General features: G+C 41.7%; 1 protein-coding gene and 1 long non-coding RNA gene across 3 annotated transcripts; one reads left to right on the top strand and one right to left on the bottom strand.

Annotated features, from left to right (window-relative positions):
- Positions 1-6,789: 6,789 nt before the first annotated feature.
- LOC147449900 (putative pectinesterase 53) lies at positions 6,790-63,109 on the bottom strand. 2 transcript variants are annotated; one of them, XM_086522244.1, is made up of 5 exons: positions 62,145-63,107; positions 30,736-30,925; positions 8,825-9,031; positions 7,675-7,910; positions 6,790-7,136 (listed from the first exon to the last, which is right to left on the bottom strand). In XM_086522244.1, the coding sequence occupies exons 1-5, from the start codon at positions 62,861-62,863 to the stop codon at positions 6,983-6,985; spliced, it is 1,506 nt and encodes a 501-aa protein (XP_086378370.1). In that variant the 5' UTR covers positions 62,864-63,107; the 3' UTR covers positions 6,790-6,982. The 2 variants fall into 2 exon arrangements, with proteins under 2 accessions (XP_086378370.1, XP_086378372.1); XM_086522246.1 differs by lacking the exon at positions 8,825-9,031 and having other exon boundaries at positions 62,145-63,109.
- Positions 60,346-60,872, top strand: LOC147449901 (uncharacterized). Its single transcript, XR_015189485.1, has 3 exons — positions 60,346-60,439; positions 60,533-60,634; positions 60,736-60,872. It is a non-coding gene; the product is annotated as an uncharacterized LOC147449901 (long non-coding RNA).
- Positions 63,110-128,096: the final 64,987 nt, after the last annotated feature.

The following is a 128,096-nucleotide window of genomic DNA, read 5'->3' as shown; positions in this document are numbered from 1 at the left end:
CACATAGAAAACGCACAGTAGTCATACTACAAGTGGGAGCAAAGGTCTCTTCATAATCTATGCCTTTTTAATGTGTATAACCCTTTGCAACAAGTCGAGCCTTATGGCGATCGATCTCACCATCCGGCTTGCGTTTCAACTTGTAAACCCTCTTCGTACCAATGACCTTTTTGCCAGGAGGCAAATCACATAAAGTCCATGTGTCATTTTCTAAAGGTGCATCATATTCTGATTGCATGGCAGCCATCCAAATTTTTGAATTTTGTGCTTCATCAAAAGACAGAGGCTCCTCAACGTCATGTAAACTAGACACAGCCAAAGCATAACAATCTGATGCATAAGATGCATGACGAGAGCCTGAACGAGTACGACTAGACAAAGGTGCATCCAATTTACTGTCACACAATGTATGGACCAGCCATTTTGGCATACCTCTAGCCTGCTCATTTTTAGCCCTTTCCTCATCAAGAACATCATGTACATCTGCATCAGTATAGGCTGATCTGTAACATTTTCAGAAACCCCCATAGGCTGTACATTTGCCTCATTGGAATTTTCATTCGAACTTCCACCACTAAAAAGAGGCAATAAAGTGTCATAAATGTCTTATGAGCTTACATTACTGTCTCTAGTACATGACAGCAGGGGCTGAACACAATCTTCCACAAACACTACATTCCGTGAAACCAGAATACGCTTTGTTTGCGGATGATACAACCTGTAACCTTTGCTTTCAGCACTATAACCAACAAAAATACATTTGACAGCCTTATCATCCAATTTTTTGGGTTGTGTTTGTGGCACCAAAGCATATGCCAAACAACCAAAAACACGCATGTGCTCAATAGAAGGCTTTCTATCATGCCATGCTTCATATGGAGTAATAAACTGCAAAGCTTTTGTAGGACACCTGTTTAGTACATAAGTGGCACACATGATGGCCTCAAGCCAAAAAGAATGCAGCAAAGCTTGGCTTTTGACCATACATCGTGCCATTTCCGTAAGTGACCTGTTTTTCCTCTCAGCAATACCATTTTGCTGAGGTGTATAATGCACTATACAATGGTGTTTTATCCCACGACTAGCTAGAAATGCATTGAATTCATGAGACATATACTCCTCCCCTCGATCGGAACGGAGGGTGCCCATAGTACATTTCGAGACATTTTCAGCCATAGCCAGAAATTGTTTGAAGCACATAAAAACTTCGGACTTCGCTTTAAACGGAAATACCCATGCATGCCTGGAGTAATCATCAGGTAATTGCAGGTAGTCTCGAAGTACAGGTAATTGCCCAAGGATGGAGTTTGCATCAGGAAATACCCATGCATGCCTGGAGTAGTCACGAAGTACGGGTAATTGCCCACATGGAGTTTGCATGGACCCACAAACATCACTATGCACAAGCTGCAATCTGCATGTGGCCCTGACTGAACCATCTTTGTAAACTTAGAACGCTGCATCTTACCCAAAATACAACCTTCAAAAACATGTTTGACAGGTGCTTCAAGAGGCGGCAAAGAAGCAACCATATCAGAATTCTGCAAACACAGCAAACTAGCAAAATTCAGATGACCAAAACGTGCATGCCAAAGGTTTGCATCTGAAATAGCCCTTGAATCTGCAACTGCATTTGCAAAATTTTTCCACACTTGTCATACAAAGTGAGCTTATACAGCCCACAACACAAAAGCCCAGATGCAACGATTTCATCACCAAAACTGAGATCATGAACTGTACATCTGTCATCCACAAATTTGACTACAAGTCCAAATCTAGCAAGTGCAGATACAGACAAAAGATTCTTCTTGATCCCAGGTACATAAAGTGCATCAACAAGTGTGAAAGAACTGCCATTAGCAGCAGTAAGCACAATCTTTCCATCTCCCTGAACCGGATAAGAGGCATTGTTGGCACAAGTGACTGAATTCCCATGAGGGACAAACTCGAGAGAGGTGAACAATTCATGTGCAAGGTAATGTGCTTTGTAGCACCACTATCAAAATACCACACATGTGAATCTGCAGCAACTGACATACATGCATCATGGACAACAAGATTGTAAGTGCACTCTGCACTAAAAGCCCATTCTGCAGCAACATCAACATTACAGTCTCCTTTTACAGAAGACTCAACAATGGCTACATTTGTAGTGGAACCAGCATTTGCAGTGGAACCACCCTCTTTCTTCTTAGTCTCTTTGGCCTTTAACTTAGAACATTGCTTGATCAAGTGATCACTAGCTTTACAATAATGGCAACGCATCTTCTTTTTGCCCTTATCACTAGAATTGCCAGACGATGTACTGCCAACAGAAGCATTGGGAATAGAAGTTTTGCCACTCGCAACAGAACCATAAGACGTGGCTACATGGCTATTACCACCCTTTCTTTGAGAAGCAATAAAGGCTTGTTCAATTGCACGCTGTCTAGTCATGTTTTTTTTTGGAAAGTGACTCTTGCAACAACAATGTGAATAGTGCATCAAACTTGACAACTTCCGGATTTCGTTGGGTCATAAGTCTCCAAGTACTAGCAAAAGTCTGGTAAGAATCTGGTAAGGCATCAAGAACAGTCTGCACAAGGGAACTGTCTGAAATGACTTCACCTGCAGAAAGAAGTTTCTCATTGGTATCCTTGACACTAGCAAGGAAAGTGTCTATATCATCTTCCTCATGCATAATCTTCGACTCCAGCTCTTTACCAGCAAAGCAATTTTAGCCTCATTGCAACTTGCATAAAGACCAGCCAAAATATCCCAAGCCTGTTTTGCAGATTTTGCTAAACGGATGTGAGGAACAATGGTGTGCTTCACAGACAACACAATCAATGCATGAGCTTGCGCATCCTTTACATCCCAATGAGCTTGTTCTACCATAGGCAAAACAACTCTAATAGCAGCAATCCTTACGACAAGACCTGCAACATCCTCAACATTGCCTACATCCTCAGAACCAGGATGTACATCAGTGCCCTGCACAATATTCCATACGCCCTTTGACACAAGAACGTGTTGCATCATATAAGTCCACATAGGGTAATTGTCCCCATCCAACCTGTCCTCAGCAACAAACATCTTAAAGACATCTGTGTTGTTGTCAGCCATGGTAAATGTTGCACCTGATGTGAAAACTGCTCGAAAATAGGAGAAATGGAGCGGAAACAACATGTGCTATATCGCACAAACCGTAGAAGACTGTAAGGCACTTGTTATGCAGAAAACGGCACTGACAAAAATTCTGCACAAAATGCTGAAATTACCTATGCAGACCTGCCTGTAGTGTAAACGAAGGCCGAAATGAGCCTGAATCATAAATTTGAGCAGACTAAGATCTATGAGCTTACCCAAAATATTTGTCGACCTACGAACGCTCGTCAAAACCTCACTATAATCATTGACTTAATGGAGTTTGAATAAACAGAATGGAAAAATTAAAAAACATACATTACAGAATATATAGAAATGTAGTCATTAGAGATAATATTAAAGACTAGATTTTTTTGTATCCGAATTTACATCACTGAGTGTTTGTCTTTTTGCAAATTACATCAATTTGTATGGAACAAATGGAGGGCTTCATGTCAAGGTTTTTTATAATCTCTTTAGGGTTTGTCACCCCTAACTTAAGCTAAGGGCACAATGGGATAGAACTAACCTAGGGTGCTTGCTTGCAAAGGAAGACAAGGCGGCCTTGTGATCCACTAGTATACATTTGTTGGCATTCAGAGTGAGGGAATCTTTGCTAAGGATGCAAGCTATTTTAAAGAACACTACCTCTAATTGTAAGAAAAGAGTATAAAATTGTTTAGGTCTAAGTATGTTTTACCTCAATATGATGATCCATTTCTTTGAGATTTTTCATTGTTAGGTCAATGCTGGAATGATAATCTCCACCCATTAGTATATGTGGTTTGTGTGGGTGGAAAGCACTTTTAGGCACACTCTCATAAAAGGAAGTGTTAAGTGATGCAATGTCAATTAATGGGATTTTTGCCAAAGCCTCAAAACTAGCAAGTGTCCATCAAGAACAAATACAGAGAAGCAACAAGGATTGGATGTACAAGTTTTTTACAATATGGTCGTGTATTGTAATTTTTTGATTGATTTCAACCATTGTAGTAATTTTGATGTGATATAGACTCAATAAGAGTTCCAAGCTATAAAGAGGCTGTCAGTTTGTATGTCTAGGTAGCAAATACAGCGAGTGTGGAGTCCTAAAGGCCTCATTTGTTGAGATCACATCTAGTAAGAGCTCATGTAGTGTATGGTTATGGAGTCCTTGAGCTTCTTCATGCTCACGTGAATTAATTAACACTAATCAATGCTCTTTACTATGCCTCTCTTACTCTTTCTTGACGATCTTTGATGACTTGAATAATTAAGTCTCAACTTAGTTGCTAATTACTCTCTAATCTTGTGTGACTGCTCTCTATTCTTTGTGTGTGTATGTATGACTTGATTGAAGCCTAGTTGCTTGGTAGATTTACGTGTGTGTGCATGTGATTAGTATATGGCATGATAGAATTAGTGATGTTGTGTATCATTGGAATCATTATTATGATTCATTCAATTGATTTAGGTGAGGAGAAGTGGAATTTAAAATTGCTAGTCTTGTGGCTTAGCTCCTCCATATGCCAATCTCACCTAATAGTAGCCTATTTCTATGTTTTTTGATTAAATTACTAATCATATGAGTGTGCTCATGTCCTAGCCGGGTAGCTCATCTCTCTTGATTGATATTTTTTGTCGAGCCATTGGAGCTATGCTACAATGGTACCCCCAAGATTTGGCGCCCTTGCTTGGGAGGAACGATGGCCTATGCTAGTGTAATCTTGGCATAATTGAATAGGTTTCCTATTTAGTATGTGGGTAGGTTCATTTGTGGATTTTGGATGTGTTTGCATGTGGCAATGTGTTCAATTTTCCCTAATGTGACACCACATATCTCACTAATCCATCACTAATTTCACTAATGTTTTCTCACTTACATACTATTTTTTTACTAATTGAACTCACATTTGGTTCTTGTACTTCGAGATTTGTCTAATTAGAGGCTTCAATTGCATTCTAATGATGTTGATTTGTGCTAAACACTTAACCATTTCTTGATCTTGGAGAGCAATTGTAGGGCTTTGGAGCTTCAATGGAATTGACCTATGCATTGATCAATTGGCAATTAAGAGGTAAACAAGGTGGTATTTTCAACCTCCCTAGAATCTAAACATGTGTAGTATGCCATGTTATTGCCAATGTGATGTGGGCGTAATGTCAAGTTTTGCCTAAATTACATGTGCATGGGAATGATGAATTCAAGTGGTAATTTGCATTGTTGATGTGTTAAACACAACCATCTCATTACACAATGTTACTTTGGAGATGGCACGATGTATGGCCAATATCCGTACATTGTGCTAGAAGTTGATGCTTCTATTACTCTTGATTTGCATTCCACGCTTAGACAGACTGCATTGCCTTGTCATAGGGGTGGTGGCCATTTTTTGCCACCTTTGATGAATCGATTGTGGCTTTTCATGAAACTCTTGTTTTTTACATTGCTTGGACTAGTCATCATGAAAATCATCTATGAATAGCCTTTTAGTGTGTGGTACCATGACCAATGTAAATATTTTCATTGGAAACCTAATCAAGCAATACGCTCCCTTTGGAAGCGCGCTTATGTTGATCCTATTTTCCCCACAGAGGAGGTACCTCCTTGGAGATTATGGATTTGGCATAGATTCCCCTTGGCACAATTGGTATGTGATCCTGCTGAGTTACAGTGGACATCTCAGTGGACCGATGGGAGAGTAGACTCCATATTTGAGTACCATGTTTGCATTGGGTGATGAATCCTTTTGAATGATCGGCACCTTGCTCATCTCCATGCCCAATTGAGGAAGTGATCTCAGTGAAGCAACTCTCTCCTACAATTTAGAAGCATCGGCACCTTGCTCATCTCCATGCCCAATTGAGGAATTGATCTCAGTGAAGCAACTCTCTCCTACAATTTAGTTACATTTTCAATCATGCATTTGGAGCCTCAATGTTAATTGTCAGATATCTTACTTAATTGTGAGGGTATCACACACACACACACACACACACACACACACACACACACACACACACACACACACACAGACCCCTACTAACTAGGAGACATTAACTCTCTCCATAGTCCTAAGAATTTTGAAACTAAAAAACTCCTCTGTAAGTGAAAGCCCAAAAATTATTAAACCTCTTTTTTAAAATAAATTTTGTAACTGAACATTCAAATAAAATACCCTTATCTCATTTGCACGTGCTATCTTACATTTTCTTAGTGGACTCCCTGGGATTTGATAACCTAAATTTACTAATGAAATCTAGTTATTTCTTGAGATTAGAGCTAGAACTCTCAAATTTTGACCTTGGTCAAATGAGATCAATGTCTAGTCTTCTTAATTTTCAATTTGGAATATAAAATTATATCGAAATATTTAAGCACAACACATCTTTCATAATTCAAAAAGAGAGTATGGTACAATGCTAAAAAAACCCTAGCATTAGTGTTAACCCACCTATAAATTTTAAGATCTACCTCTAAATTTCAAATTTGAAGGTGAGAAGACGTACAAAATTTAGAGAAATTTAGTGTAAAAACCTTCAAATTGACCTTTGATACAATGTTTGGCACTCTCAGCATGAGAAAAGTTTGCGTGAGAGTCTTGTACCACTGTAACATGTTAGGAACTTTGCAATCATGGTCTCATATGTACATCAATTATAGGAATGCCGACAACAAGAACAAGAAGCCAAATTGAATGTCCACCTTTCAATTTAATTGCCATAGAACAATGTGGTTGCTCTCTATCTACAAGAATTTAGCAAATGCTTATTCTCCTAGTATAAATATAACCTCTTGAAGGATATTTGTGTCCTTTGAATGGGCACATCAATCAACTCAACAAGATTAGCGTAAAAAATGGTTGTGGAGATACATCTATGCAAGTATGTTGAACCATTTATGGCCATTTATGAAGCCAAGGCTTAAGAATGGTCTTGCTTCTTGAAAACTTAGTTTCCTTGACCATGACACACGCCATCGTGGTTGTGCACCTGGGCCCCAACACTTGTACTCGCCAAAAAATACAGTCCTACATCATCCAAATTTCACATAACATGATACAATCAAAACCAAGTCATTTCAAGGAAAATGTAACATACTTACACCAATATTAAGCAATCATTGAACATAATTGAAGTAAGCATAACATATTACACTAAATGTGTGTGTGTGTGTGTGTGTGTGTGTTTTGCAACTCCCTTTTGGTTCAAGCATTAGTAGAGAAAAGCTTGAAGTTTATAATATGATTGTTTACATGGAAATAATTGCCAATCTATTAGCTAATGAGAGCATGGGTGGTGACATTAATGACACTACCAATAAGGTTCAAGAAAATGGCAAAGTGGCCTGCTAAATACTCCAATGAAAGGCAGTTTCTTGTTTCATTGTGGTCATAAAACACTTAGGATCTTGTGTCTAATTAGTTAGTGAATTAGTTTTTTTGAATAATACATTGTCACAAGCATCTAATTCCAAGCATAAAGGAAACATGTTCTATATGATGTCCAGAAGCACACTATGGAAATGTCAATGGAAATGCATATTTATAGCATGTACGAGGAACTTACTCTCTACGAGTTGTGTCTCCCCAATCATACCAACCATCAGGGATGATGATGTTTTCAAAATAGCAATATGCAAAGAGGATACGAGCATATTGGCCCCAAGCACGTCCCAAATACAATAACCCTGTTCCTGTAATCTTGCATTGTACAAAGGAGAAGCCCGTGTTGTCATTTGCTGAATTTCTTTGAGATGCCGCTACTGCTCCATATGTCACCGCATTTGCATGAAGCTCACAATCCTACACATGTATCCTTCAAGGTCAGTTACACCTTCATTGTAGCATTGTGAGTAAATGTGTGTAAGCACTGGAAAATGTTTAGCACTGCTTTTTTAACCAATCTTACATGATATGCAAGTATAATTGTGGGAGTAGCTACAAGATTGGATACACTTTTGTAGGTGAAAGACAGAGTTCCTATATCATTGTTGCATGTAGCAAATCTGTGCATTTTATCATTCTTGGGAAATGGAAATTTGAACTTTGAAGCTTGAGCATATCCAAAGTTTGCAAGAGATGAGAAGCCTTGATTCTACAAGACTATACTCAATTGATGTTCATATAGGCATGTGGATTGTGGCATATAAATAGATATATGTATAGTTGAGTCCTTAGAAGTGATGAAGTTAGGCACTAATAACAAGTAGAATACAAAGGCATGCATTATTGAATACTAGTACGGCCGGTCGCCTTCGGCGGCCTCTCTCTCTCCCCCTCTCTCCCTCTTTATCGCGTGCAAAGGGGCTTGTTTTTGTTTTGGACTTTAGCCTTGAAGTCGCAGATTGCGACATGTGTAAAGGGCTCCCCCTTCCGCCATATTATGTTAGTAGATGCTTTCCTTGAAGTTGAGTTTGAAATGCTTGCCATCAGCAATATTTTTTCTTATATATGCCATGCAGTAAAGGAATTGTGTTGTCTACACTACCATTAATGTTTTGAATTAATGTTTCGTCACATAGCATTTTGAATTCATAACATCGGATATTGTCTAGCACAAACCTCTTAAACGTGCAAAATATATACAGGTCTTTAGTTAAAACATTAACTTGTTGCATGGGAGTGTCTTTGTGAAATAGAACCCTTTCTATATATCATAATGTTATTCCTTCCAAGAAGAATATGATCTATGCGTGCACATGTAAATTTGAGATTACCAAGTAGAGGGATCTTCCATCTCCAAAAATGAAGTCTATCGCCCCTTCAATATAGCAACGCAAGAAGAAATGCCTGCCAACATGGTCAAACAAGGTGTCTTGGGCACCCAACATTCTACAATCAATGAATGCAGCTTTGTCCCCTGAGATCCTTAAGGCCACTGCTTGCATGCCTTGGGCTCCTGGAAGTGGAGGTGGAGAGGTGTTCTATAAATTTGTAGCATAGTTAGATTTACAACTTTGAATATGCTTTGTAAAATTGCTATTTGTGACACTCATTGAGGACAACAAGTAGCTAGAATGAGATACCAAAATTATATAAATTTATAAAAGCATATAACTTATCCCTTCTTCCTCCCTCTCTCTCTCTAACCCCCAGCCCCAATGCATGCATGCACGTACACACACACACACACACAAAATCTCAGGAGAAATGAGAGAGAGAAAATTTTCCCCTTGAAGCTCACATGAAATAAATCAATACAGTAGTCTATGCAATGAAAGTGTGCATGACTATTATGTGAACAACAAATAACCATCATTGCAAAAGAGTGGAACAAAACATTTTTAGAATGATCATTTATCATAATAGTGTGTGATATGAAAAGAATAAAAGTCAAAGTAAAACATCTTAAAGAAAATTTCATCATAATTTTCTTCAAGTAAATAAGAGAAAACATCTACCTCATCAAAAAATCAATTATTTTTTTGAGTCGAGAAACAACTCACATCAAAATCTCATCATTATTTTAGAGTTAGGAAACATTTTAGTGATGGAAATTGGCCTTGTATGAGCTAGGAAGATTTCAAAAATTGTAAGCATGTAGAGAGTTATACTTAGGAGCAAGAGGGAACAACCACCCCACCACACACACACACACCCCCCCCCCCCCCCCCCCCCCCCCCCCCGGCGCGCGGGAGCCCTTAGGATGGTGCACCCATATTTGTAAATGTTTTTCCTTGATACTACTAACCAACAATCGGCTTTGGCACCCATCTTCCTTCTTATGAAATTCAACCCTTTGTATAATGCTTTTACTTTTACATTAACCAACAATATGATGAGGTGCCCATCTTCCCTTCCTTTGGAAGTCTATGGATGTGTACTAGTTTTTCTTTGGGTCAAAGAGAAATTTCCCTTCAATCAGGGAATATTTTATAATCTTGAAAGAGAAATATCAGAAATTGCGTGTCCATAGTCGATTATTCTTTTAATGAAGCCGTCACTTTGCCATTGGCTTTTAAGCAATTTCTAAAATAAGCTCTAATATTTCCTAGGAATTTAAAGAAATCAAGATGCACATCTACCTTTTTTGAAGTCCAAATACTGCAATTATGGTATCTCTTATGTGTTGGAGCACACTAAGGAAAGCTATTTAGGTGTCCACAAAGGACGGTACGTGAGTGCATTTGAGAGATGCACGTAAATAAGTAGGGAGGGAAGGTGTAGGGAATGGTCTTGCAGTGACCATTACCTGTAAGAAGGGCCATCGGCGGCGAGCCGAGAGCCATGGTGGGAGCCCTTCTTGTAGGGAATGGTCACTGCAAGACCATTCCCAACCGCCACAAGTCGGGGGGAGAGGGGCCAAAATTTGTATTCCTGCTGTTGACGTGTCATGAGGAGGTTGATTGAGAGCGCAAAAATTCTACGTGCTGATTTGTTAGAACGGTAATGTGTTCCCTACGCTGAGGTGGTACTGGTTGATAGGCTGTAGACTGTCAAGTGATTTTTGACATTCCCTAAGGTGAGTTGGCAACCATCTGATGGCTTCAACAGGGGATTCCGGGCAGAAAAGAGGAGGCAATGGATGGCGCTAATCTCTTGTCCCTTGACTCCCGACTGTGACAAAAAGAGGAAGCAACAAAATTTACACTTGAAAATCTCTATATGCTTTGCATGCTATATTGCAACAAATGCTCCTCAAGAAACATGGACAACATAGATTTTGACATTTTTGGACAAGAGAAAACATCTAGGTTAAGAAGGGAGAACATATGGTGCCCACAATGGCCACACTTGATATGAAGGTCTTTCTATGGAAGCTACTGTGGGGAGCCTGGCCAAATGGGGTTAAGGCTCTTACCAAGGGAATTGGCCCAGATAGATGCTCTCAATGTAGAGTGGCTAGAGAAGACCTCTACCACCTGTTCAAGGAATACCCTCCAATCAGCGGCTTTGCGGGAAAGATATGCAAATGGGTGTAAAGGACATGGAAGATAGGCTTCTATAAGAACGATCTTTTTTTGGGAGGGAAGGTTATTAAAAGCAAGGAGCTGCTTATTGAAACACAAATTGTTAGATTTTTCTACTTCAAAAAGGTCTGGAAGGCTAGGAATAGTTGTATTTTCAACAACACCCATGGAAACAGCCAGGTTTATAGAGATAATACAAGAAAGCAGGGGGGTGATCCTAGCCTTTGGAAAATGTAAGAACTCTGATAAATGGAATAGGTTAATTGGCACCACAGTAGCTGCATCTCATAGATAAGGGCCCTACATTTTCCGTGAGGGGTGGCTCTTCTATTAGCCGATGTATCAGTGACCTCCTAGAGATGTCATGGCTCGACACGAGCATGGAAATAATTTGTATTTTTTTTGTGGTTGTCAATATAATCTACTCACCATTGTGAGTTTGGAAAAAGAAGAAGAAGGGAGAACATATTTGATTTGCATTAGATTTTAAGCTAAAAAAATCTAGTTATTACAAATTTACCAACCAAATTATAGAGTACAAACGAAGTACTTGAGTCTCATGACGTTTGGGTACTCCGGCTTTCCCAATGTAGAAAGAGAAAAAGGCATCTTGATAGTGTATTTTTGTGCTCGATAGCCAAATTTTCCAAGAAAAGATGAGTTTAATGTAGCATAAGGTACACACAGAAGAAGTAAAATTCGTAATCCATTTCTTATATTCTATACTGTGCATGGTGCATGTAGAGTGTGAGGGAGAAGAAGAGCAGACACACATAGTGGGTGGAGCTCAATGAGGATAATAGGGCCTCATAGCCCCTTATTATATTGACTATGAAGAATAAGGTTAGTGATGGGCTAGTAAGTTACTGGGCTAGTTGGCTTAAACCCCAACAATCTCCCACTTGAAGGTCAATGTGGCCCAAGTAGCCTATGTATGTACAACCTGTACACCGTGAAGAATTCTACTAGATTCACCCTACATCCATCATATCAACGCAATGCGAAAACCGCTCTAAGGCTAGGCTTTGTGAGAGCTTCTACAAAGTTTTCATCCCTATGAGCCTTGATTATCTCGATGCGCTTATGCTTCGGATCACATGATACCTGTGATCTTGATGTGTTTTGACTTTGAGTTAAACATGGGGTTCTTTGCTAGCAATAGCACTCTAACTATCACAATGCAACAATGGAGTCTAATTAATACCAAGGTCTCCCACTAGACAAGCTGACCATATAGCTTCCTTGCTAGCACCAAAAACTACAACATATTGTGCCTCTGTGGTGGAAGATGAAGTGAAATCTTGTAGACAGGATCTCCATGACACGACTAATTCAACAAATAGGGATACATAACCAGACATAGATCTTCGATTATCAACACAACGCAAATAGTCCGTATCTGTGTAACCTACTATGAACACATCATTGTTCCCAAAGAATAAGCACTTGCTTATTGTATCCTTAAAGAATCTCAAAATGTGCTTCACTACCTCCCGGTACTTCCTGCCAAGAATTGCCATAAATCTATGAGCTACTCCCATTGCAAATGCAATGTTTGGTATGGTGGCTACCATGGCATACATAAGACTGCCTACTATTGAAGGATATGGCACCTTGGTCATTTTTGGTTTCTTAGCATTAGATTTGGGAGCATCATTTTTGCTTAGTTTTGCAAATGCATGCATTGGGGTACTCAATGTATCTTTCCCCCCTGCATATTAAAATGTTCCAAGATCTTGTGGATATACATTTCTTGAGATAACTCCAGTGTTCTAGATTTTCTATCCCTCTTGACATGCATATCAAGAAAGTGACTTGCATTTCCCAAATCCTTCATAGAAAACTATGTGCTAAGCGTGAGTGTGCGTGTGTGCGGATGCGTGCATGCATGTGCGGTGTGGTGCGTATGAAGAAGGGGAGGAGCATGAGATGGTGTGGGTGGAGCAACCTCTAGAACTACTGAGTGAGGTGCTCCTTATTCATATATGTATAATGAATAAGGGCATGTACACATGTGGGAAGGCGGTCGGACACTAGACGTACGGCCCAGGCAAAAGGGTTAGCGCCTTTACCCCAACAATCTCCCACTTAAAGGCAATGCACCAATAAGTGAGACCTACTAGCTAAAATACTAGTATGTACAAGAAACTAGGTGAGAGACTCTCTCAACCTATGCCCACTGGCTCACTCTATCAATCTACACGTAGTCGTATGGCTCTGGTGGTAGGCGAGCGTGCGTACCCATGCTAGAGCTTGCATGTAAATCCCGCAGACTCCTCTGTATGGTCTGCAAAACTCTATACCCATGCTAGAGCTTGCATGTAAATCCCGTAGACTACTCTATATGGTTTGCAAAACTCCACTATGCATCATGCTCGTGTCAGTCATCGCACAACTGACAACCCCTGCTGCAAATGCTCCCACTGTAGCTGTAACATGAGACGCCCAAACATTGACAAAATCTATGCAAACCTGGTTGTACTCACCTCCCATGTGCTATTTGTAATTATTGCATTATCAAGACTACCCATCACGTATGGATGTGTCAACACTGACAGTGGGAAACCTACGTCCCTATCATGCATATGCAAAATTTTGCATCTTGGCACCAACTCATCAACCTCTAACATGAGCATATCAAAGAACTCCATGTCTGTCAGCTAGAGCAGTGCCACTCTTTCTCTATCTCTACAAAATCTACTGGCACATCATGCACAACTAAATGCTCTATCTTGTGAGCATGGTGGAACTCACGTGCGAAGGAGACACATCTTGTCTCTCCCTCAAAGCATGCCAGCAACAAATTCGAGACTATGCCGTCTCGAAACTCAGACACATGCATAGGATATACCAGGCCGCTGCAGGCTCCTCTGGCAATCACTAATGAATAGCAATGTATCTGGAAAGACTGCTCTATAAAAAGTATCTGACAACAAAAAGCTGCTAACTGTCTCACTAAGATCAAGCTCTGTCTTAGCTGAGGAACGTAGCGCATATGTCGTAGTATGATGCACCACTAGGCAAAGACAAACAAACGTCTCCTGCACCCTCTATGTCAAATGCCAAACCATCGGCCAAGTGTAGACAAGCAAAACTTCCACTAGAGAAAGTGCTAAACCAGTCACTATGCGGAGTGACATGAAAAATTGCATCCTCATCTAGCAACAACGTGGAGAAGTATCACCGCTCAAAGACATGTAATAAGGAGGAACTCTAAAGGCAAATGTGACATCACCGTCTCACTGGCATATGATGTAACATTTAATGGTCTAAAAACTTATGCGTAGCGGAAATTAGCATGAACATAGTGGGCATTTCATTATCATAGATTCCTAATGAGAATTACAAGAGTGCTTGGGTGGAGAGAGCAACAAAAAGCATAACACCTAGTTAGTAGCATCAACAATACTTTTAAAAGAGAGAGAAATTAAGCTAATGACAACAGTTGAGGACCGGATTTGCATGGAGCCGGTCCCCCCTCCAAAAGGCTTTGTATTATGGCTTCTCCCATCAAGAGAGACATTGTACAATACAATTCTTTGTGTTCCTCAAGACTAGCTAGTGCAATGAAGATGAAAGCTTCATGCACTAAGCAAACACTTAGCAAACACAACTTGAATTATCCCCGTTCTCAGACCCAAGACCTCACACACCTTCGAAGATGGTGAGAGCTAGCAGGGTATGAGAGTAGATTGAGAGGAAGAAGGAGTATCTTACGAGAAAGATGTACATCTCCTCACATAATCACTCATATTAGCATAGATTTAGCTTAGTAATTAGCTTGGTAGAGGAGATGAGCATGCATTGAAGCTTGGCTCTTGGTTGGATTTGCATCTACAAGCCAAGATTGTGTCGATGTAGGCTTCTATCTCACAAGCTTGGAGTAGGTGATGAGCTCTCCATTAAAGCTTGGGAAGAGATAGTCTTCTCTTTCTTCACACATGAGATTCTGTGAGTGTGTGTGTGATAATGCCTTGCAAAAATCAGCCCCCTCTCTCTCTTGGGCGAGCCCTCTTGCTATTTGCTCTTGCTCCAGCCTTATTGGCCCTCTCCAAGTCAAGCCAATGACCATTAAGAAGCATAAGTGATAGCCTTCTGACATGTGTCCCCCTTTCCCCTTTTGTGAGAGCTTTAGGTAATTTAATAATTAAACTAAACTCTCATTGGACCCCTTTGCCTCCTGGCCAATAGGAATCAGGCTAGCCATTGGGCTCCTGAATGCTCATTGGACTCCTTGGGAGACTGTCCAATAGTCTTCTAGGAGACTTATTTCTCATTAGTTCTTTTATTAAGTGTTTTTAAATTAATTAAACTAGATTTACTCTAGCCTAATTCTCATTGGTCCACCTCCAAGGCCATCCAATAGGAATTGGGCACACCTTGTGGGCATCTGGGCTAGGGAGCTGACATGTGTCCCTAATTCCCTTTGTGTAAAGGGAGCCTGTGTGTGTGTGTGTGTGAATTTCTCTCTCATCCCCTAGAAGAAGGGCTCGCCCCCTCCCATGTAGGGATATGCAAAGACTTTTTAGTCACACACAAAGCATCGAATTTCCCCTAGGATTGACCTTTGGACACAACCTTTGAATTTTGGAACCTTAGCATTTTGGAAGTCTTAATGGGCTGAACCTTAGGGTCTTTTTAGCCCATTGTTGCACATGGCTCTTTTGCAGATGCCCCCCCCCCCTTTGGATCCCTATTTTCCCTCGTTTGGATCCCTACTGTGGCCGGTCTTCTAGCTTAACCAATATTCTAGCATTTTCTCCCCTGGCACTTCCCCACATTAAATGATCAGTTTAATATGAGAAAATCATTTAGGAGAATTAGATATTGATTATTATGACATTATCTCTCTCTTTAAATCATAGTCGTCCTCAACTATGGTGTAGAGAAGATAAAGCATATTTATGAGTCCTTTTCTTAGCGGGTAGAGGATGCCTATGTTACCCTACGACATCATTCCACAATAGATGACTAGTCCATTTCACGCTTGAGAGCCTGAGGCTACCGCAAGCATGTCTGCACATTAGTCCTATCAGTCTTCCATAGTAGAGTGACAAGCTCTACTTGGTGTTTGGGAGACGTCGTCTCCGCAAACTTGATCTAAGCATGCATACTACGTCATTTTTGTGCACAATAAAGAAAAAGAGAGTCTTATAAGACAAAAACTTTGTTCATTTTTAACATTTTGTACATTTGCTTACGCTTGGGAAGCATTGTAAGCATTGACAAGGTTTAGGTTATCCTTTAATTGTATGCCTTGCATCCATCTAGCATCTTCAAAAGGATAATTCTTAAACTTAATAAGATATCGTCGGATAGTCTTACCGCCTCTTAGTACCTTGTCTTCATGTCGGAGAATGGACTCGGGCTGCAACACCTCCTCTTGGTCCTCGATCTCCGGTAGGTCTTCAATAGTTGGTTCTTGAGGTGGCTCTCCTTTGTAAGGCTTTAATAGGCTCACATGGAAAGCATTGTGTATGAGCCAATGATTGGGCAACTTGAGTTGATAGGCCATCTCATTGATTGGCCTAAGAATCTGAAAGGGACCATAGTACCTTTTTGCTAGTTTAGCATAGTACTTTTGGTGGCCCATAGGATTCTTGCCCGTCATGTGCCTTAATCAAGCCTTGGGAAACTTTAATAAGACCCAATCGTTTTCTTTAAAGGCTTGGGCTCTTCTGTGCTTGTCAGCAGCAGCCTTTTGCCTTTGCTGTGAGATAGAGATAACATCCTTAATCTTTACAAAAGATTCTTGTAGGTCTCGGCTATACTCATCTGCAGCGAAGATCTTCCCATGTACTTTAAGTAGCAAGGGACTTTTTGATCTTCCCTCAATTACCTCGAAAGGTGCTTTTCCCGTGGAAGTATGTACAGTGTTATTGTAAGCATACTCCACTAAGGGTAAGTACTTCTCCCATTGGGATCTTTGATTGACTTCCGTTACATAGGCTTTTAGTAGATCGAGAATGGTTAGGTTAGCTATTTCATTTTGGCCATCCGTTTGTGGATGATAGGCCGAAGAGAAGTTTAGCCTTGTCCCTAAATTCTCAAAGAGACCCTTCTAGAAATTACTGGTCATTCTAGGATCTCTATCCGACACTATGGACATTGGCAAGCCATGGTACTTGAAAATTTGTGAAATGAAGAGGGTTGCCATTTGATGGGCTTTGATAGTCTTTTGGACAGGTATAAAATGAGCTTGTTTACTGAACCTGTCTACTATCGTCCATATTCCCATATTCCCATGGATAGACTTAGGCAATCCAAAGATAAAATCCATGGATATGCTCTTCCATGGTGAATTAAGGATTGGCAAGGGTTGAAGCAATCCAAGTTGCTTCCCTCTATCAAATTTTGTCTTTTGGCATACCACACATTTAGAAACATACTCTTGTATGTTCACTTTCATGGTAGGCCAATAGAAATATGTTTCAATTCCCTTTAAGGTAGACTGAATCCCTCTATGCCCCGCATAAGGTGGAGCATGAGATTCATACATTACTTTCTCACATAGTGAGTTAGTAACGCATAGTCTATTGCCATAGAGAAGATAACCATCTTGTAAGGTAAATGGTTCTTCTTTCTTCCCTAATGCAAGGGTTGAAATCACATCTCTAAAATCGGGATCAATAGCATACTCATCTATCATTGAAGATAGATCATTGTGAGTTTCTATGGAAACCGCATTCACTCTCGGCCGTCTTGAGAGTGCATCAGCTACTTGATTATGCTTGCCAGCAATGTGAGCAATATGAAAATGAAATTGCGAAAGGAAATTTGCCCACCTCATTTGTTTGTCGGAGAGCTTGGTCTGCGTCATGAAGTACTTAAGACTTTGGTGATCCATTCGCAGAATGAAAGGAGTCCCCAATAAATAGTGCTTCCATGAGTCTAAGGCATGTAGAACTGCAAGGAGTTCCTTTTCATATATGCCTAGAGCTTGCTCAACAGGGTCGAGCCTTCGACTCTCATAGCCTATGGCGTGCCCTTCTTGGAGCAAAACAGCTCCAAGGCAATCACCACAAGCATCACATTGGACCTCAAATGGTTTTGAGAGATCCGGTAGTGTAAGCACAGGTTGAGAGATAAGCTTTTCTTTAAGCTTTTCGAAAGCATTGTTCTCCTTAGCAGACCATGTATACCTAACGCTTTTCTTTGTTAGGTCATGTAATGGTCCCGCAATTTGTGAGAACTTTTCTATGAAGCGTCTATAGTATGCACACATACCTATAAAGCTTCTTAGTTCATGAAGATTCCTTGGTTTAGGCCATCCTTTTATTACCTCTAACTTAGATGGATCCATTTGGATGCCATCTTGAGAGATAATGTGACCTAAATACTGAATCTCTTGCAAGAAAAATTCACTTTTCTTTCGATTAACATAAAGTTTATTCTCTCTTAAAACTTGAAATATTACCTGGAGGTGTTGCTTGTGTTCCTCCAATGAATTAGAGTAGATGATAATATCATCAAAGAACACTCCAGTGAAGGTTCGATGAGGCCTGAACAGCTTCTCCATCAAGCGGTTGAATGTGGCTGGTGCATTGGTCAAGCCAAAAGGCATGACAATGTATTCGTAAAGACCAAATGTGGTGCGAAATGCGGTCTTTACAATGTCTTGATCAACTATCCTTATTTGATGATAGCCACTTTTTAGGTCAATCCTACTGAAGTAGGTCGATCCTTGTAGCTTATCAAATAGGTCTTCTACCCGTGGAACGGGAAACCTATTCTTGATAGTGATCCTATTTAGTGCTCTATAGTCGACACACATACGATATGTGCCGTCTTTCTTTTGCACTAATAGCACAGGTGAGCAAAATGGAGATGAGCTTGGCCTAACCATACCCTTCTCAACTAACTCATGCACTTGCCGCATAATCTCCTCTTGTTGAGCTTGAGAAACTCTATAAGGAGGTTTGTTAGGCGGTGAACTTCCTGGAAGAAGTTCAATTGCATGGTCATCATTACCTCGTTTAGGAGGTAGCTCACAAGGGATGTCGTCAATAAAAACATCTTGAAACCCCTTGAGAAAATTGGATAACTCTAATTCCTTTTGGTTGCTTTTATTTTCTTTTGCTAAAGCATTAGGTTCATTTTGAGAATCTTTAACAAAAATCATGTACACGGAAATAGAGCTCTTTATTGACTTGTTGAAAGCTGGTGTATGTACAATGGGGATGGTGTTACCCATTTCCTTAGCATCTATATACATGTCTTTTTCCCTGAACTTAAAGGAGATTCTCCTTTCAGGAAATTTAACATCGGCAGCCAGGCGGTCAAACCATGGTGCCCCTAGGATTACATCCTCATGCTTGAGAGGAGAGATAAAGAAGTCCTCTTTGTCCACATAGCCTTGGACATGAAGCCTCAATTTCCCAATTAAGGGAGTGACTGAAGCTTCTTGCCCCTTGAAGGCACTGTCTGCGGGTAGGACATCTCCCATCTCGTAGGATTGTATGCCTATCTTGGTGGCTAACTCCATAGATATAAAATTGTGAGTAGAACCAGGGTCAAAGAGAATAAAAGCATCATGTTCTCTTACCTTTCCCCAAGCATGGCATAGAGGAGATCCTTTGTGGTGAGTTTGGTGAGTCTCCTCCTCTTGGATTTCAACCAAAAAAACTCTAGGAGGATCTTGGCGGTTGTTCTTTTGGGGACAAGCGCGGTACACATGCCCTTGTTCGCCGCACTTGAAACACCGGTTATCCTTACGATAACGCTCAAGCTCTTCAGGAGAGAGTTTATTCTTACCTTTGTAAACTTCCTTCTCTTTAGCTTTGTTGGAGTTGCCCTTAGGAGACTTTTGGACATTGTCCTTCCCCTTAGGCTCATTGGAACCCTTGTTTTCCGGGGGCTTATTATTTCTTTTAGCCCCTGTTTGGAAATTGATTCGAGAGGACACCATAGTATGGTGTATTACCGCCGATATGGTACGTGGCCTTTGGGAGTTGACATACTCCGCCATTTCTTGCGTTAAGCCCGCACAAAATTGTTGCTTTTGCTCTCCAAAATCCAACTTTTTGAAGACAGTGGCTTTGAGTTGTAAGTCTCAAAACATGTCTACATATTTGTGGATGGATTCATTGGGAGAGAGCTTTAAGCTTCGCCATTCGGTGAGTACTTTGTCTTTGGCATCGGTGGCCAAAAACTGCTTCATAATGGAAGTTCTTAAAGCTTTCCATGTTCGTGGAGCTTCACCGTTGGCTCGTAGGCTAGACCACCATTGCCTGGCGGACTTTTGAAAGTGCATAGCTACATGGCGTAGCTTAGAGGACTCCGTGAAGCCCTCATCTCCAAACGCCGCATCGAATTGCTGCATAAAGGCCAAGACTTTGTCCGTAGCACCAAAGGTACCATCATAGGTAAGGAAAGAGATGCTCTTCCCTCCCTCTTTGAATTTATTCAGCTTGGACGACCTCTTCCATGCGGCATAGGATTTCCTATGGCCTCTTCTTTTTGATGGTTCAAAGGTTGCACCATCACTTTCTTCAGAAGGTGAAGAATTCGAAGAAGGTGGAGAAGAGGGTGACCTCTTTCTCGCCTTTCTCTTGTCTTGATCTTCGTCGTCTTCACCATAGCTTTCATAAGAGGAAGAGGATGAAGAAGATGGAGAAGAGGGTGTCCTCTTTCTCGCCTTTTTCTTCTCTTGCTTTTTATCATCCCTGTTTGAATTATGGCGTGGAGAAGAGTTTGATGGTCTTTTCCGCTTTGGTGGTGATGGAGAGCGTTTGGGCCGCCGTCTTCGTGGAGCCATCTCCGCCGAGGTGGCGGGAGATTCGCTTCTTTCTCGTTCCTTTGGTGGAGGTTCTTGAGTTCTCCTTTGTGAAGGAGATGCATCATCAAGAAGTAAATTCTTGAGCCCTTCATATGGATTCTCTTCTTCTTCCCGAATCGGAGAGAGACCTCTTTTGGTAGTCTCACAAGGAGGCTTCCTAGGTGTTCTCTCGTCATGGTGATGAGCTTGGAGAATCCCGTGAGCACGGAGCTGCCGTTGCACTTCACTTTGGAGAGATGGATTGCCCATGGCTTGTTGAAGCCTAGAAACAAGATAGTTAACAAGCATTGAAGCATCATTAGTAGCTTGCTCATGAGCAAAATCAAAGTTATCAACATTAATTTCACTCTCTTTACTATTGTCAGCCATTCTAACAACTTTTAGGTGTAAACTTTTTAGGTGTACTTTGGCACTTCAAGCCCTAGTTGCTACTCCTCTTTACCCCTTTAGAAAAAGCACGCAGGCTACTGTACCCGCGGCTGGAATACCATTAATTGCAAGGAATAGAAGAGAGGGTCTTTCGACACCAAAATAGCACCGGCTCCTGTCAAGCTTCTAATAGCTCAATAGTGGTTAAGCCGTAGGCAAGCCCCGTAGGACTCCACTATTAAGACCATAGCTCTCGACGGTGATGCCCCGTTAACTGCACAAAGGTAGGCGCACTGCAAGGCTGAAAAATTCCTATTCTACTTACTCACAGGCAATTAATAATACTAACCATTTGTAGCTAGCTTGAGGACCTCCCTTCTTGAGCAAGAAAAGAGAAACCTTGAGCTCTGATACCAATGTAACATTTAATGGTCTAAAAACTTATGTGTAGCGGAAATTAGCATGAACATAGTGGGCATTTCATTAGCATAGATTCCTAATGAGAATTACAAGAGTGCTTGGGTGGAGAGAGCAACAAAAATCATAACACCTAGTTAGATAGCATCAACAATACTTTCAAAAGAGAGAGAAATTAAGCTAATGACAACAGTTGAGGACTGGATTTGCATGGAGCCGGTCCCCCCTCCAAAAGGCTTTGTATTATGGCTTCTCCCATCAAGAGAGACATTGTACAATACAATTCTTTGTGTTCCTTCAAGACTAGCTAGTGCAATGAAGATGAAAGCTTCATGCACTAAGAAAACACTTAGCAAACACAACTTATATTATCCCCGTTCTCAGACCCAAGACCTCACACACCTTCGAAGATGGTGAGAGCTAGCAGGGTATGAGAGTAGATTGAGAGGAAGAAGGAGTATCTTACGAGAAATATGTACATCTCCTCACATAATCACTCATATTAGCATAGCTTTAGCTTAGTAATTAGCTTGGTAGAGGAGATGAGCATGCATTGAAGCTTGGCTCTTGGTTGGATTTGCATCCACAAGCCAAGAGTGTGTCGATGTAGGCTTCTATCTCACAAGCTTGGAGTAGGTGATGAGCTCTCCATTAAAGCTTGGGAAGAGATAGTCTTCTCTTTCTTCACACATGAGATTCTGTGATTGTGTGTGTGATAATGCCTTGCAAAAATCAGCCCCCTCTCTCTCTCTTGGGCGAGCCCTCTTGCTATTTGCTCTTGCTCCAGCCTTATTGGCCATCCCCAAGTCAAGCCAATGACCATTAAGCAGCATAAGTGATAGCCTTCTGACATGTGTCCCCCTTTCCCCTTTTGTGAGAGCTTTAGGTAATTTAATAATTAAACTAAACTCTCATTGGACCCCTTTGCTTCCTGGCCAATAGGAATCAGGCTAGCCATTGGGCTCCTGAATGCTCATTGGACCCCTTGGGAGACTGTCCAATAGTCTTCTAGGAGACTTATTTCTCATTGGTTCTTTTATGAAGTGTTTTTAAATTAATTAAACTAGATTTACTCTAGCCTAATTCTCATTGGTCCACCTCCAAGGCCATCCAATAGGAATTGGGCACACCTTGTGGGCATCTGGGCTAGGGAGCTGACATGTGTCCCTAATTCCCTTTGTGTAAAGGGAGCCTGTGTGTGTGTGTGTGTGAATTTCTCTCTCATCCCCTAGAAGAAGGGCTCTCCCCCTCCCATGTAGGGATATGCAAAGACTTTTTAGTCACACACAAAACATCCAATTTCCCCTAGGGTTGACCTTTGGACACAACCTTTGAATTTTGGAACCTTAGCATTTTGGAAGTCTTAATGGGTTGAACCTTAGGGTCTTTTTAGCCCATTGTTGCACATGGCTCTTTTGCAGATGCCCCCCCCCTTTGGATCCCTATTTTCCCTCCTTTGGATCCGTACTGTGGCTGGTCTGCTAGCTTAACCAATATTCTAGCTTTTTCTCCCCTGGCACTTCCCCACATTAAATGATCAGTTTAATATGAGAAAATCATTTAGGAGAATTAGATATTGATTATTATGACATATGAAGCCACTGCTCTAGCATGTGTCAAAACCTGATGTGCACCATGCATAGATCTCCACTGCTGTCTCATACACCTAAAACAGTGGCACCTAATGTTCCATGTGTGACCACAATGCCAACATCCTACGTATTGGCAAAAACAAGACCGTCGTCTCTCACTGTCACACATGTCTGCTGCTATAAGTGAATGCCAAAATGGCAACAAAGTGGAAGACCACTCGACCTGTAAACAATGATCAAAAGCATGACCAAATGCATCAAAATCGATGCTTATATATGCATAAAACAAATCCACAATATGCTATCTGCAAGCATAAACTGGGAAAAATTGCTCAACTGAGCATAAAGCGCATAGCCATATATGCAAGTAGAGAGCAAACTAGCTAAAACACATCCCACAAGAGAAACTACATGCAAAAATATGCAAAAAGTTGTGAAACGTGTGACTGTCTATCTGTAGCCACACAAGCATACGCTAATCCTCACTCCTACGAGAGTGGGTACAAGAACACCAACTGTGTCCAAGCTGACAAAATCTTTCAAAGTGAGAGTAAACACTTGATCACTGTCAAAGTGGGAGTCTAGCTCGACCACTAAACCATCAGAGAGCAAACTGCGGATACACATAAACCATGGCAAGTAATCCTGGGAAAAATCCGACAGAGTTTCCCTTGGAAACTGAGCAAAAAGCTAAAAAAAGTCTCACTAAATCGCATAAAAGCCAAACACACAGTGTCCTAGTAAACAGATCCACAAATGGTCTACATGCAATGCTTAAAGCCTTGCAAAATGGCTCACTCCTGACCGAGTGGCTCTATGGATGTGTACTTATCAAAAAACACCGTAAACCTGTGAAACCTGCTACCTGTGAGCTAAACCTAGCTCAAGCTGTATCCACATATGCATACATAGCATGAAACTGCACAAAACCATGCAAAAACTGCTCTCTAGTGCTCCACACAAGCTGCACTAAGCAAACCCAATGGGAAACCGGCACACACTACCTCATCAATCTGTAAACACGTCGATCGAAAACGCCATCCAAGAGCCAAGTGCGCTCGACGAAAATCTGCTCTGGAATGGTCTGTCAAAGCCGTATCTGTCGGTATGTGCCGTCGAAGTTGGAACTGGAGAAACTATCAAAGTCAAATCACCGAGGAGACTACGCTGGTGCCAGATCCGCTCTGGAATGGGTGCTAGAGGAGAGACGATGCCACTCTCACTCTAATGGTCTCCTGTTGTGTTGAGGTTGGAAAATCATTGTCGATGCCATCTTCCGCCGTCGGACGGAAACACACTAGCCAAATAGCCGCCTGATTGATGTCAAAATCGATGCCGAGCAAATGTCAAGAGCCGAGGTCGAGCTAACGCAAAACGCCAACAATGTCAAAAAGTGATGTCGATAGCCGATGCTCAAAGCTGTAAAGGAGGAAATGCCGAGAAGAATACCGAATCAATGTTGAACATTGATACCAAGGTCGCCTTCCGCTGTCGGACGGTAGTGTCCAATGCCGAGGAGAATGCCAAGAAAATGGGGTTGATGCTGGGTGATGCCCGGGGTTACTCGCTGAAGCTCGCTCCTCTCACCTGTGTGTGCGTGGAGGTCTGCACGCCGAGATCGCTATCTTCCTCTCTTTCTCTTTCTCTTGTTGCTTGCTTTCAAAATCGATGCCGCCTTGTAACCTCTCTCTTGCAGCTGGGGTCGCTCAATCTCTCAAGCTCTCTCTCTTTAAGTTTGGAGAGTTGGGGTCCGAAGAGTTGACGGGGGGGGGGGGGGCGGGGGGAGGGGGGGGTGTGCACCCACCCTTGCACACAAAGGGTGTGTAGTAAGTTAAAATTTTGAAAAATTAATTTAACTATTGTTGCTGTGTCTTCTAGCAAAAACAGTTGTGACGAGACGCAGACTTTGCCAAGTCTGACGAACGGGGACTGGGCGTGGGAGTGTGTGTGTGTGTGCGCGCTTTGCCTCGCTTCAACAAAGGCCTTCGCAGCACTGCAGCCCATTTCAAAAGCTCTCGACACTGCCCGAATAGCCCATTTCAAAAGCTCTTCCGACAAAATTTGCTCGACCTGCGCTGCTGCTCGTGAGCCCTTCAAAGCACCTCGACTTGCTTGCCTTTGCACACAAGCCCTTCAAGAGGCTCTTGCTCTCGGTTCTCAGCTGTAGCCGAATGCTCCAATTTTCTCCTCTACCCGACTTTCTTGCTAAGCTCATTCTCCAAGCTCTGCCCATGAGTGTTCAAACACCTGCCCGAGAGCTGCTGGCTGCTTGAAATGCTTAATGTCGAGCTCAATTGAAATGTTCACGGCTCCTGGTATTGTGTATGCTGGTCCTGCCCAAATTGCCTTGGAATTCTCACTGCTCTCGTGACCTGTTGCTAATTTACTGTTCACGGGCCTCTCTGCCCCGATTATGCCCGTAATTCTTCAAGCCCTTCAAAGGCAATGCTTCAAACCTTCTTGCTAGACTGGCTTCAATTTCCCCCTTGCAAGCACCTGGATGCTCCTTTCCCGACTGTGTGTGTGTGTGTGTGTGTGTGTGTGTTCAAACACCACCACTCCGATGCTTTTTTCAAGCTCGAATGCTGCCCCTGCCAAGAACCTGGTACCCGAGTCTCTGCTTGCGTCGGTGAGCTTCCCAAAGCTCTTCTCAAAAGGCCTCTATTCATGTAGATCTTATTCTCAAGATTTTCCAAGCTCCCCTATACTTGCAGACCTCAAATCTTCCAAGAAGACAAAGCTTCTTTCTTGCTCCGATTCCTTGATTCCTCTCAAGATACCTCACGTGCACGAGAGGGGATGTGTGCGCCGAGAAGCCGAGATCTCACCCATCTCGCCCAATCCATGTCGGATCCTCCCCGAATCAACCCGATCCGGTGCCGCGAAGAGCTTCGTCCTAGCTTTGTCGTCACCGGAGAGACTGCCGTCGCCACCAAGCCGTAGATTTGATACCACTTGTGAGTGCACGTATGCATTGTTGCATGCGTGCGTGTGGTGCTTGCGGGGAAAGGAAGGAGCACGAGACAGTGTGGGTGGAGCAACCTCTCGAACTAGTGAGTGAGGTGCTCTTTATTCATTATACAGAATAAGGGCATGTACACATGTGGGCGGGTGGCCGGACATCGGACGTTCGGCCCGGGCAAAAGGCGTAGCGCCTTTATCCCAACACTAAGTGACTTCTTCAAGATGTAAATCTCATCTTTAGACTTCCTAACAATGAGCATATCATCAACATAAAGTATCAAGATGATAAGTGAACTATCGTTCAACTTTTGGGTATACAAGCAGTGAGATTCTTGGCTTTGTAAATAACCTTGGGATTGCATGTACTTGTCAAATTTTTGGTACCATTGCCTTGAGCCTTGCTTTAGGCCCTACAATACCTTACATAGACTACACAACAATTCTACCCTTGTAGAAAACTTCAAAACCCTCTGGTTGTTTCATGTAGACATCTTCTTTTAGATCCCTGTCAAGGAAAGCCATCTTCACGTCCATCTAGCCAAGTTCTATGTCCTGAGTGGCTACTACTCCAAGCACAAGATGGAATGTAGTCATCTTGACTAGTAGAGAGAAAATTTCATCAATTTCCATGCCTTTCTTTTGCTTGATTCCCTTAGCAATCAATCTGGCCTTATACTTAGGCTCAAGATCTTCTGCCATGTATTTCTTCTTATACATCCATTTTCAAGGCAAGTCTTGTTTGCCCTCTCACATGTCCATCAGGTCCCAAGTCTCATTTTCTATTATCAAGTTATACTCTGCTTGCATTGCATGCTTCCACTTCATACTATCTTCCATATAAATAGCCTCTTGGTAGCAGGTAGGCTCTCTGCAGTCACTGACCAACAGATAGTCTAACCTTGGCTGAAAACACTCAAAGACACAAGAGACTTGTGTAGAATTCCTCACCGATTGAGTGTTGGACTCTGCTCTCTTTGAAGCATTACTAGTGGTAGGAACGTCACTAGAAGACTAAACTATTTGTTTGATATCACTTGAGGCTACATCCTTGAATCTGACCTTGTGATACTCAACCTCTTTGACAAGATGTCTATGCATCTTTTACTCATTGAATATAACTTATAAGCTGTGAATGAATTTTCTAGATTCCAAATTCTAGAGACAATAGCCCATCTCTCCAATGAAGATACATTTGTGTGATTTGGGATCTAGGAACATGTGAGAATGCCTTGCACCCTAATACATGTAATCTGTTGTAGTTTGGGTTCTTGCAAGTCTATATCTCCTATAAAATGCTATAGTTCAATGGTTTACTAGGCGATTGACTGATGCAAACTACTGTCATAACAGCCTTTTCCCAAAACTCTAGAGGTATGTTTTCCATAGACAACATGGCTGTGACTCTCTCTTGAGTTTTTCTATTCATATGCTCAACAAGGCCATTCTGAGCAACAGGTGTGTAAGGTGTAGAAAATTTGCGTCTAATGCCTCTTTTGCTACAAATTTTTTTGAACTCAGTGGAGACGTACTCTCGCCTGTTATCAGTGCGCAAAGCCTTCAACTTCTTGCCCGACCGATTCTCTACCATTGCAGGGAATCTTTGAAACATAGCAAAAACTTTATCTTTCCTCTTCAACAGGTAGATCCACACCTTTTGAGTAGAGCCATCTATGAATGTTAGGAAATATGATGCCCCCTATAGATGTATGTAGCATAGGTCCACACAGATCACCATGTACCAAGTCTAGAGGATTCGTACAATGAGCCACAATTTTGGCCTTTCAAGATGACCAAATTTCGCTTGTGAATCATCCAGGAACTAGTGTAGCCCAAATCATCAAGTTGAGTAACTGACACTAAGCTCTTAGTGAACTTTGGCACATGTTTGAAACTTCAAATCATAAACTCAATGCTGTTATGCATACATAATTTCACATCTCCAATGCCACATATGTCAAGATGATATGAATCACCTAGCTTGATTGAACCATCCATAAAAGCATAATTAGAGAACCATTCCCTATGTGGAGTAACATGGAAACTAGCACGTGAGTCAATGATTTAGTTTTGTGCACAACACTCATCATGATCCAATAATGCATCTGGATTCAAGTTAGCAATGCATCTTACAGTTGCAGCATCATCAAACAACCTTAACTGGTGGAGACTCAACCACATTGATCTTCACACTGCTTTTAGGAGGGTTAGACTTCACAATGGATTTACCCTTTTCATGTTGCAAAATGTGATATTCTTTCTTCAAATACCCTTTGTTGTGGCAATGATAGCGACTCATTGAAGTGTGAAGTGACACAGTCACTCTTTCATGTTCAAACACATGAGCTTTTTCAAAAGCTTTATTCGATGCACTCTTGCCATCAAAAGCTGAGCATATTAAATACCATAATTCCTTTGCAGTGATCTCGTCCATAATTGTGAAGAAAATAGACTCATCAAGGTCTAGGTAAATGGTTGCCATAGCAGAAGCATCAAGCTCCTCGCATTGATCATAATATAAGCACCCTCTTTATGCTCTTTCAATGACGTTGTAATGCCCTCATTAACCAAAACATTCAGCATATGCTGCTTACACATCATGAAGTTTGTGCCATCAAACTTCTTGATATAATACTCTTATTTCTTAGAAGGTCAAGCCGCAATGGACAAGAGCAAATGCAAGAGAGTGAGACTAGGAATTTGTGGAAAAATTTATGTGAAAATTTTGGCAGAGTCTCCTATGTACGAAGATCAAAATTTCAAGTAAAAACTTATAAAAAATGCATAAACTGTAAAAGAGTGCTAACAAGGCATCAATTGACATATACTACTCAAAAACATTGTTGAAAGACTACCAAGTTGGCATCAAAAGCACATCTACCCTTTTATACATATCCTATGGCGAGGCCACAAATAGGGATCTCTAGCAACATAATCCACCTCACACTGGGTAACCCATCCCCCAATGCTTTGCTTCAAAAAACCTCATGGAATGACTCTCACAAAAGGGTATGCAAACATGACTAGCCACAGTCTTAGAAAAGGATTTTCTAGAACGATTCTCTAAAATAGTCGAGACTACCAAAAAAAGCCAAAATTGGCTCCATAATGGCGTACAATGTTAGCATTTGAACACAGTGTACATGGGTCATAAAAAGCATTGCTAAATGCAAGGCATGCATTCAAGCAAGCATCAACAAGTATGCAAGCAAAGGTCATAGAATTTAGTTCCCTATGCGGAGTAAAACGCTCTCAATAGAGCTCATGACACAGATTCTGTGCCAACATATGCATAATCCATATGCACAGAACTCCCATTGGAATCAAAATGCTTGTAAACTGTCAACGATGCTTATAGATCTATTGTGTCAAAAGAACATGTGATTGTCCTTGTGTGTGTAGATATTTATATGAAAGCTATCTCTGAGAAGCCGTCAATGGCTATGCATGAGAAATACCATAGAGAACATACATCATGGACAAAACACGCATATGACAATCCAAAAAACTGCTCTAAAAACTGCATAGAGCTATTGCTAATGAAAACCTATAACCTGTCTCCCATTACTTACAAATTGTCTCTTTGTCTCACTCTCTACAATTCCAAAGAGCGTGTGAAAATTTGTAGTCAATTTCTCCAAAGTTGATGTCAATGCCAATACTGATGTCGGATGGCAATCCTCTACATAAGAGGCACCTCACTCGTGCACGTCGATGCCTAAAGAGAAGCAGATGTTGCAAATGGGAAAAATGAATCTTTGATGCCAATAAAAAGTTGGTTGTCTATGCCAAAGATTAATGGGATGCAAGGAGATTGATTGTTGAAAAAATCAAATCGGTGCCTTAATTTGAGAAGCATCAAAGTTGAGTCCGATGCCAAAAACGTCGGCTAAAAACTACATTTTTTGCCGTGCTACTCAAATGGATATTTTGAGGGCATAAATGACTTTGAAAGGGGGGTAAAACCCCAAGACACCTATGGAAATACTCTCGGCACGATGAAGAAGTTGCAGCAAAAACTAAAAACGAAATCCGATCTAAATTTGCATGCACGCACGGAGGTAGAGTTTAGCTCTCTCTCTCTCTCTCTCTCTCTCTCTCTCTCTTCCATCTTCTCCTCAAGACCTTTATTGTGATCTCTGATACCACTTTTAGAGTGCGTGGTGTGTGCGGAGTGTGAGGGAGAAGAAGAGCACACACACAAAGTGGGTGGAGCTCAGTGAGGAGAATGATGTCTCACAAATCCTTATTCTATTGACTATGAAGAATAGGGTTACTGATGGGTTAGTAATATTGGGGACATTTGTCCAATTGGCATGAACCCCAACATATTCTAGGTAGTGAAAATTCTGGTGGTAGAGCAAGTTCAAGTCATTTGTTTAATGGGTCACATGCTACATTTATTGATGGCTTAACTTCATGTTATTTAGCATTCCACTCACAATAACCATACGTGGTTCATGTTTAGCATTGCACTGACAAAATGATCGCAAAACAAATTGTTTGAATTAAAGTAGTGGCTAGCTTTGATATCAATTTGTTAATATCAGTTTGATAGAACCTATAAGTTTAGATGAGAACTTTGGGTGAGGATGTATTACCTGAAAAGTTATGTCCCTTGCCACAAAATAATCAGAGTCAATCGCAACTGATGCAGACCCAAAAGTGCCGAGTATTTCTCCTCCTTGGTTTTTATCACCAGCCCTTGAATTCCATGTTATGACAGTGTTTTGTCTTCCAGAGCCTTGAAATGTAATGAATGGTTTTCTATAAGGTACATACACTTTCTCTCTACAATACAACATCAATTACATAATCAATCATACTTGTAGTTGCAATAGGTCAAGAAATTGCATTTATGAACTTTGCATGATATTGTTCTATTTTTATGGTTATTGTTAATTTAAAGTACATTAGAGATTTTTCTTCTTGTCCTTAGATCACCCGTTCACCAACATATAGCCAATGCTCAAAGTTTAACATCTATCAATCACCGTTGTTACACACGAGAACCAAACTAACCATGCCATCCTCACTCTCAAGACTAAAGCAAATCGAATCAAATTCCTTCAACAATAAAGGCTTCTGAAAAACACAAGGTTTTGGTTCGCAGAAGATCTTACACCCAGTCAACTCCAAAAAAAAGGTAGAACTTCAAAAGATACGTGAAGCACGTGAAACATGAAAATGGGCAGTGTATCGAGGAGATAAAGCCATTATCTAGGAGTTTTGAACTTTTAAGCCGGCCTCCCTCTCACTTGCCCCTTCTTAGGTTTGTTCTTGTTCTTATTTTTTGTTACCCCTTGTTGGACCCTCAATCCTTAAGTGAGATCTATATGACAACCCAATCTATTGTAATGTTTTGTTTTTGGTCCCATAGGTCATATGTGACCTCCGTGGACAATAATAAATATCTCTCTCTCTCTCTCTCTCTCACACACACACACACACACACACACACACACACACACACACATGTGCGTGTGCACACACATACCTACTTCTTAGATTATAGTTTGGTGTAAATAGAGCATTGAAATTTCTGTTTTCATGATCATCCTTTGCAAAAGAGAGTTTTACCAATCCTCGAGCAAGTGTTTTTGCGTAGAGCAAAAGTCGAGCAGATCCATCAAAAGAAAAAATGAAAACAAAATAGACTACTTAAAATATTACAATAAATAGCACTCAAAATCTATTTTCACTATAGGATGGCCTTTATGAAATTGCAAACTACTTGACCATAATTTAACTCAATCATATATTTCACCAAGTTAAAGCAATCTTTTGTAGCTTACTTTAACTTATATGAATCTTCTAATGCTAATAAAACATGTGGCTTTAATTTTGGTTTGTGGCTTTAATTAACCAAAATTAGTATTGCAACTTGTGGTGTAGCTTCAGAATGTGCATGTCATATGTGGCTTGTGAGCACAATGAAAGGTGCTACTTGCATTCTACACAAATGTCAACCAACGGTTACATATAAAGTACACCCACAATTACAATGTTACATTTGAACTCTTTTTGAAATACACATATATGCAAGGCAAGTCACTTAGGCTATGTCAACTAGTAGGTTAGTTTTAGCTCGATGCAAAAAGGCATTGTGCAATCCATACTGGGTCGTAGCAATTTTATTAACCGAATCTATACAGATTCTTTCTCTCTCAAAGGCTCGAAAGGCAACGATGCCGATAACGCCACATTGCAGCTCTCCCTCCTGAATCTCTCAGAGACTGGCATCCTCATCACCCATCGCGCTCGCCTACCCATGCCAAGTCTCTGACGACGTAGGGAAGCTCTCCCCACCCCTGCCCTCGACCCGCAATTGATGCTAATGTCTCCAGCCCTCCCTTCGTTCTCTCATCGTCGCCTTGCATCTAACTGCAAGCTTGCACTCATTGCTCCAACCCCATTGCTGTTGCTGATTAGAGGATCAACCCTCCACTCATTGTACTAGCCCATCGCCGATGCTGCGCAAGGATGCAGGAGATAGAGAGACACAAACGGTACCTCCAATGCGCATCAGCCCCATCAAAATCTCTCTCTCTCTCTCTCTCTCTCTCTCTCTCTCTCTCTCTCTCTCTGCGTGTCCTGGCGCATGGCAACTGGCAATTGTACGTCCGCCTCTCTGGTTGTCGGGCCACATGGAAGATGTCTCTCTCTCTCCCTCCCTCTCTCTTCCACTTGGCAGGTCCCTGTTTTTGCCCTCTCAGCGAGATAACTACATACTTGAGCATCTTAGTAGATTCTATCTAATAAGACCTGCTTGCAAAATTTGGGAGACATACTTGTGCATTATAAGTTAATAAATATTTAAAATTTTTTAACTCTAAGATTTATCATGACATTCCCCAAATGCAAAATTTAATAATAAAAATTTGACCAATGTCAAGGAGGGCAAGGAGAATGATGTTGATAATATGTTGATTTAGATCAGTGCCAAGATTAATGTAAAAATAAATGCATGTGTGAAACCTATAGGGTGGTAAATATACCTCTCTAAAATATGCAACATGAGAAATCCTTGTAAGGGTTGCTCTTGACGATAATTACTCAATCATCACTATAAACATCTTGGGTGTGTATGCTGTAGGTGGATGCTCACACTGGGCTCATATGAACGTGCACAAAGGGGCGTGCGTCCCTTTTGGAACATGCTGATTGAACCAAAACAAATTTGCAAATTTTTGGATCCACCAACATTTGGGCGAGCCCCCTCCCCCGAAAGAAAACTCTTCCGTGCACTTCATCAGTGTGATTTGCGAGCAACAGAGTTTAAACCCCAAATTGCACGACTAGGACAAAGTGTCAAATAGTGGGTGCTATCCCAGTTAGATGTCAAAGAGCCCCACCGTTTTTAGTTGAAGACTCTATCCCATTTGAACATAGTAGCTGGTGGCAAAAACGAAAGGTGAAACTTCCATTGCACTCGGATGAACCCACCCTCATTGAAAATATCTCAATAGAGTGTTGCAAAGTGCCATGTTTTAAAATGCCAAACTTTGTGGTTTGACACTTTGTGGCCGAGCCAAGACCCATTTGCTCAAGATCTGAAACCCCTTAAAATGAGGCCACAGCTCCACGTTTTTATTTGGGGTTCCTTTAGACCTCATGAGAGAGAGAGAGAGAGAGAGAGAGAGAGAGAGAGAGAGAGAAGCATAACGTGTTTCTAGGGTCAACCAAAGATATAGAAGTGATGGAGATGCCCAAGCTAGTGAAAGAATCCGGCAAAGCTAAGTTGATATTATAGCCGATGGAGATGCACAAGCTAGTTAATGAGAGTATCCATCAATGCTCATATGATATTACAGCAGGCTATGATATACCAAGAGGAGGAGGAGCCATGGAAGCGGTTGAGAGGTGCACTCATCAATGTCAACAATCCTTGCTTTATTGAAGACATATTGTAGAAGGTCAAGATTTGCAATCACATCATGCTCCTCATCATTTAGTGCTACCTAATGATTCCATAAGTCCTCTACCTCCTCACTCAAGCCCATCACCACCTCCTTGAACTCCTTGTCCTCCTCCTCCTCATTGCCCATCTACTGAAATCAATCTGTTTGATTTCTTATCCTTAGATGCCCCGCCTATCCCTTCACCCTCAACCACCTTCCCTTTTTAATTCTACAAGCTTCCCTCTCGAGGGCTTGAGGCTACCGACATAGTCATGGCTACCAACAATAAGCTTTTTTAGAATCACTTCTACCTGATCACTACTTGGAGCCTGTGCAAATAATAGCTTTGCATTTGCACCTCATGTATGCTTTGTTTACAAGAGAGTGCCACTAGTTCTCTGGATTGAGCGCTACATTTTATATTAAGAAGAATAAGAATAAGAGAAGTATTTTACGTTAAAGGAACAATCCCAAAAGAGCTAAAATATTTATCCGACAAGATTTGTGTGTGTGTGTGTGTGTGTGTGTGTGTGAGAGAGAGAGAGAGAGAGAGAGAGAGAGAGAGAGAGAGAGAGAGAGAGAACCATCACTTTTCAATTAAATCTCTAAGGCTAGATTTAGATGGGGGTGCTAGCAGAGTACATCTGCGATACGTGCTTCCACCCCCTTAGTTAAGATGAGATGGAGGCACTTACCCATCGTTCCATGCTAGTTGTGCTCTCATTGGTCAAGAGTCACCTTATGGAAGCTCCCCCTCAATTCACACTATAGAATAGGCAGAAGAAATGCCTTTTTGTTGTGGGGTGGGGGGGTCACTCATTTTAAGGTGGGTTTGGAAGCAAGTGTTGTGCAATTTGAAGTCATGCATTTTCTCTTATCTGTGCTGCCACCTTGCCTAAACCCAATCTAAATAGAATTTCCCCATTGATGCCTTGTGCATATGATAATGGATATATTTGAAAATCTTTACTTGCAAGAATAAAATTATGCAATAATTCTCCTTCTATAGCATAGACTAATCTTTTTTGTGCTCCATGGTCAATTCACTATTCAATTGAAATCCATCACCATTCAACTTAATGTAAGGGGATGCTGCCCTAAACAAACACTTTAGATAAAACAAAATATCATGGCCATGTACATGCATGTATTACCATGATCTACCACTATCATCAGCCTTTTCAGAAACTTTAGATGATATTATAATCTTTATATCATGGTCATTTGCATCTATTGCCATGATCTACCACTATCCTCAACCATCATACAATTTGGTAATATCTATGATCGTAGTAAACAAAGATGCACTTTTATTTGATGGTTTCCTCAAGTATGCCAACTCAAACTATGATGTAAGGGTGAAAGTTCAAAGTGACATCGTGTGGTGTGTGTGTGTGTGTGTGTGTGTGTGTACACACGAGAGAGAGAGAGAGAGAGAGAGAGAGAGAGAGAGAGAGAGAGAGAGAATCTTCTAGTGTGCAAAAATAGAATTTTACAAACATTTAAATGGAAAATTTAAAGGTATTTATACATTTAGAAATTGTCATGTGACGTTTTGTTACCAAAACATGTACGGAGGTGATAACAGTGTGTAATAATTTGTTTTCTTTGAAAGGTTGGTTTTGCTTGCTCTATGGTTTGCTCGATAAATCTTGCTTGATCTTTGGGATTTCTCGCAAAAGACCATTGTGAGGTGTTTGAACAAGGTTTACCTAGGAAAAATTCCATCTTAAGCCAAACCTGATGCTTATGCATTGGAGTGAAGGTGGTTATCTTCCTTGTGGTGAATTTGCGTAATAACAAACTTTATGTCAAAGATGACACTTAACTTTGTCCCTCTCTTTGCATTTGGCCTTCTATATGTTTCCAACTACTTGTCTCCATTTACTTGCAAACCACTTTCTGAACCAAATCCTATTGAGCTGTTTCACCCAATTCTCAAAAGAGCAAAGCATCTCATCAATTGTTTTGGTCTTGGGTGCACTAAAAGGTCTTTCTCTACGCCACTTCCAAGATTTCCAATCCAATGGTGTGGAATAGGGGGGAAGGGTTATGTTTGAGACTTTTCCTAGTAATCTTTTGATGAGGATCTCTTCCTGGAATGAGAGATTAGTGCCTAGCTTTAGATGCTCCAAGGATAGCCAATCCCCTTTCTGATAATCCTAAAAATAATCCAAGGCGTCTAAGCCCTTGTTATTGAGATTCCTAGCTAATTCAATCCAATGGTTATTAAGGCCCAAGCCCTCCACTCTGGGTCCCCAAGGAGACCACCGTCTGGCCGTACCTTTCCAGTATCTGGTCTCTTCCTTCCACATGAGTGTAGCTGTGGCTTTTCAACATTTTTCAATAGATTTCCCAATAAATCCACCTAATTGTACCCTTACCCCGGTCCACGATGGGGGGGGAAAGCCAATTTTGTATGTTGAGGTTGGACCATGAGGTGCCTTTAGATCTCATGCAAGCTACCATAATCATTTCCCTTGCCATAAAATCCCAACTCTCTTTCGAATTGGCAAGGAAGCAAAAAAGTTTTGCACATTGAGCCTAATCATGAATGATAGGGTCTAGGATGCCCAATCCTCCTTGAGATTTAGGCTGAGCAACAACCGTCCATTTGCCCCATTTCCATGGTCTTCCTCCTGCCAGTTTTTTTCTCCACAAAAAACTCCTTGACTGGCTTGAAGAAGGAATTCCATTTTTTCTAGGATAGTTGTAGGAAAGGTGATGTGAAGGTAATATAAGGGATCAAGAAGGTATTAATTATCAAAGCCTTGGAGTGGAAAGGAGTTAGGATGAACTCTCAACCCTTCATTGTCTTTGTAAATTTTTTTGGAACCCAATCAAAGGCTTTCTTGCGAGTAGTTCCTTCCCCAATTGGCACCCTAAGGTGTCGAAATTTGTAACCTCTCTTAACAACTTCTCCAATCCAACCTAAAGAATCAAAGATATCATCTTCTCACAAGAAGATAAGTCTTGATGTTTCTATATTACATTGAGATCCTCATGCTGTGGAAAGTATATGGACTATATCTCCAAGGATTTTCCGACATTATTCCCTTTCGCTTGGAGAAAAAGCAGAGAATCATCAACAAACATTTTAATAAGCAGTTGTTTACCACTCTAGATTTGAAGCCCTTTAATTTCTCCTCTTGTAGCTACTTGCTCCAACGTAGCAATTAGAGGGTGGGTGCAGATTGTGAATCGGGCTACTACCTCATCCAAGTTGTGTCCAACTATTGGACGGAGTCCCATAATGGTTTCTCACTAACGGGATATCATAGTGAATCCACATGTAAAAGATTCATCGACTGTTAACCTCAAAACCCTAGGATTATAGTTAGATATGTTACCCACCTACATGTGTATGAAGGACCTACGAACTCATATTAAAGATATGCTTATGAAACTACAGATTGCCAAAGGGGTTCTTGATGGCAAGGTAAAGATGTTGCTGGAGAGTAATGCTACAAGTAGCAAAAGACCAAAGACAAGAATGAATCTTGAAGAATAGGAAATGAAGTTGAAAAGTCATTTCCATTGGGTTCGAATCAGATGATGCAATAGGAAAACTAGATTGTAGTGAACTTCATAGGATTTGTACCAGATTCTCAAGTCCTTGTGTATGCATTGCCTCCTAAGGAAGCATATTTGTCTCACCTCTTTCCAGCTTTATACCCAAAGTACACTGAGCCAACTAACCAACAAAGGTATATCAAGATGTTTGATGACCTAACGGATTGGTATGAGAGAGCCGCAACAAAATGGACTGCCTGGAAAGACATTCTACATGAAGCTCTGAAGAAGAACCATGTAGATGATTTGCAAGATGCTGTGCAGATGTTTCAGTTGAAGATAGGACAGTGTCATATGCAAATTAGAGAACTGATAAAAATAATCAATAAACTTCTACAGCTAACAGTTGAGGCCTCAAAGATCCCAGAGAAGGAACTGGCCAATAAAGCTGCATTAATACCCCAATTTAGAAAAATGACTGAAGTACTATTCAGAGCTCAAATTAAAGCTGATCAACCTCTATCTCAAGGATTGATTCACATTGCTCCGGTTTTTCATAAGCTAGCCAAGGCTCGATTGACCAGAGACAGACAAACTCTATATGATGCAGACATCAAAAATTGGAATAATTTGATGCCCTATAAAGTCGAAGTGCTAATTGAAAGGAAGGAACAACTAGAAGAGTGAGAAACTGAAGACAAGTTTGAGAAGAGCACAAGTATGCTTTGACATCAAATTGCAGCATTAGCATGTGCTAAAATCAAGAACCAAGAAGTCACCTCAAGACAAGAGTTGCAACTTGTTACCATATACATGTGGTAGTGATGTGTGTGAACACACTAGGAGCGCCGGGACATTTTTTCCCGCTTTAGGAGGTTTTTCCCCCCGAGCATTGTATATACGCCCATCACTCTAGGGCTATTTATCTTTCCATTGCACACTAAGTAACAAACTCTCTATTGTGTGCCTTGAGCTTCCTTCGTCTTCTCCTAGCTGTGCACGTTTCTCTGCAACCCTAATTCCAACAATTGGTATCAGAGCAGGTTATATCCTCCCGGGCTTAGTCGCCAGCTGCTCCAACACACGCTTACAGTGAGGTTTGGCGAGCAATCGTAGATCGACAAATATTTCGAGAGAACTCTCAGAGCTCAATCTGCTCAGATTCCTGATTCGAGCTCATTTCGGCCTCCGTTTCCACTATAGGCAGGTCTGCACATGCTATTTTGTCATTTTGTGTAGAATTTTTGTCAGTGCCATTTTCTGCATAACAAGTGCCTTACAGTCTTCTACGGTTTGTGCTATATAGCACGTGTTGTTCCCGCCTCGTTTCTCCTCTTTTCGGGCAGTTTTCACATCATACGCAACATTTACCATGGTTGCCAACACCATAGATGTGTTCAAGATGTTTGCTGCTGAGGACAGGTTGGATGGGGACAATTACCCTATGTGGGCTTACATGATGCAACATGTTCTTGTGTCAAAGGGCATCTGGAATATTGTGCAAAGCATTGATGTACGTCCTGGTTCTGAGGATGCAGGAGATGTTGAGGATGTTGCAGGTCTTGCGCCAAGGATTGCTGCTATTAGAGTTGTTTTGCCTACGGTAGAACGAGCTCGTTGGGATGTAAAGGATACGCAGGCTCATGCAATGATTGTGTTGTTTGTGAAGCACACCATTGTTCCTCACATCCGTTCAGCAAAATTTGAAAAACAGGCTTGGGATATGTTGGCTGGTCTTTATGTAACTCGCAATGAGGCTAAAATTGCTTTGCTGCGTAAAGAGCTGGAGTCGAAGATTATGTGTAACATGTAATGGCCTAATAACTTGTGTGTAGCGGAAATGAGCATGAACATAGTGGGCATTTCATTAGAATAGATTCCTAATGAGAATTACAAGAGTGCTTGGGTGGAGAGAGCAACAAAAAGCATAACACCTAGTTAGATAGCATCGACAATACTTTAAAAAGAGAGAGAAATTAAGATAATGACAACAGTTGAGGACCAGATTTGCATGGAGCCGGTCCCCCCTCCAAAAGGCTTTGTATTATGGTTTCTCCCATCAAGAGAGACATTATACAATACAATTCTTTGTGTTCCTTCAAGACTAGCTAGTGCAATGAAGATGAAAGCTTCATGCACTAAGCAAAACACTTAGCAAACACAACTTGAATTATCCCCGTTCCAGGCCCAAGACCTCACACACCTTCGAAGATGGTGAGAGCTAGCAGGGTATGAGAGTAGATTGAGAGGAAGAAGGAGTATCTTACATGAAAGATGTACATCTCCTCACATAATCACTCATATTAGCATAGCTTTAGCTTAGTAATTAGCTTGGTAGAGGAGATGAGCATGCATTGAAGCTTGGCTCTTGGTTGGATTTGCATCCACATGCCAAGAGTGTGTTGATGTAGGCTTATATCTCACAAGCTTGGAGTAGGTGATGAGCTCTCCATTAAAGCTTGGGAAGAGATAGTCTTCTCTTTCTTCACACATGAGATTGTGTGAGTGTGTGTGTGATAATGCCTTGCAAAAATCAGCCCCCTCTCTCTCTTGGGCGAGCCCTCTTGCTATTTGCTCTTGTTGAGACCTCATTGGCTCTCCCCAAGTCAAGCCAATGACTATTAAGCAGCATAAGTGATAACCTTCTGACATGTGTCCCCCTTTCCCCTTTTGTGAGAGCTTTAGGTAATTAAATAATTAAACTAAACTCTCATTGGACCCCTTTGCCTCCTGGCCAATAGGAATCAGGCAAGCCATTGGGCTCCTGAATGCTCATTGGACCCCTTGTGAGACTGCCCAATAGTCTTCTAGGAGACTTAATTCTCATTGGTTTCTTTTATTAAATGTTTTTAAATTAATTAAACTAGATTTACTCTAGCTTAATTCTCATTGGTCCACTTCAAGGGTCATCCAATAGAAACTGGGCATACCTTGTGGGCATCTGGCCTAGGGAGTTGACATGTGTCCCTCATTCCCTTTGTGTAAAGGGATCCTGTGTGTGTGTGTGTGTGGCTTTCTCTCTCATCCCCTAGAAGAAGGGCTCGCCCCCTCCCATGTAGGGATATGTGTTGACTTTGGAGAGCACACAAAGCATCCAATTCCCCCTAAGCTTTAACCCTTTGGACACAACCTTTGAATTTTGGAACCTTAGCATTTTGGAAGTCTTAATGGGCTGAACCTTAGGGTCTTTTTGGCCCATTGTTGCACATGGCTCTTTTGCAGATGGCCCCCCTTTGGATCCCTATTTTCCCTCCTTTGGATCCCTACTGTGGCCGGTCTGCTAGCTTAACCAATATTCTAGCCTTTTCTCCCCTGGCACTTCCCCACATTAAATGATCAGTTTAATATGAGAAAATCATTTAGGAGAATTAGATATTGATTATTATGACATTACCTCTCTCTTGAAATCATAGTCCTCCTCGACTATGGTGTAGAGAAGATAAAGCATATTCATGAGTCCTTTTCTTAGCGGGTAGAGGATGCCTATGTTACCCTACGACATCATTCCACAATGGATGACTAGTCCATTTGGCGCTTGAGAGCCTTAGGCTGCCGCAAGCATGTCTGCACATTAGTCCTATCAGTCTTGCATAATAGAGTGACAAGCTCTACTTGGTGTTTGGGAGACGTCGTCTCCGCAAACTTGATCTAAGGATGCATACTACTTCATTTTTGTGCACAATAAAGAAAAAGAAAGTCTTATAAGACAAAAAATTTGTTCATTTTTAACATTTTGTACATTTGCTTACGCTTGGGAAGCATTGTAAGCATTGACAAGGTGTAGGTTATCCTTTAATTGTATGCCTTGCATCCATCTAGCATCTTCAAAAGGATAATTCTTAAACTTAATAAGATATCGTCGAATAGTCTTACCGCCTCTTAGCACCTTGTCTTCATGTCAGAGAATGGACTCAGGCTGTAGCACCTCCTCTTGGTCCTCGATCTCCGGCGGCTCTTCAATAGTTGGTTTTTGAGGTGGCTCTCCTTTGTAAGGCTTTAATAGGCTCATATGGAAAGCATTGTGGATGAGCCAATGATTGGGCAACTTGAGTTGATAGGCCATCTCATTGATTGGCCTAAGAATCTGAAAGGGACCATAGTACCTTTTTGCTAGTTTAGCATAGTACTTTTGGTGGCCCGTAGGATTCTTGCCCGTCGTGTGCCTTAATCGAGCCTTGGGAAACTTTAACAAGACCCAATCGTTTTCTTTAAAGGCTTCGGCTCAGCAGTAGCCTTTTGCCTTTGCTGTGAGATAGAGATAGCATCCTTAATCTTTTGGAAATATTCTTGTAGGTCTCGGCTATACTCATCTGCAGCGAAGATCTTCCCATGTACCTTAAGTAGCAAGGGACTTTTTGATCTTCCCTCAATTACCTCGAAAGGTGCTTTTCCCGTGGAAGTATGTACAGTGTTATTGTAAGCATACTCCACTAAGGGTAAGTACTTCTCCCATTGGGATCTTTGATCTACTTCCGTTACATAGGCTTTTAGTAGATTGAGAATGGTTAGGTTAGCTATTTCACTTTGGCCATCCGTTTGTGGATGATAGGCCGAAGAGAAGTTTAGCCTTGTCCCTAAATTCTCAAAGAGACCCTTCCAGAAATTACTGGTCATTCTAGGATCTCTATCCGACACTATGGACATTGGCAAGCCATGGTACTTGAAAATTTGTGAAATGAAGAGGGTTGCCATTTGATGGGCTTTGATAGTCTTTTTGACAGGTATAAAATCAGCTTGTTTACTGAACCTGTCTACTATCGTCCATATTCCCGTATTCCCATGGATAGAATTAGGCAATCCAAAGATAAAATCCATGGATATGCTCTCCCATGGTGATTTAGGGATTGGCAAGGGTTGAAGCAATCCAAGTTGCTTCCCTCTATCAAATTTTGTCTTTTGGCATACCACACATTTTGAAACATACTCTTGTATGTTCACTTTCATGGTAGGCCAATAGAAATATGTTTCAATTCCCTTTAAGGTAGACTGAATCCCTCTATGCCCCGCATAAGGTGGAGCATGAGATTCATACATTACTTTCTCACATAGTGAGTTAGTAACGCATAGTCTATTGCCATAGAGAAGATAACCATCTTGTAAGGTAAATGGTTCTTCTTTCTTCCCTAATGCAAGGGCTGAAATCACATCTCTAAAATCGGGATCAATAGCGTACTCATCTATCATTGAAGATAGATCATGGTGAGTTGCTATGGAAACCGCATTCACTCTCGGCCGTCTTGAGAGTGCATTAGCTACTTGATTATGCTTGCCAGCAATGTGAGCAATATGAAAATGAAATTGCGAAAGGAAATTTGCCCACCTCATTTGTTTGTCGGAGAGCTTGGTCCGCGTCATGAAGTACTTAAGACTTTGGTGATCCGTTCGTAGAATGAAAGGAGTCCCCAATAAATAGTGCTTCCATGAGTCTAAGGCATGTAGAACTGCAAGGAGTTCCTTTTCATATATGCCTAGAGCTTGCTCAACAGGGTCGAGCCTTCATCTCTCATAGCCTATGGCATGCCCTTCTTGGAGTAAAACAGCTCCAAGGCAATCACCACAAGCATCACATTGGACCTCAAATGGTTTTGAGAGATCCGGTAGTGTAAGCACAGGTTGAGAGATAAGGCTTTCTTTAAGCATTTCGAAAGCATTGTTCTCCTCAGCAGACAATACCCTTCTCAACTAACTCATGCACTTGCCGCATAATCTCCTCTTGTTGAGCTTGAGAAACTCTATAAGGAGGTTTGTTAGGCGGTGAACTTCCTGGAAGAAGTTCGATTGCATGGTCATCATAACCTCGTTTAGGAGGTAGCTCACAAGGGATGTCGTCAATAAAAACATCTTGAAACCCCTTGAGAAAATTGGATAATTCTAATTCCTTTTGGTTGCTTTTATTTTCTTTTGCTAAAGCATTAGGTTCATTTTGATAGTCTTTAACAAAAATCATGTACACGGAAATAGAGCTCTTTATTGACTTGTTGAAAGCTGGTGTATGTACAATGGGGATAGTGTTACCCATTTCCTTAGCATCTATATACATGTCTTTTTCCCTGAACTTAAAGGAGATTCTCCTTTCAGGAAATTTAACATCGGCAGCCAGGCGGTCAAACCATGGTGCCCCTAGGATTACATCGTCATGCTTGAGAGGAGAGATAAAGAAGTCCTCTTTGTCCACATAGCCTTGGACATGAAGCCTCAATTTCCCAATTAAGGGAGTGACTGAAGCTTCTTGCCCCTTGAAGGCACTGTCTGCGGGTAGGACATCTCGCATCTCGTAGGATTGTATGCCTAGCTTGGTGGCTAACTCCATAGATATAAAATTGTGAGTAGAACCAGGGTCAAAGAGAATAAAAGCATCATGTTCTCTTACCTTTCCCCAAGCATGGCATAGAGGAGATCCTTTGTGGTGAGTTTGGTGAGTCTCCTCCTCTTGGATTTCAACCAAAAAATCTCTAGGAGGATCTTGGCGGTTGTTCTTTTGGGGACAAGCGCGGTACACATGCCCTTGTTCGCCGCACTTGAAACACCGGTTATCCTTACGATAACGCTCAAGCTCTTTAGGAGAGAGTTTATTCTTACCTTTGTAAACTCCCTTCTCTTTAGCTTTGTTGGAGTTGCCCTTAGGAGACTTTTGGACATTGTCCTTCCCCTTAGGCTCATTGGAACCCTTGTTTTCCGGGGGCTTATTATTTCTTTTTGCCCCCGTTTGGAAATTGATTCGAGAGGCGACCATAGTATGGTGTATTACCGCCGATATGGTACGTGGCCTTTGGGAGTTGACATACTCCGCCATTTCTTGGGTTAAGCCCGCACAAAATTGTTGCTTTTTCTCTCCAAAATCCAGCTTTTTGAAGACAGTGGCTTTGAGTTGTAGGTCCCAAAACTTGTCTACATATTTGTGGATGGATTCATTGGGGGAGAGCTTTAAGCTTCGCCATTCGGTGAGTACTTTGTCTTTTGCATCGGTGGCCAAAAACTGCTTCATAATGGAAGCTCTTAAAGCTTTCAATGTTCGTGGAGCTTCACCATTGGCTCGTAGGCTAGACCACCATTGTCTAGCGGACTTTTTGAAAGTGCATAGCTACATGGCGTAGCTTAGAGGACTCCGTGAAGCCCTCATGTCCAAACGCCGCATCGAATTGCTGGATAAAGGCCAAGACTTTGTCCGTAGCACCAAAGGTGCCATCATAACTAAGGAAAGAGATGCTCTTCCCTCCCTCTTTGAATTTCTTCAGCTTGGACGACCTCTTCCATGCGGCATAGGATTTCCTATGGCCTCTTCTTTTTGATGGTTCAAAGGTTGCACCATCACTTTCTTCAGAAGGTGAAGAATTTGAAGAAGGTGGAGAAGAGGGTGACCTCTTTCTCGCCTTTTTCTTGTCTTGATCTTTGTCGTCCTCACCATCACTTTCATAAGAGGAAGAGGATGAAGAAGATGGAGAAGAGGGTGTCCTCTTTCTCGCCTTTTTCTTCTCTTGCTTTTTATCATCCCTCTTGAATTGTGGTGAGGAGAAGAATGCGATGGTATTCTCCGCTTTGGTGGTGATGGAGAGCGTTTAGCCCGCCGTCTTCGTGGAGCCATCTCCGCCGAGGTGGCCGGAGACTCGCTTCTTTCTCGTTCCTTCGGTGGAGGCTCTTGAATTCTCCTTTGGGAAGGAGATGCATCATCAAGAAGTAAATTGTTGAGCCCTTCATATGGATTCTCTTCTTCTTCCTAAATCGGAGAGAGATCTCTTTTGGTAGTCTCACAAGGAGGCTTCCTAGGTGTTCTCTCGTCATGGTGATGAGCTTGGAGAATCCCGTGAGCACAGAGCTGCCGTTGCACTTCACTTTGGAGAGATGGATTGCCCATGGCTTGTTGAAGCCTAGAAACAAGATAGTTAACAAGCATTGAAGCATCATTAGTAGCTTGCTCATGAGCAAAATCAAAGTTATCAACATTAATTTCACTCTCTTTACTATTGTCAACCATTCTAACAACTTTTAGGTGTAAACTTTTTAGGTTCCTTCAAGACTAGCTAGTGCAATGAAGATGAAAGCTTCATGCACTAAGCAAACACATAGCAAACACAACTTGCATTATCCTCGTTCTCAGACCCAAGACCTCACACACCTTCGAAGATGGTGAGAGCTAGCAGGGTATGAGAGTAGATTGAGGGGAAGAAGGAGTATCTTACGAGAAAGATGTACATCTCCTCACATAATCACTCATATTAGCATAGCGTTAGCTTAGTAATTAGGTTGGTAGAGGAGATGAGCATGCATTGAAGCTTGGCTCGTGGTTGGATTTGCATCCACATGCCAAGAGTGTGGAGATGTAGGCTTCTATCTCACAAGCTTGGAGTAGGTGATGAGCTCTCCATTAAAGCTTGGGAAGAGATAGTCTTCTCTTTCTTCACACATGAGATTCTGTGAGTGTGTGTGTGTGATAATGCCTTGCAAAAATCAGCCCCCTCTCTCTCTCTCTTGGGCGAGCCCTCTTGCTATTTTCTCTTGCTCCAGCCGTATTGGCCATCCCCAAGTCAAGCCAATGACCATTAAGCAGCATAAGTGATAGCCTTCTGACATGTGTCCCCCTTTCCCCTTTTGTGAGAGCTTTAGGTAATTTAATAATTAAAATAAACTCTCATTGGAGCCCTTTGCCTCCTGGCCAATAGGAATCAGGCTAGCCATTGGGCTCCTGAATGCTCATTGGACCCCTTGGGAGACTGTCCAATAGTCTTCTAGGAGACTTATTTCTCATTGGTTCTTTTATGAAGTGTTTTTAAATTAATTAAACTAGATTTACTCTAGCCTAATTCTCATTGGTCCACCTCCAAGGCCATCCAATAGGAATTGGGCACACCTTGTGGGTATCTGGGCTAGGGAGCTGACATGTGTCCCTAATTCCCTTTGTGTAAAGGGAGCCTGCGTGTGTGTGTGTGTGTGTGTGTGTGTGTGACTTTCTCTCTCATCCCCTAGAAGAAGGGCTCGCCCCCTCCTCTTGCTATTTGCTCTTGTTGAGCCCTCATTGGCTCTCCCCAAGTCAAGCCAATGACTATTAAGTAGCATAAGTGATAGCCTTCTGACATGTGTCCCCCTTTCCCCTTTTGTGAGAGCTTTAGGTAATTAAATAATTAAACTAAACTCTCATTGGACCCCTTTGCCTCTTGGCCAATAGGAATCAGGCAAGCCATTGGGCTCCTGAATGCTCATTGGACCCCTTGTGAGACTACCCAATAGTCTTCTAGGAGACTTAATTCTCATTGGTTTCTTTTATTAAATGTTTTTAAATTAATTAAACTAGATTTACTCTAGCTTAATTCTCATTGGTCCACTTCAAGGGTCATCCAATAGAAACTGGGCATACCTTGTGGGCATTTGGCCTAGGGAGTTGACATGTGTCCCTCATTCCCTTTGTGTAAAGGGATCCTCTGTGTGTGTGTGTGTGTGGCTTTCTCTCTCATCCCCTAGAAGAAGGGCTCGCCCCCTCCCATGTAGGGATATGTGTTGACTTTGGAGAGCACACAAAGCATCCAATTCCCCCTAAGCTTTAACCCTTTGGACACAACCTTTGAGTTTTGGAACCTTAGCATTTTGGAAGTCTTAATGGGATGATCCTTAGGGTCTTTTTGGCCCATTGTTGCACATGGCTCTTTTGCAGATGGCCCCCCCTTTGGATCCCTATTTTCCCTCCTTTGGATCCCTACTGTGGCCGGTCTGCTAGCTTAACCAATTCTTTAGCCTTTTCTCCCCTGGCACTTCCCCACATTAAATGATCAGTTTAATATGAGAAAATCATTTAGGAGAATTAGATATTGATTATTATGACATTATGCATGAGGAAGATGATATGGACACTTTCCTTGCTAGTGTCAAGGATATCAATAAGCAACTTATTTTTGCAGGTGAAGTCATTTTAGACAAATCCCTTGTGCAGACTGTTCTTGATGCCTTACCAGATTCTTACGAGATTTTTGCTAGTACTTGGAGACTTATGACCCAAGGAATTCCTGAAGTTGTCAAGTTTGATGCATTATGCACATTGCTGTTGCAAGAGTCACTTTTCAGAAAAAACAGGACGAGACAACGTGCAGTTGAACATGCTTTTATTGCTTCTCAAAGAAAGGGTGGTAATAGCAATGATGCCACTTCTTATGGTTCTGCTGCGAGTGGCAAAACTTCTGTTCCCAATGCTTTTGCTGGCAGCACTTCGTCTGGCAATTCTGGTGATAACGGCAAAAAGAAGATGCGTTGCCATTATTGTGAAGCTAATGATCACTTGATCAAGCAGTGTCCTAAGTTGAAGGCAAAAGAGGCTAAGAAGAAAGAAGGTGGTTCCACTACAACTGCTGGTTCCACTACAAATGCAGCCATTGTTGAGTCTTCTGTAAAAGGAGACTGTAATACTGATGTTGATGCAGAATGGGCTTTTAGCGCAGAGTGCACTTACAATCCTGCTGTCCATGATGCATGTTTGTCAGTTGCTGCAGATTACATGTCTGGTATCTCGACAATGGTGCTACAAAGCACATCACCTCAATCATGAATTGTTCACCTCTCTCGAGTTTGTCCCTCATGGGAATTCAGTCACTTGTGCCAACAATGCCTCTTATCCGGTTCAGGGAGTTGGAAAGATTGTGCTTACTGATGCTAATGGCAGTTCTTTCACACTTGTTGATGCACTTTATGTACCTGGGATCAAGAAGAATCTTTTGTCTGTATCCGCACTTGCTAGACTTGGACTTATAGTCAAATTTGTGGATGACAGATGTACAGTTCATGATCTTAGTTTTGGTGATGAAATTGTTGCCCTGGTCTTTTGTGCCGTGGGCTGTATAAGCTCACTTTGTATGACAAGTGTGGACAAAATTTTGCAAATGCCGTTGCAGATTCAAGGGCTATTTCAGATGCAAAACTTTGGCATGCACGTTTTGGTCATTTGAATTTTGTCAGTTTGCTGCGTTTGCAAAAATCTGATATGGTTGCTTCTTTGCTGCCTCTTGAAGCACCTATCAAACATGTTTGTGAAGGCTGTATTTTGGGTAAGATGTAGCATTCTAAGTTTCCAAAGGATGGTTCAATTTGGGCGACATGTAGGTTGCAGCTTGTGCATAGTGATGTTTGTGGGTCCATGCAAACTCCGTCCTTGGGCAATTACCTTTACTTCATGACTTTCATTGATGATTACTCCACGCATGCATGGGTATTCCCGCTTAAAGCGAAGTCCGAAGTTTTTATGTGCTTTAAACAATTCCTGGCTATGGCTGAAAATGTCTCGAAATGTACTATGGGCACCCTCCGTTCCGATCGAGGAGGGGAATATATGTCTCATGAATTCAATGCATTTCTGGCTAGTCGTGGGATAAAACACCAATGTACAGTGCCTTATACACCTCAACAAAATGGTTTTGCTGAGAGGAAAAACAGGTCACTTATGGAAATGGCACGATGTATGGTCAAAAGTCAAGCTTTGCCGTATTCTTTTTGGCTCGAGCCCATCATGTGTGTCACTGAAGTACTAAACAGGTGTCCAACGAAAGCTTTGCAGTCTATTACTCCATATGAATCATGACATGATAGAAAGCCTTCTATTGAGCACATGCGTGTTTTTGGCTGTTTGGCATATGCTTTGGTGCCACAAACACATCACAGAAAATTTGTTGATAAGGCTGTCAAATGTATTTTTGTTGGTTATACTGCTGAAAGCAAAGGTTACAGGTTGTATCATCCGCAAACAAAACGTATTCTGGTTTCACGGGATGTAGTGTTTGTGGAAGATTCTGTTCACCCCTTGCTGTCATGTACAAGAGACAATAATGTAAGCTCACAGGACATTTATGACACTTTGTTGCCTCTTTTCAGTGGTGGAAATATGGATGTAAGTTCCAATGAGGCAAATGTACATCCTATCGGGGTGTCTGAAATTGTTATAGATCAGTTTATTACTAATGCAGATGTACATGATGTACTTGATGAGGAAAGGGCTGAAATGAGCAGACTAGAGGTATGCCAAAATGGCTGGTGCACACTTTGCGTGGCACTAAATTGGATGCACCTTTGTCTAGTCGTACTCGTTCGGGCTCTCGCCATGCATCTTATGCATCAGATTGTTATGCTTTGGCTGTGTCTAGCTTACATGATGTTGATGAGCCTCTGTCTTTTGATGAAGCATATAATTCAGAAAATTGAATGGCTACCATGTAGTCAGAATACGATGCACTTATAGAAAATGACACATGGACTTTATGTGATTTGCCTCCTGGAAAAAAGGCCATTGGTACGAAGTGGGTTTACAAGTTGAAATGCAAGGCGAATGGTGAAATCGATCGCCATAAGGCTCGACTTATTGCAAAGGGCTATGCACAGCAAAAAGGCATAGATTATGGAGAGACTTTTGCTCTCACTTGTCGTATGACTACTGTGCATTTTCTATGTGCATTGGCAGCTCATTTTGGTTGGGATGTCCATCAATCAGACATTGTTACTGCTTTCTTGAATGGTGACATATTTGAAGAAGTTTATGTAACGCAGCTTCACGGTTTTGTCAGAAAAGGATAAGAGGACAAAGTGTGCAGATGTAAGAAGGCTTTGTATGGGTTGAAGCAATCTCCTCGTGCTTGGTATGAGAAAGCTGACACTCATTTGGTCAAACGAGGATTTCGTAATAGTCCAACAGAAAGCTCATTGTATGTAAAGCGTGAGGGTGATGTACTTCTCATTGTGGTTCTTTATGTCGATGATTTGCTGATTACTGGACCAAATGAGAGACATATTGCTGAATTTAAGGCTAATTTGAATGCTACTTTCAAGATGAAAGATTTGGGCCTGTTGCATCATTACTTGGGTATACAATTTAAGTAGTGTGACGGTGGTATTGCCTTGTGTCAGAAAAGTTACTTAGAGACATTGCTATGTAAGTTTGGACTTGAGGATTGCAAACCTATTGCCACTCCCATGGAAACAAGTTTGAAGTTGAGTCTACATGATGCTGGCGATCCTGCTGATGTCACTCTTTATCAAACTGCTGTGGGGGCTGCCTCATTTATGTATGCAACATGAGGCCGGATATTCAGTTTACAGTCTCACAGGTCAGCAGATTTATGCGTAGCCCAGGGTCTAAGCATTGGCAGACTGTCAAGAGGATTTTCCGCTACCTTAGTGGCACTTTACATCTTGGCTTGTTTTATCCCAAGGGGGGATCATTGCCGCTAGACTTACATGCTTTTTCGGACTCAGATTGGGCTGGTTGTTTTGACACGCGAGTGTGTACAAGTGGTTTTTGTTTCATGCTTGGCAGTTCATGTATATCATGGTTGAGCAAGAAGCAACCTACTGTGGCCACTTCGAGTTGTGAGGTTGAGTACAGGGCAGTCTTCACAGCTACTGTTGAGTGTGTATGGCTCAGACGCCTTATGGCTGATTTGGGTGTTGGACAGGACACTGCCAACACTATCTATACTGGCAGTCAGAGCGCATTGGCAGTTGCGAGGAACCCAGTTTTTCATGCTCGCACAAAGCACATTGAGGTGCATTACCACTATGTCAGGGAGAGGGTCTCAGCAGGAGAGATCAGCTTGGCTTATGTGCCAACACAGGACAACCTTGCAGATCTTTTCACAAAGGCATTGTCTTGCGAGAAGCTTGAAGCTTTCCGCAAAGCTTTGGGCTTACTCCCCTTTTTGGACTGATCATGTCCTAAGGGCATGGCACTTCCCTTTACTCATGTGCCAGCTCTCGTTCACCGCATCACTCCAGGGGGGATTCGTTACCATATACATGTGGTAGTGATGTGTGTGAACACACTAGGACCGTCGAGGCATTTTTTCCCTCTTTAGGAGGTTTTCCCCCCCGAGCATTGTATATACGCCCATCACTCTAGGGCTATCTATCTTTCCATTGCACACTAAGTAACAAACTCTCTATTGTGTGCCTTGAGCTTCCTTCGTCTTCTCCAAGCTGTGCGCGTTTCTCTGCAACCCTAATTCCAACACAACTTTCAAGCTTCTAACAAACACTACACATTGCTAGTTAGACACACACATTAGTGCTTAGTAATTATGGTTAACAACGTCATCAGATATAGCACAATAAAAAATCATATACACACAAATGCACTAAGCATGAGATTGTCACTTACCCTTATGGGGACATCCATATTAAGGGGGACTCTAGGAAGTAATAGTCATCCGCATGAGTGAATGCACGAGGAGATGCTACTAGTTTGTATTAACTATGTAAATGAACAAACGTGATAAAAATGTGTGGATGCAACTATACGAGCACGTCTTTGTGTATCAAGCCATGGTGTATAACTCACGACATTGTGTGTAATAAGTCTTTTGTCTCTCTTTCTCTCTCTAATTCTACAACCTCTTTCTCTTAGCAACAAAGCGCCCAATTGCAATATCTTTGTGAGGGTCAAGGTCCTACAAGGAAACCCTCATTGGCTTGCATACACCTTTTGCTTTCCACCTCCTACTTCTTATGATTTTGGAAATTGGCGAGCAACCTAGAGCCGAACTGATGCGTTCATCGCCGGGTTACTTGCATAGTTTGAAACATCGAACCAAACTGCTACCTCAACGACTACGTCCTTACCTAACATATTCTTTTTGTGTGAGGACAAAGTCACTAATTATAGATGCCAATGTAGAAGGGTCCCTAGAATAGAAAATGAAAGAAGCAAAACGAATGTTTCTCCGATTGGAAGAGAAATCATGGGAGGAAGAGCGGGAGTGTAGAGAGGGTGAAAGAAGGACATTGATATGTAGATCGTGAAAGAAACATGTGTAGCAAGATTATATGGCAATGGGGTGCTGTGATTCTTTGAGGTGGGAACAGGAGAGTTCAGAAGCTACAGTAGCCTCTTTGAAAATAGCTTAGCCAAGTGGCGAGCTAAGGTATGAAAGAGTCGAGGGCTTAGTTAGAGAGATCGAGATGAAGCCGTGATCGAGTGAGGATGAAGCGCCACGGCATGGTGCTTGGGATTTGCCGGAAGCTGGCGCGAGGAGCAATCACGTGGCCGACCCCCAACTCCCATATAAATCACAAGCACCATAAACTTATCATATAGAAAACTTTTTATATAGATATGTACATATGTGTGCGTGTGTGTGAGAGAGAGAGAGAAGAAGAAGAAGAAGAAGAAGAAGAAGAAGAAGAAGAAGAAGAAGAGAGTTTTAACGTCGTAGGAAACTATCCCGAGAGAGAGAGAGAGAGAGAGAGAGAGAGAGAGAGAGAGCAGAGAGAGAAGGGGGATCGATACTTCCCTCTTGCCCTTGCAAGTGATCGCGCAATACTAATTATGCCACCACCATCACACATTCCTGTTGGGCACATGGAGGTGCATGAAGCAGAAGTAGGTTGCAAGTACTATGATGGACACAAGCTGCATGAGAATGGCCACTGCAATATTGACATGGAGCCGAGCATGAGAATGCATACCTCCTTCATATTGCTCTACTATATATAAAGCCCACGAACGTGACTCTGCTATTCATGCTCATATTGCTGCTTCATGTTCCTCACCAAATTACAAGCTCATTAAGTATAAAGATTCTAAGCTTTCAGCGATGGACAAGCGGGCTGACATGCGTGTTCCTGCGTGTGTGTGTATATATATATATATATATATATATATATATATATATATATATATATATATATATATATATATATATAAAGAGAGAGAGAGAGAGAGAGAGAGAGAGAGAGAGAGAGAGAGCCCTTTGTTTGAATGGCATGGCACTGGTAACTATGAGCTTCCACACTACAAGAGGCTATTCATATTAGCGACGCTCACACAACGACGCTCAAAAAAAAAAATCCCGGCGTCGCTATGAGCGTCGCAAATTTACTTGTAAATTTGCGACGCTCATAGTGACGCCGGCTGGGCTAAAAAAATAACAGAGAGCGCCCAAAAAGTCAGATCTCAGATCTGAGTTTTTCGGCGCCCTCAAGCAAGGAGCAGGTAACGCTCTCCCTCTCTCTCTCTCTCTGTCTCTCTCTTTCTTCTCCACACACACACACACACACACACACACACACACACACACACACACGAGGACAGGAAGGAGAGCCATGTATACTCCTTCCCTCTCCTCACTCTCATGTTCCCTTCCCCTCTTTCTCTCTCCCTCTCTCTCTCTCTCTCTCTCTCTCTCACACACACACACACACACACATAATGTTTTTGAGAGAGAGAGAGAGAGAGAGAGAGAGAGAGAGAGAGAGAGAGAAAGAGTACAAACATAAACAAAAACGCACACACACATACATAAACAAAAAATGCACACACACATTGAGAGAGGAAAAGAGAGAGAGCATGCATAAACAAAAAACGCACACATTGAGAGAGGAAAAGAGAGAGAGAACATGCATAAACAAAAAACGCACACATTGAGAGAGGAAAAGAGAGAGAAAATATGTATAAACAAAAAAACGCACACACATTGAGAGAGAAAGAGAGAGAAACTAATTTAACGTCGTAGGAAACTAATTAAAATTAAAAGACCTAAAGATCTAACCGACGAGGAGTTGAACTCAAGACCTATTATTCAAGAGGGAAATGGCATAACCAATCTATCATACTTGGCATGGGTGATAGAAAGGTTATACCATTTATCTCTTTTTATTGGCACACACATCCACACACGCGCACACACACAAGAAGAAGAGAGTCATAACGTCGTAGGAAACTATCATAAAAGACGTTAAAGATTAGGTTAGATGTAGACTTACGTTAAATTAGATTTAGGTTTATTTAAGTTAAATTAGATTAGATTTAGGTTTATTTTTAGTTAGATTTACGTTTATTTACGCTAGATTTAGATTTACGTTATATTAGATTAGATTTAGGTCTCCATAGACTGCGATGCCTGCATGAAGCGGGCGAAGAAAGCCCTCAATGGAATATAGGGTATTGCTGCCTTCACTCATGGTGGGCTCCGTCAATCCAAAAGTACTGGTGAAATGTCTTTAGAAGATAGGGAAGAAGGTGGATCTTCAGGGCGGCAAGAGTCACTACATCCCCGACAATGACCATCTAGACAACCTCTAGTCATTCAACAGCAACTTCAAAGTTAGTAACAAGAGCAAGAACGGTCCAAAGGGCCAATTGCTATCGTCAGATGTGGATGGAGATGAGGCAGCGTCACTGCCGGAAGTTAACTCTCACATCTTTAGTGATGAGAATGCCAACTCTTGCCGAGTTATGTGAAAAATTATGTGTTAAATCAGTTTTAAGGTTCTTATAATCCCTGTTAGTTTAGTTCTTTGTTTTTAATATAACATAATTTACGTTAGATTTAGATTTATGTTATATTAGATTAGACTTAGGTTTATTTAGGTTTATTTAGGTTTACCCACACACACACACACACACACAAAAGAAGAAGAGAGTTTTAACGTCGTAGGAAACTATTCCAAAAGACGTTAAAGATTAGGTTAGATGTAGACTTACGTTAAATTAGATTTAGGTTTATTTTTAGTTAGATTTACGTTTATTTAGATTTACGCTTATTTACGTTAGATCGAGTCCACGCAAGAATTACTTACGGTTTAGGGTTTAGAGTTAGACGAACAGTGAAAAGATCTACTGTGAAAAGATGTTAAGATGCTGTGAAGTGCTACAGCTAGAGAAGAGGCAAAGGGGTTTTGTCCACTACATGCAGTATCATGTAGACGTGGGTCTGTAGATTTTTTGTACCCACAAATATAGGTATTGACCAATAAAGACGAGATTATAACCCGGTGGTTCTGATCTCCGTGCACCTCTAGACCGAGGTGTGCGGGGATGGGACATGACTAGAGAGAGAGAGAGAGAGAGAGAGAGAGAGAGAGAGAGAGAGAGAGAGAGAGAGATAAGACAAAGAATGCCAATAGAATATTAAATTTGTTGTCCAGGTTATAAGATTTTTATCCTCATTATGAGTAGTGACGAGGATGTGGGACCGTCCAACCGAAACACCTATCTCTCAACGAGGGTCTTATGTCCTTGTAATCAATGCAAGCATGCTGTGCGACGGACAAGACGTGTTTCTTTGCAGCACGTTCGTGAATTTGGCGAGTTCGATCCATCTATTATAGATCGAGTTGTTGCCAATTATAACTTGTCGGACTCTGACGCTGGCCAACAAGCAGCAATCTTGCAACCCAATAGACGTGTTCGCAGGCGCTTTGGTCAAGCAGCATATGTGAGGCCACAAGATGTAGCCTCTGACAGCTCGGGGGATGATCATGTAGAGCACATTCCCAACGAGGCAATGTTTGAGCCTGAGATTGATGAAATGATCGAGACGATCATGGATTCAGAAAGGCTTATCTATGATGATATGAAAAGTGAAGCCGATACGCCATTGTATAATGGAGCACGTATGTCTAGATTGAAAGCACTCCTGGTTCTTCTCAACATGCAGGCAAAGTTTGGATGGAGTGACACTAGCGTCACAGCGCTTTTCAGGTGATCTATTACAATTAGTTTACTTTAATAAAACTCTAAATGTATAATGATCTGATAGATTTTTACACGACTGTAGCGTATTTTTATGTTGTGTAGATTGCTTAAAGAGCACATACTACCAGCTGACAATGTGATGCCAGATTCCCGAGATGAAGCAAGAAAGATTTTGCGAAACTTAGGGATGGATTACAATTCTATCCACGCTTGTCCTAATGACTGCATTCTTTTCAGAGGGGAATACATAGACATGGAGAAGTGTCCGAAATGTGATTCCGAAAGATATCGAGTAGATCTCCACGGGACAAAAATTCCACAAAAGGTTTTGCGACATTTTCCTCTGCTTCCTCGCATTAAGCATTTCTTCGAATGTAAGTCCATGGCCGCCCTAGCATCATGGCATGAGGAGAATAAATCTTCGGATGGTGTGCTACGAATTCCTGCAGATTGCGCAGCCTGGAAACATATAGATGGAACATGGTCGGATTTTGCCAGGGAAGCTCGAAATTTGCGCTTAGGCCTGGCTATGGATGGCGTAAATCCATTTGGTCAAAGATCAACATCTTACAGTGTATGGCCCGTTGTCATCGTCAACTACAACATTCCCCCGTGGTTGACTACGAAGAAGGGGTACCTATGGCTAAGCTTGATTGTGCTAGGGCGATATAAAGTGGAGAATATGGATGTGTATCTTCATCCACTATTGGAAGAGCTACAACAATTGTGGATTGGCATAGAGGTGGTGGATATGAGCCGACACACAAGACGACGGAATGCTTTGATCAGAGGCATTCTAATGTGGACCATGCATGACTATCCCGGGCTAACAGAATGCTCAGGTGATCTATTGACACTCCTCACTCAGACACTGTAAATCTTGTTTTTTCCCATAGTTGATCTATTATCATGTGTATACATGCAGGGCTTCAAACAAGCGGATATAGAGCATGTGTCACATGTGGACCTAGACTGAATGCACGTAGGGCGCCCTCACTGAAGAAGCAAATCTACGAAGGTCATCAAGCGTATCTTCCAGAGAATCATGTGTTACGCGACGGCTTTTTGGGAAGAGAGCCACCAAGGATGTCTGCACAAGTATGGTTAGAGCAGAAGAAGATGTGCGATGACGGATTGCCTCCAGGGATGAAGAGACTATCTCTATGGTGCGAGTTACCAAACTGGCCCCGACTCATGATCAATCACTTGCTCGATCCAATGCACATATTCAAGAATGTGGGTAATCTACTATGGGACCATCTGACCGGCAAGAAAGATACTTTGGGAGCCAGAGTTGACCTTAGAAATGTGGATCGTATGGAGCAATATTGGCCGCAAATAGCGTCTGATGGATCGATAAAACTCCCTAAAGCACCATGGATTTTCATAGGAGCCCAAGAACGCAAAGTAAAAGAGACCATTCGATCTTTGCGGACCCCCACTGGCGTAGTGCACTCGCTCCGAACGTGTTTTACTAAAGAAGGAAAGCTTACCGGTTTGAAGTCACACGATTGGCATAAAATGTGTCAGGTACGTTCATAGTGGACTTTAATATCATTGCATAAAATGTGGACTTTAATATCATTGCTGCACATACTTTACAGTTTATTTTACCGGTTGCCATTGAGGGATGTTTGTCTCTCGACATCCGTAACACAATCTACAAACTTGCAATGCTGGTGCAATGGATCTCACAAAAGGAGATCAACGTAGACTCCATACCATTCGCCAAACTAAATGCTGCGGAGCTTGTGTGCATGTTTGAGAAACATTTTCCTACTACCATGCTAACAATTCAGGTGCATCTTCTTGTTCACATAGTTGATGAGGTGGAAATAGCTGGCACAGTTCATTCTAGATGGATGTTATTCTTAGAACGTTTCATGAAAACGCTTAAGACATATGTGCGTCAAAAGGCATGTCCGGAGGGTAGCATGGCAGAAGGTTGGTTGGTATCAGAGTCTCTAGTGTACATTGGAGAGTGGCTAGATGGATTTGATAAAGCTCGGGACACGCTATGGCGAACCATAGATGATGAGTGCATATCTGGGATTGTCATGTGCAATCTCGGTGTTGAGAAGAAGACGACGGAAGATCTAGAGGCTAAAATCAACCGATTTTGCATGCTTCACAATCCAGTGATGCAAAAGTGGATTTCACAATATGAGGATGCAAAGCAAGAGCGACAAAGGACACGAATTGAGTGGAGACGGGGAAGATGACCACCGATGCACTATCCGACGGTTCTGGAGAGCCTACCAACATTCATGAGCTTAAGATGGTTGCACAACCAATTGAAAAGCGCACAACAATGCGGTGACGAAGTGACGGAGGAAGAGTGGGAGTACTCTCGGGGTTGCGCGACCAAGGTAAGTTTGCAATGTACGACTAGCTAGTGACTTTATTTCTAAACGTTTGAACGGCCACTCATAATCTTTGTTCGTTGTAGTATAAGTCATACACAGCAGCATGGTGTAAAGGTCGACATTTTACGGTGGAACGGATCGACAAAAAGCGTTTTACTCAAGATTGTGGAATAATGGCAAAATTTGAACAGTCTAGTCGACGACGTTCCTCTGATGCAGATCCTGTGGTGGCAGAACTCACTTACTTCGGCACGCTACAAGAGATTTTGAGGATCGATTACAGAGGATTTTTTGTCGACTTGTTCGACGTGCAATGGTTCAAGATAATCATGGAGGGTCGCAACGCTACTGTGCGTAGAGGAGAGTCTGGTTTTCTTGAGGTGGATTCTACTAAGAAATGGACTGACCTAAGAGACACTTTCGTACTACCCGAGCATTGCGAACAAGTAAGTATGTAAATAGTTAACATCCCCCTTTTACAAGTTATGTGCTTGAAAGCTCTCATGTAAGTTATGTGGCTCTGGCAGGTAATATTTCATCCTACAAAGTCTACATCAAACTGGTGGTACGTCATAGAGGTAGCCCCTCGTAGTGCAAGGACGTATGAAGGCTACCATGTGCCAATCACAACGGCATCAATGGAGGAGATCAGAGAAGATGCTCAATCAGAAGCCGCTGCGGTGGTGCCAGACGAGCATCAAGATGCTACTACTCTATATGGGGTGCATGCAGAGGAGCTACAAAATGAAACAGAGGATATGTGTTTAAACGGAGAGCTCTATATAGATATAGGAAGTTATGCTGAGTTATGCGAGGATGAGAGAGAGATCTCTTAAAGCCACAAATATTGTATTTGAACAATTTTGCTCCGTGTTGTAAAAGCTCTGGCTCTCTAAGTACCTTCCATGGTGTATAACGCTCTTTTCTACTCACGCTCACATCTTTTGATTGAAAATTCTGAGTTTTCGACTTGCCTCTTCTATCACTCAATTCATTGCGTCATTGTATTCATATGCATCATTACGTCATTGTATTTAATGGTCTTTGCGTCATTGTCTACTCTATTCATTCAATATTAAGTTTAAATATTCGTGTGTTTAATGCAGGTATGGATGATGAGGAGTTTCTTTCTTCTTTGTCACCGCAGCAGAGACAGTGGTACGTGGAGCGTCATCGCTCTGGCGCATCATCGCGCGTTCCTACTCCATCCGCATCTCCCTCTCTTTCGGAGCATTCGGCGCGCTCCGAAGCTTCGGTGTCGACGAGACGAGCTTCACACTCGTCTAGACACCGGCGCTCTAGTGGTGGCGGTGGCGGTGGCGGTGGCGGTTGTTGTGGGGATTCCGCCGCCGATACCTCTACACCGCTTCGTGTTCGACGAGGCTCTTTATCCTCCCCTTCTTTGCCTGCCCCCACACAAGCCACAACATCGCCATCTACGCCAAGTTTTGCGCGGCTGACTGTTCCTAGCAGCTACACACCTCTACCTACTCCGCCAGGAGCCACCCCACTCGACACTCCTCGCTTCGGGGCCTAGACGCCGGTGGAGACACCTGACGTCCGTACCCCCATCGACACGCCGCTAGAGACCCCTGCCGGGACACCCAGGTTCACGCGTCACCGGCCAGAGGGCTTGCCTTACTCCGTCGACTTGAGCGGCGGCATCATCATGGATGATGACGGCAAGAAGGTGATCTCGCGCATGCGTGGTCTTTGCTCTCAGCTGTTTAGACACTACATACTAAACAAATGGAGTGAAGTACCAAGTGATTTAAAAAACAGAGTCATCAGCATACTTCATGATGAGTTTCCCGTTCCAACACGGGATCAGCGCTTTAATGAAGACCTGATGAAGATTCGAATGCGCGAATACTGCAAACACAAGCGTTCCGAAGTGCAAAAAGCAATCAAGCATGGGTGGAACAGGCCAGATTGGCTGGCCAAAGAAGATTGGAAGAATGCGAAGAAAGCAGTGCGCGAGAATCTCGACAAGTGGAAGCAACAAAAGGATGCAGCCAGAGCGCGAGTAGAGGCAGGGAGCTCGCACCACTTGGGGAGCGGTGGATGGGCATCATTTGAGGCCGATTTTGTAAGTGTTTTCGCATTGCTCTTTATGTTCGATAGTTTAGGGTTTATGAGTTTTTTAATTCTAACATAATGAAATCTTTGTATGTTTTGACAGTGGTCGATGACAGGACGTGATCCCACACCGTACGAGCGCGAGTACGCAGGCAGAAAGGGCTTAAACGCCCTGATGGACATTCTCAGTTCTCGCGGCGGCATGGTTAGTATCAGGGTTTACTCTTTTCTATTTTTTGTATTGTTTTATAAATGTCGTTATATGTTTATACTTACTGAAAGCTGTCTTATTGTCTTTTTTTGCAGAATCCGACAGATACGCCGCTTGGACGCGATGAGACGTCTGACTAGACGACGTCAGTTTAGCCGCAGCTAGATAGCATTAGTTTAGGGTTTCTCATAGCTTATGTATCATGAGACGGATTTTATACGTCTTTTTGAACCATGTATATTATTACATTTGTCACCGCAGTTCATTTTGCCAATCAATTCTTTATGCCTATGATGTTGTACAATTGTCATTATTACATTTGCCAATCAATTCATTTTGCCTATGATGTGTACAATTGTCAATTTTACGCTTGTCAATTTTGCAAACAATGCGTCTTGTGGGTGACTATTTTGGGTCTATTATCTACCCTTGCACTTTTTTTAAAAAGTGAATCAAGTACAATATGCTTGATGGGTGGCAGGGCATTCAATGCCCTGTCACCAAAAAAAATTTCTCTCGGACGTCGCTATAACCGTCGCTATTTATGGCTCTGGAGCGTCGCTATAGACTTCTGTGTAAACGTCGCTATGAGCGTCGCTATATAGCGACGCCTATAGCGTCGCATATAGCGACGCTCTCGTAGCGACGCTATTAGCGACGGTTTTAGCGACGTCGGGGGTTATAAAAACCCAGTGTATTTCCGTCGCCAACAGCGTCACAAGAGCACACAACCTCTTGTAGTGCCAGCATGTTGTCTTTAGCAGGCACTCAAAAGATTCTTTCATAGTGAGGACATAATTACCCTTCAATGGGATTTTCAAATGATATGCTTAATAAAACTGGAGTAGGGGGTACCAGCTGGCGTTAATTCCGTAAAAAAGCGGAATCTCAATTGATGCCAAGCAATGCAGCGGACGATTGACACACGAGGCAGGGCTGTGAGACGTTAATTCCATAAAAAAGCGGAATCTCAATTGATTCCAAGCAATGCAACGGACGATTGACACACGAGGCAGGGCTGCGAGGCCGCAATCGAGGCAGAGCTGTGAGCGACAGACGAGCCTGCAGAGGGCACAAGCGAGACAAGGGAGTCGACACCAAACGGCCTGGCTGCTGTGGGGGCGTAGACGACATTTAGTATTTTTTTCTATGTGTGTGCGACACTTTGTAGCAATGAAACTGGAGTGGCGGATTGGCTAGCAGAGTACCTTACGAGTGATACTTCTGCAGGTCGTGCATGTTCGAATCTTGAGTAACCCTTTTGTAGAGAGAGAGAGAAAGATAAGAGTTATGAATTTGAAGACCTGAGGCAATGGAATCTAGAAGAATCTCACAATGAAACGAATATAATACCAACGCTGCCAGTAGGTACATGAGTTGTGTTGTTGTCAAGATAAATACTCGCAGATTGCTAACTATATATGGTAACAAAATGTCATACGGAATTTCTACTTAGAGAGACAGAGAGAGCGAGAGAGTGTTTTGGAGAGGGAAGTAGCAGTACCTGTAAATACCCGGGTGGATAATGATCTGAATGCGGAATTTGTTGTCAAGGCGGACTTGGTCGATGGCGCCCTGCACACTACGCGAGTGACCATGCCCGCTCTGGTCTACCACCAGCACGCGCACCGGCCTATGATGCGCCGGGTGTAGTTGCGCATGCGTCATCGCGAACAGCCCCTCGTAAATGCGGCCCAACAGCCCCCTTCCTCTTCTCCCCTCGCCGCTGCTGCTCGTGTTCATATTCTGCATATAATTGCCCTGCACGTCTCCCACCAGACGTCGATGTTGCTCCCAGCTACTGCTCCAGTACGGCCTTAATGTACGCCTGCTCCGATCCCTCACATCGTCCCTAGGCCTAGTTTCACTGACCATGACCTGCGGCCATGTCGATATTAAGCTCTCCTCAACTTGCCCCCCTCCTTTAAATATATCCGTGTCGTTAAATTGAGGGCCCCAATGACGACTCCAATATCTTCCAAAGCTCATCGCTCCCTTCATTTCTTTAGTCTTGCTGCTATTACTATATTCTCCACTCCGCCCTAGTAGTCTCATCGTCTGATCATATTGAAATATAATTAGCTGTGACCCCCCACCACCATCTCTGTAATTGGCCTCTTCCCCTTTAGCTAAGCATGCAGCCCAACAGTATCCGGCCCATTGTAGCACCATCATCTTCACTCCCAACCTCATCATCATGATGCTCAGTACCGTACTCTTCATTCAAGGTTTGTACTACTTTCTATCACTATTCAACTCACTATAAAAAGCGTTTTGCAAAAGCTGGGAATACATTAAAGTGGCCAGGAGTTGCACTAATTGTAGCTTTGCGTTATGTTCAGCGTCGTGATAGCCAATCTCACAGGGTATTTGGATTGCATCACACACGCTACTTTCAAAAAATGCACCATCCAAACAAAATCGAAAGATATAGAAAGAGAGAGGGAGATCAGACGCAGAGGGCAGGGCCCATCGCTGTGGCATTTTTGAGCTTTACGCTGAGGGAAGACTAGGAGTTAGGTAGGCCAGTCGGTCGTTTTGTGAGCCCGACTGTGAGAGAGAGAGAGAGAGAGAGAGAGAGAGAGAGAGAGAAGCGGACATAAATGAGGATATTCCTCCTCGATGCATTTTTTAATTTCGTGCAAGCCAGTAGGCAGTAGACATCGTGAGAGAGAGGGAGATCAGAGTGGGCTTCGAAGCCAAGTTACAGTGACTTATGAAACACCGTGCTTCAAAATAGAATTCATACGATTAGCCCTCGTAACCACCTTATGTTCCACTTTACGTACCCTTCCCTCCACCCCACAAGATTATAGATGGCGGAGCCATGTAACACGCCACCAAGGCAGGTGAGACAGCAAGGGCAGGTCAGCGGGCAAGAACCTGGATTTTTTTAAAAATACACAGTTTCTCCAACCACCCGGTATGGGGTACCCGGCTAGAAAAATCAAAAAATGGGTAGAGAATCTACGCAGATGCAAGGCCAGAGACAATATGGGGCGACACAGCATGTAGAGAGTAGGAGAGGAGAGGACGAGCAAGTGCGAGCGAGGGGATGGGTGGATGAGCGCGATGCGCGCAAAGGTGGGCAGAGTACTAGCGGACGCGCATGTGGTTTTAAATATTGCAAAATTTACGTCCTACATCAATGAGCATGGTTGCTCTCGTGGTTAGAGGAGGCACATGGAAAGTTGTTGCCCAGTGGTATGGGTTCGAATCTCGCCCTCCCGTTTGAAGACGGAATCGAATAAACTGTAGATGAGCCAATATGCAAACATTGAAAATGGATCTTGATATATTCCATCTAATGAGAACTAAAATGGGTTTGGGAAAAACCTCGTTTTGTCTTCTTGTCCACGTGGCATTGGAAAAATGTCCCCGCCCCGAGCACAGCGCATGCACACTAGGTGAGGAAGCTAAAATGGGTTTGGGAAAAACCTCGTTTTGTCTTCTTGTCCACGTGGCATTGGAAAAATGTCCCCGCCCCGAGCACAACGCATGCACACTAGGTGAGGAAGCGATTAGCGCACAAGGTGCAAACATGGCTAGGGTAAGGGAGCCAATTTGAAGGCGTTTTGTGGAAATGTGATATTTTTGGGCAGGATTTTGCAAATCTCATCATTTTTAATATTTACGCATTGCACGGGACTCCTCATGAAAAGGCGAATCAAAATGATACCTAAATCAATATTTTTTAGATTTTGTTTGAATGCTTCATTCGAAACAAATCAGCTTTTGAGGCTTTTTGAAGCATTAGAGACACTCAAGGCCCAGTAATGGTGCACTTTTCAGCAAATCACAACACGACACATAAGCAAGATTTTAGGAATATTCCAAATTTCTTGCTTCTAAATTGGGGGTGGATATGTGTCTAACCTGGGGGGTCAAAATTTTTCGTCTCTAAACTGGCGTCCTTACCCTAGAAGGAGCTCTCCCATTCATGGCACTTCTCTCAGAGTGGAATCTCCTCTCGAATCTTCTCACGCTCGCTCTCATTCTATTATTTGGCTAATATAAATACAAATGGAATCTCTCTTGGCTCCACTCAACTAGCTTCATTTACACTCGACTAGACTTTGATTACACTCATTTTGGTCCGATCGCATTCAATTGAAATCCATCACACTACATTGGATTTCAACTACTATCAATTGACACAATCAATTCCACACTACTAGGCTTAGTGCTAAACTCAACTACATGAACTCCTTTGAAATCGTGTGCAATTAATTGGATTCTAATTACACAAAGACACTCTTTTGGAATCAAATGTAACTCAATTGAACTCTAACTTCATGCTACATCCGAACATTGGCGTCAAGTACAAATGTAGTACACACCCCTATAGTGCACCCTTTTATCCCTAGATGACCTCAAATTGTTTACGATTTCATCCAATCGGAGTTACTAAACTCATTTTAGTGTAATTGCATATAATTGCATGAAACCTTTTGGCCTCTCTCAATTGAGTGAGTACATGGCAGTGCAACTAGGTGCTTGTCAAGAAACAATCACAGTCAATTGTGCATAAGTATGCTTGATTTTGACTTCAATGAAGCAGGAATGAAGCTTTTGATATGCAACTACTAGACTCCATGTGACTTTTCTAATTCCTTTAGTCCCCATGTCTCTCACATTGGTGAAGTTCATTGCAATTGGATCAAAAGGTAGCTTGGATAGGTACTAAGCAATGGAATTGAGGAGGAATGACATTTTGAATTTGACTTTTACTTTGAATCCCTACTTTGCATCATATTGGAAGCCATAGCGCCTTTCCAACGTGACTTCTAAATTGGTTCATCTATCTTCATGCCAATGGATGCGATATATTACACCAACCTGCATTTAGTTTTTTCATCATGGTTGCATCAAATTGGTACTGTCACTTGGAAAATGGTGTACTAAAGTCCAATTGGATACACATGGATTTGGATTGCATTTAATTCTAACCAATTGTCGTGAATGCTACCTACCATTTGCCTCTATACACCAAAATGGATGCTATAGAATTTTTTGCACATCATCACCTCTCAGATCCAACAGCCTCTCAATCCTTGACTAGAATTTCCTCATTAAATCTTCTCTCTCATGAAAGGTTTGCTATATGTGTGTGTGTGTGTGTGTGTGTGTGTGTGTGTGTGTGTGTGTGAGAGAGAGAGAGAGAGAGAGAGAGAGAGAGAGAGAGAGAGATTCACTACGAGACTCCATATATGGAAAATCTCTTGATTCCACTCAATTGGATTCAGTGACACTTCACTAGCCACATTCACACTCGTTTTGGTCCAATTGTACTCAATTGAATTCCATCGCACTACATCGGATCTCAACTATCGTGACCTTTCACAATTAAATTTAATTGCACAATACTAGACCTAGAACTACACTCAACTACTTTGCTTTGTAATCAATGGATTGGACTCTAACTACACAAGGATCTTCTTTTGGAATCAATACACAATTGGACTCTAACTACATGATATATCCTAAGAATATTGGCCTCAATACACACACCACTCTATTGCACCTTTTTATCCCTAGATAGCCTCAAATTGTCTCCAATTGCACTCAATTGGAGTTAACCAAACTCATTTTGATCTAATTGCATGAAACCTTTATGCCTCTAGCAATTGAGGGAGGACATGGCGTTGCAATTAGGTGCTCATTGAGCAAATTGGTTCTTAATTGCCTTCAATTGTGCCTAACTACACTTGGTTTTGACTTTAATAAATATTTTCATGTGACTTTTCTAGTCCATTTAGTTTTCAGTTGCTCTCACATTAGCAAAGTTCATTGGCAATGGGATCAAAAGGTAGCTTGAGTAGGTGCTAAGCAATGGAATTGAGCCTCAATCAGGTTTTGAATTTCACTATTACTTTGCTGCCCTAATATTCATCAAATTTTGAATTTCACTCTTACTTTATAGCCCTAATTTTCATCACAATAGACTAAATTTATCGAATTGCATTGTGTCTTTCCGTTGTGAATTTTAAACTGGGGATCACATTCATCTATCTTCATTCCAGTTGGATGCGATGAAGTGTTATTGAGTAAAACTTAGTGGGCTTGAGTCTCAACTAAAATGAATCATGTTTCTCCCATCATTAGAGGAAGTTTGAAGTCTGTTTTTGTTGTCTTTTAACATTGAGAGAGAGAGAGAGAGAGAGAGAGAGAGAGAGAGAGAGTTCTAAGACAATGAGGGGAGGGATTCCGTTACAAAATCTTGTTTTTGGAAATTGCATTTGATTTTCTAAAATGAATTTTATTTGAGCCTCAATTTTAGGTAACTTTCAAGTAGATGTTCCTTTTACCTCAAAAATATCTATTTCACGGACCCAATTTTTTTTTGAATCTTCTCACGGTCTTCTTTTCCCTCTTCCACCCCTCTTCCTCTCACCTCTCCTTCCCTCCTCTTCCCTCCTCTTCCTACTGTCCTCTCTTCACCCTCATCTGCTCTACATCCTATTTTCCTTAAGCAACGGAGTCCACCTAATCCAAATACCATAGCACATCCATTGAATCCATCACCATTTATGCCACATTAGATGAGAACAACCAATGAATCCCAATATCTATAACCATGGTAGCTAGATTATAATGCAACAGAGCAAGAGGAAATGCCTCATCCCATTACCCATTCTTGTCATGCTGGAAAGGGAGAGCGAAACACTGCTGACTTGTTGGAGCCAAGAAGACAGTGAAAGAGGTTTTGGTGTAGCATGTTTACATTTACAATGAGCTTCACCTACAACCCAAAAGCTCAAAACTTCCTCTGCACATAGCTAACCATAAGTGTTTCACACTTCTCTTCTTGTTTGTGGTTCTCTTCTTGTTTGCTGTTTAGATGTACACAATAGATTATCTTCTGTACTTGATTGTTATAATTTTGGTTTGTGGTTTTGTACATCATTGTTATAATTTTGGTTTGTGGTTCTCTACTATGCTCATTACAAACTTGTATCCCTCAGCATAGAGGAATGAGAACTAGTGGAGTGCGTCATATATATTTTAGATGTCTAGCATGGATCCATTGGTGAAGAGACTTACAAAGGGAGAACACATAATTCTCTGGTAGAAAAAGGGATATTCTTTTATGATCATTGTTATGTCCCACCAAAATCTATGAAGGATTGGGAAACTGTCACCAAGTTTGCACTGCCTAGTTTCAGAAGTGGAGAGTGGCCATTGCCAAGCTCAGTATTCCAAGTGAAAGATTTAGGTGCAAGACCTTTTATGAGATCCAGGAATGTCCAAAGGACAACATTGCAAGCAAGCTAAGTAAACTTTCAATGCTTATGCCCATCATTGCCTTTATGGACTTCTTCGCGAAGGTTGATGTGAAAGTCTTTAGAACAATGATGTCGGTTAACTGCTTAGAGAGTGAAGATGTGTTAGAATTTGTGGATGAGGGTTGGAGTTAAGAAATAGTGAATGGGGTCCTTTGCAAAGTGCATTTTGGCTCCATTACCTGTAAATACATGATCCATACCAAAAACTTCATTATTCTTTTTTTTTCTAAAGTTGATGGCATCATGTGGGGAGGGGACTTGGTTCCTTTAAAGATCAAAATATGGACGATTTTAATGAGAACCCCATTTAAAACATTGAGTTATGGATGCACAATGAACACTTGGCAACATTGTAGGTAAGTATCAAGTGCTTATTGTACCAATTGAGGCAGGACTTACACAATGAGGAGATAGATTTAACTTCAACTTTTGCTTTTTAGATAGCTGGAAAGAAGGTATGTAGATAATAGTTTCTTTTTTGATGGAGAAATTTTTGTGTGACCTATTATAACCGTTTTCTATTTTATAATATGAATTGCAAGTCCCGAGGAGAATTGAGAAGAAATTTTTATGCCAAGAAGTGCCGGAAGGGATAGTACATCTTCTTCCAAGCTAAAGCCTACAAAAGTCTGCTAATGCCTATGCAAAATGTATCAAACTGGCATTTTGTACAAATGCTAGTTGTCTCTTCTTGTAGCAGACTGGCATTTTGTACATTTTTATATCAATGACAAATGACATTTTGTTTCAGATACCTCCATTTTTGTTTGATTTATTGTTTTGATGTCTTGTTTGATGTTTTTTTTGTTTTTTATTGTTCAGATGTCTTTTCTTGTTTGATGTCAATGTCATCAATATTGTATGCCTTTATAAATAGTTCAACCTGCTTTAGATTTGTCACCCTTTCTCTTCTTTCTCTTCCTGTGAGCAATAGGTCAAGAGATATGGGTAAGGATTCTAGCTCCTCTTTCTCATTCCTTGTGAAGCAAGATGGAGCAGAGAAAAGGGAGAAAAGCCTATGAATAGGAGAAGGAAGATAAGGAAGAGGTGGAAGAGAAGGAGGACCGTGATCTAGTTTTCATTATCTCCACTTACTTGAAAGAGCTCCCACCATGGTTGGTAGATTTTTTAGGCCCTTCAGGGATAGGGTTGGAGGATGGCATGGATTATGGATTGGGCCTTGACATGGTGCTGTCAGCACAGTTGGACTATACAAAACATGCAGATGCAAATGCAAGGGCTACCACAATTGCACTAAAATACTATATTGGGAGCTACATGAGAGATGGAGCTAGTGAAGGTTGTAAAATTACTCTCAAGGAGAGAATTTGTAATGTTTTCTTTTTACAGAAAATATGAGTATGTAATATTTTGTCTTTACAAAATGCTCTCAAGTAGAGAGTATGTAATGTTCTCAAGTAGATAGTATGTAATGTTCTCAAGTAGAGAGTATGTCAAGTAAAATATGTACTTCTTCCTTTGGGACCTCCTTGGGCTTCTCTTCCTCTACCTTTGCTCTTTTGTGTGGATCCTCCTTGACCTCTATGGTGCCTGGCCTCTTCCTTTGGATTTTTTGGGCCTTTGGGGGCTTGGGTGTGTAACTAGTCATATCTGTACACTGACCATATCTATGCGTGACTAGTCATATATGTACACTGACCATACATCCAATCAACTTTGCCCTTGCCCACCAAACATGGTTGTCAGTGTAGCAATTCCTATTGATCTAGCAAAGAAAGTTTAGTGTGTCAGCTTACCCTAATAGCAATAGATTTACCCTATCTATATGGTCAAATGCTTACCCTAATATTATTTTTTGGTTTGCAATAGGTGTAGGCAATTACTAGCTTGGCGCCTGTTATTTCTCTCCATCCACATGAGAAAGCCTCCTCTTGCAAGGGTGGCTACACAAACAAAAGGGGAAAAATAAATACAAAATTTTAAGCTTAATTTATTTACAACCTAATAGCACCATACCTTCACATTTAAGATTTTCATGTCATCCATGAGCTTTGTGATAGGAGGATATTGCTTAATTACCTCTATCAGCCTTGAGGTAGCCCTATTTAGAAAGATCCAAAGCATTGTTACAAAATAATTGAAAGTGGGAGCACTAGCTAAAGTATTGGACAATTACACTTACAACCTAGCCGTTCCATGGTGGACCTCAAGAGAGTTCTATATGAAACATGCTTTATCAGTAATATCAATTGCTATAAGACTCCAGTGAGAGCTGTGGCAAGACTACTGGACATTGCCAAAAGCCTCCAAGGTGAAAATTTGAAAATAACATACTAGGGTTACAATAGAACATACCTCTCATGATAGGGGCAGAGAAGAAGTTCAAAACTTTCAAAATCTATATTGGCTAGCCAATCTCTTATGTCAGAATCATATCTCAATTAGTGAGAGATGGTTGGGTCAACCATGTCCACTTTCTGTTGGACATCTAACTTATTGTTATGCATCAATAATCTACAAAGAACACTTATTAATTATGAACAATCTACAAAAACACATATAGAATGTTGATGGTTAGGCAAACCTCAAGGATGCAAGAATAATACGATCATTGACCTCCTCTTGTCAATCTTTGAGGATGTCAACACACTCAACATCTAGGGTAATATAATTTGTTCTTTGAAAAAGGTCACCCTCTAAGAAAATAGCCACCAAGAAGCATGTGGGATTGACAAGCTCAATTGTCAAAGGCCAATCTAGGCTATGTAACCAAAATGACCCCTTGATGCTACATGCAGATATCTCTCTCTCTCTCTCTCTCTCTCTCTCACACACACACACACACACACACACACACGCACACGCACACGCACACGCACACGCATTAAATTATCTCACTCCTTACACTCCTTACACTTTAATGAAGCCAAGCTTTGCTGTTACATCTCCTGGCTGCTGAATAACTGCACTATTGTTTTAGGCGATCTGTGCTTTAACCAATGCCTAGGCATCCCCATGGGATTCTCATGCTCTCCACTTATGTGTAATATTTACCTTGCTTTTTTTGAATACAAGTTGTGTCTCAAAACCATGGAGTCTTACAAAAATAAGCTTTCACAATTCAGACATACCTATAGATATATATGGCACAATAGCTTTTTTCTGGTTCTGCCGATTTAAGTACTGTCACAATGTTGGTACTGCTGGCTAAATGGTGCTTCATTACATCGGTTATGGATCTATGACTGGTTGTTCATTAATGGTAAGAATGGAGAAGTGAAAAAAAGGGGGCTGCTTTACGTATACATTGCCTCTTAAAAGAGGTTTTTTCTCTGCCACTTTACTGAGCTTGGCATTTACTCAACTGGCTGATACTGAGGCTGCCTTGGGGGATCACTGAGCATCTGAAATGCTGCGGGATTTAAACTTGATACAATTGTTTTTTTCATACATTTTTAGAGTACCATCAAAATGTTGCCTTGACTAGCCTTGTGTATTGGGTTACCATGGTTACCTACATGGGTTGGAAGTGTTTTACTGCGCACTAATTGTGATTGGGTTGCTACACATATGGATGGTGATATTTCTCATTTCAAACATCGTACTGTTTTAGTTTGTTTTAAAAAAACACACATGGGCCATTAAGGAGTGTGTGCTTGGTTGTACATTATGGCAATTGTTGGTCTCTACATTGGTAAGATGAGGTTTTACATTACAATTTTTTTGCATTTACTCGGGCAGATGTTGCTCCCATTATAGCCTTGGATATTGGAACTTTAAACATGGTATATCTTTTCTTGGTTAGAAGAAAAGCCTCGCTTTTTGCATTGATCCTTGTTTCTTGGATTACTTAGAGAAATACATGATATATGATATAGCAAATTAAGGGATGAATTGCAGTCCATTCACAAAGATAGATATCTAATCTTAAAACAAGCTTTATAGCTTGATACTTTAAAAACCGTAAATGAAATTTCTTTTCTAAGAAAAATGACATTTTCATAAATGATGAAAGGAAAGGGGTCTTTTAGACACTTGGATTAGAAGGGGTGATGGCGTTGTAATCAAAATGATATTTAAAAAAAAAATTTGTGGAATAAAGAAATATATTTTCATTCAAAAAAATATTATAGACTTAGCTTGTAAAGTTTAAAAAAGTTTGTAAGGTGGACATGGATAACAACTACTATGGTCCATTGATACATGTAATACACATTTAAGGCTAATTGATTGTTGTCTTGTTTGGATGGATGCAGGTAAGGACTCTATCTTATCTTGGAAAGTTTTTTTGACTTTGGCAAACCGTCCTACACTGGATGAGACACTCACCTATGATTTGGGAAGCTGTTTTACTATCTGCATACTGAAGGAGGATCTCTTTGCTACAAACATTGTACTTAAATGATTCTAATACTGATTTGTTTTTGTACTTATCTATTCTTCACACACACACACACACACACACACACAAAAAACATCGTATCCCAATAAACAGGGTTTCAATGTAAGGACCTCACCTCAATCACATCAAATTAAATATAGATTTCAACCACATTTGTACAATGCTAGCTTCTACCATTACATAAACACTTTTGTTAAAAAATTTAGACTTAAAGAAAACATCCATGTATGCATTAGTTGTTTACTAAAAGATGTGCTTACCTATAGGTTTTTTCTTATATCAAAAGTTTCTTTTGGTCACAAATCCCAACCACTAGAATAATGTCTACATAAATAATTGCAAAAGCACTTCCAAGATAGAGTTAAACTCGTATAAAAAATGAGTCAAACAAGCTTGGTTACAAAATGGATAAGAAAAATCCACTGAGCAAAGATGAATGGTCAATAAAATTTCTTCATGCTAACTAAAGGATACAAGGGGCATCCTTCATCCCTGTGATAACCTAGGAATACAAACACCATTGTCAATAAAATTCCACCATGCTAGTTGAGAGATACAAAGAGCGTGTTCACCCACATGATAGAGTGGTGGAAGAGCACATGGTCTAATTTTCTTGTAGGTTGTCAACAAAAGGTACAATCTATGAATCAAGGCATTAGGAGAAACAATTATGTTGCTTTAGTAGAAATCTTATAATTATATATAGAGAATATACATGAGAAATTGTTTTCTTTAATAATAACATTTCTAGGTTTAACACTAGCCTCTAGTGTTATCAATGTTGATAGTCAATATTCTACATGTAATTCTCACCGCTTATCGCCAAATAGAATGGCTAAACTTGTTGGCCATGGTTCATAAAGAGAGACCATGTTGTCCTCAAGCTTGCACAAATGTTTTACATTATGTGCAAGCTTGAGTACAACATTATGTGACATCAAGCATATCAAAATTATGTGACATCAAGCATATCAACACTCAAAAGGGCCATTGAATGAAGTTTTTTAATGACGTGTGATGGACCTACCTAGAATCAATATGCTGCTAAAATAAAATAGAAAAAACCAAGCTCAATTGTCAAAGGCCATTCTAGGCTATGTAACCAAAACGACCCCTTGCTGCTACATGAAGATCTCTCACTCTCCCTATCCCTCCCTCCCCTCCTCCCTCTCTCTCTCTCTCTCTCTCTCTCTCTCTCTCTCTGTGCCACACACACACACACACACACACACACACACACACACACACACACACACACACAAAACACACAACCACATCTTATCCAATAAATAGGGTTTGAAAGTAAGGGCCTCACCTCAACCACATCAAATTAAATATAGATTCCAACCACATTTGTAAAATGCTAGTTTCTACCATTACATAAACACTTTTGTGAAAAATTTAGACTTAAAGAAAACATCCATGTATGCATTAGATCAGAAAGAGGTATGAAGGTTCATAAGTAATGTCTCCTTTGGTGTGCAAAGCCCTAAAGAAATCATGTTTGGATCAAGAATAGGATGATGAAGGAGAGCTCAAAAATCCTTTCAACAAAAAGAGTAAAAATGGAGGAAATACCATGAGAGGAAGAAGAACTCTTAAAGACTATCACTAAAGAAACAACTATAAGAACTACTGTGAGAGCCCAAGCTGTAGAAGAAGTGGAAAAAATGACTTGGAAGGATCAATAAGAGTTTGAAAAAACAAAATAAGTTGAAGAGAGGAGAAGGAAGATGATCATGTACAAACCCCTCCTCGAAAACCAACTCCACTGCTAGGTGAAGACACCCCTATGGATATACCCACCTCCACAACCACTCAGATTGAAGAAGAAAACACAAAAAAGAGGAGAAGACAACTTAAAAGAAACATCCTAAAATTAGTTCTAAAGATCCACTTTAGAGAAAGCAGGGCATTGGAGCCAGAAACGTTTGAGCGAGAAAAAGTACTCCAAAGAGATCTAGAAGACCAATGGAGACCAAGGAGCCAAAGAACAAAAAATTCTTCACATAGAGGAGGATGAGAAAGCAAAGGGCAAATGCAGGGAGGAAACATTAAGGAAGAGGTGGCAAGGGTAGAATCATGGTAAGGTGGTTTGAAAATCACCATTTCAGACATGGTTTTCTAGCACTTAAAAGGGTACATTTTATGGAAAAACATTTTCATCATATAAAATGGGTTGACAAAAGAATAAGGGTGGGTAACGACTCTAGAACATGGTAGTCAACTTGTTATGATTGGAGCTTACAAAGCAGCAACTTCATTCTCTCTCTCTCTCTCTCACTCTCACTCTCTCTCTCTCTCTCTCTCTCTCTCTCTCGCTCCTCTTCTTTGTGAAAATTTCTGTGTGTGTGTGTGTGTGTGTGTGTAATGCTTCTTTTTCTTCATTTTGGTAGAGACAAGGCATCGCTTCTTAGTTAGGCATGACCGTAGCTCCTTCTCCTTCAGATTTGGTAAAGCCTCTTCATTTTGCTAGAGGCAAGTGGCGAAAAGGATGCTAAAAAATATCTGCAAGTGTCTGTATAGTTGAAGGTAGGTTTTGAAGAACCTACTACTAACAATTTGCAAGCGTGTGCAATGTCTACATAGCTAGAGGCAAGTGTCTTTGAACAATATGTATAACTTAAAAGACATTGATGAAGATGAATGGGGGGAGTATTTTCCACAAACATTGAAGGAGGCAACAAGGAAATGGTATTACCACTATTAGCTTGCCAGTTGAGATCTCATAACAAGCTTATTAAGGCTTTCAAACTGGAATATTTAGACATCACTAGAGACGAGGATATTCTGCGCAAGCTTGACAAAATCAAGTAAGAGAAGATTTCTATCAGAAGCTACATCAAACAAATCAAAGAATTAACCCAAAAATTCCAGGAACCCCCCTCTAAGAAAAGAATGATAGCATGATTCTTGAACGGATTTAGAAGGATGAAATTGAGAGAGCAGGAAGTACCGGCACGAACAAAGAAATTCAACGATCTGGTGCAAAGAGCTTTGAAACTGGAGCAGTAAGCAAAGAAAGAAAAGGTGTATAAGAAAAGTCAATCCAATGAGATTGAGTATTCTACTGAAGAGGATTCCATTTCAAGATCCAATTCAACCTCATCTTAAAGTGAATCAGACAAGAAGGGGAAGGGAAAGAAGAAAGGGTCATGAAGCAAGAGACTTGAGGAAATGTCCAAGCAAATAGTTGAGATTGCAAAGACAAGACCTTTAGTCAAGAAGACAAAATTTGGTGCTCAAAGTGTAGATCCAAGGATCATAGGACTAAGGAATGTTCCCAGTGTACTTACTGCAAAGCCTATGGTCACCTATGGAATAACTGTGGAATTAGAATCATCACTTCAGAAAAGGTAAGGACTTATCAATGATCGCACCAACCAACCCTGAAGCACCTAAGGTAGATGGGACCAGTGGGTCCAAGGATAATAAACCAATACAAGTACTGGTGGTGGCAAAGGGAGATATAAGGGAGGCACTAGGACGGGGAAATTATGAAAAAAAAAACATAAACTGCTATGGTTGTGGCAAGTATGACCACTTTGCTGCCTAGTGCCTAGAAGGTGCGAACCCAGAAACTCCTGACTAAAAGGCACCAGAACTAGTGCCAGTCAGGGTGGTAAATCAAAGTAAAGGGGTAGTGATTGAAGGGATGCCAGCGGACGAGGACAAATTGATTGCTGAGCTCAAGAAGTGGGAGAACCAGAGAGCATTCTGGAAGGCTAAGGGCAAGTAGAAGGTAGTAGATGAATGGCACGAGCAAAGAGAGCTCAAAAACAAAAAACACTGAAAACCTCGCTAAGAAGTTGTGAGAACAACCAAAGTGTTTTGAAGCCTAGACAATTCAAAAACTACCACCCCAGCCGTCACATGTCAGAAAGGAGAAGGCAATATATGGACTAGATAAGTCCATATATTGCAGTGCAAAGCCTGTCCAATGAGGTACAATAAGTCAGGATAGACTTGACCAAAGGTGGATAACCTGAACTGAAGGAGGGCCAAACATTCATCTTAGGTTCAGCCAATGGCCAACTAAGAAGCAGAATGATATTGTGAAAATTCTGAAGACAAATATTTCATTTCAGACAACAATTCCGGTAATGACAAAGACAAGATTTATATCAAAGTTTGCTAAAGGATACAAAAGTTGACAGTCAAGTTAGATGATATTAGATGAACATTACCACTTGCTGCAAAATTCATCAAACAAAAGAGAAAAGCTGAAGATGAAGCTGAAGCTGAAGCCAGAGCAGCGGACTTGGCAGCTATTTGGGACGACGAGGTTCCAGAGATTCAGATAAACTACAAACTCAAGAAGTAATGGAAACCATTGTCTAAAGTAATCCTCGATGGGGGATCTGAAGTAAATATCTCTGTGAGAATATGAGGCAAAAGCTGGGGATAATTGAGATTAAACCAACCTCGTTTAGAGTAAGGATGGATGATCACAGAGTAGTCCAAGCTGTTGGACTCATTGAGAATATGCGGATCAGGGTATGAAAAGAGAAGTTCAAAACTAGTTTTGGTATTAGATGTACAAGGAGCTTATGGAATGTTGTTAAGAAGAACTTGGCTCAGAATTGTTGGAGCCATCCATGATGCAAATTAGACCTTGACATTTTAGGGCTCTAGCAGAAGAATTCAAATCAGAACTGATAATACAAGAAGCTAGAAGAAGGCTCTAAGACCTGAGGAATTGTGTAAGAAGTATGGCACGAAGAAGATTGAAAGAATTCTAGCTTCAATGAATGTTTTCCCTTTAACAAAGATTGACCTGAGTGCTGTACTTATGGATAAAGAACAAGCTGAAAGAAAAAGGGAACAATAAATAGAGCAGTTTACTGAACGAAACTCAGGAGAATGACCAGTTTAGCTAGATGGGCGTGTGCCAAAACAGCTAGCATCAGATAAGTTTCATTTTAGGCTAGCAAGGGAGACCAGTTCAAAAAACACTGATGAAGGAGATCCAACAGCAGTAGCACCAAAAAGTCAAAATGATCTTATGGAAATAAGACGTCCTTTCAATGATTCCACTGCTACCATTTGAACTGAGAAGGAAGAAGAGTCAATGGGCAAACAAAAAGGGTGGCCCAAATTGGTTACTTCTAGATGATCAATAGGTTGAGAAGGGCAAAAATACAAGGATACATGGAAACATACTGATTTGAAAGGCATAGATCTAGAAGTGTGCCAACATCTCATTCCACTGAAGCTGGATGCCATAACAATCGGGTTGCAAAGGTACATAATGAATCCTAACTATGCTAAGAAGGTTAAGGAGGAGATTGAGAATCTTCTCAAAGCAGGGTTTATTGCAGGGGTGGCAAGTACTGGCTGATTGTTTCCTATAGTAGTAGTCCCTAAGAAGAATGGCAAATTGAGAGTATGTGTGGACTACAAAATATTGAATGCCCAAACCATTAAGGATCCTTTTCCATTACCATTCACAGATATGATGCTAGATGAGATTGTAGGCCACAAAATGTACAGCTTTATGGATGACTTTAGTGGCTACAAACAACTAAAAATTGCACATGAGGATAGGGCCAATACTACATTTATCACTAAATGGGAAGCATTCAGATATGTGGTGATGCCATTTGGGCAATGCAATGCTCTAACAACTTTCAGCGGTGTATGATGGAAATTTTTAGCAATGTTTGCATAAGTTTCTAGCCATCTTCATAGATGAATTCACAATTTTCTCCACTGAAGAGATGCACTTATTGTTTCTGGAAATGGTGCCCCATCAAGTCAGTATTCATGGTCTATAAGGGACAGTTTTTGGGACATATAGTGTCTAGGAATGGGATTGAAATGGCAAATGATAAAATCAAGTGCATTTAGCAGGGTAGAGCTCCAACCACGGTCTTTGAGTTGAGTTTGTTTCAAGGATACATAAACTTCTATAGGAGGTTTGTTCATATGTTCATAGCCAAGGAATTATCTTTATATGAAACCAGGGACCTTTGTCCAAGATGCCACTTTGAGGAGGAGACTTTGATACACTTATTCTACAATTTCCCAAAGAACAAACAACTACTGCAGCTTGTACACCATGGTGTGACCCCCCCTCATCCAAAGAATTTCTCTTGGGAGGAGATTCTATTGGGAACATGCTAAAATATGGATATTTGTCTTTGGAATTAGTTGAGAGGCTCCTTCATCTTACATGTATGATCAAGCAGGAATCAAGCTAAATTTGGATTACTAGTGGATGTTTTGTAATCCCTACTCTTTGATCTCAAGAGAATTCTTAAAGCTTGTGTTAGGGAAATGTGTCTTCCCTCTCAACATGTCATACAAAGAATCATTCAGTGGAATCATTGGAAGGATTCTCTCCAAAAATTATCACGACTTTTGATTTGCGAAGAGTTTGAGACATCGCTAGTGAACAATGAGAATGAAAGAAGAAGAAGAAGAATGTTTACATCGTAGGAGCAGTCCAAGAGGCCACACACACACACACACACACACACACACACACACACATGAGAGAGAGAGAGAGAGAGAGAGAGAGAGAGAGAGAGAGAGAGAGAGAGAGAGAGAGAGAGAGAGAGAGAGAGAGAGAGGTGTTGAGGTGAAGAAATGGAGGAACTGCCCATTGAATACTGGCACATGTTGAGGTAAAGGCGATGCCTCACCCCAGGCTAGGTGCCTAGTGCGTGGCTGCCCACTGACACTGACCACTCACACTAACCGTCATTCTTATTCCTATGTACATATAGAGAATAAGGGGCTAGAGGGTATTGCCGCTGTGAGCTCCACCACATATTGTCTCCCTTGCACCTCACCCTCTCACGCTTGCACTCACCTCTCTCGCACACACGCTTTGCGCACCGCACGTGCACTCTACAACTGGTATCAGAGCACAGGCACGGAGAGCGAGAGCACACATATGCAGTAGCAGAAGCTTTGCAAGAGCTTGACCATGGCGGGAAGGTCATAAATCGGAGCACAGATCGAAGATCTTGCGACCCAGTTTGCAAAGGCTTGTAGGAGGAGTGTATTTTGAGCTCCTTGTGTCCATAGATCAGCCTATACACACCACACATCAGATAGGTTTGCAGAAACAAATTTGCATAGGTGAATTTTTGGGCCCGAAAATCACTTTTTTGGGCATAAATTCCTCGTACGGACTCAGATCTGCGCAACCCAGGACTCTTTTCTAGGGTTTTGGCACTATACAAACGCAATGGTGATGTTTGTTTGACCTAATTGTGAGCACACAATTTTTTGCAGCAGTTGTGTGTATTTTTGGATTTTTCATAGGTACGTGTTTCAAGGTTTAAATCTGGGCTTCAGATCAAAGTGATGGAAAGGTTTGAAGAGCTGAATCTTCAGGCCATTTAGAGTGAATGAATGCATATGTGAAAGTGTGGGGCTGAATTGGTGAGACTCGAGCCGTGTCACCAAGGTAGAGTGCAGGTGGTTTACTCTGCAGGTGATTTCCTCGCAACCAGGTGCTCTATGCTTTGAGCAGGGTGTGGATCTATTTTGCTCACAGGTTTTGCCCCATCATGCGGATTATGTGGTACAACTGTTGTTACATGAATGATTGTGTGGTCAAAGATTCAGAGAGGCTTTGCTATGTATGGCATGTGCGGATACAGTTAGAGCTAGTTAGAATTCATAGGTGGCAGATGTGACGTGCATGCAGGTGTTGGGCACTTTGTCTAGAGAGATACTCATGCAGGAGTGAGCTCAGTTGCCATATGTTTGGTAGGTGATGTATGCATGATGTGGATTGTATTTTATGGCTGAGGTTTGATCTGATTTTGATCACTTTGTGGGGAAACTCTGGTGGATTTTTCTTAGGTTCTTGCCATGGAATTACATGCGTATCTCCAGTGTTATTCTCTAATGCTTTAGTGGTCAAGTGTGACTCCCACACAGTCATTAGGGACAATTTGGATGAAATAAGGGCTGTTTAGGGTTTCTCTATTCTTGATCTAAGGGTCAAGGAGGAGCCACATTTCCAAAAGTATGGCACTTTTGTACACGTGTCAAGATCTCCTTCACTTGCTTTTGGAATATTTTGCACTATTTTAGCCATAACTTTTTCATATGAACTCCAAATCTAGCGCTCAAATGGTCCATGGGTGGCACTTGATGAGCTCTATCCAATGGGTACCCATGTTGAATAGTTTTGGTAAGATCTTCATGGTCTTTTTTAGGTTGCCCCTTTTTAGATCCTTACACAGCCCTTTTTTTATCCAAATTAGCCCTAATGGGTCGATTTATTCCCACTCAGACAATGATTGAATGTTTACTCTCACTTGGGCACAAGTTTTGTGTAGGTGAGCTTCCCTAGATAGCTCAGACATCACAGGTTCACAGGTGTACAGGTTACACGGACAGGTACAGATTTTCCAGGAGCCACTCCTCCAGGAGTGAGGACTTTGCCATGGTTTTGGCCTATGTATGCCTTATGTGGATCAGTTATTGACAGGTTTATATGATTTGTTATCACAGATATGTTGTCTTGCCTCTATCGTGTATAGAGAGCATTTCGGTCAATTGAATTGATTTTCGACAGCTATGCAGTGAAATACTTGCAGTCTGATTATGCGTATAGCCTCACTTGGCTTCACTTGAGTTGGTCTACTTTTGTGTTGCCATTTATGGTTGAGATTTGACTTGAGATTCTGCTCAGTTTACAGGGGAAACTCTGCCAGATTTTCTCCACGTTCTCGCCATTATTTTGACAGTGATTGAGTTCTACTCTCACTTTGACAGGTTCTTGTCATTTTTGGACACACTTCCGTGTTCTCGTATCCACTCTCGCAGGAGTGAGGTTTATGATATGCTCGTAGTGGTTACAGGTTTTCTTTGATTTTGCCTCAGGTTCTCACATCGACGCATATCCCGAGCATGAGACTACAACATGCAGGTTACAGGTGTTCATGATTGAGCTATTGGTTTGTTTATGCTTGATTAGCGTGGTGGTCGAGTGATCTCCCACTTTTGACGCTTATGCATTGACATGATGTGTGACACAGTTGAGTCTATAGTGACGGCTCATGAGAGACGGAGGTCTCGATCTTCCCAACATATGCGATGTTGGTATTGTGGTCATACATGGCACATTAGGCATTGTTGTTTTAGACGCATGAGATAGTAGTAGAGACAAAGACGTGCTGCACAGACATTTACAACACAGACTAGAGAGAGTACTACATATGCCAGTGATGGTGATGTCACATTTACATCTAGTCTCCACCCACGATATATGTGTGACAGAGATGACACTTGCTCCCGATTGCTGCTAGATGAGTCTGCAGCATTTCATGTCACACCATGCCGTGACTGGTTCAACACATTTGCTAGTGGGAGTTATGGTCATGTTCATTTGGCTGATGGTTCAGTGTATGACATAGAGGGTGCACGAGATATATGTCTATTACTACCCGGTGCTGCATCTTATACGCTTACACATGTACGATATGTTCCTGGGATTGCACAGAGTTTAATCTCAGCGACATGTTTGAGACAACATGGATGTCAGGTACTGCTTCGAGAGTGGTCATTCCACTTGCAGTTGGGTCGCCTAGTCATTTCTCAAGGAGCTAGGTCTTTTGTGGTTTACCCACTGCATGTTTCTGATGTACGAGACGATAGAGTCTCAGTTACTACACTGACGTGTGGTGAGCGAGAGACTAGGAGAGTCTCATTTGCGAGTGAGCTCCAGTATGCTCCAGAGACAGAGCATTTAGTTGTGCAGGACATGTCAGTAGACTCTGCAGCAGCAGAGGTAGAGCGGGTTTGCTCTAGTGAGTCACAACATGAGTTATCTCATTTTATGCAGAGAGAGGTAGAGCCACCTATGGACGACAGGGACATTGTTGGAGCCCAACTTGTCCAACTGTTGTAATGAGCCCACCTTGTAAAGCCTATCAAAGTCCCATTTTTATGTCAAAGACGTCTTATCATTGTGATCCACTTGTCTAGGTTATGTAAAGATTAATTAGTCAGCCGGGACCCAAATGCGTTTCCACTTTGTAATTATGATGAGTAGAACCCCATGTACATTTTTTGAGCTAAGGCGACTAAAGTATAAAAGTCACCTTAGAACCATTTTTGAAATAACATTTTTAAATGATTAATCCTGTGCTGTACGAGTCTGAGAGAGAGAGAGAGAGAGAGAGAGAGAGAGAGAGAGAGAGAGAGAGAGAGAGAGAGAGAGAGAGAGAGAGAGAGAGAGAGAGAGAGAGAGAGAGAGAGAGAGAGAGTGAACTTATTCTCTTCGCGACGTGCATCTCCCTCACCGGATTCACGAAGCGACCACACCATCGCGGTAGCCTCTCCGAGAGCTACGCGTCCATGCCACGCATTTGCATTTTTGAGCTGTTCGCGAGCGATCCTTCCACGAGCTTGTTTTGCTTGTAAGTAGCACAAACAGTGTCTGTTTTCAACAATCAAGTACTTTATGGAATGAGGGAGAGATTAGCTATGCATAGATACTCATAGACTTAGGTTTTGCACACTTTTAGATTATGACCTGTGAGTCTATCGCGACTGTATTCGAGATAACTAGGGTTAAAATATGGTGAGATTAGACTTATAGGTAAGCATATCCTAGTGAGAGGATGGTGCCTAGCAAGTTTGAAGCGATTCCGAGTTCATTTGATGTGTAAACGGTGTTGTGAGCGTTTAGGGATATAGTGGGTTGCAATCAACAAGGGTTATTGATTAATGCATCATAGAAGTGCGTATGTGTAGGTTGGTCTCAGCCTGACAAGCTAACGAGATTGCCTCTGTGCACCTACGGGTTAGTCGTGTCATCGGATGATAAGTATGTTGTCTGTGTTGTGCTTGTGAGCATGAACAGGGGAGTAGTTTTCCCTAAAACATTGGCGCCGCTGTCGGGGACACAAGACCTTAAGTAGGGAGATCTACGTCACTCGTGTGATGGTTAGCTTACTTTAGTTTCAACTAGACAGAGCTTAAACTTTTAGAACAAGATCAAGGATAGGGTATCCTGAGGTCTAGTGGATAGCCAGGAAGCCTGTGTCTTGCCGAGGGTCTGTGACTAGTTAGATTTAGTTAGGTAGGATAATGTGGAGCTATGGTTTTATGGTTTTGAGTGCTTGTTATGGTTGTGTAGAAATAATGTAGAAAAACGCTGTAAAAACGCAAAACAAACAAAAAGAAGAAACAATAAGGCTGTTTGCTTGCCTTGAAAGCAAAACCCACACCATATACTCTTTAAGGGGGTGAAAAGAGTAGACATTTGAATTTATGATCCAACACTTGAGAAAACGAAAAAATTGCGACCAAAACCAACAAAAAGAAACAAGTGATTGTCATAAGAAAACACTAAGTGAACCTAGAGAGGCCAAGAAGAGATATAACCACTAGCCGGGGGTAAACTGATTGTGTCATGTGGTACAATTGATATTCACAAGCTTAAGATGAAGTGTCATCAAATTTGCATCACTTTAAGTGCATTTGAGTTGTGAATTGCCATAGAAAAGTGAAATTCGTCAAGTGCTTGAGTCCAAGGTCAAAATAAGTCCAAATTCAGTGAAACTCAGGGGATAGACTTATATGAGCACAGGGAACACAACTGTCCAAAAACAAAAAAAAAATCACACCCCAATTGCTCTCTGGTGAGTCTATCGTGATAGACTAGTGAATTTTGAGATAGACTAACAGCTGGAAAAACCCTTTATACCACAGGTTTGACACATCAATACAAGGGTGCTCACAAAAATTGAGTGAATTTGAACACCATCTTGACCACAAAACTTCAAAACTGGTGTTTTAGAGTCTGAATTCAGAGACAGGGGCAAGAAGGCTTTGACCAAATGTCCAAACAGTGCACAAACTTGTCAATGCACTATACAGGGAGTGGGGGAACCAATTGTGGAGATAACTTGTGAAAAAGGCCAACATTGGAGAACTTGCTTAGTCTATCGTGATAGACTGGGGAAGCTGCTGCTAAGGACCTTATTTTTCAAATTTCCCCTAGGGAGAGCTTAAGCAGAGCCTAAATAGCATACACACCAAATTTCAAGGTGTTTAGATCACTGAAAGTGAATCTAAGGCCCAGATAGAGAATCAGGCTCTGACAAAAACACTAAAATTGGTCCAAAACCCAAACCAAGTGTCCAAAATTTATAAAACTTAAGGGATAGACTCTAGAGAGTAAGGGGAACTCAAAGGTAAAGTCACAATTTTAAATTGACTTATGCTGAGCAATCTGTCAGTCTATCGCGATATACTCGAAAAGGGGTGATTCAGACAATTTTTGCAGTTGTGACTATACTGCTAGGACATACTCTTCACATAGAGCCCCAGCCATCATTTCACATTTGAAATTGGACCACCAAAAGACTGACTAGTTGTCATTAAAAAAAAAAAGTGGTTGTTGTACATAATTGAAAGATTTTTCCAGGTTCAAGGAAAATCCTTGTGAACAGACTAACCATACTTGTGTAGATCCCAGAAGGAGATCATCACAGAGCCGCACATGAAGAAGGAGTCCAGGTAAGCTTTAAGTTTGCAACCCAGCTTTCATTCTTATGTATTTAAGGTCAGGAGTCTTTTTTAAGTCAGGAGCTTCAAGTGTCAAAAGTCAAGTAAGCACCACGTCCACTGAAGAGAGTGTAACTCAGACAAGACTAGACCCATTAGCACCGATCATTGAGGAGGGTAGTGATACTGACACTTCGTCGGACGAGTCCTTCTTCATGATGGGGAGTCAACAACCAGGAGGTTTCTACGGGGAAGGACCAATGCCAGGGGGAAGCACCTCCCTAAATCCTTTAAACGATACCAAGTTCACTATAATCTTCTTAGAAGGAACAAACTCGAGGGGAGCCTTAGTTTATTCTGACTATCGAGGATGCAAGTGTATTTGTATTGAAGAAAGACCGGCTCAGAGTCTGGAGATAATTCGAGTCTATGATGATGGAGATAGATTCTGAGACAAAAAGGGGAACCACTATCTGATAGTTAGTAATCCTGAGGATTATAACAGATATGGAGATAACGTGGCAAAAGGGAAAATGGTTTCAGAAACCCAAGAACCGCCTCCTAACATTGATCGACCTGGAGCGCTTTTTAAGTATGATAAGAAAACAACCAGGGTCTCAACCTATAATGAGAATGTGGGGATTTACAAGCATGAGAGCGAGGGAATAGTCTCTTACTTTCGATGCAAGGAACCCTACCCAAACGAATTAGGCAAAGACAAGGTTCTTTACTTATTCTCTTATGAAACTGCTATGGGAAAGGATATTGTTTTTGTTGATAGGTACGGGCGAGAATACAAACGTATTCTCCTAGAGGAGGTAGAAAAGGCAACGGTTCCAGGAGTATCAACGTATGCCCCCGACGAAGTGCCAAGAGCCACCTACACCCCTAGCAAGTCGACAAATCCCTTTTCAGAAGAGTATGACGCGACCTCACATTCTACCCGACCACCGACGTTCAACTACCAGGACCAACCAGCTACCCAGCCATCATTGCAGGCATGGCTTCGACAGAGTGCTACATTAGAACAAGACCAAAACCGAGATGGTTATCAAGCCGCACGAGGGCTAAGGGATTTACAAGAACCACCACTCTATTCACAATATCAAGGAGAGAGTAAGCCAAAGACTCAAGTGTCAACAGAGCCTGGAAGACCACCCTTAGAACGAGTTCGGAGAGATGAGCCATCTCTTGCAAGAACTGTTAGAAATTATGGCTTAGGAGCACCACTAGGAGAGGAACCGGGCCACTACAAAAGACCAGAGGAGGTATATCTACTAGAACGTGGAGATCCAATGATGAGATTTGTGGACCATCGTAGAATTAGACCTTCTCAAGTGCAAAAATGGGTAAACAAGAAATACACGGGAAACAGGGATCCGAGAGATCATGTAGCAGCCTTTGTGCATGTAATTAGAGCTAAAGAGGTGATAGACTTCCTTACCCAATTTGCAGGTTTTGGATTAACCTTAGAGGATGATGCTGCTACTTGGTTTGACTCTGTGGAGCGAAGAGACTTTGAGTCTATGGAGGAAGTGTTTGATGAGTTTATCGAGGAATTCTCACAAAGGGGAATAGCTCATAATACAGTCTCACCAATCCATAAATTCAAATAGAAAGATGGAGAATCTGTGTGAAAGGCAGCCCTACGACTAAAAAGATATGTTAAGTTTTGCCCTGTGGAAGAACTTCCAACTCAGTCCAGACTTATGCTTATATTTATCCAAGGACTAAGGAATGCAGATCTCTAGAAGGACTTACATATGAAGCGAAGCACAGCGTTGAATGAGTTGACCAAGGAGGATCTTTACCTTGTGGACAATTGTGCGGTCTACAAAGAGGGTGAGTTCAAGGATCTCGACGATGATTCCTCCTCTCAACAAAGTGGAAGCAAGTCTGCTAAGACAACATTGAAAGGAGAAGCAGCTGTAAGCCAAGAGCAGCTTGTAGAGGAAGTGCTAAAAAAGATTAACTTGTATGCCAAACCACAAGCTAAACAGCCAAAACGGTGTGCCATTGAACAAAAATGGACAAACCATGGAACGGAGGAATGTTATTATAACAAGGGATATGTGAGAGAACGACCATATGCTCCCCAAGCTCAGGTGGCATCTCCTCAAGCTCCAACGATGCCTAGATATCAAACATGCAACCTACAAGGACTTGTAGGTGTAGAAAGACCACAACCAGTGTTGGGACAACAACCACCACTACCAGGATTACGACCAGTCGGCATAAGATACACACCAACAGTAATTGAATCAGAAGAGAAGGCTTTGGTGCCTATGCATGCATACTACAAAGATCCCAATGGAGATGCTGCAATTACTGTCTACTATCCACCGGAAGAACCCTCCACACCAGAACCATGGATCATGATAGGAAATACAGGACCACCAACTGCTGCACAGGCAGAGGGAGAAGGAAGATATCGCTTGGATGAACTAACATTGTTGTTCATAGCCAACGGAGGCATGAGCGGACAGAGGCATGCACCCCAACAAAGAGGAGCTCAAGGAGCACCTCAACAGCCTAAGGGATCATGCTACCAGTGTGGTGGAGAGAATTGGCTAAGGGACTGTCCTCATGATGAAATCATCAGGGTCAACACATATTGCACCGAGTGTGGAATTTGTTGGAATTAGGGTTGCAGAGAAACACACACATCTTGGAGAAGAAGAAGGAAGGTCAAGGCACACAATGGAGAGTGTATTACTTAGTGTGCAATGGAAAGATAGATAGCCCTAGAGTGATGGGCATATATACAATGCTCGGGGGAAAAAACCTCCTAAAGAGGGAAAAAATGCCCCGGCGGTCCTAGTGTGTTCACACACATCACTACCACATGTATATGGTAACAAATCCCCCCTGGAGTGATGCGGTGAACGAGAGCTGACACATGAGTAAAGGGAAGTGCCATGCCCTAAGGACATGATCAGTCCACAAAGGGGAGTAAGCCCAAAGCTTTGCGAAAAGCTTCAAGCTTCTCACGAGACAATGACTTTGTGAAAAGATCTGCAAGGTTGTCCTGTGTTGGCACATAAGCCAAGCTGATCTCTCCTGTTGAGAGCCTCTCCTTGACATAGTGGTAATGCACCTCAATGTGCTTTGTGCGAGCATGAAAAACTAGGTTCCTCGCAACTGCCAATGCACTCTGACTGTCAGTATAGATAGTGTTGGCAGTGTCCTGTCCAACACCCAAATCAGCCATAAGGCGTCTGAGCCATACACACTCAATCGTAGCTGTGAAGACTGTCCTGTACTGAGCCTCACAACTCGAAGTGGCCACAATAGGTTGCTTCTTGCTCAACCATGATATACATGAACTGTCAATCATGAAACAAAAACCACTTGTGGACACTCTCGTGTCAAAACAACCAGCCCAATATGAGTCCGAAAAAGCATGTAAGTCTGGTGGCAATGATCCCCCCTTGGGATAAAACAAGCCAAGATGTAAAGTGCCACTAAGGTAGCGGAAAATCCTCTTGACAGCCTGCCAATGCTTAGACAATGGGCTATGCATAAATCTGCTGACTTGTGAGACTGCAAACTGAATATCCGGCCTCGTGTTGCATACATAAATGAGGCAGCCAACAACAGTTTGGTAAAGAGTGACATCAGCTGGATCGCCAGCATCATGTAGTCTCAACTTCAAACCTGTTTCCATGGGAGTGGCAATAGAATTGCAATCCTCAAGTCCAAACTTACATAGCAATGTCTCTATGTAACTTTTCTAACACAAGGCAATACCACCATCACACTGCTTAAACTGTATACCCAAGTAATGATGCAACAGCCCCAAATCTTTCATATTGAAAGTAGCATTCAAATCAACCTTAAATTCAGCAATATGTCTCTCATTTGGTCCAGTGATCAACAAATCATCAACATAAAGAACCACAATGAGAAGTACATCACCCTCACTCTTTACATACAATGTGCTTTCTGTTGGACTGTTATAAAAGCCTTGTTTGACCAAATGAGTGTCAGCTTTCTCATACCAAGCACGAGGAGATTGCTCCAACCCATACAAAGCCTTGTTACATTTGCACACTTTGTCCTCTTGTCCTTTTATGACAAAACCGCGAGGCTGCGTTACATAAACTTCCTCAAATATGTCACCATTCAAGAAAGCAGTAACAATGTCTGATTGATGTACATCCCAACCAAAATGAGCTGCCAATGCACATAGGAAACGCACAGTAGTCATACGACAAGTGGGAGAAAAAGTGTCTTCATAATCTATGCCTTTTTGCTGTGCATAACCCTTTGCAACAAGTCGAGCCTTATGGCGATCAATCTCACCATCCGTCTTGCGTTTTAACTTGTAAACCCACTTTGTACCAATGGCCTTTTTGCCGGGAGGCAAATCACATAAAGTCCATGTGTCATTTTCTATAAGTGCATCATATTCTGATTGCATGGCAGCCATCCAATTTTCTGAATTCTGTGCTTCATCGAAAGACAGAGGCTCCTCAACATCATGTAAGCTAGACACAGCCAAAGCATAACAATCTGATGCATAAGATGCATGGCGAGAGCCTGAACGAGTACGACTAGACAAAGGTGCATCCAATTTACTGTCACGCAAAGTGTACACCAGCCATTTTGGGATACCTCTAGCCTGCTCATTTTCAGCCCTTTCCTCATCAAGTACATCTGCATCAATAATAGGCTGATCTAAAACATTTTCAGAAACACCCATAGGCTGTGCATTTGCCTCATTGGAACTTACATTTGTTTCACCACTGAAAAGAGGTAACAAAGTGTCATAAATGTCTTGTGAGCTTACATTACTGTCTCTAGTACATGACATTAAGGGCTGAACAGAATCTTCCACAAACACTACATCTCAAGAAACCAAAATACGTTTTGTTTGTGGATGATACAACTTGTAACCTTTGCTTTCAGCACTATAACCAACAAAAATACATTTGACACTATTATCATCCAATTTTCTGCGCTACACTTGTGGCACCAAAGCATATGCCAAACAACCAAAAACACGCATGTGCTCAATAGAAGGCTTTCTATCATGCCATGCTTCATATGGAGTAATACACTACAAAGCTTTCGTAGGACACCTGTTAAGTACATAAGTGGCACACATGATGGCTTCAAGCCAAAAGAATGCGGAAAAGCTTGACTTTTGAGCATGCATCATGGACAGCAGGATTGTATGTGCACTCTGCGCTAAAAGCCCATTCTGCATCAACATCAGCAACACAGTCTTCTTTCATAGAAGAATCAACAATGGCTGCATTTTTAGTGGAACCAGCATTTGCAGTGGAACCACCCTCTTTCTTCTTAGCCTCTTTGGCCTTCAACTTAGGACACGACTTGATCAAGTGATCATTGGCTTTACAATAATGGCAACGCATCTTCTTTTTGCCCTTATCACCGGAATTTCTAGACGAATTGCTGCCAGTAAAAGCATTAGGAACATAATTTTTTCCACTCACAGCAGAACCATAAGAAGTGGCTGCATTGCTGTTACCACCCTTTCTTTGAGAAGCAATAAAAGCCTGTTCAACTGCACGCTGTCTAGTCCTGTTTTTTCTGGAAAGTGACTCTTGCAACAACAATGTACATAATGCATCAAACTTGACAACTTCTGGATTTCCTTGGGTCATAAGTCTCCAAGTACTAGCAAAAGTCTGGTAAGAATCTGGTAAGGCATCAAGAACAGTCTACACAAGGGAACTGTCTGAAATAACTTCACCTGCAGAAATAAGTTGCTCATTGATATCCTTGACACTAACAAGGAAAGTGTCCATATCATCTTTCTCATGCATAATCTTCGACTCCAGCTCTTTACACAGCAAAGAAATTTTAGCCTCATTGCGGCTTGCATAAAGACCTGCTAGAATATCCCAATCCTGTTTTGTAGATTTTGCTGAACGGATGTGAGGAACAATGGTTTGCGCTTCACAGACAACGCAATCAATGCATGAGCCTACTCATCCTTTACATCCCAACGAGCTTGTTCTGCCATAGGCAAAACAACTCTAACAGCAGCAATCCTTGCAGCAAGACTTGCAACATCCTCAACATCACCTACATCCTCAGAACCAGGACGTACATCAATGCCCTGCACAATGTTCCAGACGCCCTTGGACACAAGAACATGTTGCATCATATAAGTCCACATAGGGTAGTTGTCCCCATCCAACCTGTCCTCAACAGCAAACATCTTGAACACATCCGTGTTGTTGTTGTCAACCATGGTAAATGCTGTACTCCATGTGAAAACTGCTCGAAAATAGGAGAAACGGAGCGAGAACAACACGTGCTATATAGCACAAACCGTAGAAGACTATAAGGCACCTGTTATGCAAGAAACGGCACTGACAGAAATTTTGCACAAAATGAAAAAATAGCTTGTGTAGTACTGCATGTAGTGGAAACGGAGGCCGAAATGAGCCCCAATCGAAAATTTGAGCACACCGAGCTCTTTGAGTTCTCCCAAAGTATTTTTCGACCTGCGAACGCTCGCCAAAGCTCACTAAAATTGGAAAAAGTGAGCAGGTGTGTATTGGAGCAGCTGGCGACTAAGCCCGGGAGGATGCAAGCTGCTCTGATACCAATTGTTGGAATTAGGGTTGCAGAGAAACACACACAGCTTAGAGAAGATGAAGGAAGCTCAAGGCACACAATGGAGAGTGTATTACTTAGTGTGCAATGGAAAGATAGGTAGCCCTAGAGTGATGGGCGTGTATACAATGCTCAGGGGAAAAACCCTCCTAAAGGGGGAAAAAATGCCTCGGCGGTCCTAGTGTGGTCACACACATCACTACCACATGTATATGGTAACAGAATTACTCACTTGATTCCTGATTGCCCTAAAAACCTAAGCAAAAGAGCAAAAACTACTTTGAATATGCTGGGAACACTGTCTTCCAGTGGAGGGTCAAAAAATGAAACTACGATTCCTGTTAAGGTCTTGACAAGAGCCCAAACAAGGAAAAACGACAATCAACCCAAGAGTAATGATGAAAATCAACAGGAAATCAAGACTGACAAGTCTAGCGTCAGTCGTGATAATCCTTGGAAAGAACGAAGAGCGAAAATGAAAGCTAGACATGAGCGAAAACAGAAAGCTGTAGAAGGTGAGCTAACAATGGCTCGAGAGAAACTTAAACAGCAAAGAGAGTCTGACTCTCTAAAATCAACGGAGGGACCAAAGAGTGCAAGCTCAGGAGGGTCTGTATTGGTAGATAAGGTCAATGAACCCTTAGATGCAATCTTGCAAGCATATGAAGCAAGATTGAAGAACACACAGACTCTAGAGCAAAGGTGGATGACATATCCATATCCAGAGATAGAAAAACAGAGACTAGAGATGTGCAAGTAGTTGATTGAAATTGCACAAGCGTTACTAGAGCCTCTACCTATGGAAGTGAGAGATAGAATAATCAAACCACCAAACAATGAAACACCTATCAAAACTGAACAAAGGGTACCTGACAAGATAGAAAACGTTAAATCCTTGCCTGATGTAGAGGATGCAAGAATCGTGCCTAATAGCACTGATGAATCACTGAAATATTTTCCACCATATACACCCATTGTGGAAGAAAATTGGCATGAAGAGCTATGGGAAACGGTGAGGAAAGATCAAGAAAAATATGAGACAAAAACAGTCGAGTCAGCGCTTTTCTCGGAGTTGAACTTGAATAAGCCTCCATGGGATTTAGACGCTAAATCATTTCAAGGGGATAATGGTTCAGTTGCATCCGAAGATAGCAGACTAGCATCACTCAGAACTTTGCCGCCATACATGGGAGACTACGAGGCAAGGTCAAAAATTTGAAGGGTACCTTCTCAAAGAATAGGAGGGTCAAATCAATTGGACACTAAAATCTTGACAGACTTGTTGTCCACTCCGGTCAAGTGTACAATCACATTGGCAGAATTGTTAAAAATTAGCCCAAGCATGTGGACGGAAGTGGGCAAATATCTTGAAAAATTTGGTATAAGGACGCCTCTTAAGTTCTTCGAAACTGAGCTTAATGACACAAAATCGAAGAGAGTCAGCACTAGACCAATGCCTCTCAACAAGGCCGGAGAGTATTGTGAGGGTGAAGATGGCAACACTACTCTACCAGTTGAGTATAACGGCATAGAGATTAAGGCCATACTTGATAGCGGAGCCGGAATTGCCATTGCGACCAAATTGCTATGGGGAAAATGGGGAAAACCGGCAATACGAACAACTAGAATGAAATTGCAACTAGCGGATGGGCACATAGAAAGGCCTATAGGATTGCTTGAGGCAATTGTGGTATCTTCATGGGGCATAGAGTACAAACATACATTTGCCATAGTAGATTTCGGCAAGAAAAACAATTATGAAATTATCCTTGGTAGGCTGTTCATGAGGCAACTCAAGATGGTGCAGGACTGGGGGTACGATTATTTGTATCTAAGACATGTTGAAACCACTATGCGTGTAAATATGAGGAATCATAGCTACCATGATGTCACGAGAACACCTGTGGAAGAATTCGACTCAGCCACCATTAGTGGATCAGAAGTCCGGACGTGGTGGTACCTAAGAAAAACGGGAAATTACGAGTGTGCGTGAATCTCAAGAAGGTGAATGCAGCAACAACAAGGGACAACTATCCTCTTCCTATCACGGAACACGTCCTGGAACGAGTAGCAGGCAAGCAGGCCTATAGCTTTATGGACGATTCTCTGGTTATAACCAATTGGGGGTCAAACTAGAAGATCAATACAAAACAACGTTTGCAACAGAATGGGGCATATATGCGTTTAGGGTAATGCCATTTGGCTTGACCAATGCTCCAACCACATTTCATAGATTAATGACACATGCTTTTAAAGAATGCTTGCGAATATTCTTGGATATTTACATGGATGACTTGTGTGTCTGTTCTCTATTGAGAGAAGGCCATATAGATCATCTTAGAAAGGTATTCGAAAAATGCAGAACGTATAGGATTTGCCTCAACCCAGAAAAATGTGTATTCATGGAACGACAAGGTAAGATCCTAGGTCACATAGTATCGGCTAATGGAATTACCACTGATGAAGACAAGGTAAAGGTAATCATAGAATTGCCAAGACCACACACTGTACGAGAGGTACAATCATTTATGGGACATTGTGGATACTACCGACATTTTATCTACATGTACGCTGTAATAGTAAAACCCTTGTATAGTCTAATAACGATCTTCATATGGACCGACGAATGTGATGAGTCATTCCAGAAACTAAAAGATGTACTGGTATCTGCACCAATTCTAAAAGCACCAGATTGGTCAAAGACTTTTCATGTACATGTAGATGCTTCGGCATTTGCAATAGGCTGTATATTAGCACAACCAAGGGAGGGTAATACAGATTTTCCCATCAGTTATGCTAGTAGACAACTCAACAGTGTAGAGAAGAATTATACCACCACTGAAAGAGAAGGATTGGGTATGATATATGCGGTAAAGAAATTTCGTCACTATTTGCTTGGGAACAAATTCACATTTTTTGTGGATCATCAGGCACTTTTGTACTTGGTAAACAAACCTTGTAACACGGGACGAATTGTAAGATGGTTCATTGTGTTGCTGGAGTTTGATTTTACGGTAGTCGTAAAGAAAGGAAAAACTCATCAAAGAGCAGACCACCTTTCTCGATTACTACATGGGGAAAAGGCTATTGGTGTAGATGATGATCTCCCAGACGCATACTTGTTTAATATAGAGATGGTACCAAAATGATCAGAGCAGATTATTCCGTTGTTGACATATGGAATGAATCTTGACGACAGGCACACGGTGGAAGACGTTAGACAAGCACAAAATTACACAATGCTTGCGGGAAGAATGTATAATCATGGAAACGATGGGATTCTAAGGTTGTGTATAGGCCCAGAGGAGTACGACGCGTATCTAGAAGAGGCCCATACACAGACAGCAGGATTCCATCGAGGAAATCAAATGACCTATGAACGATTAAGAAGACTTGGAGTGTATTGGCCTGGAATGGAAGGAGATGTAGCTAATTACATCAAGAAATGCAACTTTTGCACATCCAATACCACTGTGGATTATGCCACTATACCAAGTGACAATAGCACCCGCATGGAGTCATGCTATTGTGGAATATTTGACTAATAAGGAGTTACCAGGAGATTGGTCTAAAGCCAGACAAAAGGCTTTACAAATCGAAGCGAATAGGTACACCATCATTAATGACCAATTGTATAAAAGAGGAACTGATGACCAATTGAGGTTAGTTCCTCATGAAAATGACTACTTTCCATTATTGGAGCAAGCTCATGCAGGCATAGCAGAAGGCCATTTTTCAGCGGAGAGAAACGTAAAAATCATTATGGTTGCAGGCATATGGTGGCCGACCATGATTCAAGATGTAGCAGAATTTGTGAAAAGGTGTGATGAATGTCAACGCACTAAGGTGCCAGTTAAAAGAGACGAAATGCCTTTAAGACCAATGATGAGTGCTTGAGCATTTGCTAAATGGGGATTGGACTTTGTTGGTCCTATTACTCCACCAGCTTATCGTTCACAAGCACAATACATCATAGTGGCCACGGATTACATGACCAAATGGGTGGAAGCAAAAGCCACAACGAAAGCAGACGCTAGAACCACGTCACAACTCTTATATGAATATGTGTTTACACGTTATGACCTTCCAATCAAGCTGGTGAGTGATAGAGGGACACACTTTGTAAATGAAGTTATCGAATATCTCTTGACTGAGTTTATGGTAATTCATCGCAAATCTTCACCCTACCATCCACAAGCCAATGGCCAAGCAGAAGCGACCAACAAAATATTGTGCACAGTTCTTATGAAACTGGTTAGTGAAACGAGAACGGACTGGGATCAAATGCTATATTCAGCATTGTGGGCTTATCGAATTGCATACAAAACAACACTCAATGCTACACCGTTTAATATGGTGTATGGGTTAAATGCAATATTGCCTATTGAATTTTTGATTCCCACACTAAGGGTAGCTAAACAGTTGGACTGGACGGGCCATTGGCTTTCAGAACGGTTAGATGACCTTGAAAAATTAGATGAGTTACGACTCAATGCAGTAGCGGCCATTTATGCAAAAAAAAGACAACAGAAAGAGTTTTTTGACAAACATGTAAAAAACAAGGACTTTAAAACGGGCGACTATGTCTTGGTATACACCCTTAAACAGCATGCCAAGAAGCTAAAGAAAAGAGGAATGGGGCCTTATTTGATCCAAGAAATCTCGTCTAGTGGAGCAGTAAAACTGTCGACACTAGATGGAAAAGAAACGCCGAATTGGATTAGTGGGTGTCATTTGAAAAAGTATCATCTACCTCTAACTCCTGGAATGTTGTTTCAATTGCATTACGGCAAAGCCTATAGACAGGAACAACAACGAATTCAGGACCAAGCACAACAAGAAGCCAAGGAACGCATTGCTAAGCGAAAGAAGTTTCTAACGAAAATAAACATGGTCACACCAATGATGACTAAAGAATATCCTCTTCCAACATTCCAAACAATCGAAGCGGATATACAAAGTGAAGAATTAGCAAAGACAATCACAGACTTTATGGCTCGGGACGAGAGCACCATTGACAATTTAGAAAATACGTGGTGTAGTCCTTACATATGTTAGGAAATAAGACGTAGGTAAATAGATAATTGAGTAGATTACTTAATGGAGAGAGACAGATTTATATACACGAGATTATAGAGTAGAGAGAGAGAGAGAGAGTACACACGATATAGTGGGCTACGTCCATGGGAAAGCAGCCACTCAATGGCTTTAGTACTTCAAAACAAGAAGTAGTTGACAAAGGGATTATACCCTTAATGGAGCTCCCGCCTTGCTTCACTCTCACCACTTCACACTCACCTTGTTGCATCAACTTCACACTATGAAATGTTTGTAGAAATGGCCTCCTTTTATAGGCCAAAAGGGCTGCCCTCTCTTATGAGAGACAGCCATGTGTAGCCGCCCTTGTGCGAATAAGTCCAAATCGAACCCTCCAATCCGCCCATGTGTGGCCGCCCTTGAGAAGACAAGTCCGCTTTTGAATTCGGCCACCGGCCACCGGCCATTGACTTCCGACCACCGGCCACCGGACATTGACTTCCGACCACCGGCCATCGGCGATTGACTACCGGCCACTGGTCAACCGACTGGTTGTTTTTTGACCACTTTCCGGCCGCCGTCCGGCCATAATATTCCGGCGAAAAAGAATATTCCGGCGAAAAAAAAAGTCTCAGGGGGCCTGCAGCCCCGAGGCCTTTAAAGTTGCCCCTGATTCTTGTCCGCGAAAATTTTGGTTTCCGGTGAGTGATTTTCCTTCACGCACGATGGCTTCTCTTCATAATGGGGGCCTTACAAATGTAGGCTTTTACCACAGAAAATTACAAGGGTAAATCAAGCTCCATACTTAACAATCTCCCACTTGGAGACTGATCTCCAAACCAAACCTGTGACTGCTTTCCATTCTGGCTTCTTATCCTTGAATGCCGATTGAAGATGAGAAAAAGCTCAACTTCTCCTTGTTGACCACCTTTGTAAACATGTCTGCAGGATTTTCACTTGTATGCACCTTTCCTAGCTTTAGTTGTCCCTCTTCCAAAAGAGTGCGTATGAAGTGATATCTCACCTCAATGTGCTTTGTCCTTGAATGAAAGGCTGAGTTCTTCGCAAGATGGATAGCGCTTTGGCTATCATTGTACAAGACACAATTGTCTTGTTTGAATCCAAGCTCTTCTAAGAATCTGTGAAGCCACAGAATTTCTTTGCTTGCCTCCGTCATTGCTACATACTCTGCTTCCGTGGTAGAAAGTGAAACCACTTTCTGCAGCTTTGAAGCCCAGCTTACTGCTGTGCCTCCAACCGTGAACACATAGCCAGTAGTGCTCCTTCGAGTATCTTTGTCACCTGCCATATCTGCATCAGCATACCCTTTTAGAAAAATATTAGTTCCTCCAAAATACAAAGCATTTGTTGTTGTCCCTTTTAGATACCTAAGTATCCACTTCAGAGCTTGCCAATGCTCTTTACCTGGGTTGTCCATGAACCTACTCACAACTCCCACTGCATGTGCAATGTCTGGCCTTGTCCAGACCATAGCATACATTAGAGAACCTACCACTGCAGCATATGGAACTTTAGACATATAGGCTATCTCCTCTTGTGTCTTTGGACACATATCCTTCGTTAGTTTAAAATGACCAGCCAAAGGTGTAGAAACTGGTTTTGCATTTTGCATTGCAAACCTTTCTAGTACCTTCTTGATGTAATCTTCTTGAGATAGCTTTATTGTCTTCTTCGTCCTGTCCCTTGATATTTTCATACCAAGTATCCTCTTTGCAGCACCTAAATCTTTCATTGAAAAAGATTTGGACAGCTCCTCTTTTAGGTCTTTGATGTCCTGCATGTTAGCACTTGCAATCAACATGTCATCAACATACAACATTAGGATGATGAATTTCCCATCTCCCAAATTCTCCGTGTAGACGCAGTGATCCGAGTTGCATGTTGTGAATCCATGATCCAACATCCATCGATCAAACTTCAAGTACCATTGTCTTGATGCTTGCTTTAAACCATACAAGCTCTTCTTTAATCTGCAAACCATTTTCTCCTTACCTTTTACTTCATACCCCTTTGGTTGAAGCATGTAGATTTCCTCCTCTAAGTCACCGTGAGGGAATGCCGTATTTACATCCATTTGCTCGAGATTTAGATCATGAGCAGCCACAAGGCTTAAGACAAGCCTAATTGAGTTCATTTTTACAACAGGAGAAAATATTTCATTGAAGTCAATACCTTTCTTTTGAGAAAAACCTTTTACCACAAGCCTAGACTTGTACCTTTTCTTCCCACCTTCTTCTTCCTTTAGCTTGTACACCCATTTGTTTTGAAGTGCCCACTTACCTTTAGGCAACTCAACCAACTCCCATGTTTGGTTGCGATGTAGTGAGTCCATCTCCACTTGCATGCTCTTCGTCCATTCTTCTTTGGATTCATGTTGCATAGATTCTTCATATGATTCCGGCTCTCCATAATCTGAGATCAAGAGATGGTTGAAGGAAGGAACAAACCTTTCGGGAGGTCTACTTGCTCTTGTAGATCTTCGGGGAATAGGTTGAGGCTCCTCATTTGGTTGACGTTGTTGCACATTGTCACCGTTTGCAGTCCTTGAGTCTTCACCGTCCTCAAGCTCCATGTACTCATCACCTATTTCTTTTGTTTGTTTTCTTTCCAAGTAATCTTTGTACATATTTTGTTCGTTAAAAATTACATCCCTACTCCTTAAGATTTTACCATCTTCAGGATTCCATAGGCGATACCCAAAGTCTCCTTCTCCATAGCCAATGAAGAAACACTTTTTGGACTTTGCATCTAACTTTGATCTTAGGCTTCTATCTATGTGCATGAAAGCCTCACACCCAAACACTTTGAGAAATGCATAATTCACCGGTTTACCTGTCCATGCCTCTTCTGGAACTCCCCCATCCAATGCCGTTGAGGGTGACCGATTGATTAAGTACACAGACGTACTTACAGCTTTCGCCCAAAGCTCAAGCGGTAGGCCTGCATGTAGCCGCATGCTTCGTGCTCGTTCCATGATTGTCCTGTTCATCCTTTCCGAAATCCCATTTTGTTGAGGTGTCCTTGGGGTTGTCCTTTGCCTCCGAATGCCGTTGCTAGCACAAAAGCTTTCAAAAGCTTGGCTGCAATATTCGTCTCCATTGTCGGATCTGAGGCATTTAACCTTGGTACCTGTTTCATTCTCCACAAAGGCTTTCCACCTTTGAAATATGGAAAATACACCGGATTTATTCTTCATGACATAAACCCATGTTTTTCTAGTCGCATCGTCTATGAATGTTACATAGTACAATGAGCCACCAAGTGATGGTGTACTTGCAGGACCCCAAACATCATAATGAACCAACTCAAGTTTTTTATTTTTTCTTTCATTTCCTAATTTTTGAAATTTGACCCTCTTTTGTTTACCATAAACACAATTTTCACAGAACTCTAAGTCCACTTCTTTCAAACTTGGTAGAAGCTTCTTTGTTTTAAGGATTTGCATTCCTTTGGCACTCATATGCCCAAGTCGGTAGTGCCACACCGCACTGTCAACTTCTGTAGTTGCTGCACAAGCTGAAGGTTGCGTGCTAACAGTACACAAGTAAAGTGTACCGACTTTTTCACCCTTTGGCAACCACCAAAGATCCCTTTGAGATCTTCCACCGTTTGTTTCCGAATGCAATGTTGTGACCTTCATCGTCCAATTGTCCTGTAGAGATCAAATTTTTGCGAAGAGAAGGAACATGCCTAACATCTTTAAGCTTCCATTCATTTCCGTTAGCAGTTTTGACAGAAACTGTACCTTTGCCGACAATCTCACAAGCTTCATCATCTCCCAAGTATACATACCCAAAATTACCTTTGGTGTAGTCTTGGAAATGTTGCTTGTGTGGTGTCGCATGGAATGAAGCCCCGGAATCTACTATCCAGGAATTAGACACATTGTCTAATGAGAGAATTAGAGCATCTTGCTCTACTTTACCTGCCACATTGGCCTCCGATGTTGGCTTGTTGTCTTGAGACTCTGTCTCCTTCTTCTTCTTGGACCAGCAATCCTTCTTGACGTGGCCCTTCTTGCCGCAGTTCCAACATTCAAGAACTGAATTTGTGCGTGACTTGCTCCGCCTTGAGCGATCACGACCCTTTTGGTTTTTGAACCTCTCCTTAAGTCTTCCTCTTGTTTCCACTGATAGTGCAGCACTTGATGATTCTCCTGTGCTTCTCCTTCGCATTTCCTCGCTTAGGAGAACACCCACAACATCATCAAACTTAAGAGTATTTGTGCCAGAGATAGAATTACTTACAGCCATCACAAGGCTGTCCCAACTATCCGGTAGAGATGATAGTATAAGGAGAGCTCGCACTTCGTCATCGAAATTGATTTTCACTGATCGAAGTTGACTTATGTTTGTGTTAAAGTCATTTAGGTGTTCTGCAACTGAACCATTCTCTGCCATCTTTAGATTGAACAAGCGCTTCATAAGAAATACCTTATTGGATGCCGATGGTTTCTCGTAGAAGTCGTCAAGTGACTTCATCAAGTCCTCCGTGGTCTTCATCTCCGAAACATTATAGGCCACCGTTGACGCCAAGCTTAACCGGATTGTTCCAAGTGCTTTTCGATCAAGGACAATCCATGCTTCATCTGCCATTGTTGCGGGCTTCTTCGTAAGACTGCCTAGTGGCAAATAGAGGTCCTTCTGGTAGAGATAGTCTTCAATCTGCATCTTCCAATGTTGGTAGTTTTTGCCATTGAACTTCTCAATCTTGAGCTTCCCTTCCTCCCCAATTCAAGGAATCCTTTCCTTGAGATAATTTAGCTACGAGCAAACCTTGCTGCTGAGGAGAGGTTGGATGGGGACAACTACCCTATGTGGGCTTATATGATGCAACATGTTCTTGTGTCACAAGGTGCCTGGAACATTGTGCAGGGCATTGATGTACGTCCTGGTTCTGAGGATGTAGGCGATGTTGAGGATGTTGCAGGTCTTGCTGCAAGGATTGCAGCTGTTAGAGTTGTTTTGCCTACGGCAGAATAAGCTCGTTGGGATGTTAAGGATGCGCATGCTCATGCATTGATTGAGTTTTCTGTGAAGCGCACCATTGTTCCTCACATCCGTTCAACAAAATCTATAAAACAGGCTTGGGATATTCTAGCAGGTCTTTATGCAAGCCGCAATGAGGCTAAAATTGCTTTGCTGCGTAAAGAGCTGGAGTCGAAGATTATGCATGAGTAAGATGATATGGACACTTTCCTTGCTAGTGTCAAGGATATCAATGAGCAGCTTATTTTTGCAGGTGAAGTCATTTCTGACAGTTCCCTTATGCAGACTGTTCTTGATGCCTTACCAGATTCCTACCAGACTTTTGCTAGTACTTGGAGACTGATGACCCAAGGAAATCCTGAAGTTGTAAGAGTCACTTTCTAGAAAAAACAGGACTAGGCAGCGTGCAGTTGAACAGGCCTTTATTGCTTCTCAAAGAAAGGGTGGTAACAATAATGCAGCCACTTCTTATGGTTCTGCTGTGAGTGGAAAAAATTATGTTCCCAATGCTTCTGCTGGCAGTAATTCGTCTGGAAATTCTGGTGATAAGGGCAAAAAGAAGATGCGTTGCCATTATTGTAAAGCCAATGATCACTTGATCAAGTCGTGTCCTAAGTTGAAGGCCAAAGAGGCTAAGAAGAAAGAGGGTGGTTCCACTGCAAATGCTGGGTCCACTACAAATGCAGCCATTGTTGAGTCTTCTGTGAAAGGAGACTGTGTTGCTGATGTTGATGCAGAATGGGCTTTTAGCGCAGAGTGCACTTACAATCCTGCTGTCCATGATGCATGCTTGTCAGTTGCTGCAGATTCACATGTGTGGTATTTCGACAGTGGTGCTACAAAGCACATTACCTCACATCGTAAATTTTTTACCTCTCTTGAGTTCAGGGAGTTGGAAAGATTGTGCTCACTGCTGCTAGTGGCAGTTCCTTCACACTTGTTGATGCACTTTATGTACCTGGGATCAAGAAGAATCTCTTGTCTGTATCCGCACTTGCTAGACTTGGACTTGTAGTCAAATTTGTGGATGACAGATGTACAAATCATGATCTCAGTTTTGGTGATGAAATTGTTGCATCTGGCCTTTTGTGCCATGGGCTGTATAAGATCACTTTGTATGACAAGTGTGGACAAAATTTTGCAAATGCTGTTGCAGATTCAAGGGCTATTTCAGATGCAAAACTTTGGCATGCACGTTTTGGTCATCTGAATTTTGCTAGTTTGCTGCGTTTGCAAAAATCTGATATGGTTGCTTCTTTGCCGCCTCTTGAAGCACCTATCAAACATGTTTGTGAAGGCTGTATTTTGGGTAAGACGCAGCGTTCTAAGTTTCCAAAGGATGGTTCAGTTCGGGCCACATGCAAGTTGCAACTTGTGCATAGTGATGTTTGTGGGCCCATGCAAACTCCGTCCTTGGGCAATTACCTGTACTTCATGACTTTCATTGATGATTACTCCAGGCATGCATGGGTATTTTTGCTTAAAGCGAAGTCCGAAGTTTTTATGTGCTTCAAACAATTTCTGGCTATGGCTGAAAATGTCTCGAAATGTACTATGGGCACCCTCCGTTCCGATCGAGGGGGGGAGTATATGTCTCATGAATTTAATGCATTTTTGGCTAGTCGTGGGATAAAACACCAATGTACAGTGCCTTATACACCTCAGCAAAATGGTGTTGCTGAGAGGGAAAACAGGTCACTGACGAAAATGGCACGATGTATGGTCAAAAGTCAAGCTTTGCCACATTCTTTTTGGCTTGAGGCCATTATGTGTGCCACTTATGTACTTAACAGGTGTCCTATGAAAGCTTTGTAGTCTATTACTCCATATGAAGCATGGCATGATAGAAAGCCTTCTATTGAGCACATGCGTGTTTTTGGCTGTTTGGCATATGCTTTGGTGCCACAAGTGCAGCGCAGAAAATTGGATGATAAGGCTGTCAAATGTATTTTTGTTGGTTATAATGCTGAAAGCAAAGCTTACAGGTTGTATCATCCGCAAACAAAACGTATTCTGGTTTCTCGGGATGTAGTGTTTGTGGAAGATTCTGTTCAGCCCTTGCTGTCATGTACTAGAGACAGTAATGTAAGCTCACAGGACATTTATGACACTTTGTTGCCTCTTTTCAGTGGTGGAAATACGAATGTAAGTTCCAATGAGGCAAATGTACAGCCTATGGGGGTTTCTGAAAATGTTTTAGATCAGCCTATTACTGATGCAGATGTACATGATGTACTTGATGTACTTGATGAGGAAAGGGCTGAAAATGAGCAGGCTAGAGGTATGCCAAAATGGCTGGTGCACACTTTGCGTGACAGTAAATTGGATGCACCTTTGTCTAGTCGTACTCGTTCAGGCGCTCGCCATGCATCTTATGCATCAGATTGTTATGCTTTGGCTGTGTCTAACTTACATGATGTTGAGGAGCCTCTGTCTTTTGATGAAGCACAGAATTCAAAAAATTGGATGGCTGCCATGCAATCAGAATATGATGCACTTATAGAAAATGACACATGGATTTATGTGATTTGCCTCCTGGTAAAAAGGCCATTGGTACAAAGTGGGTTTACAAGTTGAAACGCAAGCCGGATGGTGAGATTGATCGCCATAAGGCTCGACTTGTTGCAAAGGGTTATGCACAGCAAAAAGGCATAGATTATGAAGAAACTTTTGCTCCCACTTGTCGTATGACTACTGTGCGTTTTCTATGTGCATTGGCAGATCATTTTGGTTGGGATGTACATCAATTAGACATTGTTAGTGCTTTCTTTAATGGTGACATATTTGAGGAAGTTTATGTAACGCAGCCTCGCGGTTTTGTCAGAAAAGGACAAGAGGACAAAGTGTGCAAATGTAACAAGGCTTTGTATGGGTTGAAGCAATCTCCTTCTGCTTGGTATGAGAAAGCTGACACTGATTTGGTCAAACAAGGCTTTCGTAACAGTCCAACAGAAAGCACATTGTATGTAAAGCGTGAGGGTGATGTATTTCTCATCGTGGTTCTTTATGTTGATGATTTGCTGATCACTGGACCAAATGAGAGACATATTGCTGAATTTAAGGCTGATTTGAATGCTACTTTCAAGATGAAAGATTTGGGGCTGTTGCATCATTACTTGGGTATACAGTTTAAGCAGTGTGATGGTGGTATTGCCTTGTGTCAGAAAAGTTACATAGAGACATTGCTATGTAAGTTTGGACTTGAGGATTGCAAACCTATTGCCACTCCCCTTGAAACAGGTCTGAAGTTGAGTCTACATGATGCTGGCGATCTTGCTGATGTCACTCTTTACCAAACTGCTGTTGGCTGCCTCATTTATGTATTCAACACGAGGCCAGATATTCAGTTTGCAGTCTTACAGGTCAACAGATTTATGCATAGCCCAGGGTCTAAGCATTGGTAGGCTATCAAGAGGATTTTCCGCTACCTTAGTGGCACTTTACATCTTGGTTTGTTTTATCCCAAGTGGGGATCATTGCCGCCAGAATTACATGCTTTTTCGGACTCAGATTGGGCTGGTTGTTTTGACACGCGAGTGTCGACAAGTGGTTTTTGTTTCATGCTTTGCAGTTCATGTATATCATGGTTGAGCAAGAAGCAACCTACTGTGGCCACTTCTAGTTGTGAGGCTCAGTACAGGGAAGTCTTCACAGCTACGGTTGAGTGTGTATGGCTCAGACGCCTTATGGCTGATTTGGGTGTTGGATAGGACACTGCCGTTTTTTGTCAGTGCCGTTTTTTGCATAGCAGGTGCCTTATAGTCTTCTACGGTTTGTGCTATATAGCACAGGTTGTTCCCGCTCCGTTTCTCTTATTTTCGGGCAGTTTTCACATCAGGTGCAGCATTTACCATGGCTGACAACAACAACACATATGTGTTCAAGATGTTTGCTGCCTGCTGAGGACAGGTTGGATGGGGACAACTACCCTATGTGGGCTTATATGATGCAACATGTTCTTGTGTCAAAGGGTGTCTGGAACATTGTGCAGGGCATTGATGTACGTCCTGGTTCTGAGGATGAAGGCGATGTTGAGGATGTTGCAGGTCTTGCTGCAAGGATTGCAGCTGATAGAGTTGTTTTGCCTACGTCAGAACAAGCTCGTTGGGATGTTAAGGATGTGCAGGCTCATGCATTGATTGCGTTGTCTGTGAAGCGCACCATTGTTCCTCACATCCGTTCAACAAAATCTGCAAAACAGGCTTGGGATATTCTAGCAGGTCTTTATGCAAGCCGCAATGAGGCTAAAATTGCTTTGCTGCATAAAGAGCTGGAGTCAAAGATTATGCATGAGGAAGATGATATGGACACTTTCCTTGCTAGTGTCAAGGATATCAATGAGCAACTTATTTTTGCAGGTGAAGTTATTTCAGAAAGTTTCCTTGTGCACACTATTCTTGATGCCTTACCAGATTCTTACCAGACTTTTGCTAGTACTTGGAGACTTATGACCCAAGGAAATCCAGAAGTTGTCAAGTTTGGTGCATTATGCACATTTCTGTTGCAAGAGTCGCTTTCGAGAAAAAACAAGAGTAGACAGCGTGCAGTTGAACAAGCTTTTATTGCTTCTCAAAGAAAGGGTGGTAACAGCAATGTAGCCACTTCTTATGGTTCTGCTGCTGCGAGTGGAAAAAATTATGTTCCTAATGCTTCTGCTGGCAGCAATTCGTTTGGAAATTCTGGTGATAAGGGAAAAAAGAAGATGCGTTGCCATTATTGTAAAGCCAATGATCACTTGATCAAGTCGTGTCCTAAGTTGAAGGCCAAAGAGGCTAAGAAGAAAGAGGGTGGTTCCACTGCAAATGCTGGTTCCACTACAAATGCAGCCATTGTTGAGTCTTCTGTGAAAGGAGACTGTGTTGCTGATGTTGATGCAGAATCGGCTTTTAGCGCAGAGTGCACTTATAATCCTACTGTCCATGATGCATGCTTGTTAGTTGCTACAGATTCACATGTGTGGTATTTTGACAGTGGTGCTACAAAGCACATTACCTCACATCGTGAATTGTTTACCTCTCTCGAGTGTGTCCCTCATGGGAATTCAGTCACTTGTGCCAACAACGCCTCTTATCCAGTTCAGGGAGATGGAAAGATTGTGCTCACTGCTGCTAATGGCAGTTCCTTCACACTTGTTGATGCACTTTATGTACCTGGGATCAAGAAGAATCTCTTGTCTGTATCCGCACTTGCTAGACTTGGACTTGTAGTCAAATTTGTGGATGACAGATGTACAAATCATGATCTCAGTTTTGGTGATGAAATTGTTGCATCTGGCCTTTTGTGCCGTGGTCTGTATAAGCTCACTTTGTATGACAAGTGTGGAAATTTTTTTGCAAATGCTGTTGCAGATTCAAGGGCTATTTCAGATGCAAAACTTTGGCATGCACGTTTTGGTCATCTGAATTTTGCTAGTTTGCTGCGTTTGCAAAAATCTGATATGGTTGCTTCTTTGCCGCCTCTTGAAGCACCTGTCAAACATGTTTGTGAAGGCTGTATTTTGGGTAAGATGCAGCGTTCTAAGTTTCCAAAGGATGGTTCAGTTCGGGCCACATGTAGGTTGCAGCTTGTGCATAGTGATGTTTGTGGGCCCATGCAAACTCCGTCCTTGGGAAATTACCTGTACTTCGTGACTTTCATTGATGATTACTCCAGGCATGCATGGGTATTTCCGCTTAAAGAGAAGTCGGAAGTTTTTATGTGCTTCAAACAATTTCTGGCTATGGCTGAAAATGTCTCGAAATGTACTATGGGCACCCTCCGTTCCGATCGAGGGGGGGAGTATATGTCTCATGAATTTAATGCATTTCTGGCTAGTCGTGGGATAAAACACCAATGTACAGTGCCTTATACACCTCAACAAAATGGTGTTGCTGAGAGGAAAAACAGGTCACTGATGGAAATGGCACGATGTATGGTCAAAAGTCAAGCTTTGCCGGATTCTTTTTGGCTTGAGTCCATCATGTGTGCCACTTATGTACTTAACAGGTGTCCTACGAAAGCTTTGCAGTCTATTACTCCATATGAAGCATGGCATGATAGAAAGCCTTCTATTGAGCACATGCGTGTTTTTGGCTGTTTGGCATATGCTTTGGTGCCACAAGTGCAACGCAGAAAGTTAGATGATAAGGCTGTCAAATGTATTTTTGTTGGTTATAGTGCTGAAAGCAAAGGTTACAGATTGTATCATCCGCAAACAAAACGTATTCTGGTTTCTCGGGATGTAGTGTTTGTGGAAGATTCTGTTCAGCCCTTGCTGTCATGTACTAGAGACAGTAATGTAAGCTCACAGGACATTTATGACACTTTGTTGCCTCTTTTCAGTGGTGGAAATACGAATGTAAGTTCCAATGAGGCAAATGTACAGCCTATGGGGGTTTCTGAAAATGTTTTAGATGAGCTTATTACTGATGCAGATGTACATGATGTACTTGATGTACTTGATGAGGAAAGGGCTGAAAATGAGCATGCTAGAGGTATGCCAAAATGGCTGGTGCACACTTTGTGTGACAGTAAATTGATGTAGAACTTAAAAGACATTGATGAAGATGAATGGGGGGAGTTTTTCCACAAACATTAAAGGAGGCAATAGGGAAATGGTAATACCATTATCTAGCTTGCCGACTGAGATCTTTTAACAAGCTTATTAAGGCTTTCAAACTGGAATATTTAGACATCACTGGAGAAGAGGATATTCTATGCAAGCTTAACAAAATCAAGCAAGAGAAGCAATCTATCATAAGCTACATCAAGGAAATCAAAGAATTAACCAGACAATTACAGGAATCCTCTCTATGAAAATAATGAGAGCCTGATTCTTGAGCGGATTTAAAAGCAAGAAATTGAGAGAGCAAGAAGTACCAACACCAACAAATAAATTCAACGATCTGGTGCAAAGAGGTTTGAAACTAGAGAAGTAAGCAAAGCAAGAAAAGGTGCATAAGAAAAGGAACCCAATGGGATTAAGACTTCTACTAAAAAGGATTCCATTTCAAGCTCCTGTTTAACCTCATCTTAAAGTGAATCGGACAAGAAGGGGAAGGGAAAGAAGTAAGGGCCATGGACCAAGAGACTGGAGGAAATGTCCAAGATTAAATTAGCTGAGATTGCAAAGACAAGACCTTCAGTCAAGAAGACAAAATTTGGTGCTCAAAGTGTAGACCCAAGGATCATAGGACTAAGGAATGTTCCCAGTGCACTTACTGCAAAGCCTATGGTCACCTATGGAATAACTGTGGAATTAGAATCATCACTTCAGAAAAGGTAAGGACTTATGAATGATCGCACCAACCAACCCTGAAGCACCTAAAGCAGATGGGACCAGTGGGTCCAAGGATAATAAAGCCAATACAAGTATTGGTGTTGGCAAAGGGAGATATCAGGGAGGCACTCATACGAGCAAGAACAGGGAAATTATGAAAAACAAAACATAAACTGCTATGGTTGCGGCAAGTATGACCACTTTGCTACCTAGTGCCTACAAGGTTCGAACCCAGAAAGTCCTAAAAAAAAGGCACAAGAACCAGAGCCGATCAGGGTGGTAAATCAAAGTAAAGGGGTAGTGATTGAAGAGATCCCAACAGAGGAGGACAAATACACTGCTAAGCTCAAGAAGTGGGAGCACCAGAGAGCATTCTAGAAGGCTAAGGGCAAGGAGAAGGTAGTATATGAATGGCAGGAGCAAAGGGAGCTCGAAACAAAAATCACTAAAAACCTCGCTAAGAAGTTTCCATAATACCCAAAGTGTTTTGAAGCCTAGACAATTCAAAACCTACCACCCCAGTCTTTAGAGGTCCAAAAGAAAAAGTAAACATATGGACTAGATAAGTCCATGATAGTTGTAGTGCAAAGCCTGTCCAATGAGGTACACCAAGTCAAGACAGACTTGACCGAAGCTGGATCAACTGAATTGAAGGAGGGCCAAACATTGGTGCTAGGTTCAGCCAACGGCTAGCTAAGAAGCATAATGGTATTGTGAAGATTTGAAGACAAATCTTCCAGTTCAGAAAAAAATTCTAATAATGACAAAGACAAGATTTATATCAAAGTTTGTAAAAAGATACAAAAGTTGACAGTCGAGTTAGATGATATTAGATGAACATTACCAAGCAAAAGAGAAAATTTGAAGCTGAAGCCAGAGCAGTGGACTTGGCAGCTATTTGGGATGACGAGGTTCCAATGATTTAGATAAACTACAAACTCCAGAAGGAATGGAAACCATTGTCTAGGGTAATCCTCGATGGGGGAGCTAAAGTAAACATCCTCGGTGAGCATATGAGGTAGAAACTGGGGATAATTGAGATTAAACCAACCCCATTTAGAGTAAGGATAAATGACCACAGAGTAGTCCAAGCTAATGGACTCATTGAGAATATGCAGATCAGGGTATGAAAGGAGAAGTTCAAACTAGGTTTCTAGTATTAGATGTGCAAGGAGCTTATGGAATTTTGTTAGGAAGAGCTTGGCTCAGAACTGCTGGAGTCACCCATGATGCAAATCAGACCTTGACCATTCAGGGTTCTAGCAGAAGAGTTCAAATCAGAACTGATAATACCAGAAGCTGGAAGAAGGCTCTAAGACCCGAGGAATTGTGTAAAAAGTATGGCACGAAGAAGATTGAAAGAATTCTAGCTTCAATGAATGTTTTACCTTTAACAAAGATTGACTTGAGTGTTGTACTTATGGATAAGAACAAGTTGAAAGGAAATGGGAACAATATTCAGAGCAGTTTATTGAGCGAAACTATGGAGAATGACCAGTTCAGCTAGATGGGCATGTGCCAGAACAACTAGCATTAGATAAGTTTGATTTCAGGCTAGCAAGGGAGACCAGTTCAAAAAACACTAATGAAGGAGATCCAACAGCACCAGCACTAGAAATTCAAAATGATCTTATGGAAATAAGTAGTCCTTTCAATGATTATGTTGTTTCCATTTGAACTAAGAAGGAAGAAGAGTCAACGGCCAAACAAAAAGGAGGAAACCCAAATTGGTTACTCCTAGATGATCAAGAGGTTGAGGAGTGGGATATCGGCTCACAAGAAAATCCTAGAATAATTAAGATCAACAAGCACCTGAAGTCAGAGATCAAAGAGAAGGCAAGGGCACTATTCCAAAAATACAAGGATACATGGGAACATATTGATTTAAGAGGCATCGATCTAGAAGTGTGACAACATTGCATTCTACTGTAGTTGGATGCTATAACAGTCATGTTGCAAAGGTACATAATGAATCCTAACTTTGATAAGAAGGTTAAGGAGGAGATTGACAATCTTTTCAAAGGAGGTATCATTGCAGGGGTGGCAAGTATTGACTGGTTGTTTCCTATAGCAGTAGTCCCTAAACAGAATGGGAAATTGAGAGTATGTGTAGACTACAAAAAACTAAATGCCCAAACCATTAAGGATCCTTTTCCATTACCATTCGCAAATATGATGCTAGATGAGATTGGAGGCCACAAAATGTATAGTTTTTTGGATGACTATAGTGGCTACAAACAACTAAAGATTGCACATGAGGATAGGGAAAATACTGATGATTCCATCTGGGCTATGCAATGCTCTAACAACTTTCAGCCATGTATGATGGAAATTTTCAACAGAACTCTGCATAATTTTTTGGCCATTTTCATGGATGAAGTCAACGATTTTCTCCACTGAAGAGATGCACTTATTGTTTTTGGAGATGGTGCTCAAAAGGTGCAAAGAGAAAAGGATCTGTCTGAACCCCTTCAACTCAGTATTCATGGTCTATAAGAGAATTTTTTTTGGGACATATAGTGTCTAGGAATGGGATTGAAATGGAAAATGATAAAATCAAGTGCATTCAGCAAGCTAGAGCTCCAACCACGGTGTTTGAGTTGAGTTTGTTTCAAGGATACATAAACTTCTATAGGAGGTTTGTTCATATGTTCATAGCCAAGGCATTATCTTTATATGAATTGATCAAGAAAGGGAGTAAACTCATTTGGACTGAGGAATGTGAACACAATTTCTAGTGCTTAAAAGATGCAATCAACAGAAATCCAATACTTCCCTAGCCTAACTGGGATGTTGTTTTTCATGTACATGTAGACGCTTTTGGCAAGACCATGGGAGCCATACTGGTCTAACATAATGGGAAAATAGACTACCCATATCTACTTTGCTAGTTGCAGGTTCAATATAACTGAACAAGGGTACTCAACCTATAATGGAAATGGCCTATGAACTTTGAGAGTAGCGGAATTAGGAAATTAGATTAAGCACTTTTGTGAGGTTACTTTGTGAGCATAGCGGTGAACTTAATTGATGGTAGCAACATAAACATGGTACTTAGTTAACTTGGCATGAACAATACTTTTGCAAGAGAGAGAGTTTAGAGAACATGACAACAGTTGAGGACCAGATTCGTACGGAGCCAGTCCCCCCTCCAATAGGCATTTGTATTATAGTTTCTCCCATCAAGAGAGACTTGGTACAATACAATCTTTGTGTTCCTTGTGACCTAGGTGATGCAATGAAGATGGAAAACTTCATGCATCACAAGCATAACATAAACTTTGTAGAAAGCATTAACTATCCCAAGCCTCAGTCCCAAGGCCTCAAACACCTTCGAAGGTGGAGAGAGCTATTAGGGAATGAGGATAGGGAAGAGGAAGAAGAAACATTCCATAGGAGAACAAAATAATTCCTCACTTATCATCACTCTTCTTGCTAGCATATATAATAGCATAGTAATGAAGATGGAGAAGATGGCAAGCTTAAGCATTGAAGCATGGCTCTTGGTTGGATTTGCATTCCATAGCCAAGAGTGTTGGTGTAGGCTCTCACTTCTCACAAGCTTGGAGAAGGAGGTGGAGTTCGTCAACTTTCACCAAGTGAGAATCAATCCACAAAATGAGTGTGTGTGTGGTGTATATCCCCCCAGCACCCCCCTTGCTTGCTTGGGGCGAGTTGTAGCTTCTACACATGTTTCAAGCTCATTGGACCCCTCTCCCAATCACATGCAGCATGCATTCAAGTACATGGGTAGTCTTTGGACAAGTGTCCTCCTTACCCCTTAGAGAGAGAGAGCTTGAAAATATCTAGATATTTGTTGGATGGAACTAGAAGCTCATTGTACCCCTCTTTAGCCCAACCAATAGCATTCAAGCACACCAATTGGTTAAGCATAGGGAGAGTCTAACATGTGTCCCATGTGCCCTTTGAGAAAAGGGGTGCCCTTTGGGTGAGTGGAAGGTTAAGTTAAAGATTCCCCTAACTTTGGGACTTTCATGCATAGGAAGCTTCTCAAGCACCTTCCTCATTAAGTTTTTAGGGTCTCTTTTTGACTCAAACACCTTACCCCCCCATGCATGCGAAGCTTCTCAAGCCATTTCCTCATTAAGTTTGTAGGGTCTCTTTTTGACTCAAGGACCTTACCGCCCATGCATGGGGGGAAGCTTCTCAAGCACCTTCCTCATTAAGTATGACAAGCACCTCAAGTACCTTAGTCATCAAGCATGACAAGCACCTCAAGCACCTTAGTCATCAAGCACGACAAGCACCTCAAGCACCTTAGTCATCAAGCACGACAAGCACCTCAAGCACCTTAGTCATCAAGCTCGCACCTTAGTCATCAAGCACGACAAGCACCTCAAGCTTAGGTCGGGTTCCCACCTCAAGCTCAACCCTAGCTTGCCGAAGGTCAAAGGACTTTTAACACTAACTATTGGAGGTCTTTAATGAAGCTAACCCTAATGTGTTTTAAGGTCCATTAGATGTACGTTTATCTTTGATAGACTACCTCCTTTTGGACCCGTATTGAGATGTAACCTTATCTCCTCTTGGTCCCCTGCTGAGATAAGTCTAGAAGCACTTATTACACATTGCTCTTTGGTAGACCATCTTATTTTGGACCCGTATTGAGATGCAACCATCTCTCCTTTTGGTCCCATGTTGAGATAGCTCTAGAAGCACATGTCTCTATTCTAACTCTTGTTCCCGTTTATTCTCCCACGTTAAATGATCAGTTTAATATGAGAAAATCATTTGGTAAAGTTGGATATAAAATATTATGACATTACCTCTCTCTTGAAATCATAGTCGTCCTCAACTATGAGGTAAAAGAGATAAATCCATAGTCACTAGTCCATGTTACTTAGCGGGTAGAGGATCCCTTTTTACCCTACGACATCATTTGAAGATGGATGACTAATTCATTTGGTGCTTGGGAGACGTAGTTGCCACAAGCATGTCTGCTCTTTAGCCCATATCATACTTCCAAAGTAGAGTGACAAGTTGTACTTGGTGTTTGGGAGACGTCATCACCACAAACATGATTCTAAGCATGCATACTATTTAAATTTGTGCACAATAAAAAGAGAACTAGTCTTATAAGACAAAGACATTCTTCATTTAAAATGCATTTTCATATGCTTACTCTAGTGCAGCATTGTAAGCATTAACAAGGTTCATATTATCCTTAAGCTAGGCTCCTTGCATCCATTTAGCATCTTTAAAAGGATAATTCTTTAACTTAATAAGATATTGTCAGATAATCTTACCGTTTCTTAATACCTTGTCTTCATGTCATAGGATGGACTCAGATTGAAGTACTTCTTCTTGATCTTCAATTTTTGGAGGGTCTGCAACTATTGCTTCTTTTGATGGTGCTCCTTTGTAAGGCTTACGTAGGCTCTCATGGAAAACATGGTGCATGAGCCAATGGTTGGGCAACTTTAATTGATAAGCCATCTCATTGATTGGCTTAAGAATTTAAAAAGGACCATAGTATATTTTTGCTAGTTTAGCATCGTAATCTTGGTGGTCCGTAGGACTCTTTCCCGTAGTATGCCTCAGATGAGCCTTGAGAAACTTTAGCAAGACCCAATCATTTTCCTTAAAGGCTAAGTCTCTTCCATGCTTATTAGCAGCAGCCCTTTTTGCCTTTCCTGTTGGATGGATATAACCCCTTTAATCTTTGAAAAGATTCTTGTAGGTCCCCGCTATATTCATCAGCAGCAACGAAGATCTTCCCATGTACTTTAAGTAGTAAGGGAGTTTTGGATCTTCCTTCTTTAACATTAAAAGGTACTTTCCCCATAGAAGTATGCACAATACCATTGTATGCATACTCTATAAGAGGTAGGTACTTCTATCATTGAGAACATTGATCTTCTTCCATGACATAGGCTTTTACTATATCAAGAATCATTAGATTAGCTATTTCACTTTGGTCATCCGTTTGTGGATAATAGGCCAAAAGAGAAATTTAATCTACTTCCTAGATTCTCAAAGAGACCCTTCTAGAAATTATTGGTCATTCTAGGATCTTTTTCCGATACTATGGGTGTTGGAAAGCCATGATTCTTGAAAATTTGAGATCTGAAGAGGGTTGCCATTTGATGTGTCTTAATAGTCTTTTTGATAGGTATAAAGTGTGTTTTCTTGTTAAGCCCGTGGACTGAAATAATCCAAGTTGCTTCCCTTGATCAAATTTCAACTTTTGGTATACCACGCATTTTGAAACATACTCTTGTATGTTTACTTTTCATGGTCGACCAACAGAAATACGTTTCTATTCCTTGAAGAGTAGATTATGGATTCCCTCTTTGCCCCGCATAAGGAGAAGTATGGGATTCATACATGACTTTCTTATTGTATAGGTAAGTAACACATAGCCTATTGCCGTTTGGAAGATAACCATCCTTCAAGGTGAATGGTTCTTTTTTCTTCTCTATTGCAAAGGCTATAATTACGTACTTAAAGTTTCAGTCAGTAGCATACTCATCTATCATAAAAGATAGATCATTGTGAGTTGCTATAGACAACACATTTACCCTTGGTCGTTGTGAAAGTGCATCGACCACTTGATTGTGCTTGTTAGCAATGTGAGCCATATGAAATTTAAATTGCAAAAGAAAATTTTCCCACCTCATTTGTTTGTTGGAGAGCTTGTTTTGCATCATGAAGTTCTTGAGGCTTTGTGATCCATTTGTAAGATGAATGGAGTCCCCAAGAGATAGTGTTTCCACGTGTTTAGGCATATAGAATAGCTAGTAGCTCTTTTTCGTATTTGCCCAATACTCACTTATCAAAGTTGAGTCTTTGTTGGACGTGAGCGACTCACACACCCATGAAGTGCATGCAAACACTACCTAGATCAACATAATGTCAATCGAGAACACAGATGACACGATAGGCACACGGAGGAAATCTCAGTAGCTCTTTCTCGTATTTGCCCAATACTCACTTATCAAAGTTGAGTTTTTGTTGGACGGGAGCGACTCACACACCCATGAAGTGCATGCAAACACTACCTAGATCAACATAATGTCAATCGAGAACACAGATGACACGATAGGCACACGGAGGAAATCTCTTAAGCTTGTCAGGCTGAGACCATCCTACACATACAACACTCAGGAAGGCCAACTAAACCACAATCAAGAACCTCACTGCTCTCAACTACACCACCTAGCCACATACACACATACGGAATGTAACTCACCTAATCATGCCAGATTCGTAGGAAACTTAAGGAACACCATCCCCTCACTAGGATACACCTGTCCCTAAGCTTCTACACTCAAAACCCTCACTCTAAACCCATCTGCGGAAAACACGTAGGATGACAGAATTTTTTTTTGAAAGTGTCCAAAACTGAAATTTATGAGTACCTATGCGTAGCTTATGTCGCCACGATTCTATAGACTACTAGCATGCAGAAAACAGACATCGTTTGATACACTTACGATCACAAATAGCTTGTAGATGTGTCGGCGTGTGCGCTTCGTCTCGCGTGGAATGCTGGCGTTGTCACGTAGCTCTCCTCGAGCCTACAACAATGGTGTGGTCGGATCTCCAATGTGTTGAGCAAGCCGGGCGTAGCAAGAGGATGAAGCTCGCGCTCACTCTCTTTCTCTCTCTCACACAGTAGACGGCAGCGCTCAGTTTTGATTATGAAAAAGTCTTCTTACAAAATGACCTAGGTACCTTATATACTAAGGCTACCTTAGGTTTAACCAAAAATGGGGTTGAAAGGGTCAAATGGCTTTGTATTTACAATCTGGAAGTGCCATTGCACCCCGGCTTCTGAAACTAGAATAACTACTCATTACAAATGACATTTATAGCCATAATCCGCAGCATTTCATAACTCGCAAAAGATAAGACTTTGGTATGAAACTTGAGTTATGTTGTGTTGTTGACCCAGCGGTCAACATTCCCCCCTTCCGCGTTCATGTCGTCCCCGACATGACCTGATTGTCGATGGCGATGTGGTCTTTGCTGTCGTTTTGGCTTCATCTATTGCACTGCTTGTAACTTTGTCGAACCACAACAAGAACTATGATCCATTAGAGCGGATATCTATGATCATAACAATTCATCTTTTGAGATCCTCTGATTACTTTTATGTCTGCTCTTCTTCATTGAGGACTTATTTGTTCTTGAGTTATGTTGTGTTGTTGACCCAGTGGTCAACACTTTGTTGTTGTTTTGGCTTCATCTGTTTCACTGCTTGCATCTTTGTCGAACCATAACAAGAACTATGATCCATTAGAGTGGACATCTATCAGCATAACCATTTATCTTTTGAGATCCTCTTATTACTTTTATGTCTGCTCTTCTTCATTGGGGACTTCTTTGTTCCTGTGCAATCATGTTGTTAGTGTTGTCTGCAGCTTTGTCATTGTAGGCCATTCTTCGACTCGCCATTGAGGAGAAGTATGCTATGATCTGAAATTGGTGCTCCAATTCATTTTTCAATTGATTTGAGTAGCATTTCCTTATTGTTGATGTAGAAGGAATATGTACAAGAGGATGATGATAGGTGTCTTTAGATTAGGGTCTAAAACCTGGATGACCAAAGCGAAAAAACCCGGTGGGAAAAAAAATGCCTTTGGTATACGCTCTTATTGGAGTTGAGCAGTTGAACGTGAAGTACATGTTCATGAAAGGTGAGTGCTTGGGTGAAAACACGGAAAGAGTTCCTGATGCAAGTGCCAATTATGGGACACTCTATATGCATATGAGAAATTTGTCAACAAAAGCATGCAATGTGAAAGAAGGAGATGATGGGTGTTTCGAGGAATAAATGTAGCACATGTGACATCAAAAGATGTCTCAATAGCTTCCACCTTTCCAAGAAGGGTTTTCGATGTAGAAGTTTCTCCACTCGTATCTCACTGTGCTCAGTACGTGAGTGTCTTTTGGACCTTCTCCTTCACTTCACCAGACTTAAGTACTTAGACTTCGACTCTTTTGCTCACCTATACAAGCATGAGCGACACAACGTAAATATGCTCAACTCTTCCAGCTTGAGCAGTACCTAGAATAAGACGCTTAGACCACCGAGAATATTACTTGAAGCTTTGGGACTAACACCTCACTCATTTTGTGGCTTAGCTACTCGACTCTGACTTTTATGACTTGCCGGTTGCATGTTGACACTGCTTTGTGACAAGTTCTTCGGCTGTTGAGACATACTCCGTGAATTTTCATCGTTTCCCCGTACCTTCTTCTCTTTGTAGTGCTCAGGCCTCTCGTCAGTCTTTTCTTCATGTGGACTATGGATTTTTTTCTTAATAATAAACAAAGAAAATCTAAAAAAAAACTTAACAAAGAAAAATCATTCAAATAGAAATCTAAATGCTATGTACACTATACACATGTCCCTAAGGGCTCATATATGGATTTTGTCCCCATACTCCTCTGTAATACTACTATGAGGGCATATACTCTAAATTTCGTCAAAAAATTATCACAATAAAACGCAAAAATTCAATGCATCTCACAAAACATTGCCCTCCAATAGTCATAATGTTAGGTCCGCATTCAGAATGCCTCCCCCCTTCCTATTTGGAGTCCTCCTTTACGACAGGGTATCGCAAAGGGTATGTGTTGTGCTTGGGCAATTAAAAGTTGTGCCTATGCAGGCCTTGTAATGTAGCCCTATTATGCATACACAGTCAATGCATGGAAAAGATTTATGTTGTGTAAGATGTGGGTATAAGCAATTTGCTTATTGGCATTTGTTGGCGAGGCTTCCTATTCTAAGCAATGTAATGGTCTTTGAAGCTCCTGTATCGTTGCTTGATTGAAGCAACTTGCTCTCTTCTAACTCTACTGTAATCAGAGGAAGAATTGCAAGAATTAAAGCGGCGATGCACTGACAACAGTTTGGTTGTTCTTCTTTGGGACCCATTTCTTTGCGATTATTGGCTGTTTTGTTGCTGACGCTCGTTTGGGAACCCATACTTGCCCGTGCTTCATTTGTGTTTGAAGAGACTTCTTTGGGATCCACCTTTTAGTTGTGTGAGTCGACAGTGGTCTTTGCTTCAGTCCTTGTGCGCTTGGTTGGTGACGAGATTCAGGCTTTGAAAGTTGATATTGTGGTTGTTTTGGAATCCAAATGAATTCCTGATTTTTTTGTGCTTGAATCAACTTCTTTGGAGCCCAAACCTGAGTTGTGGAAGCTTGCGACTTTGTGATATTCTTACCCGTTCGTGCACGCTTTCCTTGTTTTTGTTTTGGTGTTGGATCTTGTGATTTGTCATTAGAAATATTTGTCTTCTTGATCCATATCTGTTTTTGGCCGATCTGGATTTTTGGTATCCAGATTTGTCGAGCTTTTTGGCTTTGACTTGTTGTCCTGTTCTTTTGACTTGTCATGGTTGTTGTTGCTGAAGGGGTTGGTGATAGTGATGGCCTGAGTTGATGATAGGGGATGTCGTAAGATTCATCACTATCACTACTATCCTCAACAAGGTTGACTTCTTGTACTTTGCCTTGATTTTTTGGCTGGTAGTGGAAAGTTACTGTCTGTTTGCTCGTGGGTGGTAGTTTCTTGGAGGACTTGTCTAGCCCATTGATTAGAGCATTGTTAGCTCGTTGCTTTGGTCGTATTCCTCCTAGCTGAGTCTTTGCATCCTTATTAGGAGCCATGGATGAGGATGCTTGTGGTGGTTGTGTCTTCACCGAGGACTTTGGAATCCACTTTGAAGCACTTTATTCGTGTAGCGATGACATTGATTCCTGGGTCGTTGATCTTCTTGAAGCTCGAAGTGTTCTACAGAGTCATAGAACTCGTCGTCTTCTTCATCTTTTGATTCTCCACATTTCTTTGTTTGCTCCTTATGTCGAGAGCTTGTTGATGTCTGGTTCTCTTCGTTTTCCTGGATTACACTCACTGCAAAATAAGGAACGACATCATAGCCATTTTCATCACAAAACTTTGTTGTGGGAGCATCCTCCATGACGCACACGTCCAGAGTAGCCAAGATGTGGTCCCATCCAAAAGGCTCTAACTCTTCTTCAGGAAATGGTTCTGGGATATAGTCATTATCCTCTATAACCCGCTCTAGGATACATTCCTCACGTTTCAAGCTACCACATTGTGAAGCTCCACACATCCACAGTTCTTTAGGCTTACCTAACCAAGCTGGAAGTTCTGATCCTGCAACTGTGGCGGAATCAAACTCCTCAACCGGTGTTCTCGTCACATCCCTATAGCTATGGTCCCTCAAGTTTATCTTTGTTATGGTTTCCATATGTCTGAGGTATATATGGTCATAACCCCAATCTTGGACCATTTTCAATTGTCGCATGAATGGTCTTCCCAAAATGATGTCATAGTTGTTCTTCTTGCCAAAGTCAACAACAGCAAAAGTGTGTTCATATTCAATGCCACAAGAAGTAACAAGTACTTTTTCTAGCAGTCCTAGGGGCTTTTCCTTGTGTCCGCTTGCAAGCTGCAGGGTCATTCGTGTGGATATCAAGGCAGGTTTTCCCCATTTTTTCCAAACCTCTTTGGTTGCAATGGCCACACCAGCTCCACTGTCAAGGATTGCCATGGTTTTTACATTATTGAATTCCATAGGAAGGGTGGTGTTTCCATCTTCTCCCTCGTAATACTTGCCTACCTTGTTTAATGGCACTGGCCTAGTATTTAGTTGAGGCATTTCAAGCTCTTTGATGCCTTCCTCGATTTGAGTCATTGGGGTTTTTACACAAAATTTCTCTAGACATTTACCCACATTAGCCCACATGTTTGGTCTTATTCTGAGTAACTCGGCTAACATTATTGTATAGGTGACTGGGGTAGATAGAATATCTACTAGCCCCTTTGAATCGATGGCCTTGTTGGGAGACAGTTTCTGTGATGGGACTGCAACCACATCTGACTTGGTCTCGTACTCTCCCATGTAGGACGGTAGTGTTCTTAGCGAATGGGGTTGACTATCCATAGATTGTACAGATCCTTTGTCGCCCCAACACGATTGCACGTCTAGATTCATTTGAGATCCAGTCTCAAATTCCTCTATTGGTGGTAGAAACACTCCTCGTTCATCACCAATCTTGTCTACTCGTCTTCTTGGGTCATCGGCTTCATTGGCCTCTCTGACTTGTTTCCACAATTCGTCAAGACCATCTACCTCTTTACAATCCTCAGGTATAGCTTGGTGAAATCCCTGGGAAGAGTTATCCGTGGTATTCAGTACTATCCTTGGTTCTAATGCTGGGTCTTTAAGGTTTGGTCTGTGCTTATGATTAGAATCTAGCTCTTTTAGTTCCTGGTTTGGTGGGATTACGTGTGTAGGCATGACACGAATCACATCCTCAGGTTTTGCAACTAGTGGTTCTAGTAAAGCTTGGGCTGTTTGAATCATTTTCTGGCACATTTCAAACCTTTTCTTTTCTAGTTCCGCATAGGGATATGTCATCCACATGTGTTCTTGGGTTTGGTTGTTTTTGAGCCTCACATCATAGGCTTTCAAGAGGGCATCTAATGTCTCATTAACCTTCTCTACCAACATAGATCCTCCTGAACTAGCACTTCTCGGTTTCTCATCCGTGGATGGTTCTTCTAGAGGTTTAACCATCTGTGTAAGAGAAGGTGCCTCCTTTTCCTCATGTTGTTTTATCTTCTCCTCAGCTTCGGTAAGCTTCTCAGCTATGGATTTTTGCTCTTGTTCCCTGCGTGCTTTCATCCTCGTCTTTCTAGCTTTCCAACTATTTCGTTTGCTCTTGGTTTTCTGACTAGGTGCGTCTGTCTTTGGTCTATCATCTGTCTTTGGACTCGTGTCACTTTCCGTGTTCTTTGTCTCTGGATTCTCATCAGCTTTCTTTTGAGCTTGTGCTCTCGTAACCACTTGAACTGGTACAACATTTTCATTTTCTGAGCTACTAGGTAGTTGAACAGTCCCTAATACATTTGTCGTGATTTTCCTGATTTGGTTTGGTTTTTTCGGGCAATCGGGGATCAAGTGAGTCATGCCACACTCAAGACAATAGGAATTTACTTCAGTGATCTCCGTATGAGGACATTGTTTGACCAAGTGGTTGTCACGACTTTTGTGACAATCTGTCTCTGGTTGAGGAGATTCTTTTAGCATTTCCTCTTGGCTATAAGCAAGCTTTGACCTAGATAAGCCGCTATTTGCAATGAATTGCAATGTCCTTTCGTCCATTTCATACCTTCTTTCTTTCGACTGAAACCCAAGAGGTGGAGGTTGTACCGGCCTCACCACTCCATGTGTTTCTCTCACATTTCGTTGCTCTGAAGGGTAGTACTTACTTTGGTTGCTATACCACATTGTAGCTGGTACTGGCGTTGGTTTATTTGATGCTTCCATCATTGGCATGTATCTCATGTCTACCTGCATTCTAGCACCTGGCAGCGGAGGTTGTTTTCCTAAGACAAGCTGTGGCCTTAAAACTCCTACTGGTCTTGGCGCATTCCTCGTAATGTATCTAGGTGGAGTAGGTGCTTCTGGAATAGGTTGTACATACCTCTCCCTAGCATTTTCCATGCTATAATAGCACTCTTCCCCCGTATGGTTCATCCATTTTCTCTCAGTTTCACACCACTTCGGCTCTCCCGAATCAGACCTTACAAGAGGAATCAACCTCTTGACCAAGTCGTCGATAAGATTTTCTTGATCAATAGGTGCCGTTGGCTTGGCAATGGACTCACTTATCTGTGAAACACTGTGATGAGAGGATGTGTCATCTCCTTGACTCTTTAAGTCCTTTTATTTGTATGCCTCACAGTTATCCACTAGATAAAGAGCCTCTTTGATCAACTCATTTAGCGTCATCCTCCTTATCATATGCAGATCCTTCTGCAGGCCCTCATCTCTCATTCCCTGGATAAAGATCAGCATCAGTCGTGCTTGCGTAGGTAATTCCGCTCTCGGACAGAGCTTAACATATCTCTTGAGCCGTAATGATGCTTTGCGTACTGATTCATCGTCTTTTTGTTTGAATCTATGGATTTGTGAGACCGTGTTGTGAGCAATGCCTTTTGGTGAGAATTCTTCAATAAACTCCTCAAACAGCTCATCTAGGGTCTCAAAATCCCATTTTTCCACCGAGTCCAACCATGTAGCTGTATCATCTTCTAGAGTCAATCCAAATCCCGCAAACTATGTCGCAAAATCTGAAACTTCCTCTGCTCTAATCCCTCTTCTAAAAGCCGCTATGTGATCTCTCGGATCTTTATCTCCGGAGTATTTTTTCTTTACCCATTTCTGGACTTGGGATGGTCTAATTCGTCGATTGTCTACAAGTCTAACCAGAGACTCTCCCAATCCTTCTCTCGTTATCGCTCTTGAAGGGAATCCTTGTGGCTCTCTTCTTGAAATTCCTATAGGAATTCTCGTGTTTGGTGGAGGCATTTGTGGTCCTTCATTGACCAAATATCCACCTCTTTCTAGTACAGTCTGTGGATTTGTGCTTTCTACAACTCTGTATTCTCGTCTATACTTGTCGACAACTATAGATCTCCATTGACACTCGACTCCGTATGTGTAGACATATAAGAGCTTGTAATCCGTTATCTCTTCTAGGTATGGATTTGAGCACCTATAAAGATTGACCTCATTGTCGTCAATGTATCTATATAGTCCTTCACTCTCATGACCAATCATCCAAACTCTCTCAACAAGATGGGTCTTTATCAATTGCAAGTTTGGAAGATCCATTGTGGGAGGATATTCCTCTATCGTTGGGATCTCCAAGCTTGTGTAAGCTGCGTTTGAATCTAGGGTAGACATGATTTCTAGGCTTAAGAGCTTTTGCTTGGTTCAAGTAGACTTAGTCCACTGTGTTCAAGTGCTTTGGTTAGGGAAAAGTCGAAACTATGTCCAAAACCGCAACCGTTTCGTCACATTTCTCGCAAATTGTCGCTTTCAGACACCCCTAACTTGCGGATGAATTTTGAGGCCTCAAACGATGTTTTTTTGAAAGTTGAACTAAATGGTTTCCGATGGCATCATTTAGTTCAAGTTTTGCTCTAAGATCTGTAGAGCCGCTCTCAGACTACGTTTTGATATAAAAACTTTTCCGATCCGATACCGTTTGTGAAAGTTCTGGCCAAAACAGTGAAATGCAGTTTAGGCTGGTCAAAATGAGTCCAAATTCAATTTTAAAAGAAGATTTGGGATCTCTGTGAGACTGTGAACACTCCTGTATGGTCAAAAGTACAGTTGGACCCTAAAACTGGCCTAGAGACATCCTACGCGTAGGATGTCCATATGCTCAGAATTTAACAAAATTTGGTCCATAGACTCCCCTTAAGTCCAGCAACAGAATGGTATGCTCATAATTTCATTTGGACCTAAAAATGGCCTTGAGACATCCTACACGTAGGATGTCTTTTTTGCTCAGAATGACTTGAAATTTTCACCCCAGCTTCTCCTTGGTGTCCTGATCACAGTGGTGTGCTCATAGGTTGGTTTGGAGTCCTAAATCAAGCTAGAGACATCCTACGCGTAGGATATCTAACTACTCAGATTTTGTCCAAACTTGATCCCAAGATTCTCCTAGTGCTTAGCAACCCAATGGTATGCTCAAAATTAAATTTGGATGCCAATAGGTCAAGATTTGGGCTGCATAAGCTTCTAGTGCACTCCAAGAGTAGGATGTTTGACAATTCTTGTCTTTGCTTGGTAAATAGGCCAAACAAGGTCCAAATTCACTTTTGAAAAAAGTTCTGGAAGCCTTGAGACACTTAGAACCTCCCTATGCGTAGGATGTCTTTTTGCTCCGTTTCAGCTCAAACTTGCACTGTAGCTTCCCCTTGTTGTGCTTAGCTCACAGCTATTTTTACTTTTTGATTCTGACACCTATAGGTTGGTCAAATGATCAAGAATCTGTTCCAAAAGCCTGATGTCTGTTCTGATGAACTTACTAGTCAAATCAACTCCAAATTGGACTAAATTTGACTAGGAGTCTTGCCTAAGGCTATACAACACCCTGCTATGTCCACAGTTTGAATTTGGCCTTTAAATCATGCCTTAGACATCCTACGCGTAGGATGTCTAACTACTCAGAATTTCCCCAAATTTGAACCACATACTCTCCTTAGGGTGCTGATCACAGTGGTATGCTCAAAATTAAGTTTGGAGTGCAAAATCACACATATGACATACTACGCGTAGGATGTCTTTTTGGCCTGTTTGACCCTTGACTTGACCCAAAGCTTCCCCTTGATGTCAGCAACCCAGTGGTATGCTCAGATTTTGGTTTGGATTTCAAAAGACCCCAATTTTAGCTGTTCTAGTCTTTTTCAATCAAAAGTGCTAAAGTCTGCTTAGGACCCCCGTTTCTCCCCCAAATGAGATGAAAACTCTCTCAGTCACTCAATATATCATGCAGATCATGCTCCTGCAGCCATCTTATGGTTTTGGTCTTGGAATAATGCCTTGACACAATTTGGGTAGGATGTCTGGCAATTTCAGTTTATCTGGCCTTATCATGTCAAGATATGGTCAAGTTCCCCTTTTCAGGTGAAAGTAGGGTAAAACCTACCTTTTGAACACACTGGTCAACTCAGAATTTCTAAATTTCCACCAGATCATCCTGTAGACATCCTACGCGTAGGATATCTACTGCTGATTTTTTGAGACTGAAGTGTCCCTGATGCTTCCTTATGCTCTCAACAAGTGCAAGTATGCTTCACAATTGCAAAAACATGCAAAAATCACTCAATTTAAGCCTTTTGTGAAATTTTACGTTTTTTGACTCCGCCTTTTGTCTTTTGGTCAACAAAAATAGGGAAAAACACTCAAGTCAATATGTTACTAGGGTAAAACCTACCCTCTGAACCCACTGGTGCAGTCAGAATTTTCAAATTTGGTCTCCAGAACCCCCTTGAGACATCCTACGCGTAGGATGTGTATGTTTACAGAATTGCAGGTTTTCTTCACAGAACCCTTGCAAATGCTCTTTTATATGCACAGCATCAGTCAGTCATACAAAAACATCCACAAAAGCTTGTTTAATGTATTTTTACCCTCAAAAGTACACTTTTTCGTGATTTCAAATGCAATCAAGTACTTTAGAAAATAATTCAGTGCTGAATAGCTCTAGATCAGAATCGGATCACTTACCTAAAGCTACTCCTACAAATCATATGGGGTTTTGCATCTATGAGTAGAAAAACGCTTCACTGCCACACACGGACTAGTAAACGCTTTTATCACCTCACAAAACACTCGACCACCAACAACTACTCTAATCCACAGATCCTAACTAAACCTATCTAGTTAGTCACAGACCCTCGGCAAGACACACGCTTCCTAGCTATCCACTTGATCGCGGAATATCCTCTTCCGGATCCACTTAAGAAAAACGATTTCTTTACCCGAAACTAAATCAAGCAACCATCACACGAGTGTTAGTAGGAAACCTACTTAGGTCCTTGCGTCCCCGGCAGCGGCGCCAATGTTGGACGGGAGCGACTCACACACCCATGAAGTGCATGCAAACACTACCTAGATCAATATAATGTCAATCGAGGACACAAATGACACGATAGGCACACGGAGGACTTGTCAGGCTGAGACCATCCTACAGATACAACACTCAGGAAGGCCAACTAAACCACAATCAAGAACCTCACTGCTCTCAACTACACCACCTAGCCACATACACACATACGGAAGGTAACTCACCTAATCATGCCAGATTCGTAGGAAACTTAAGGAACACCATCCCCTCACTAGGATACACCTGTCCCTAAGCTTCTACACTCAAAACCCTCACTCTAAACCCATCTGCGGAAAACACGTAGGATGACAGAATTTTTTTTTGAAAGTGTCCAAAACTGAAATTTATGAGTACCTATGCGTAGCTTATGTCGCCACGATTCTCTAGACTACTAGCACGCAGAAAAAAGACATCGTTTGATACACTTACGGCTACAAATAGCTCGTAGATGCGTTGGCGTGTGCGCTTCGTCTTGCGTGGAATGCTTGGCGTTGTCACGTAGCTCTCCTCGAGCCTACAGCAATGGTGAAGTCGGATCTCCAATGTGTTGAGCGAGCCGGGCGTAGCAAGAGGATGAAGCTCGCGCTCACTCTCTTTCTCTCTCACACACAATAGATGACAGCGCTCAGTTTTGATTATGAAAAAGTCTTCTTACAAAATGACCTAGGTACCTTATATACTAAGGCTACCTTAGGTTTAACCAAAAATGGGGTTGAAAGGGTCAAATGGCTTTGTATTTACAATCTGGAAGTGCCATTGCACCCCGGCTTCTGAAACTAGAATAACTACTCATTACAAATGACATTTACAGCCATAATCCGCAACATTTCATAACTCGCAAAAGATAAAACTTTGGTATGAAACTTGAGTTATGTTGTGTTGTTGACCCAACCACTTTTAAATTATCAACTAGATCTTCTACTCGCGGCATGAGAAATCTATCTTTGATAGTGATCTTATTTAGTGCTCTATAGTCGACACACATGTGATATGTGTCATCTTTCTTTTGCACTAAAAGCAATGGTGAACAAAATGGAGAGGAGCTACACCTCACCATCCCTTTTTCCACCAATGGATGCACTTGCCTCATGATCTCCTCTTGTTGAGCTTGTGAAACTCGATAAGGAGGCTTGTTAGGCACTGAGCTTCCTAGTAGAGCTCAATTGCATAGTCATCATCCCTCATTTTAGAGGTAGCTCACTAGGGATGTCATCAATGAAAACATCTTGGGATCCATTTAGGAAATTAGACAACTCTAATTCCTCTTGATTCCCTTTATTGCAAGGATATGGTGTTCCCCGACTCATTAGCATCTATGTACATGCTCTTTTCCCTAGGTGAAGTAGATTCTCCTTTCAAGGAAATTCATGTTGGAAGCCATGCGGTTAAACCATGGTGCCCCATTAATAACATTCTCATGTTTGAGAGGGGAGATGAAGAAATCCTTTCTATCCACATAGCTTTGGACATGAAGCCTTAATTTTCCAATTAAGGAAGTAACTGAGACGTCTTGTCCCTTGATAGCTCCATTGGCTTCCAATGCATCTCCCATCTCGTGGGCTTGTATACCTAGCTTGGTGGTCAACTCCGTGGATCTGAAGTTGTGAGTTGAACCAGGGTCAACAAACAAAATAAAGGCATCACGCTCTTGCATATTTCCCCAAGCATAGGAAAGGAGAAATCCTTGGCAATGAGCATACTCTTTTGGAGCTTCAAACATAGAGGCTCTAGGAGTCTCATTGCGGGCAATTCTCTTGGGGAAAGTCGATAACCATGGCCTTGCTCCCCACACTTAAAACATTTGTGGTCCTTACAAAATTCTTCTAGCTCTTTAGGAGAGAGTTTATATTTACCTTTGTAAACTCCCTTCTCCTTGGACCGATTGTTGTTGTTGTTGGAATAGCCTTGGTAAGAATTTTGGGCATTGGTTTTCCCCTTTGCATTACTT

Source organism: Adiantum capillus-veneris, chromosome 10 (assembly GCF_014529385.1).
Source record: "Adiantum capillus-veneris isolate H3 chromosome 10, ASM1452938v2, whole genome shotgun sequence".
NCBI classification, from domain to species: Eukaryota; Viridiplantae; Streptophyta; class Polypodiopsida; order Polypodiales; family Pteridaceae; genus Adiantum; species Adiantum capillus-veneris.
Note: the sequence above shows the minus strand (reverse complement) of the source record. Positions and strands in the feature narration are given on the sequence as shown.

Coding starts and splice junctions, on each gene's coding strand:
- LOC147449900 (XM_086522244.1), bottom strand. CDS start 62,863: ATGAAGAGTACGGTACTGAGCATCATGATGATGAGGTTGGGAGTGAAG. Junction 30,926..62,144: donor ATCCACCCGGGTATTTACAG/GTACTGCTACTT, acceptor GTTGTATTGTAG/AGAGAAAGTGTATGTACCTT. Junction 7,137..7,674: donor GGAGACACAACTCGTAGAGA/GTAAGTTCCTCG, acceptor TGGATGATGTAG/GACTGTATTTTTTGGCGAGT.